This window comes from Corvus kubaryi, unplaced genomic scaffold (genome assembly GCF_017639235.1).
Source record: "Corvus kubaryi isolate FWS band 111438036 unplaced genomic scaffold, C.kubaryi_AGA036_p1.0 137, whole genome shotgun sequence".
NCBI lineage: Eukaryota > Metazoa > Chordata > Aves > Passeriformes > Corvidae > Corvus > Corvus kubaryi.
Window position 1 is genome coordinate 30,698,053 of NW_024580671.1, and position 144,179 is coordinate 30,842,231.

The 144,179-nt window shown below is 40.0% G+C and overlaps 2 protein-coding genes across 8 annotated transcripts in view; both read left to right on the plus strand.

The window, feature by feature from the left end:
• The first annotated feature begins 35,091 nt into the window (after positions 1 to 35,091).
• On the plus strand, positions 35,092 to 101,745 carry ORC5 (origin recognition complex subunit 5). 5 transcript variants are annotated; one of them, XM_042018394.1, is made up of 16 exons: positions 35,092 to 35,130; positions 37,843 to 38,026; positions 39,490 to 39,582; positions 41,503 to 41,700; positions 45,320 to 45,394; positions 47,739 to 47,850; positions 48,206 to 48,336; positions 50,059 to 50,107; positions 50,660 to 50,750; positions 52,889 to 52,941; positions 55,055 to 55,167; positions 58,546 to 58,593; positions 62,184 to 62,294; positions 94,279 to 94,391; positions 97,907 to 97,995; positions 99,371 to 101,745. In XM_042018394.1, exons 2-15 carry the CDS (start codon positions 37,916 to 37,918, stop codon positions 97,950 to 97,952), a joined length of 1,344 nt encoding a protein of 447 aa, XP_041874328.1. In that variant the 5' UTR covers positions 35,092 to 35,130; positions 37,843 to 37,915; the 3' UTR covers positions 97,953 to 97,995; positions 99,371 to 101,745. The 5 variants fall into 5 exon arrangements, with proteins under 5 accessions (XP_041874328.1, XP_041874327.1, XP_041874331.1 ...); XM_042018393.1 differs by having other exon boundaries at positions 97,907 to 101,745; XM_042018397.1 differs by lacking the exon at positions 41,503 to 41,700 and having other exon boundaries at positions 97,907 to 101,745.
• Positions 101,746 to 127,701: 25,956 nt separating this feature from the next.
• The window catches only part of RELN (reelin), a 276,616-nt gene continuing 260,138 nt past the window's right edge, over positions 127,702 to 144,179 (plus strand). For all 3 annotated transcript variants that reach the window (XM_042018399.1, XM_042018400.1, XM_042018398.1), the window contains exon 1: positions 127,702 to 127,941. In XM_042018399.1, coding sequence (XP_041874333.1) covers positions 127,713 to 127,941 — 229 coding nt within the window. In that variant the 5' untranslated portion in view covers positions 127,702 to 127,712. The remainder of the gene's footprint in view (positions 127,942 to 144,179) is intronic.

The following is a 144,179-nucleotide window of genomic DNA, read 5'->3' on the forward strand; positions in this document are numbered from 1 at the left end:
AAATGGAGATGATGATTCAGTGACTCAAAATTGTACTCAGATGAATTCCAGCTACATTTAGGCTCTTAAAAGCAGTGGCAGGATTTGAGAGTTGCTGTTGTGATTCCTGCATGCAGGAACCCTGCAGGTAATGGACAGAGGTCTTTCTAGACAAATGTTTTGACAAATGCAGTTCATTTAAGGAGAATTTTTAGCCTGCACTATGCAGGTCAGGTGACTCTCACCCTGTTTTATAGCGGATTGGGGGTTCACGTATTCTTTCCCAAAGAATGCAGCCACCTGCAAACCTATTTTAATTTTCAATGCTCACTTTAAATGGGGTCAAACATTTGAAAAAAATATTGTCACACTTATTTGTATTACATAATTTTCAGTGCCACAGTGTTGTGGTTCCCCCCCATATTCCTCTCTGGTAACACCCTGCCAGTGGCAATTCTCTCCTTGGGACACCTGCTGCTGCAAGCCCCCAAACTCAAATTTTCCAGGTGGTGAGCAAAACATCCAGTTTTCTGAATTTCCAGACCTGCTTCCCTTCAGTGAATGCCTGCAAGCTACACTCTCCCTGAATTCATCGCCTCTGAAGCAACACACATGCACGGCTTTACAAGATTCACCTCAACTTCAGAAGCTTGGCGAGTTTAATTATGAAACAAGCTATGTATAAAAGAGAAGGTTAAATTCCTGATTACAAATCAGGTTCTGAAAGGGAAACAATAAACAACAAAAGCAACTTCCCATGTACTTGTCATTGTGAGATTTCTCTGGGGCACAGAAGCTGAGGAAACAAATCAGCAGTGCTCTGCTCCTTCAGTGTTATCTTAAGGAATCAGCACCTCTCCTGTGTTTCTGTCCCCCCTCTGACAGTGACAGTTGCTGTGTTGCCTCTTGAGTGCAAATGAAGTATCAAATAATTTCCTGGGGACTTCAGTTCCCCTTCCTCCTTATCTTCTAATTTAGGGGAACTTAACCGTGTCACAGCTTTGATTAGCTCTTCTTCTCTGTGAGAATGCAAACGTTGTCAGGCTTGTCTGGGACCAGGATGTGCTCTCTCTGCAGAGCCTCTATGCAACATTGATTTCTTATCTGTGCTTTACCTTCTCAGGCAGTTGAATGTGCAATGGTTATCTTTTCCTTCCCTTTAAAAGCTCTTATAAATCACAGTTTCTAAAAAAATATTAATTGTGCAATGGCCTGGATGGGCTGGCAGTATGTGATGCTCCATTGGCTTTTTGCAAAAATAACACCCAACATATTCATTGTAGACATAACCCAGTCACCATTCAGAACACCTCCTCCCCATCCCTGTGCCATTCTTTGCCATGGTTCAACATTTTTAGGGGATTTTGCCACCACAGATAGTCTCTACAAAGTAACTCCACATGATGCTAGGGAAGGATTTGGTACATATCCTTAAGCTCCATTTAGGACTCTCCCTGGCTGTTGGCGGAGTTTTTAATATCACCTGGAGAATAGAGTTGCACCTTTCACTGCCATCTCAGAAGGGTCTCCCAAGGGTCTTGACTAGTGTTTCCGCTCATATTTCTGATACTGTAGGGGATTTCACAACCTATTTGTGAGAAACCAAATACAGAACCCTTAATGTTCATTGCTGCAGAGAAAACAAAGTAGGTATCTTTTTCTGAAGATACACGGAAATCAAGGTACCTTTCTAAAGAAAATTATTTCAGTGTCTAACACCAACCCTGCAGAAAGTATATTGCTGTAGATTTGTATTCTGAAGACATGTTATGAATTTTTTCAGTAGGTTCTATACCTGAGGAGACAAGTGTTCAGCTTGTAAGAAAAAGTATCTTTCGTATTCAATAGGTTTTTCTAATTCAGTCAGGAGTCTGATGGTCAATGTGTTCCCTGGAACTGCCTCCACAGGAGTAGTGAGGATGAGCAGCTGTGTTAGACCCTAAATCTGAGCTTAAACATCAATTTAAGCTGAACTTCAGCTTATTTCTGTTTACTGTAGAGGTGTATGCCTTTAAAACAGAAAAAAAAGTGACATTCTGATCCTGAACAATTATTTACTGCCTCACTGGTTTTACAGCTGGAATAGCTCTGAGTCAGTTTTGTGGGCCCTGATTCATACATTCAATGATTTTACATCAAAATAATCAAAAAAGTATTTGAAAATAAGGTCTTGATCTTGACAGCAGTTAACTGCTTTACCCTGGAAGACAGTATAAAATTGCCATCAAGTCAGTCTTGGTAGGAGAAATCATTGGTAGCATATAGGCACGAAGTGAGCTTTTGGGTTATCCCCCCCTCCTCTGGCACCATGTAGAGCACAGCTATGTAACACCAGCCCCCACAATTTTGTTGAATCCATGTATTTAAGTAATTGTAGCTGGGGGGATCAATGGTGCCTGCTCTCAATTCAGGCAGTTTTCAGGCTACTCTGAGTTGTGCTAGGAGACGATACCAATACCCTGGGAAGCAACCTTATCTTCCATCTGCTTAAACCTGCTCTGTCACTGCCCTCTTCAGCAGCCAAGCACTGGAGCCAAGCCCTCAGTCTACAAAGCGAGTGATGGTAAAGCCAGAAGCAGAGCAAACAATGAGGAATAATGCATTCTGCTTCCAAGGACATGGATCATTAGCTGGATTACACCAGCAGACGGTAATGGAAATTCAGTGTAGAATTCTGTAAAATAATTAGCCCAAGATCGAGGAAACGGCCCAAGAAATAGGTGCTAAATGGAACAATCAAATAATACTGAGAGTCTGTATGAAAACAATAATTGGAATTTTCCTGCCAACAAATGCCTCAGAAAGAAAAATACACCTAATGTTGTATTGATAAAAGGCAAGCGACAAAAAACCCCAATGCTTTTTGTGTATGAGCCACTTGACAAGCACTCTTTCAAATACTGAGCACTACATCCGTTCCTGCACACATCAGTAGGTTATTATTACCTTGGAGTGGGTACAGGCCAGGTCAACAAAGCTTACACTAGCTCTGCAAAACAGGCTATAAAGCAAAGCTAGAGGAGCTCTGTTGCTTTTTATTAAAGAGCCTTCAAGGGGACATAGTGGAAGTTTTTTTTAAGTTAAGAACTCCATCAATAAAGTCAATGTAGATAGTGTTTCAAACCAGTACGGGGTTAAGACTTTTTCAGTAGGAATGAAAAGATAATGTACAAAATGATTTATGGGAGAGGCTTGTGGGTATCTGAATTCTAACATCACCACATCCAAACAAAATAGAATTAATTGTCTGGTTTTGTAAATAATTGTTTATGAATAAACAGCCAGGACTGAACATTTCTCAGCATATGAAAAACTCCACCTGATAGTTAATGCTCTTGTTAAATGATAATGACTTTTACCCTGATGAATCCGAACTCCATAGATTTGGAGCAGACACCAGTGATCAGAGTTACCGGGACCATATTCCTGACTTGCCCAGACTGATTGGCCTTGCAACACTGAACATAGAGTAACTCAACTTCTTTGGCAACACTGAACATAAAGTAACTCAACTTCTTTGGCTGATTGTAACCACTGCACTCTGGCTAGCAGGCTGCTGCTCCCTGAGAGCTCAGTGAGGGTTTCCCAGGGCCATGCCATCAGTCGCATCCCGGAGTCCATTTGGGACAGCCCCGCGATCTGGCTCCGGCAGCAGCAGCGTCACAACGCAGTGGGGGTAAAGGAGGCAGAGAAGGGTCTCTCAAGAGGGTGTGAGATGGCTTTAATCACATCTTGTCCCAGCAATGCTCAGAGGCAGAGAGGCAGCGTGGTCTGGGTGCGGGGTGGTTTTGTCAGGAGCCCAGGGGCGGTCCCTGGGTGGGGTTTGGGTACAGAACAAATAGGGAGAAACCGAGGGAGTGGCCAAGGCTGGGGAGGGAACAGGGGGAACATGTGAAATAGGAGAAGGAATGGATTAACAGATCCCCACATCTGGTGGCTGAATCTGCTTTGCAAAGCACTCCAAGATAACTAAATGAAAGGCACTAAAAGGATGTAACTGTTGGGGGTTTTTTTTTGTGCTGAGTCTCTTACTAGTAAAAGACTAGTGAACAGCTACCTGGTTTCACTGTTAAATCCTTGAACACCCCCACATACTGCTCATAGGTGCTTGTTTCTGCCTATAATAAAGGAAACTATTCAAATGATATTCCCATTGTTACTGAATATCACCTCAAAGTGGCTAAATCACACAAAGAGTTCATAGGTGATGACATTTTTCCAAGCCACAGAGTAACACCTGTGACTTACTTTTTAATAAGGAAACACAACTTTTTAATGTTTATTCTTATTTTACTACCAGCTGAAATAGGACTGGTCTGTAATGCCTTTACACCCCATCAGCACTCCAAGGGTGCATATCAGCACTTCCCCAAGCACTGCCACAGATAATCACCTTTTTCATTTGCCTATTAAAATTTGCATTCTGAAGCTTCAGATCTCCTGCCTCTTCTGTATCGCTGGAGATTGGATGCATTAATAAGTGATGGCCTGTATACAAATATTGTCAAGTTCCCTAGCCAGGGCCAAATATGGCCTGTGCAAGTATGGTCGGGAGGACAAGGACTGTATGAGACCAAGAGCCATGAAAGATTTGGGACCCAGGTTAACAGAAGTAGAAGCAGCGCTTGATAGGATCTGGTCTAGAACTGATTCTGGTTTGAACAGTACCATTGAGAGATTCAGATGTCTAGAACAAATATATGGGGTGTACTTTATGCTCATCTGATTCTCAGCAGATGTATAAAAAAAGTGTTTGCTGGAAGGATAGAATAATGCTGTGTCAGTGGAAATCTAGGAGGAGGATATGCTTAATAAAGTAGACCCTTTGCAGCTTCACAGCAATGACCCAGAGCATCCTGGAGCATGAATTCATGCCTGGCAGAGGTAGACTGCAACTGTAGGCAGCTGTGAGCAAGAGAGGGTGGAAAGGGAAAATTTCTTACAAATTACTCTCCAATGATCATGATAGTGTCCTCATTTTGCAAAACTGGTCTCCTGTTAAGGTGGTTGGAAGCTTTGCAGTGCCATTCAGGCAGGATAATTTTCAAAATATTCTTAGTTGAAACAAGAGCTGGACAATGATGAACAGGGCACAGCTGGGTCTCTGATCCTGTGGGCTGAACTGCCTTGGCTTTGCCTTGATTAAAAATATCATGATGTAATTTATTCAAGAGGAGACAGATTGACAGGAACAGGATTTGATTAAACCAAGTTTAAATCCATTTTGCATTCCCAACTTACACCTACATGGCACAAAGGCACCTATTCAAGAGGAAGAGGAATCTGCTCAACAACTGTAGACATACCCCAGTAATATTTCAGGGGAGTTCCCTTCTTTCCCCTCTGATTTGTATTTATTTTTGATAATATCCTTTACTTGGAAACCAGGTTATGCACATAAGTGGATCATCAAGGTTGCTTCTTCTCCCTCAAATTGTTGGTTGTCTGTCTCAATTTGCAGGTTAATGTAAAGCAGGCTTACCCACTTCATTCTTTAAGTAGTTTTTGCCATCCTCAATTCCTTTTGGAATTAACTTTGAAGTTATGGAAAATAATTTAATAAAAGCAGTATAACCAAAAATTAAATGAAGAACTTGAGGTCTGTTGAGAGGAAAAGCCTTTCCATTTCTGCAGCATTTTTAATATTATCTGCACACTCTTACTTGTGTTATTTGCAGCAGGCTTATCACTGACGACTGGGGAGGTTTAAGTAAAGAAACAACCTGCTTAAAGAAATAAATCACTTTACCTACACTTCTTACAAAAAATTGTGAAATCTTGTGGTAGCAGAGTTAGAATTTCTCCTGTTCAATTTTTGCTTCTGTTGTGGGCTCCATGACTGTAAGATTTCATCCTTTAAGACTTTTATGCGATTTTGTTTTGCATAAGCATATTTCACTTTATATTTTCTGAACCAAATTCAGGCTTGGTGATCTATGTGCCATTTCTTTTGAAGTCACTGGGCTATTAACTCTCACAGAAATTAGTAGTTAAACTAGGTTTTTGTCTTTATCTCTCAGAATGTGATCTCTGCATTGAAGAAGATAATGAAGTCCAGGCACAAATAATAATGAAATCACGTAACCAGTTGAAATACTTTGATTTATTCCTTGGACCTTAAAAGAGTCTAAACTCTCATTTTGGTGGTTAAGGTTTTCACAGAATTTTGCATCAGTCTCATTAGTAAAGCTTTGTGCACTTGCAGCAGGATTTGCATCTTAAAGGTTCTGAACAGAAATGCAGATAGCAATTTTTCCAGCTACTTGCGAGAAGAGTCTTATGATCCCCAGAAGTCAATTTTTGTTTCCCTTTATACAGAGGATCTAAGAAGAAAAATATCCTCTAGTAATAAACCATCTCCTGTATTTTATGTAGATTTAGGGAAGCTAATTAGAAGAAAAATACATGAAATAATGTTACAGGCTATAACCTTCAGAACTGTCCATCCTGAAGAACTTCTTTCACTGCTTCAGTCCTGCTCCAGGTTAGAAAGGCTCCTTAAAACTGGTTGTAGTCCCCAGAAGTGAGAAGCCACCCAGCACAGTCACAGTGTGCTCTCCTGCAGCCTCCAGCAGCTACCTGGGCTGGTCACCGAGGAATCCAAGGACAGCTACTGCCATGCTCCTCAGCCTGAGGTACTGAGTGCCCCACAAAGCAAAGGGAATGAGGTGGGGGGAGGAAGAGAGAGGACTTAATGTCCACATCCTCAAATCAACACAGATGATCCCACACCTTTAGGGTATGGTGGAATGATTCCCTCGCACCTTTTTCACATTGAACAACATTTCCAGTACCAATGCATTGATCTCCCACTTTCAATTTCCAAAATTCTGCAGTCCACCCAAAATGTTTTACTGGAGAAGGTGGACAGAAGTACAGAACTGATAGAAATAGTATATCTAATATTATTTAGCATAATTAATACAAAGAATCATTCCTATTCATACTGAATACAGCCCAAACCTTTTAATTCACCTGAAGATACCAAGATTTCTTTTTGTCTCAGAGCTCGTAATTTTTCTACCTCAAAGTCCAGTCTAGCTTTGGTGTGCTACAGACTCTCTAAAGCCACACTGTGAGGGAATAAAAGATGAAGGAATCTTCCAATAGGTCATGCATTGTAATTACTTTAAGTACCGCCATCTTCTGTAATTAATACAAACTACAAATGAAGTTGTGCACAGTTCCTGCTGTGAGAAGGAGAGCAGTAACTGATGCAATGCCTCCTGGAAAGATTACATTATGAGGAACTGATGTGAAAATATGCAATAAATTATATATTTTTTGAGAAATAAAATGCTGTAAGATTCAGAGTAAAATTTTGTGCAGGTTTGGCCATTATCTTCATACTCCCCTGCATTCTTATGTAACTGCCTTTTTATACATTTTGAGGACATCACTGTAAAAGCAGAGTTTCTCTGGGTTGAGACATAGAGAGCAGAGGGGTTAGAGGTGTGAGTGTGCCATTGCTGTTTTTCTGGTTCCTAAAAAAAAGAGCAGCACCCTTAGGCACTTTTTCTCTAACAATACCAAGTTGTCTGTTGTGATTCACTGAGGAATAATTGCTTTGGGACATTTCAAAACTGTTTTTTAAGTGAAGGATGCAAAATTGCTTCTTTCCAGAGATGCAATGAATCTAGCTGACACTTTAATTTGTTTATTAAAAGGCACATGAGGCAGATGAAGCAGTAATAAATATCCATGCAGAGAAAGATCATGTGTATCTGTGGGATGCTATCCAGTTAAAAGCATCTTTGAAAAATAAGTGAAGATTCATTGGTTTCTCCAAAGTTTTATTTCTGATTTATTACTGAGACATTTTTGAAAATTACTATATTTGATAAAGTGACACAAACTGAAGGGAAATACATAGAAACCAATTTTATTTCTAACTTTAATCTCCAAATGTCCGGAGTACTGCTTGAAGAAACATTTTGTTCTCTCTGCCTTTCAGCAAAGTGTATCTGTTTTAGGTTTGAGGTGTTTTGACCTAGTGCTGGTGCCTCCTCAACACCCCTCTCCTCAAACAAATTAATTACTTTCCCCTATGGGTAGAAAACAGCAAAAAGAGCAGAGGTTCAATTTATTTTTATAAGACATTGTGCATACAAAATCCTAGGAATCACAATAACTGCAGCAAGGGAAAACAGTGTAAAGTGTAGTGGTATAAAATCAGAGGAGATGTGGGGCCATAAACCAGGGAATGCTTTAGTAGGAATAAGGCAGGCATGGGGCATAGCGTGGAAGACTGTAAGCAAAACAGCCTGGAGCACTTGGGAGCTGCAATTTTGAAAGAGACAAGGTGTTAATAGGGGAGGTGTATAATAGCATGAAAAACAATAATGTTTGTATCTGGAGTGACAGCAGCAGTGAGCCCTGCAATGGGAAAGAAAATCCTGGATTTCAGTTCTGGCTGGTCTGAGGTCTGGGAGCCACAGCACAGAGGTCAGAGGGAGGGGCTGCAGCACTGTGCCCAGATACCAACATTAGCCCCAGAAGGGAACTTTGGGATGATTAGGGTGGGTTTGTAGGTGGTGGGAAACCAAGAGAGGTCTTTCAGAAGAAGAATATAGACCTGAAACTATACTGATAGGGCTTGCAATAGTCCTGGCAGAAGGTGAAAGCAGGTACAGATGCACAACTGGGAACAGGCAGAAGTGGCTTATTAGGAGGTAGATTAATGGGAAATCATGCAAAATGCAGCAACTAGCAGGGTAAAGACCATTTTCCAGGTGAGGATGACTCCAGAAGGGTAGGTTTTTCTTAAGATGTGGGAGGAAATTATTTAAAAAGGTGGTGGATAAGGGTGTGACAGTGGGGATGCACTGTTCCTGTAATTGCTAAATGTACCGTTCCTTTCTGGGTGCTGAACTCAGGGAAATGAACCCATCTCAGTTCACAGTGAGCTTAGTGAGGGAAAGGCAATAGACTTATCTGAATGAGATTTCAAATTGGCTAGTGTCAGCAAGTGGTAATGAAAAGTGGAGGTGATAATAGATACCATGATAAGCAATCTGTCCAGGTAGAAGGAGATGAAAAAAAGACAGTAGGACACAGACTAAATTTTCTGATTTACTGCAGCCACTTTGTACTGTGCTATGCAAATGAAACGGAGAATTAAACCTCCACTGTATGAAGCAGTCATTTTCAGAAAAGACAAAAATTTCCTGAGGGAGAAAAGGAGATCTGAGTATGGCAGTAGAGGCCTCAGCATGGATATCAGAGTAATAAGAAGCCAACCATATTACTTTATAAATGAAGACAAATGGTGCACTTCTGTCTGGAGCATTACATAGTGCCAGGAACACCTGGTCACTGGTGGAAATGCCCTTTGACCTGCCTGAGAGAAGACTTACAGTGAAGTTCTTGTACACAGAATAGGATGTGTTGGGATGTGGCGCTACATCGGGAAGCTGGAAGGTTGTAAGAAGATTTCCCCTGTTGTCCTGCAGGTGCAGGATAGCTTAGTTGGGATGCAGTGGTAACTTGCATGCTCTGGTAGGGTGGCTTGCTTGGAGGGTGTGTTTCCATAGATCACCTGCTGCTCTGCTGTGTTTGACAGCAGCTTAAAATAGGTAAAGGCAGGTGAACTGATCCCTCATACCTTGATACAGGCGAGACAGAGTACACAGGCAAACTGCAGCGTGAACCACTAAAGGCCAACATGCTCTGTAGATAAAGCTGACGTTCCAGCTGCAGCTCTTCTATCTGCCAATGGCACCTGACCTACCAGTGCCAGAAATCTTTGATACCTTTCATTGAGTTTACTCATTAAGCTTTTCCATCCTCTGCTAGCTGAACCATTTTGCTCACCTTTCTCAATTCCATTCCATCTCTTGCTTCGAAGAAGACTGCAAGCAGCCAAACCAAAAACCTTCCCCAACACTGAAACAAGTAACTATAAGCTATGTTTGAGCTGCAGTTAGCAGGCTTAGGTACTCCACATTGCAGCTGTAACTGCAGCAAGGAGCTGCCAATACTTTATGATGTTGGTACCTGCTGCAAAATGGGAAGATCTGGTGATGTGTTCTGCTTCTGTGGACCCTGATTTTTATTCTGTATTCACATGGCCCTTCAAATACAACATGCACATTTACCAGACCTCATGGCAATTTCAAAATCAGATTTTCTTCTCAGTTAAGGAGGCATATGTGCACTACCTTAAGTGAGTGAAAGCTGGGGGGAATTCAAAGACATGGTCACTCATCCCTGGGGATTCCCTTTAAACATTTCTCTTGGTGAGCCAGGCTGTAGTAGCCGTTATCCAGGGAAGCAGCCCTCCAGATGGATTACCTCTGTGGACATCAGCAGTACAGTTGGATTAGGTAAGCTGTCTGCACACCTGCTCATTTCACTAACCAGCTCCTGGAATTAAAGGACCTGGACATGTTCTAAAATGTTTATCTTCACCATTAGACTCAGGTGCCAGCTTGTGTTTCCAGGTGGAGGGTAGTGTAACCTGCAGTCCACAGTGTGGAGGTCAGCAGAGGTGTGCAGAGCAGGGAGGACTCATCTGGCACAATCCCTGGCATTCAAAAGCAACATGCATAGACTATCGGTTAAGAATGGCATCCAAAATATTTAACATCCCTTTTCACAAGGTGGATGAATTAACTGAAGGGTATTTTACTTAAGACAAACAGGCCAGTATACTTGTGATTCTGTAGTTTTTCTCTTTCTTCCACAGTGTTTCTAAAAATGCTTAGGTTACAGAAAATCTACAGTTCTCCTTTAACAGAACTGCATCTCTAACACAGATGGTACTCCTGGTTATGGGATTGTTCTTTTCTCCCACAAACCGTTCTTCCCCCTGCTTCCCTTTTTTTGTGTCAGACTTTCTGCAAGCTTTTTACTTTCTCTCTTTCTCGGGGGACATATCTTTCTTCCTCCAAAAGGAAGATGTATCAGGGTCTCTAATTTATCTTTTGTTCTTCCACACACTCTCTTTACCCACTTTCGCTACTCTCCTTCTCTTCTTGACCTCCATTTCTTTGTGAATACTTCCTTCAACACCTGATTTCAACTCTCTTTCAAACTAGCAAACAGACTCCTGTTTTTGATTTCTCACTGTCTTAAATCTTCTCCTTCATGCTTTTTACTCTGTCGCCATCTCCCTTCATTAGACACTAAGAGGAGGTCTGGAAGTATGGGGAAGACCATTATGTCCTTTTTAAAGTGCAAAGTAGTGCTTGCATATTCATAGTGAGGAGAACCACTGCAGAATATGAGATAATCATGGTGCTGGGGGTAAAGAGATATGAAAAAAGTCATTAACTACATTGATTACTTTGTAATATTAGTAATAAAATTGGATGTTAAAAGTTGGAAGACAATGTGCAGACTTACTCTCAGTATGCATGGATTAATCCACTTAGATCCAGACCCATTGTATCTGGCAATCTATGAAAGATGTGGACATTAACTGTGTTCAGCAGGAATATTTGGATCAAGCAGGCAGACATCAAGAGGTATTGGCATCCTCTCAGAACTATCTCCCTGACTGGTAAGAAGCTCATACAGATCTGGGAGAGGACTTTCTCCAGACTGACATTAGTAGAGTGATTGAGCCAGAATGGGGAGAGATCACAAAAGATCTTTGCACATGGACAAAGTAGGCAGAAAGTTAGTGGAAAAGGGCAGAGATGGAATCTGCAAGGAAGTGCATGTGATGCTTGAACTGGGATGAGGTTTCATGAATAGTGCAGAGGAGATGGAAGATTAATCCACAGCTTATCCCATGTCCTATTGAAATCACATATGTTTATGATATTTTTTCTGGACCATAAATATGAAATCAGACTGGGCTGCCACTAATACTATAGTAAATGCATACAGTCTTGAAACCAAATATAAAATCTGAATACATTTTGCAATGAAAGGAAAACTAATGGTGATATGAGACAGCAAACTGTGACTGCAGTAGGGTTACTTGATGGATTTGTGGCTATTTTTGGTAGCCTTAGAAAAAGAAAGGTATCATATAAATGGCAGAAAAATACTGAAAATCCTTGGCAAAGGACAAAACCATGGTATTTTTAGACACAAAATTACTTTGCCAGCTGCGTTGGGCATTAAATAGGGCAATATTATCTGGACATCATCATATCATGGTTCTTTCACAAACAAACATAGAAATAATTCCAATCTAAGCTTCCATCGGAAACCCAAGGCTTTACCTTATCTGAGTGCTGATTTTAAACTGATTTTGAACAAAGAGAACTTAAAGACAGGAGGAACATAAATTTTACAAAGCCAATTAATAACACAGTAATAGTCAAAGTTCCGCCTAAACGGGTTGCAGTTCAAGCCTAGGTTGAATCGCCTGATGCTGACAGTGAACATTCTCCTTGTGTCTCTTCTCATGAAGCTCTTACCTACTCATGATGACAGCAGTGACTTTTTGACCCTCTGGGGCTCCAGACCAGCAGATGCAGAGATGTGAGTAACAACAATCACGGAATTTGCCACATCTGCTAAGTGGTTTGCTTTGTTAGTGCTCTGCCATGGGCTCTGCGCATGCAACCAACACAGTAGACTAGTAGGTATGTGCTGGACAACTTCATAGAAAGTGGAAGCCATCAAAACAGCACTAAGTGGCACTGATGGACATATTTTCACGTTTTGGACTAGTGTTTCTCAGCCTATTAAATAAAAGACCATCAAAACTGAAAAGAACCTGCAGACCACCTGTAGTGTTGCTGTAATTTTAATCATTTGCAATCAATTAAAAACTACTTTCATTTTGAATGCCCACTCACTGCTTTTCTTCTCTCCCATTCTGCTTGCTTCCTTTCAGGTACACCAACTTTGTTGAAGAGGGGTGGTCTTGTAAGTCCCTGTTGTGCTTTTACAAACAGAAAAAAAAAAGTACACTGTGCTGCAAAGAAAGTTGTTCTTGGGCTGATGGTTCAATGACCCCTGCAATTGCATGGGAGCTCAGAGTGTCCTAAACTCTACTTCACAGAGACAAATGAAAGAGTTGAGATTCAGGTTTTCACTCATGATCTGAAGTCACTAGTCAAAACTCTAAAATCAAGAAATAGGCCTTGGAAGCCATGAGAATTTTAAAAGAAGAGTGTTTGGCTGGCTTTTTATTTATTATTTGGACTTACATAGTCTATGTGAAGCAACCAGCTTTTCCTGGTCTCCTGAAATTATTCAGAAAGGACATTTTGCTGCTGTAGAAATTCCTATCATTTTACACACTTGCCTCATCTTCCACATCAGTATCAAACTCCTGTTTTCACCAGAAACCTGCCACTTACCAGCAGTCTACCAGGTTTCAGATACCCAGTACTTCAGGCAACCAACCACCTGGAAGTCCTAGGTGAGCACTGTGACTGGAAGCCATCCTCGAGCCATCCTTCTGGCTGTGAGCAGCTCTCATGTGCAGCTCCTCTCACTGGAAGTGGGCATTTAAGGCACAAAGGGCCTTTTCCCCAGATCCACAGTCAATGCTTGTGAGAGGATTTGCAGTTATTGTTTTACAGCTAAACTGGTTCCATCTCCCACTAAAATCCATGGCATGCAAAAGGAGTTGCAAAAGTCATTGTGTTGTTCTTAGAATAGAATAAATAAGTCTTTGGCTGTCATTCTTCTGGGGTTGTGCACTATCTGCATCATTTAACAATTTAGCAATTTAATACAAATTGAACTGCTAAATTAAAACAATTTAATTTAGCAGTTCAATATATGCATAGTATATTTCTGTATGTGCACAATACGCTTTCATTTATTTCTGTATATGTAAAGAAACAGAAATCTCAGTAGACATTAACCCATCTCCCTCCCAGCTCCTACCAACCAGTTCCATGTTTTTCACTATTTTTGTTTTATGTTGTGCAACAGCCTGTGCCATCTAGTTGCCTCCATTTTTCGTGGGCTGTTGATGCCACAGGTTCTGTCACTGCTGTGATGGATGTGAGGTATCTGTAGGCAAAGTGAAAGCATTGATTTGTGTGCAGATGAATGAGCTGTGCAGGGGGGTGGTTGTTGGCAGTGTGTCTGTACACAGTGAAAGGACCCTCCTTGGCAGTTTTCATAGTGCGCAGCAGTGCAGACCCTACCCAGGGAAAACTGCTGGGCAGACGTGGTTGCAGCCTTCCACCTTATGGTTAGTGGGAGCAGTACTTCCTCTTTTCTCATCTCCTCCTCTTCAGATGACCCCCATTTAGCTGAAAACAGCTAACCAATCTGCTACATTTTGTCAAGGTCCCAACATAAAAAGTCTAAATACAAGGTCAAGTCACCCAAGGTCTCCTTCTCTTTCTGGACATATTCTGACTCAGGCTTTTTATGTCTCATATGTCAGAATGAAGGGGGTTTATGTAGGTTTTAACTTGCCAAACTCTTCTACATCAGTTTCAGACTGACCTAGACAATACCTAATTAATCTTCAGCAGTCAAAGATGCAACTGTGCCCTGCAAGGATGACCTCTCCACAATGAGGATCTTGTGGAGATGTATTTGCATTGTAGGTGTTTGTTGAGGACCATCAGATCTAGTGCACTCCAGCAATCCATAGTAAGTCCTCTTGGAAAAGTCCCCCTTGGTTTGTAGAGCAATGCAGAGCAACATTCTTCTGTTGAGAGTCTTAATGGATTCTGGAATAGGGCAATTGCTTAATCATTCTTCTGTTGAGAATCTTAATGGATTCTGGAACAGGGCAATTGCTTAATCATTCTCCTGTGATGGGCTTAGGACAGGCTGATTCTCATGGGCTGGGCTGCCCGGGTTCCTCTGATCACTGTCTGGCCTTGGTGGGGCCACAACTGCAGCTGCCAAACACACATGGTGAGCAGCAGCCATTCCTCCCTGTACACCTTGTGTGCTTCACTTCCGAGGCTGAGGGGACCAGAGGGAGATTTCAGTCCATACCAGCATTTCCCAGTCAGTAAATGAACAGCAAGACCATCCAAAGAAATCTATCTCATTTGCTGTGTTTGCAACCAAGGATTTGACTATCTGGATTTTTGAGTTAACACAACAGACTATGTTCCACTGTTTGGGTACTGCTACTTTACGTGTGTGGTGTCAGCAAATATAGACCCATATATTTGACTACAATGTAGAACAATAATGAATTAGGCAGAGAGCTGATTTTTCTCTCCTGACCTTTCATACTCATTTCTACTGACCCATCTTCCTCTGCTTGCCAGCAGTCATTCTTTGTCTTCTGACCATATTTGATCACTTTTTTTCAGTACAGTTGCCTGTTTGATTTCCTTATACAAAAATATGTGTACTCTGACATAGTAGATAACTACCACAATCCCAGCTGTCTGAGCACTGATTTTTCTGTCTCTGAAATTGTGAACCAAATTAAAAATTCAGGATTTATTGCAGTTGTTTCAAGAACTCCCGACAGACAGATGAGGGTGATATCAGAGGAAATAACTCCTCTGTAGTCAGCCTGTCCTGTATTCTCCTTGGCACTCCCTAGGCTTGAGAATATTAAAAGCAAAAGAAAAATGGCTCACATTTAAAGCAGATTAATGAGACTGCATGTCTTTTTTTCAATGCATGGAAACCACATGCAATTGAATACCAGTACCTTCTCATTAGCACTAAGCAAATCTATTTTGAGATTATTCCTCTTGGAAGAGCTGTGTGAATTACTCCTGTAACACCACAAATAGCCTCCTAAATACTAAATCATTATGGATTGCCTCTGAAGAGTGCGGCAGCAGTGTGTGCCCGTATCAAAGGGTAAACTCAGCATGTGACTGTTGTATTGCAGACAGCTCAGCTGGGGAAGGTGACTGACACTTCACCAAGTGACTGTCATGTAGGTGTCCTTCAGCAGGTAGAGTAGGACCATTTTCTTTCCCCAGCTGGCCTGCTCCCATGGGACTGTTTTCCCATCATAGAGACGATCAAGATTGCATCTCAGGGTGGAAGGAGAAGCATCCTGTTCCTGAGCTGCGTTCCCCCTGTTCCAGATGATCAGTGAGAAGGTATAAGAGCTCAAGTCCCACCAGGGCACTGAAAAAGTCCATCTAAGCACCCAGGAGATATGTTCCAGAGATTTTGGGTGCTGGCTTGAGGTCTTGGGCTGGTCCTTTGAGAGATCCACCTGTAAGAATGCTGTGCATGAGCCTCATATGTAGAGTCAGTCAATAACATACCAACCGTGCCAGTGTGCACATCCTTGCACTGCCTTGTGGTAATTTGCTGAGATTACAGCTTTTCTCGGGGAATGATCACACAACTTTAGGGCAATTCAAAATGAATAGTTCTGTGCCTTCTCTCTCGCAGTGATGACTGAGGAATGAGCTCTTTTCTTTAAGTATTTTCTACTGATGAGTCTAAATTAGTCCTCTCTGAGCCCTGTGTGGCTGCTGCAGGACTGGCAGAGCTGGCTCCAAGACTGAATCAAGCTTGATTTGGTTGAGAGGAGAAGGAAGGAGAAGTCAACTGCACAATTACACTGCGCTGTGTGATACCTTACCTGACTGTGCTCTATTGATGGGTGTCCCATTGACTGCACCATCACCTCTATCCCTGAGAGTTCGGAGTTAATGTGAACATTTCTGTTCCATGTAATCACATCAGTGACTGCAGCAGAGGCATTCCCTAGGTCCGACTGTGCCAATGAGATGATTTTCAAATACAAGGTTAGGTGGGGTCTCTGTGGTACAGGAATTGCCAAGGGAATGCTCTTCAGTTTGATCAACAAAAAAATTGGAGTTTACTGAAATGAAATTTGAAAATGTCACAAATAACCATTTTGATCAGAAAAATCAACATCAATCAAAGCTAAGTCTAATTTCTGCATGTGGTTTGTATTAAGTGCTTGAAAAATGAGTGCTTTTTGTCTGGAAATTAATTCAAGGCATGCGATAGATTTGAAATGTTGATTAATGCAAAGGTAGGGGGTGCCTCTTTGCCCTTGCACTGCTCTCTTAACTGCAATAGTTCAGGCTTTCTACAGACTGAATTAACACTGTCTTACCTCACAGAGGCAGGATTTTCTGAAGAAAGACGTGTGGAGAGCAGAAGCCATCATGTGTTGTTCATGGTGCGAGTGGACACAGGCTCTTGTGGCAGGGGGGAGTATGGACAGGACAGCAGATCTGGGGCTTTATTTTTATACAAAGAAAAAAGGGTGTTTTAACTCTCCTTCACTGTGCTGTCCCACTCCATGTTCATTATTGTAACTGCTGACAGGTAAATGGAGAAAAACAAGGGTGAGTTTGAATCTTTACTTTTTGGCATCATTCAGTGCTATCAGTTAAACTTCTTTTGTCTGATGATTACAGCTGCAGATGCCTTAACAGTTTCCATTTACATTTACCTTTAATGGGTATCTTGTCTGACAGGGGTCCCAGTGGCTGTGAATAGCATATTTGAGCTTTCTGTGTTAAAAAGGATCAAAGACAGACAAAAAACAAACAGCAGGGACACAGATCTAGGACAGGGCAAAGGTGACACCAGCAACTGTATTAGGCCAAGCTGTAAGGGGACACTGGAGGAGAATGTCAGTCCTTGGACACAGGAATCGCTGCGGAGTCAAATAAGGTTCATGTTGGAGACATTTTCTCAATGTGGCTGCCATCCTGGGATTCACCTCATCTTGCAGTTTTAAATCCATCTCCCAGAGTTATGCTTTGGTATTGTTGTCAGACTGATCAACAGATATGTGTGCATTGTACTACCAGGCCCTCTTTGTGCTGCCTATGAAATAACAGCAGGTTGTGTTCCTTCCTAGGGGGGGAGGATTTTGAATTGGTTTGACTTCTCAGGGCTGGATTATTGCAATTCTTTGTTTGCAGGAGTTACCAACCGTGTTATCTCTCGAATGCAGCTGATACAGGATGCAGCAGCTCACAATCTTTTGGGCACTCAGTTGTTTCAACATAATGTTCCCTTTTTAAAATCTCTCTGTTGGCTTCTGGTGAAATTTTGTGTCAAGATCAAAGTCCTGCTACTAGTACAGGCTATGTTGGATGTTACACTGGTTCCCTTTGCTGGTAGCATGTTCCTTACTGTTCAGCAAGATCATAATTATTATTGTAAAGGCATGCAGAAGGAGAGAGCATCTGCTCCATGAAGGGTGTTTTGCCAAGGACCTTCCTAATGTAAAAGGGGATCACAAAAAACAAAGAAAACCACAAGCAAGAAGGCACAAGGATGCAAACCCAAACAACAACTGATATATGAGGCAGTGATGGAAGTCAGTTACACTGATTGATAAGGATATTACATATTATAAGGTTAATTTTGGTAAGATTGTCTGATCCAGGACCTTGTCAATGGGATGACAAGGAAAAGAGAGAAGTCATAAACCAAACAAAGGCTCAAACCTGGCAGACAACTGCAATGGAGAAAAAGACAAGAAACTAACCTTGATGTGAGCAGCCAGCAGGACAGCCTGCTTAGAAAGGGAAAATTGCTAAACAGAAGAAATTGTCTGCTGAAAAAATACTGACAGAAAAGGCCTGCCAGCCTGGAGCCATGAGTCTGGGAACCAGAAACAGCCTTGATAAGAGCTGCTGGCCTCTTGGAAGCGCAGCCAGAGTACCTTCAAACTGGAGACATCCCTCCAGTCACTTCAGACCATCACACTCCCTCCTCCCACCTGGTGAGGCACTTATGCTCCCTGTATGTCACATCCATTTCTCATGTTTGGTACTGAGCTGACATGTAAAACTTCAACAGCTTAAGTACTGTGGGGGTATTCATCCATATCTATTGCAAACCACCTCAGGATGTCTCAGCTTGCAACTTTCTGTATTTCCCACTCTTTTTTTGTTTTGTCACTCTTCTGCCACTTTAATGATATCAAAAGTTATAAATAAGTAACTCTGAAAGACACATTTAGAAGGGAAAGGTCAAAATTACCCTCCTGCCTCCCCCATTTTATCAGCAATTAATTCAACTTTTACAGCCTGCTGCCTGGTTTTGCCACAGCTCCTTCATTTGTGTCCCTGGCACCCAATGTTTACAAGTAAAGACATAGGCCTGTGACATTTAACTGCTGAAATCAGCCCAAATTGAATGCATTCAGCCAAGTGCAGCAGAGGCTGAGACCCCATGGAAAGCTCAGAATGAAGTGCTCAGAGCAGTGGTTCAGACTTTGCCATGCATGAAATACCTCTTTATCAAAGCCACCTCCATTGCTCTCCCGAAATCCTACCAAAGCACCTGCAAATATTGAAGTAAAAGGCAGGTGACCTCTGCACTCTGCAGAAATGATCCTCCCTCACTCTCAGTACCACATAATTGATGACATGGAAGCTGAGCCTTTTCTTTCTAAATTACATTATTTTTTTCTAAATTACTTCCTTCTCTTTGTGGGGCAAACATGAAAGTCATTTTGCACATTTGCAAATATTCTAAGCAACATGGGGCTAATGCTCCTTTAAGTGTCAAGGTCTGTAAGCTTGAGCTATCATTACCAGAGAAACAGCAGGAAAAAGTACACTAGGACTGTGTCTTAACACATGGGCACAGTGTCTTGCTGATGAACAGGCCATTAAATTCTGAGAAAGATATTGCCCCTTTGTGTACTCAGTTCTTCAGACTACTATGGAAACACAGCTCATCTTTTGGGAGGCCTGATCTGAAAGAAGAAAGAGAGAAGGGAAAAGACACTGATGTATAGGAAGGAAGAAATAGCTGAATACTGCATATGGCCTTAAAAACAGATCTACATATTTATTGTTTCAAAGTTATCTTAAGATGATTCTTAATGCCTAGCAAGCTATTATGTCCCACTCACAGAGAGATAGTTATTGACTGCTTTGCTGCAGTTGTCTGAAATAGATTGACCATGGATGATTATTTATTATATTTCAAAGTTATTTGGCTTTATATCCTAGCCAGAACAGAAACCAGTATTCTACATTTGCATGTGTATTGCTTGTATAAGAGATAGAAAGATTACATGCAGAAAGGTGCAAAATTGTGTCAATAGCCTGAGACAGAAAAGTAGCTTATACACTCGAACTAAAATCAAAACAAACCAGTGGTGGCATTGCCTTTCTTTTGTGTGTTGATTTAAAAACCGCCTGCTAAAACATAGAAAATTTGTTAATTTGTCCTAAATCTAATGGAAATTAAAATTCAGGCCTGCACTGCAGACTGGGGCTGGCACTCTTCCCCCCATCCCTGCATCTCTCTCACAAAACCATCCAGCCTCTTCAGTCCCGTTGCCAGTCACAGTCAGTTCTTTCCAGAAACCCCCACCTAATCTGTGTTACCAAAGAAGTGAACTTAATTCTCTGTGGATTATAGAGGATGGGCCAGGGCTGGATGCCTTGCAAGAAGATTGAGTTTTTTGCAAAATACGGTTTTGCGAAACTAAGTCCAAAGCTGTTGAACTTCTATGGGTCAGTTCTAGAGAAGGCAAGACTAGACCATGTCCTCTCTGTACTCTGGATTTTCTTCCCCTTTGCCCTTGCACTCTCTACTCATTTAAATTAATTCGTATTATTTCAAATAACTATTTTTCCATTAGGATGTAAGGAGGAATTAAAAATAAAGACTTTGAATTTTTTTATTTGACTTTTAGTTGTATATTTATGCTTTTGCTAGATACAATGACAGCTCAGAAATTAGTGTTCTCTTTTGCATTTAGGGGAATTGCACTGTACCATGCAATCATGTATGCCTTGGAGATGGTTTGCCAAATAAATTTAGATGGCATAATTACAAACACACACTGTTACCCAATCCAGCCACCATTATAACTTTATTCATTATTCTTTATTTTATTTTCACTTTATGGAAGTTTATGTCATTATCTCTACAAGTAAGGGCTGTAGGCAGTCCAGAACTGATGCCCTCAGAGCAGTAGCAGTCTTTAGTCAGGTACAGAAATCAGAATCAAGAACAGAGAGCAATGAGAAGTCAGAGCGACCTCCATACTAAACTTGTATCTATTTCTTAGGTCTTCCTAAAACTGGAATTCATAACTTAACAATGTTACCCATACTGACTTAGGTACAGCAGGACCATCCTCTTCTTGAAGAGACTGTTTTCAATATCATCAGGGAAATAATGATTCTGGCAGGGTAGGCACCCACACATCCAGAATATGCATCAATAGTAGGTTTCTAGTGATAAAACTTCATCTGTTTAAAAAAAATCACACTGGTCCAGTCCTAAGTCTCTCTGATGTAATTGCTTTGGGAACTGAAAGCAATGACAGACAAACCATATTCTAAATATATTCTGACAAGAAAGGTTTCTAATCATGCAGGAGAAGAGATAGGCATCATCATCTCAGCTTATGCAATACACAACAAAAACACAACAGGGAAGAGAAGTCATTTCCCTGGGAAAGGCACCTGGACATCTTCTCATCGTTTAGCATGTACTACTGCATTTCCAGATTCATCTGGTAAAGAATGATAATGAGTTCCCTGGACTACTTGTACCCTACTACCCTGACAAGGGTTGAGTTTTTTTAGTAGTAAGTAATGTGGCATATAAATGAATAATTTCCATAGGATCACCCCAAAGAAGATCACAGTTTAACTGCAAATATTATTATAAGATTCTGGATGCAAAAATTTCTGTAACTTAAAATGTAAAATGACCATGCAGATAGTGAGAGAGATCTGGAAGCACAGACACCTCTTTGTGTGCTTTGTGCAGGCAGATGCAAACATATTTCTGGTCTGAGCCTGGAGCCAGCCCTGTGCTGTGCCAGCATGCACTGACCCAGAGCAGGTGCAACTCTCTCATAGCAGGATGTGTGTGGGGGTGAGCCTTATCTGAACTGTAGTTGTGCAGCTTCTTCTTGGACACAGATCAGCCTGACCCCTATGCACATGGTAAAATTGCTGAGGGGCAGACGAGGAACGGAGATGGATTTCCTGACCCGTGATCCACATTCCCACTGATAAATCACACTGCCTCTTCTAGGAAGACTTTGGTCATGCTGTGAAAAAAAAAAAAACAAACCTGGTTTTTATTGTATTGGTTGTGAAAGGACAGTTTGCTTTAAAACAGGGGTATATTATTCTATTGGGAGGCAACCTGAGTATGGAGAAATGTGTTATTACTTAAATCGTTCCAAGACACTTGGACTCAGACAGTGAGAACAGTTTTGAGAAGAAAACCAAGTTACAAATTATAGCAATTCCATATCAGAGCAGGTGAGGAGAAAAGATATTTCTTACTGCTAGAGACAAGCGTTGTGTGGAGAGGTTACCTCTCCATTTGACTGCCTGATGCAGCTGGAAACAGAGAGCAGAGCTTTCAGGCAAAAGCCCTTTGGGTAGAATGAAAAAACACACCCCTTTTATCCAATTTTCTGCTGGTTTAATAGGATTTTACCATGCTGTCAAAGGCCCACCTTGCTTATATTCTTAAATCATCCCATACATGACTCCTATGTAAACAATCCTTTTCTTGAACATTTTACATCAAAGTCTATTGAATGCTAGTGAGGCTTTCTTAGGCCTCAGACAATGGAGTCTCAACTTTGCAGCAGTCTCAGAAGCAAGTAGATTCATTCAGTAGCAGGTCTTTGCACTGAAGAAAGACTGAACAGCATTTTTTCTTCTACAGAGAGAAAAAACCAGCAAAGGTTACTTCTTAATATTCCAGTCTGGATTACAGGGAAATTTCCATATTTCATACTCTGGCCTACCAGCAAAAAAGGAAAGAAAAGGTCCAAAGAGTTCTTCTTCCTTGACATCAGGAATGTGAAGATGATTGTCCCTTCCCGGCTGCTGACTGTGCCCTGTGAGTGTGAACCAGAGCTCTGTATGAATCTGACCCACTAAGAGCCATGTAAACTGGGGTGTGAGGACATATACTGGACTGGAAGTTAAGTAAAGTGAAATAAAATCGGGGAAATACTGAGTTTCTTGAATGTCCTTCAGTGGAAAATGAAGGTGAGGCTCAAAGCATCCAATTCCAGAGTTTCTGGATCAACAGCTCTAGGTTAAAATGCTATTGCATTGGTGCACAAATGAACCAGTCTGCCACCTTCCCTGCTGTTAGTGGAGAAGGCAACTTGCTTAAAGGTGGCTTGATATTTTCTGAAGGTTTCTTCAGATTTTTCAGACTTTTAAAAAATCTAAATGTGTTGAGGCCCCTCCAGCAGTATTTGACGATGTAGTGATGCTGAAACACAAACCCCGTAGCATGAGTTCTGTAAATTCAAGTACAGAGATTGGATTAAGGAGAACTTAAAACAACCATTAAAACGTCCTTAGTATACTCGTCTGTTTCAGTCTCTGTTCATGCTCTCTGTCTGTGGTGCTAACAATGTATTCAAAGACCAGGTTACTGCTGATTTGTGGCTGTTGCAGAGATCAGTGAATTACACACCGCTGAGCATCGCAGGATTTTTTGTGAGGGTTCTTTTTGCTAAGAATAGAGTGAAAAGTAGTCATGGTTTTTGTTATGGAGATGATCTGGATAAGATGGTCTCTGTAAAAAATAGCTGAAGATATAACTTGTCCCTGTGGTGACAAGAGAGCATATCTGCTGTCAGGTTCACTTGCTTTTTTGGGCACTCAGAGAGAGCTTCCCGCAATTGCAGAGACACGTGGGTGAGGACAGTTTCATTTTGGCTAAGTTGCCATAGGGATTCTGCAGCTGGAGCTGCAGGAGAGCAGGCTGTCACTTGCCATTAGCTTTGTTTTGATCCTGGGGCCAGTGTGCATCTCAGATACTGCCTGGTTAACTCCTCTGCTGCTGATGTGGGGAGAACAGTACTCAGTTCCTGCCACTGCTGGAGCTCACCTGGTCATTTGTGCCTTTTCAAAGATTCAAAGTAAGAAATGTTAGAGCTGTAATAAGCATTAGTCAGTCAGTGTACTTGAAATTAGGAATCTGTTGCAGCCAGGCTTACAGCATCCTATGGCCAGGACCCACTCATTTAAGGCCATGCAGTGCACTGAAATAACATGCTATTACAAAGAGACCAGGGGATGATTAAAGTACTGTACTTGCTGTCCACAGGTTGAAAGAAATGCTAGTATTTCTTTATATTTTTTATTATTTTAATAACTGGCCATTCTTAAGGTAGACTTGGAAAATGTTGCTTCTGGGTATGCTCCAAGGTATGTTTCCTTCTCCTATGACTGGTGAGAAGTATGCCTACATAATCTAGGACACAGACTTACAAGCTGCTGAAAGAAACAGCTGTGAAATTAAATGACAATGGTTGGGCTTGCCTTTTACTTTATTCAGTTTATTTTAATAGTGGCTGACACTCTGTGCTTTGTGTGTTTCTCCAGAGACTGGGATGGATGTACTGGACATAACATAGACAACAGAAGCTGGGACTGAAGAAATGCCTGTGTCACAGAGAAATCCAAAAGAAGAAGGATGAAATTGCAAGTATTTTGTCATCAAACTAATGATTTGTTAATTACTCTACTTGGATGGACTGTGACAGGTCCATGTGGACAGACTAGTAAACCCAGAGAATGGCACGGGATTTTGGCATGCAGGGCACTGTTCTGAATGATATAAACAACACAATTTTCAGAGATCCTTCTTGTAGCAATACTTGTGAAACAGCCCCCTCTTCTTCTGAGCCATTGTAAAAGGAGGTAAACCAACTGTAGGGCAGGAGCCCTAAGCAGCCTCCAGCCTAAACATAGGAGATGGGGAATCCAATGCAGGCTTTTGGCTGAATGAAAAGAGAGAAGGTGGCAGGGATGCTAATTAATGCTTATAGTCTCTTGCAGAGTACATACTAAAAACCTGAAGAGGACAGCTATTTCTCTTTAAAGACAGTTTTAACACTTAATGGAAACAGTAACACAAACTCTGGTGAATTCATTGATTCAGAAAGACAGTGTGAAGCAGCCCCTGTTAGTCTGCTCCAGAGTTCTCCCTCCTATTCCAATTCTAATGAAGACTTGAATTTGCAAGGGTGCTAGGTAGGAATCCAAACTTAAGGCTCCTATTTTTTCTGTCAGTAAGGTGCTGTATAAGCTTCTTTCAGAGCCCTTATGTTTGGAGGAATGGCTAATATTAGTTACAGCCTGAGTAATACAGGAGAAATGTGAACATTAGTCTTTCTCATGCTACGAATACTTCCGGCTGGTTTCCTTCACACGAGATTTAGCAACTGATACAGTACATAAAAAAAAATCAGATGGTTCCCCCTAGGGCTATCACATGCAGTAATTAAGTCAAACATGCACAGGAGTCACACAGGGGATTTGACAATGCATTTGAAACCACTGTGCTTCAAATACAGGCTGATGCACATCAGTTCAGGCTGATAACTTTTTTCCTGTAAAAGTTTGTTCCAGGCATCCTGTTGGCATTTAAGCATATGCTTTACATTAAGTATGCGGGGTTCTGCTACTGGAACACCAAGCAGATGAGGCCCTCTATACACAGATAGGGACAGTCTCATGCTCAGAAGTCCTTGCCTGCATGAAGGATTTCAACCACTCCCATAGCTGTTGGATGGACAACATCTCAAGCCTTTGCTCCATCTGTAGCTAGCTTACTTGGATGAAGCCTTAGGACAAGGAGAAAGGAACAAGAAGGAGATTTAATGGCCCCTGAACAGGCTAAACAGCATTCAAAGCAGAGGCAGATTTTTACCAGCTAGATCCTGGGTCAGGAGCAGGGCTCTGGTCATCCCTAAGTGATGTGGCATGTGGTCTCCTGTCCTGTCTGGTTTTATTAGTGGGCACTACAGCACAAACCACGAAATATCGAATAGTTGCCAAGTGAGCTATCGAGAACCTGACTGCAATGTAAATTATACAATAAAAACATTGTAGAGGTTCTTTCCTCACCCCACATAAATGCAACTCAAGTCAAATATTATAGTTTTAAAAGCTGACTTGCAAATATTTGTCTGCTTCGATATAATGCTTTAGAAGTGAAACATAGCTTTGGGGTAACACAGTATATCTGAATTTTGTTTTAGAGATACACTAGAAAGCAAAAGTGCTTTCTTGAATGAAAATCTAGTTATGTGACAAAATTCATCTTCACTTAGAAGATCACTCTAACAAAGCTGAGCAAAGTTCCCTCACATTTTCTGAGCTGGAGCTGTAGATACAGGCTCCTTGTGTTTGTGGTTAGACAGGATGGCATCACTATCACACACATGCTGGAGCTTATGACTTGTTCTTAAGAACATAGTGTGTGCTCATTTCCAAAAGGCTTTTAAGCCACTGAGGTTATTAAGGAAGGCACAAAGCCCAAAATCAACAGTCTCCATCACAGGAGAATGGGAAAATTGGTTACAGACATGAGGAAACTTTATTTTCCTGTTCTGTCTCTGGTGGTTCTGCTGGCTCTGCGTAATGTGTGTCTTTGGGTGCTGAAATGAAGCTTAGCTGGGGGTGATGCACAGGGATGTTAGGATGCTCTTTAAACCTGTTTTGAATAATGCTATTTCCATTCTCCACCATCACATTTTTGGCAGCTTGTAGACACTGCCAAGCCCCGCAAAGCAGTGAAGTAGGGGTCAGTAGCAGGAGACTTATCTTTACTCTAAACATACAGATTCCCTAATTATTTCTGCCTGCTCCTCCATGGCTTCCTCAATGCTCGTGGAGTTTCAGAATAGAACTACTAGTAAGAAATGGGCTCCACCTGGATCAGCTGCTGGCTACAAATTTCACTCCTACCTTGTGATCCATATTAATGACTATTTTGGCTAGCAGCAGCCGGCACAAAGTAGAGTATCTTTTTCTATTTAACCTTCTCGTATCTCCTGGGAATATGCAGATATTTATGATCTTGGCAGATGTTCCAAGCAGGCTTTCTTGCAGGATGTATTCATCCTCCAACAATAACTTTGCATGCAGAATGTGGGATCATCCCTGCAATCTGTACCAAGTTTTCTTATTTCTTGGTTTATCTCTTACTGTCGTGGATTGAAGTGTGTCCTTTAAGCCAGTGCCACTCATGCAGTGACTGTGAAGGACAGAAGGCTCAGGATCCCCCATGCAGTAGCCCATGGTGCCAAACAGCTTCATTTTCACCACTACAGCACCAGTCCAGCTCCACACAATGCTTCAACACAAGTAGAAACTTCCCTTTCCCCTAACAGCATCACATTCTCAGGGAGGAAGGCAGTGTCTTCTGGAGTGTTCTGTGAACATGTGACAATCCATCAGGACATGCAGGAGGTCTACAGCACTGGGCATTTCTTCCACACCTGGATTCAAGGATCACTAATGCTGTTGGGTTTTATCTGCTGGGGCAGTCTCGGTAACAATGACAACTTAAAAATGAACAGCTTTGACATACCAGTTTCTTCATTAGGCTCGGCTGGAGAAGAGGTCAGCATTCTCTTTTGAGCCACAGCTGTATTTTAATCGTGACACCTCCAACATCATGACTTGATTAACAAATAATTGATGTGGCTGTTATACTGTTTTGCCTTTCAGATCTTTTCAGAATGTAACAAAATTCAAGACATGCAGTGTCTTGAGACATGTAAACAAATAAAACTGAGGTATCAGTGAATACATATCGACAGAAAGGTGGGGTTTGGCAGAATCACTATTTTTGCAGAGAAAACAATTACTGTAGTCTGGAAGTTTGAAATCATCAGTTGAAATGTCCTCAAATGAAAACTCTTTTTACTCACAGTTGAAAGAATTCTTCTTGATAGAGCATCAGCAGACACCTTTTTTCTTTTAAATCTTCTCATCTTCTCTACTGAAAACAGATTTAGCTCCTACCTCTATTCTAGCTCAGCAATAACTCTCTCTTTTTAAGTCAGTCCTCTTTTGTACAAAAGCAAAAATCACAGCCTCTCTTTCTCACATCAGTCCTCTGAGTCATGCTGAGTTTAAAGGGTCTAATCCAGAGTTCTTAACCTGCCTGAATACTCTTCCTTGATTTTCTGTGGGCAATGTCTCCATCCTCCTGGTCACTTGTAACCCAATCACCATCATGGATCTCTTTACTCTGAAATGATGTCTCATTCAGAACAGGACTTTTGCATATATAACCCATCACCACACACCATTTCCTTACTCTTTAACAGGAAATGTTGCCTGCATCTCTGATCAGCTCATGGTATCAAATAACATTGTACTTCCAATCAACGTCATCTACAGGTAAAAGGGTTTTTATACATCTTAAATCCCAGCAGAGCTCTCTCTTTCCAGTTCCTTCCTTAACATTTCCCTTTTTTATGATACATACTAAGGAAAAGAATTAAAAAAACAATAATTAGACTTCTGCTATGTTGTGATTATGGTTTACTCTGGTGATCAACCTGATTTGTCTCTCATCTACGTGTTTCCAGTTTTTTGATCTGTAGCCTCACACACTGGAACAGAATATACAGGTCATAAGTATGAAGCATGTGATCATATCTCGGAATAAAATAATATTATGCAAAGATCCTAGGGAATGGTGGGGAAGACTCTTAGTAGTTGGGCAAAGTCTGTTTTGCATTGAGGAGTGCTGACAGACTGAAACACCCACACTTAAATCTTACCTATTTTGACACCTTCACTTAACCCAGAAAGGGGACATTTACTTGTCATCTATATATACCTGTCACCTATATGATCCAATAACAGCCTGTTGATTGTGTACTTCTCACATGAAGAGGTAAATTAAGGGGCCAACAATCACTGGACCTACAGATGGGGATACCAAGCAGAAGCCTGAAGGTGGAATATGGTGCTCAGAGTGTGGTAACGGTGAAATACTGCATGTGGTTTCCACGCTGATTTTATATAGTCAGTTTTGACTACTAAAAGAATAACAAGCAAAAATACTCTTTGCATGTCGCAAGCAGAGGGTATACCCCACTATGAGACCATACTAGTAAGTAAAGAGCTGAAAAAAACATTTCTAAGTGCAGATGTCAAAGGTAGCACAGATTTTTCTAGATAAAAGCTGAGTATAGGTTGTGTAAGTTAAGTGCTAGAATGCTTTGAGAAAAACTACAGTTGTTATAAATATTGACAAAGTAGCTCAAAGACATGAAGAAGAAAGAGGTCAGTCCTACATGGTCATTTATTGCTACCCAAAGGGTACTGAAAGAAAAAATACCTGTATCTACCAAGGTTTGTACTGCTTTTCTCTCCAAATCATATATTATTTATCATAGTTGAAAGAAACCACAACACACTGGTGATAAATGCTATAAAAGATCTACCACCTGAAACTATCTTGCTTTTCTTTGCTTATCACTTAACAAACAGACACTTTTTTATTGATATAGTGAATTAGAAATGGGAGATTAATACTTTATCACTGTTAGTCTTAGTGCTTAATTGCATTCATTTTACAAGTAAATTAATTCAGCTCAGTGCAAACAGCAAATCAATTTTTTTGCTGTCATTAGCACTAATCAATAATTAATTAGGATTATTAAAAATTGTTAGCATGGAATTTTTTTCCAATGCAGTTATCTCAATGCCAAATTTATTTTGCTGAGAGTTTGGCATAAGACTGAGACAGTTACATGATCATGGAAAATAAGCTGAAGGAAAGTTCAAGCTGAGAAGTAGATAGGATTTTTTACTAGCCTCAGTAAGTAGTCTATCTGACCATGATGAAATTTAGCTGCTGTTTTACTTTTCTAGATTAAAAATGTGATATTAAAGTTAAGTCAAGTCCAAAAATGTGATGACTCAGTTGCTGTGTTCTCCTGCAGACTCAATATTTTATTGATTTTCTTTTTAAACATTAAATTAATTTTCAATTCCATATTGACAAAAAAATGTTGTGCTCTATCTCTCATAATTTATTGGAAGCTAGCAAAAAAAATCCCATGGAAATTATATTGCTGTGAGTATGAAACAACAATCAACTCAACCACTTCCAAAATAATACCAACCTCAAATGAAAGAAAACCATTTCACAACGAATGTATCAACAGTTATATGTCCAATTTAAGGAAAGCAAAATCCTCTCAACAGATTATGCTCCCTGGGAATGTGAATCCTGCATCACAGATGACGTCATGAGAGATAAAAAACCACTTTAGAATTGCTAGGATGTCATGTCCCAGTGCTGGAGACTCTGTAACTGGAGTAAAGCTGCAAGCCAAGGCTGTCAGGCTCTGTTCAGGGGAACATATGTCCCAGCATATGAACAAAGATAAATGTAGTGTGAGTTACTTTTTGGCACTATGGGGAGTTTAATACAGATGAAAACAAGTTAAGTTTTATTTCAATTTACACTGGGATATACAAACAAATGCCAGTTATGCAAATTCATTGAGTCTAAACTCACATGCCTAAACAATTCAGTCTATGTTCAGGCATTTAGGCCTGTAAGCCAAGAATTTCCAGGTAGAACTAACCTGAGCTAGAAATGACATCACTTTGGTATGGCTTTCATAATCTGAATATATAATGATAAGTAACAGGTTTTGGTTACATACCTATAATGACATTCACCTTCCTTGGCCTTCTGATTTATAAAGAATATAAAATAACTTATCAAAACTATGCAGTTTTGTATTAAAAATTATACACTCCTGGTAAATGTTCTCTGTGAGGAGTACGTACATTCCTGCAATCTTCTGTGTACCTTCTGAGAGAAATAAACATACAGGTTAATACACTGATTTAACTGAGGATGTTGGTGGTAGAACATCATTTCCCCAGAAAAATAATATGGAAAACAAATGTGCCTAGAACTAATGGAAATGTAACAAAAAAATTAAGATATCTCCAGCATGAATTGACTTTATTTATTGGCAGCTTGAGGAAAGGTATTTATTTTCTTTCCTTCACCTCTAACAGATTGCTTCCCTTGAGGCCTAAATTCAAAGTAAACTGTTATGATACTGTGCAACAGATTTGTCTGAGCAACCAGCTGAAATTTAGCAGTAATTGCCTATGGTGATATTTTTGTCAAATCTCATTTGGAGATCTCAAACTCTAGATCGTTCATCATATATTTCTGTCTGCAAAATCCTCTGCATTAGATACTAGGGGAGTATTTAATCCATAGAATTACTGTTTTTAATATTAATGAGTTATAAATGAGACCTTAATTACTACTAATTCCTTGAAAATCCACTGCTGGTGATTATAATCACTAACTATTAGATTGTTAAACATTCATCATTGTCTATCTTTAACAAACTTAATGAGAAATTATGGATCAAATCTCAGTTTCTGATTCTGCTGCCAAGTGCTGGTGGAAGAGAACCCCTGGTGGCTATGAGCAGTGCCAGGTCACCGCTGGCATTACCCCTTGGCACTGACACAGGGGCTGACTGGGAGACAGAAAAAGATGTGAAGGGAATATACTGTGCTCCTGCCATCCACAGCCCACAGAACTGTCTCCAGAGACTGCTTTTCCTGATGTAACTAAGAGTCTTTTCATCCAAATCTGCTTTTACAAAGTCTAACTACCCCTGAACTTTCTTGTTTCATTATCAGGACAATGAGGAGATAAGTCACTTGAGATCTTTTCATCCATTTCGAAGAAAAATCACCCTGTATATATTTTAAATAATCTTTACCTGGGAATTTAAGTTAAGTGGATGACTTGTGTAATGGTAGATGATGACACTATCCTTGCTCTGTTGAAAGAGTTGTATCATCCAACAAGGCAAGAAATGTGGTGGCAGTCATTTCTTAAACCACCTCATTAGCGCTTTAAGGTGAACATCTTTCCAAAGTAATAATTTCTTCCTGCTCTTTGTCAAAGCTCTTTTCTGCACCTTTGTCAGCTGCAATTGACATTCTGGAATAGGAAGAGGCTGCTAAAAAATAATCTGGATACAGTCTTAATAGCATCCTACACAATGGTGTCTCTGGTAAAATAGAAAAGAAAGAAAGAAAGAAAGAAAGAAAGAAAGAAAGAAAGAAAGAAAGAAAGAAAGAAAGAAAGAAAGAAAGAAAGAAAGAAAGAAAGAAAGAAAGAGAGAAAGAAAGAAAGAAAGAAAGAAAGAAAGAAAAAATCACTGCACATGTTCTATATACATAATTCCCTCTGTATAGCTCTACATACATACAGAACCTAGATAAATATGGATGTGTTTGACACATGGTTCTATTTAGATATAAAGACATACATAAAGAACATAATCTTGTTATGTTAATTAACTCAAATACATAAGAAATTAAATACATTAAGAAATGAGGAAACCCAGTGATTTGAACCAAAGGAGTGTATATTCTATATATAAAGTTTGCTGCTGAACTGGAACTATGTATGCAAAAACTTGAATGAATATTAATCACTACCTGTACTGAAAATAAGTTCCACAAAGAAAAAAGTGTTAATATAAAATATCAGACCACACAGTGAGAAAGGACTATCTCCTGCTCCGTTACACGCAAGTTTCAAGCCTCAGTTTACTGTTTGCTTTCTCATTTTGAATATATTTGGTATCTAGGCAACTCATAGTCAGAAAAGATAAAAAGACATGTGACAGCTTAGTATAAATTAAATAATTTAAAGCTCTTCAGAAATGCATATTGAGTGATATCAGTGAAAACTGTGGTTGATGAAAGATCTAAACTGAAATTTATTATGCTACACATAACCAGCTGTACTTAGGCATAATTCTCTCTCTAGCAACTGCTACTAGTTTTGGCATCTTGAATGAAAATAAAAATCACACTTACTAAATTTAAGCAGTTTTACTGGGAAGTAGAGACTTTCTGTAGGAATATATGGACGCTGATACGCCCAAGTAATTAGCAGAACTGTGTTCAGTGGTCTTCTGTGGTAGTTTTTCATTTGCAGATTTAAGAGTCCAGTTTTCTGTGTTAGTTACTTCAGGTCAGCCCTGCAAAAACATAGTATTATAGTCCCACCACTGCAATCAATAACAGTATTCTTAATAATTTTAAATTATTAAAGCTATACAGAAAATAAAAAGAGTTTTACCTCATGATAATAATGGTGGCACTTTGGATTAATAAACAGAATTGTTATTGGGTATTTTGTTTGAGCTGCAGACTAGAAGCTAAATGAGGCAGGAGTGGGGGTCCCACTCAGTTAATAAGCGGACTTTTGGAAGCGAGGCTGCAATCACTGAAATATCTTTTGGTTTGATTTAATCTGGACTGGCTCCCTCAACAAGCTCTCTTTATAAACCACCCAAATCCTAGAAACAGAAAATGAGTGGAAGTGCGGACACAACAGGGAGAATAAGACTCTCCTCTGTGAAGTAATATGGATTTATGTTGTGTTGAAGTGACGTTGTGAGAGACTCCAGCATGAACCATTGAATCTCCAACAGAACCACTGATTTGAAAACTACGTTTAAAAACTGACCTCTTGTTTTAGGAGTCTTGCTCAACTCCAAACCAAATTTCAGATTTGCTCAGTAGTCACCCATAGAAGAAGCAAGTTCTAAACATCACTAAGAACTGCTTCCAAAGTATTTTGTTTCACCTCCCACATACTCCATACAAATGTGGACTTACTGAGACTTCTTTCAGTTATTATATTTGGGATTTTTTTTCTGAAACATGGTCCATCTGTATGCAGAGCAATCTGCCCCAACAGATTCCATGGTTTCAAAAGCTAGAAAAAAAGGTATTTCACTCTGTTGGGAAGCATATGTCTTGATATGACACTTTAAAACATACCTATTGTTCTAAATTAAGATTTTTTCCCAAATCAAGAAGTTGACTGAATTAGTAATACTACAGCTTTTGTTCACATATATGCAAATTCAATAACAGTAAAAATAATTTCACCATATTATTATGCTTTGTCAAAACTGTGATAAATAGCAGGCCATTTAAAAAAAATAAAACTGTACACAAATTTGTATAGATAATCATAAATCAGTTGTGGGGGGTTTTTTTGTGGTTTTTTTTTTTTTTTTTTTTTTGCTTCTCTTTATCTAATTTCATTCAGGTTGGTTTGGTCCATTAATTTACAATGTGTATCTAAAGACCTGAAATACCGTTCAGGCCAAGCTATGATGATTGTGCATGTACATGCGTATTTACAAAAAAAACCTGACTGCTAAAAGTAAGTCATACTTGATTCACATAAGTCTTATTTACTTATTTAACATTTCACCCAGCTCGAACTACGAAAGGAATTTATCACTTTAGCTTTCATAACCCAGCATGCAGTTGTCACATTTATCCCTCTAATACAGTGTGCACTGCTGATGCATAACTTCAGCTGTAATTTGAACCTATGGTTATGGATTTTCAGAGCTTGACTGGAGCAGAGGCTCCACAGACTTGGATTTAACAGGTTTTGTGTATGAATCCATGTAAGTTATGTGCACTTTAAATATGTAAGTTAGGCTCTACTTGTCCACAAAAATCAGATTTGTTACCTGGCGTGCAACAAGCCAGTAATTATACACTCAAGAGAGACATTGATTATTTATTTCTGAGTTGCACAAGCCTGGGCACTTGATGGTATTCCAGAAATCAAGCACCCTACCAAAACTTTTTACTATTTACACATTTTACCAAACTAAGGAATTAGTGTTAATTTCCTACAAGTTACAGAGTTCTTTTATTAATTAGTATTCTCTCTTCTGTGAACTAATGATGCTCTCGCTTCTCATGCTAATTAGTCCGCATGCTCAATCTTTCTCTTCTTTTGGGTCTGGGGGTTTCTTGGGTCCGTGGTCACGATTGCCCCTGTCGGAATTGCCTTTTACCCAGTCGGAGCTGATTTAGCACAGTTGGCTTTTTCAGTTTTCTCTTTATCTCGGGAGTTCTGCCAACGGTCCTTGTGGCCCATAAATCCTGCATCCTTTGTGTCCACCAGCAGCGGTACATCCTTCTTCGCAAGCCTTGTTAACCTCCCCCGAGGTCTGACATCGTTGAAACATGTCCAGCCCTAAACCTTAACACGGCCACTCTACCAAGCAATTCGCCGTTCTATCACCTGGACACCACTTAGAGCTTGCTAGCCTCTCTCTGTTTCACGGATTAATTCTACCTTCTTGTTGATTGGATTTCAATGCATACAAAAATCAAAGAACATCCTTTCTCAAGGAAAAGTTTACATGTTCCGCATTTTGCAACACCCTCACGCCTGTCCCCGTGGGATAAATGCCTCAGCCCTAGGGCTCCTACAGTGGCACACTGCCCCCGCACCTCTCCCGGTAGGATAACACAGGATATCCTCTGGGACATCCCTCTTGGGTAAGCGCCGGATCCCCCTCACGGCCGCTCCGCCCCGCCCCAGGCAGACCCGCCGTCCCCACAGCGCATGCGCTTGGCCTGGGAAGGCGGGGCGGCGGCGGCGCGCGCGGCGGCGGGAGCGGGAGCGAGTGAGGAGCCGGTGAGAGGAACCGGGGCGGGCGGGAAGGAGGGCAGTGAGAAGCAGAAGGGGCAGAGTTGCTTCTGCTCCGCTTTCTCTGTGGGAATCGGTGCGGGAGCGAAACCAGCCGCGGGCTGAGCCGCCCGCCGGGCCGGGAGCACCCTCAGCCTCGCACACGCGTGGCGGAAGGAGCCCTTAAGCTGCGCTCTGTGGAGGCCGGGGGTCGTCATTCCCCCTCAGCTGAGGCACGCCTGTGCCGGCCAGGGGGCTTGTAGGGCCTGAGGGGACGCAGAATCGTGCTAATCTCTTAAGTGCTGTCATTTTCTTAATGTCATCTTTTATGCTAGAGTGTGAAAAGGCTGCCAAGTGTAGGTATTTTAGGACCAGTGAGTTGAGAGAAGTCCTAGTAAATCATGAAGTCCCGCCATGAAGTTTAATTTGTGCTCTTAACAGCCTTACTTGGTCTCAGCTGCAAAGTAAGTGCTTTTTGCACCTTCGTGGTCTGGTTGGAGTCGCACGTGCAACCTTCCCCGGCCTGGAACATCCTGAATTCAAGTTTTGGCTGACACTTACCGTTGTGTTATCATTGCCATGTAATCTAAATTAATTGTTTTGTGAACACGTTGCTCTAAGCATCCTTTCTTTTGTGAGCTCATGAATGGGGTCCCGTTGGAGATAAGACGCCTACATACAGCCAGTGGAGATGTAGGTTTTCATCCAGGGGCTGAAATGTGTTTGCCATTTGCAGGGGTGTGTGAGAAGCAGACAGGGCTGGCAGATACGGTGCGATCAGCAGGCGATTTGTGCTTCCCCGGAGGGAAGTTTGGCTGGGAATGGCCTTGAAAAGCTGTGGTACTTTATGGCTTTAGATGTATTTAGGACACAGTCAAGCCTTGTCCTCATGCAGCCAGTGGAGAAAAAGGGCTGTCTTTTTTTCTTAAATTTACACAACTTGTTTCAGCCTTTTCTAGAACTTTTCCCCCACTTGTTTGTCCTTGGTTTTAGAGGCTCCTCTCATAATTTTTTTCTTTTCATCCTTCATATACCTAGCTAATTTTTTAGAGAGCAACCTTAATCAAGCTGTTTGGGTTTTTGTGTCTTCATTCTATTTTGAATAGACAACTGAATAGTTATTATGGAGAGATGCACAGACCCATTCAAAGCTGCTAAAATGGGCCAAGGCTATTTGTGTGGTTCTCTGTATAGGAAATAATTTGCTTGATACATATGATTATGGGGTTTTTTTGCCCCTGATAGCAGGATTACTTTGATTTCCCATACTTAATATGTGATTGACTTATAAATAGACTTATTTTTCAAGTCACTTCAGACCTAGTGTCTTGATATCTAAGTGTGTCTTTATTATAATGTCTGATATGATAATTTACAAGTACTGGATTACTTATATTATCAGGGATGTCCTTTTTTTCCTCATTAATTCCACTTATTTTCCTGTTGATGATTCTACAATCCCAGCTTTTGCCTCAGAAAGCATTGAAGGCAAAGTGTAAAAATAAAAGAAAAAAATCTTTTCTCAGATCTATTTATGGAAATACTTACCAGAGATTAATCCCAAAAGGAACTCTGTTTTAAACTATTCTATAGATACATTTGCATTTACTAACCTCCTTGTACCCCAGTGGCTCTCCTGTTAGTGCAATCCGCTATTGCATTTCTCCTTCAGAAGTTTTTTTCCTTTCCCCTGCTATTTCTGATCTCTTCTGCTAACCTAATATTTTTTCCTGTGCCGTTGTACTTATACCCAGCATAACATGTTTGTTTAAAAGTGTTTGCAGTGCTTTATTATCTTGATGTTGATAACATAGAGATAATCCTGTCAGTTGGTATCCTTATTGCCTTAATGAAATTTCTAAACTTTCTTTTTGATTGTCAAGTTATGTTATGTTTGACAAAGTCAGAATCCAGCTGTTGAGGTTACTTCAGTTGACTCTCTGCATGTTGTCTGTATCACAACAGGTAAAAGTAGCATCTTTCCAGCAGCTTTGGAAGTGCAGACAAAGTATGTCTTTGACTGAGGTGTTTTTCTATATTCAGTCACTAAAATCCAGCCTTCCCAGTGTTACAGCAATCAAGACCTTTGTTTTTCCTTGTCTAGTCCTTGTCTAAAAGGTGGATTTGTGTTAATATTACAGTTTTATGTAACTGGTTTGGACTCCTACTATTTTTAAGGAGTATTTCTAGTCTTTGCCATCAACTGAATTTTCTTGATATGCCTCTGCTGCTTTCAAGATGGGGTAAGCGTTCCTGTAAGCAGCCAGAGAGCTATTACTTTGTCATCCTTATCTTTCCTTATGTCCTATGTCTTTCCTGTTGTTAGTAAATCCTATTTTATTGACTGTTCAGGGAGGTGATGATCTGTGAATTATCTACTTTACTTATTTTCATTCTCTTGCTACTTTTAAGTGTATATAAAACCAGAACTAAATATGTAATTCCTCAGTTAACTAAACTAGGAAAATTCATTCTTGTATTCATTGCTCATATCCTGTGTGCCTTTCCATTTTGATTTGCTTTTTTGCATTTTGTCTGGTGTGGAAATGTCTGTATAATGCCTTACATAGTTAAGACCAATTTTGCCAAAGTCTTTTAAATCTATCATAGTTACACCCTTATCCTGAGCTAGAATGTCTGTTCAGTTTTTATGTCAATTCCCGTTTGTTTCCCTTTCATGCATATGGAAGCAAATAATAATGAAAACTTTTTATTTTCCAGATCACTCTATTTCTTGTCTCTGCACCTCAGAAGGGACGTGCATGTTTAGGTGACTAACTACAGGAATATCAAAATGCCTAATCTTGAACATCCAGCATACCCAGCATCTGACCTGCTTCACTTGGAAAGTTTGGTGCCATGTCGAGAATCCCAGGTGTCCATGTTGCTGTCAATATTTGGAGAGGTAGTGCTTTTTGTATTCTGTGTTTGAAGAGAACAGACATTCCACTGTCTTGGAGGGGAGAATAGAAATTTAAGAGTGTTTTTTTGATGTCATGAACATGCTTTGGTTGTCTCTTTGTTGAGGTTTTATTTTTTGTTACCCATCTTTCACATTAGTGTTTGGCAGTAGGTTCTAGTACATTGGAAGGTTGAAAGCTGTCTTGCAGCTGGAAGGATTTAAACAAACTTAAAGGTATTTGTGCCTTGCTCTCTCTGAAGCCACATTTTGCCACGACTCTGTTCTGTCTGCCAGTTAGTTCCAGGGAGTAAGCCTCTTCTTTTCGGACCTAAAGTTCTGGGGTAATTTTTTTTCAGTGTCAGTGTGGAAATTCTGTTTGGTTTTGACGTGTTAATCTAATATCTGAGTGCCTAAATTCTAAGTACATTAAATTGTTCTGATTCTTGGTAGTTTTGAGGCTGGTCGTAAGAGTCAGAAATCACTGGCTTGTTAGTTGATTCTGTTACTGCTTCACAAAACTGTGGTAAAAAGTAATAGGGATTTTTATCTGCAAACTTATAAGCAATTTATATGTCTGCTTACATTCAGTAGCAAAATGGAAATTTGTATCTGTTTTCTGTCTTTAACTATGGATAAAAATAATAACATCAAATTACAGCATTCAAGTTTTATATATATATTACAAGCATAGTGGCAACAACTCTTCTTAAAAATAGATACTTAAATTCTTGATAAATATACAGATGCTCTAACCTGCATGTCTTGCACAAGAGTGTTTCATCTTGGATAAATTGAATAGTGTTTTTCATAAAAAGCATAAATTTTATTTTTGTATTCATTTTTAAGTCAAGATACAAAGTTCTTAGAAATGAAACCACAAAAATAAGTACCTGTTCAGAATGGAAAAAAAAAGAACAATTCAGTTATTTTCCCTGCATCTTAAGAAAAAAATTACATGAAATAAACAGCATCAGGACCATTAAATAAGTAGATACATAAAATATTGCCTTGTGAGAGAAAAGTAGGCTTTACCATCTCCACTTGCATACCATTTAATTCTTTTCTGTTTGGTGCTAATGAAAAGGCAGTTTGTAGTGTTTGCAGAAGGTAGGGCAATGTATGGCTTGCAATTTGGGCTTGCCAAGATTTAGTTTCAGTTAGTTAACTAATTTGAATTAAGAGCCCGCTGCTTTTCTCTGTGTGTGTGTTTTTGTTGTTTGTTACAGCAGTTTCACTGACAGTTATGTGATACTTGATTCTTGCAACTTACCCTCCCATCATTTCAGTGAAGATGAAACATAAAACTTGATTGTGTTAATTCCATGATAATTGGTGTATTTTATATTTAATGCCTCAATTTAGAAGATAACTTTTCTTTAAGAGGGAAAGTTCATTGATAAATCTTTCATCTATTGAATGAGAAAGAAGAATTGAAACAGCAACAGCTTTTTTTTTTCTCCCCTTAGCGTCAGCAGTTTAGTTTTCCATCCATCTTTATCTATGGACATACATCTAGTGGAAAGACTTATGTGATGCAAACTCTTCTAACTACCTTACAGGTAAGAATGGTCACAGTGGATATTGAATTTACAATTTATAACCACGGTTCCTCAAAACAGCCTCTACTTTCTCAAAATGGTTTGTTTCCTCAACCATTTCTGCCTTCCTGATTCTTCTCCTCCACTTAGTGTGTTGTGAATTCATCACTCTTCTCACTAATGCACTTAGGATAAAATGAAGTTGTACATACTGAGATACGATATAAATCATAATAACTTTTAAGAAAGTTTAAAAAAGATTAAAAAGGAGGCAAATATTGTTCAGCTTGTCTCCATGACTTAGCCTGAAGTAGCTCCATTGACTCCTTGTTTTAATTTTTCCCAAAACATGTTTTAAAGTCCTCCTAAGTTGAAGGGTGTCATTACAGAAATTTTCATCTAGATCTGTTAATATCTCTGTTTTTGTCAGTCATGAAATTCAGGGATTTAAATCCGATGACAGGTGCCCACTTAATGCCTAAACCATAAATTTCCACTTACGTGTTTCTATGGCCCTGGTGCTTTTGGCTTGTCCACAGTGAGTTCATCACTTTCCTGCAGGACTGGGTTTTATGTGGAAACCCCCTTCATAAAAAATTCTGCAGAGGGAGAAGAGTAGAAGGCAGGGTTTTGTGATTCTCTTCCGTGAAGTAGCCTTTTCATGCATTGCTCACAGCACTGTGCTGACCTCTGGCACTGTATCCAAAGATGTGGCCAGACCCTGGAAAGCAGCTGGTTCTAAGCAGCAACTCTTTCTACAGAATGTCTTGTACCATGTTTAGGTGTCTCCTATGTAATGTAGAGGTATGAATCACATCTGAGGCACCTGGCTTTCCTTCTGCTATGGAGGTGCAGCACTTTGAATAGCTGCTTTTGGTGATGTAACCCTTTCCTTTTAATGGTGTTCAAAATCATATAAAAGCTTTTTATTACCTGCTATGTGAGTGGGATTGCCAGCATGTACTTCCCCACATCTGCTGAATCATATGCCATATATTGTATTTTAAGTAGAAAGACTGGAACGAAGTACTTGGGGTTTTTTTTTTTTTTTTTTTTTTGGTTATAGACAAACACATTGCTCCATCCCAGTGACTAATGTTTTCCAGAGGTTTTAATGTTAAGTGTGAAAAAGAGCATCTGCCTTACCAGAGATTATGGAGTTGTGCAGATAAGCTATGTCTTAAAAATAGGGTTGCTAGAAAATTATCTTTTTTTGCCTTACATAGGTTTGACTACTGGTAATATTTTGTTGGTTATAGTGTCTTCTATTTAAAGACAAATGATTGTAGATTTTCAGTATTACTAAATTGATACTGATAATGTATCTCATACCCTGTTTTTTTCACTAACTTTTTGCTCTGAAAAGATCTGGTTTTCTAAAAGTACTCTTCACAATCATGCTGATCACACAAGTCTGATATAGAAGCTTACACTTTATCATTTGTGTGCACTGAATGCCAAAAGCATTCAGAGTAATTCTGGGGAGTGTGCTCCTAGATTACTTTCTTTGTAATGTAAGTTTGAGATGTCTGTGTTTTCTAGACGCTGTAATTTGTAATAAGACATTTTATGATACTGTAATGTCTTACAATTGTCTAAATTTCTTTGAACTAAATGCTATTTGGTTTTCTTTTTATGTATTGCTCACAATTTTTCAACAAAGTTAAAGGATACATTGTGTTTCAGCTTTTAAACATAATTAGAAGGTACACGGTTCCATTTGAACATTCATCAGCTCTCTTCAGTTTGTGATACATAGTATTTTGACTAGGTACATAATTGATCCCTTTTTTTTAACAAGGTTTTTTTTTTGTTTTGCTCTATATTCTGTTGGCAGGGTATGGTTTCTTTCGTTCTCTCATATGGAACAGAAAACTATTTCTGGAGTATTTACACTGAAAAAGCCAAATACAGTTGTATCATTTTTCTTGTTCTCTTCAGCTTCCTCATGTGTTTGTGAACTGTATGGAGTACTTTACATCACGACTTCTTCTAGAAGAAATTCTCATCCAGTTGCAAAGCTCTTCTTCTGACACAGAGCAGGCCTGTCCTGTGCATTGTGATACTTTGAATGACTTTGTTCGTCTGTTTAAACAAGCTGTGGCGAGTCGGGAGCTGCAAGATCAAACATTATACATTGTAAGTAATTTCATTTTATTGTCCAGTGCCATTCTTGCTAAGAGGGTGTAAGTAATTGCTATCAATAATTTGACTGTGAAATGTGTGCCTCATAGAGCAGTTTGCACAAAATTTTGCTGTAGACCTCATTCAGAACCTGCTGACAGATTCCTTCTGTTGGTTTACGGGCTTTAGGTGAGGTTCTCTATTTTTGCTGGTTTTACAATTTTTTTGACAGAAAAACTATATAGTATAACTAATAATGAGCATAAATTATACCACACATTTGAATTGGAGCATCAAACCTAACCTACAAAATAGCACCAGTAGTCAAACCTACCTAAGGCAAAAAAAGATGATTTTCTAGCAACCCTGGTTTTAAGACATTGCTTATCTGCACAACTCCATAATCTCTGGTAAGACAGATGCTCTTGTAATAGTGTTACAAAGTATTTAAATGTAGAGAGCCTGTATTTGTTTTATTATTAGTGAGTCATGCTTACCTGCTTCCTTGTGAAAATAGCTTCACAAATGAGAAACCAGAGGTGGGGAATAGGGCAGAAGGGAATATGGAGTATGCAATTGACAAGGCTTGGTTGGCTAGAATAGAGCTTAAGAATAATATTAAGGAACTGAAATGCATAACTTCTTCTGTAAAAGTGCTTTTGAGATTTTTCATCTTCAGCTACACTTTCGGCCCTCTGAAACAGGACCTGTAGTTTTAAAATTAAGGTGGAAAAAAAAGTTTGCAATGAAAAAATTGATGATATGCTCAAGTGGAATAAACAGCAGATTGCAGGAAAAATAATCAGAATTTAGGTTGCAGGAATGATTGAATCAATGTAGTACTAGAAGACTAGGATTTGGTTTAGGTCTTTGGGGTTTTTTAATGTGATAATCGTAACTACATGAAGGGGTCAAAATTTGCAGACATCTATAACAGCATTTATTGTGCTGAGAGATGAACATGGAAACAAGTTTTAGTCATACAAGAGGTCTGATGAAAGGACAATATGAAGGCTGTAGTATTAGTGATGTGTAAATGTATATATATATTGTGGACCTGCAAAATATACAGACTGAAATTTCAGGCCAGCAGTAGGAATTCAGGTTTTTTTAAAAGAGTTGAAATTGATTATATAAGAAAACAAGAATGTGGTTAAGATTGATTGCTGTGAGAAACATGCAGAGTGATTACCCGGGGTCATTGAGCTCTCAGTGTGCCCATACTGCTTTGGGGGTTTTTTGCAATCAAACAAGAAGTTCATAATTATACCGAACATTTTTCATTCTGTTTCACAGGTTATAGTTAAAGAAGTTTTATTTTCATTTAAAAATACTTAGCCACTGAGTTAAATAACTTCACATCATGTTTAGTGGAAACTACTATCTCATCGTTTCCTATAGGTCACAGGGTTAATAAATTTGACATACTTCTTAAAAATGCAATGAAGAAAACAATGTACCAACATGTAAAACAGATAACAAGTTATAAATAGACAAGTAACTCACTGTCACAAAAGTGTGTTGACATTCGTCAGCAATTCCATAAGCACAAAATTTATCTCTCTAATAACCGTCAGTGAATTTCGCAAAATACTTCTTATGGTAAAATTTTAGTTTCAGATTAATATTTGGATTAAAAACTATTCTACTGCAGTAAAGAATTCTTCATGTATTCTATGAAAATTGGCATCACTCAGAAAATTAGAAAGTTCTTGAACAACGGTTGTAGAAAATAAAGCATTAAATAACTACAAAGGTTCAATTGTATCATGAAAATAGTTGTTGCATATGAAGAATTAAGTATTAAATTAGTATTTCAGTTACCTTCTGCATGGGAACAGACAGGAATGGGAGAAATCAATTCATATTTATTAACTTATGCCGTCTGGATTTATTGTAGAGCAGTTTAAATTGAGACTGATGGAAAACCAGCATGCTGCTAGCATAAACTGGCAATGCTAACTTATTCTATTTAATTTCGGTAGTAAATAATGCAATATTTCAGCTCAATTAACTCAGTAAATTAAGATAAATGTTTACTTTCAAGAAAAGGAATCTCAGTTTTTCTCTTAACCCAAGCATAGGTGCTGAATGCTTGTGATTACTTATGAAAAATGAATTTATTCATTTTAACGACCTGAAAAATTGGAGCAGATATAACTTGTAGTCATTTTTACATTTACAATATTTAGCACTTACAGAAGCATCAAGCTACTTTTTTAATGTAAGTGAGCAGCCAGTTTTAGAAAGTATAGGCTTTTTTAAAAAATTGTAGAGTGACAAGTTTACATGGACACTAAAGAATAAGACATAGATTTATAGACCTGGGGCAAGGCTGTTTCTGTGAACCACTTGACTTTTTCCACAAGCCAGGGTCACAGTGTATTTTTTCTGCTGTAAGTAGGAACTGTAGTTTGTTTCCCATTTACCTAAAAAGTGCGATCTGCTCAGGTCAAGACCTTAAATCTTTGTGTTTGGGAGCTGCATGTCACTGGGTCCAATAACCACTATTTTACTAGTAAAAATATGAAGCCTCTCTTTGGTCTGTAGTGTGAAGCAGTTTTCATTCCTGAAGTCATTTATTACATGAATCAAGTGCAGATACCAATGTAAAATCATATGTTGTAGTTTTAAATAAATTCCCAAGAAGTGTGAGATACTCATGCAGAGAGAGTTCTTTCAGGTTTGTGTGGTAGGATTTTGAAATAATATTTTCAGAAAATGTTTGGTTGTCCACATAAAATTCTTTTCCTTACAGTGGGCAACAGAAATGAGAGATGTCATAAGATTTTGGTAGAGTGAAGATATGTAATAGGATAGAAAATATAATTTTCTAGGGACCTATAGTTTTTATCTCAACAGCAATAATTCAAAAGAAGTAATGAATTTCAGATTTAGATTTATACTGCAAGTAGTATATAAGCCACAAAAGAAATGTGTTTCTATTCTCTTTTTTCCATTCTTGTCAAGATTTTAGGGGTACTGGGAATACACATTTTTTACCAAAGGATAAACATGCATGTCTTCATGCTTCTGTTTTTCTTCTCCAGACTCCAAAATGTTATTTGCTTAAGTTGTTTCTTGTTTAAGCTGTACATATGCTACGCATCTGTTACTGCTATGTGGGGTTTGCCTACAATAAGTCCTGTAAATTTCTAGGCTACAAACTATGGCAAGAAAAGTTTTTCTCAAAATTCAGTTCAGCGAATTCCAGATGATAGCTAATTTTTTGAAAATATCAGCTCTTACTTGTTTCTGAAAAGTAATTTCATAGTGGGAAAAGATAACTCTCGTAGAAGTAAGCAAGTATTTACAGTGCTACTGTACTGCATGCACTTTTAAAATATAAGAAGAATTTTGAGCAAAAACTGAGGTTTCAGTGGTTGTTAAGGATATAATGACTTTGTTGTGATATTCCTGACTGGACTTGAATAATAGTTCTTCCTGCCATAAGGCATGAGAATGTTGTCTAGGGATTGTATGCATTTTAGATGCAGAGCTGCTTGGGCTTCCTGGAAGCACATTTGTAGCAATAATCTCTCCAATTCAGTTTCCAGCAGCTAAGAATTTATTTTAAGTCCATGCGAGGGTGGAAGTTGACTTTGTCTATATAATATAATTGTTTTATTAAAAGGTTCTGGATAGAGCAGAACAGCTGAGGGAAATGGAAGCAAACATCCTGCCAGCATTTCTTAGGCTTCAAGAGTTGGTAAGTGTCTGGAAAGAAATTATTGTATGTGTCCTGCATATTGAAAGTAACTGAACATGTGGTATCTGTACATCCAGGCTCACAGATAAGTGATTCTGTAGATGAGAAAAGTTGCGAAATTAACCCTCACTCCCCCAAAACAGTGGTCAAAACTAGAAACCAAACTAGAATTTAAACATTGGGAGATTTTTATTAGACACTTTAGGTTTTTTTTTTTAAATTGTGGTTAATGGTATCTTATTTACAATCTGATGTGTTGCAGATTCTTTGGAGGCTTGTGTCAGATATGTAGCTGTCTTTTCTAGATTATTTGTCTTTTTAAGAATGAGATCTTCAGGAGACTACCAGCTGTTTAATTTGGCTGGAGCTGTACAGCTCAGCAGCTGTGAACGTGCTTTGACTTGCTAGAGTTTTCTCACACTTCTCCTGGAATTGTGCTGCGGTAGGTTTCTGATTGGAGTAAACCACTGTGTGCTTTCCTTTCTCACTTCTAAAGCATCAAAGCTTTTGCTTTGAAATAAGGACAAATGGTACATTTCCTAAAAAGAAACAAGACAAAACCAGAAGTTGCTGGTACTTTGAAATGTCTGAACATGTAAATAGCTGAAATTATACTTGTTATCTCAAAGCTTTTAGTGGTGCTCTTAATCTTCTGGTCACATTGATTTCTCTATTGAATGAAGACTGATCCACAGCTGTGTTCTTAATCCTGACAGCTGGTGCATTTTCTGTCTCTTTTTGTCTGTTCTGCCCATGTTCTGGATGATGCTGCTCCTGAAGCAGAAACAACCTGTTCTGCAGAGAAAGGAGGCAAAATTGGGTTTATAATGCTGTTCAGGGATCACAACCCCATAGACTAAAACTTAAATGTTTCAGAGGAACACTCCCAAATTCAAAAGTAACCTCCAAATAAGCTTGTCTGTCTTCTTGAATGCTGATATTCCAGTTGCCTGAATTCTGGATTCTGGACTGGGGAGACTTTTTAAAACAATTGTGCAGTCAGTGTTGCAGAGCAATGTTGTTGGTGCGAATCTACTGCATCTCTTCCTTTCCTGAAGTGAAAACAGACCAGAAACTCCACTAGTAGTAAAGGATATCATGGGACTGGAGGGTTGCTGCTGAAGAATAGGTCCAGGATGCTTGATTTCTCTGAGAATTTTGGTGGCAAGTGCTGAAGTTCTTTATATTGGATGATCAGTCAGGAAGTAAACTGAACATATCTTAGTACTTGTGAACATTAGGAATTCTGGGAGAGGAAACCAACAGAAAGAAATGCAGGAAGATACTGTATTATTGAAAGGGCAAAAAATATTTATGTTCCATTAAAAAAAGGAAGAAGAAACAGTCAAGAATATGGGTGGGTGCCACTTCACCAAGAAGTGGGAAAAGTGAGATAAAAAAAAGAAGATTCTCACTAAATTTCAGGGAAAGGAATAGCATTTAAACTTCTTTTAAGTCATTCATAGCTCATATTCACAGCACTGTCAATTCAGTCAGGTTCCTTCCTTTTGTTTTATGGAGGTGCCTCAATAGTTTTCAAATGTCTTTCTTGAAGAACCATATTTAAAAACATCTTTTGTTATTCAGAATTTTTGGTATGGTTGCAAAAACCTTGCAAAGAGGGAGAATGACACATCATCTTCACAGATAGTTTTAGCTTCATATTAAGTAGTTAATATTTTTAAGGGTGACCAAAATAAGGAATATTGTTTGTAATATGAAGCATTTTGTTACTTATTGACCAAAACATCCAACCTGAGGCAGGTATTTTGTCAATAAAAAATTGGTTAAAAAGAATATGTTACTGTGAACAGCCCCATTGTTGGTAACTAGTAAAACAGTTGGGAAAGTAAACAGGTAATACTTACTACATGCTTGGTTTGGGATGTATGTGTTTGTTTTTAAAGACCAGATTGCCTTTAAAATAAAGTACAAGATAGCTTGGTTCCAGAAGTGCTGAGATTTCTTTTTGCTTTTTAACTTTTCCTGTTTGCTCTGAAAGTCTGTGTTTAATTACTAAAGTAAAATGTTCTCTTAATTTTGGGATGGAATCTATTTGGTATTGTGTATCACCCCACAAAACTTACATGTCAGTGAAATGGCAAGGGTTGGAGAGAAATATCATATAATTATGAAGATTTGCAAATGTATGAGCTGCCTGATTAGGCCAGCTGAAGCTTTAATACAAATTACTAGCATAGTAATAAACTCTGAATTCAATGGTTTTTGTGAAACAGAAAAGTCACAATAATAATTTTTCTCATTGATGCTCTAACATGCACTGTTATTTTGTTATTTCTCTGCCTGTCACTCTCTCATTCAGTTTTTTCTCTTCCCTGTGTAGACTGACAGAAATGTGACAGTTGTCCTGCTCAGTGAAATAGTGTGGGAGTTGTTCCGTCCAAACGTTGGATGCTTTGAGCCATTCACCATGTATTTTCCTGATTACAGCATAGGTAAACTAATTTTTAAACCTGCTTTTTGGGGGTTGTAGAACACTTTGTCAAAAGGCCATTCAAAGGTTGTTTGCATGTTTATCAGTGTGCCTTTTACAGAACCTGGAATATGTAATAGCTACTGGAATGTAAAAGCCTATATTCACACAACCTCTAAAGGTCTTGTCTTTTTCCACTTGCCAGAACATCTCAAAGTAATGTTTTGATTCCATGACATTTGCTGGTTCTTAAAATCAGTGTAGGTTTCGTTGGATTTTGTTGCGGTTTTTTTTAGTGATGGCTATTGTTTGTTTTTCCACAAATGTGGTCAATTCATTAAGTTGGCTTTAAACAAGCAACGTTTATTTTTAAACAGGACATCTGCAGAAGATCTTGTCTCAGAATCATCCCCCAGAATATTCTGCAGATTTCTACTCTGCATATATCAATATTTTACTTGGTGTCTTCTACATGGTCTGTAGGGACCTGAAAGAACTTCAGCATCTGGTGAGATGAGCTTCTTTAGAGTTGTTGTTTTGTTTTGGGTTGTCTTTTGCCAAATGAAAGTCTATGTTTATTGTTGCTCTGAAAGTCAAGATTTATTGTTGAATATGGACAAAGAGAAAATTAGAGAATATAGGATGTTTTGGGTTGGAAGGGACCTTAAAGATCTAGTTCCAGCTCTCCTGCCATGGGTAGGGACACCCTCCAGTAGACCAGCCTGCTCAAAGCCTCATCCAGCCTGGCCTTCAACACTTCCAGGGATGGGGCATCTACAGTTTCTCTGGCAGCCTGTTAATGTCTCACCACCTTCATAGTAAAAAAGCCTTCTTTATATCTAGTGTAAATTTTCCCTCTTAAGAATGTGTTAGCTTAAAATGCAGTTGCCCTAAAAATCCCTAACAAAAGTTGCAGTCGTTTTGGTGGCTGTAAAGGGCTTCCAATGCTGTGTGGTTTTCTGGTAATACATTGAAAGTATTTGGAAAAAGGCATTTTAACCATATAATGTAGTAGCAAACAAACTTAACAGAAGAAAATTAAATTACTTGATGGTGACCTTTGCATAAGAAAAGCTTAATAGCAATAACAAACATCTTATTCAATTATTATTTAAATAACTATACTGTGTACAAGGAAATTTTACAAGTTTGATGGTATCAGCGAACAAATCGGTGCTCAAGAGATGATCTGAATGTTCTGCCTGTGTTTCCCTCAGGAACATATTGCTAAATTTCAGCTGAACTTGTCTGTTAACCATACAGGTTTTATATTTAAATGAGATTGCTGGAGACAGAAATAGAAAACAGGGGTCACAGTTCCTGCAGACATGTACTTGAGTGGCTCTGCTTAAGAGAATTTCATTAGCTTTAGATGCACTATTTGCTTGTGCAACACTATGAAAATACTTATGTGATTGGACCCTAAATTCTTTATGTGGTTGACAAGTCTCTTCTGTAGAAGATAGTGACAGACACATAAAACTGAATGTAGGCTTCTGAGCTCCTTAGTGTCTAATATAGATTCTAAATGTATATGCTATTATGTGTGATTACTAATAATACATTCTGGAATTTTATTAGATTTATAAATCGAAGTTACTGCATTGAGTTTTGTATATTAGCAAAGAGATTTATTAAAGTGCAGTAGGACAAAAAGAGAATGAAATATGAGGATTGGTGTTTTACAAAATTCTGTGTGATATTGATGTAAACATTTTAGAGGAAAGTCTAGATTATAGTATTGTCAAAAATCTCTTAATCTTCAGGCAAACGAAGTTCATTTGCATATGGAATATGTTAACAGGTTTTTTTGTGATTGGTTGATTTTTTAAAATAAATAATTTCTGTGTGTGTTTAAGTGTGCTGAACTTCTCCTGGAACGGAAAGTTTTATGTGAAAATGAAGGGAGTAAGTTCATGAAAACATTTTTATTGCATTTATAATGATAAATTGTTATGTTAGTTTAAAACAATGCAACCCCTTGAGTACAGTAAACAGATCTTGCTGAGCTCAAAGCCATGTAACTTGTGATAGATTGCTTCTCTTTGTATTTTATGGTACAAAAATGTTACCATGTTTTACAGTGTAGTGTTTGTAAGCAAGTGGCATAATTATTGACTGAAAAAGAATTTGTTGGTTTTGCAAAGGAATGAATTACCCTACTAGTTATACTCTGTAGCTGGATCAGATAGGTAGTACTTTAATGTGTTCTATTTTTTGCTTTCTGTAGGCAGCACTCAATTTTGCTAAATACTGTGAACCAGTGGTCAGAGGGGAAGGTAAGGCGCTGTCCTTAGTTTGAGCGGGTGTATGAGAGCAGGTGCTGTTCAGTGGGTTTTGGTGAAGATTTTGCTTTGATCCTGTGGTGTGGTGACACAGTGGTTCTCAGGTCACGACAGCGGTGCTTGTTCCAGTCATAGCCAGTCATTAGCACTTGCAGCAGAAGCGGTACGTGGTATTTGGTGGTAGTTTTTTAGGAAACAAAGATGGAAATACCCTGAAAATTTTCTTTCCTCCTATAGATCTTTCTCCTCACTCAACCATCAGGATTTCTGCAAATTAATGCGATAAGTTATTTCTCTGTTGAGGCCTAGAGAAGACAGAAACCAAGAGGAGAGGTTCTGTCAAACTGACACAGATTATCTCAGAATAGTCATAGAGGAACAGGTGCTTGCTGGATGGATGGTGGTGGTGCATCATCCTAAAGCAGCACGTCAGAATCAGGGTGTTAGACTGTGTCATGCCTGTGACTGTTCAGGTGTCAAGGATGAGTTTTGTATGAGTGTTGTATGAGTTAAATGTTTAATAGAGTTGATTCTGGCTTGGTGCAGCAAATGAACGCGACACCCGCAAACTCTGGAAAAATATTGAACCTCATTTGAAGAAGGCAATGCAGACTGTTTATCTCCGGGAAATATCCAGGTAATTTGGAGAGCATGGGTTTGTTTGCTTTGTTGAGGTTGCTGTTTTTAACAACCTTCCTCTCACTGTGTTTCATGTCTAGTGTTCCTTTTCTGCTAGATGTAATCTTTTTTCTTTAATGTGCATTTCTTTATTGCCATACACTGCTAGAAATAGTATATCTCAGGAGGAAATTTAAACAAAATGGTATTTGTAGCATATAATGGATTCAATAAGTAAAGCAGTGGCAGCAGGTTTTGTTCTCCTTTTCACTGAGGCTCGATCCATTTTCTGTAATGTATGGAACTACCAAGCATGGAAATCCCTCACCAGAATATACAGACACTGTTTAAAACACACTTTGCCATGTTTGTTAGCTCGGCAGATCCTCATGGAACTAAGGATGTGTGCAAGCCTCAAAATTCTTGAGACATTACAGATTCTGAGTACCTGTGTTTCTTAGCTTTTTTTGATAGAGCTAGGTTTGTTTGCTGACTCTACTTTCTGACCCCTTATTTTCTTTTCCAAGGACAAACTTTTTCTTACATGGAATTGCCATTTTTGACAGCATTAAAATCTGGTGTCCTGTTAATGGCTATTTCTCGTGATATTGCTTTAGATTCCTTGTTTATTTTGTAAGCTGCCAGACTGCTAGAAAAAAGGATGGTGGTGTTCATTCACAGTGGTAATAATTGGCTTAGGTTTAATGTTCTCTCCACCTTTAAGATTAGAGTGATTCTGTTGTTACACCATGTAAAGAGAGATCATTCAGTATTGCTTGTTTTCTTTATCTTGATAAAAACATACTGATTTCTTTCTTTTTAATGTCATTGAGGCCATAGGGTATTCTGGTCACAACCTGAGTGCATAGTAGAAGCCTTTGCTAGTGTTTTAGAGATGTCTCCTTCAAAAAGAGAATTGATTTTGCTTTGTGCAAGCTGGGCTTCACTGTACAATGCAGCATTTTTCTGTTTGGCTCAGATATTTATTTGTATTCAATATTGATCTTCATTACACAGTCTACTTGGGATCTTCCTGACTTTTTATATTGTGTAATTGCCTACTCTAATTAAGTTATAATAAAAGATTATGATACAAAATAGCTTGTGAATTGTTTTCAAATAAGTAATTTCCCTCTACAGTTTTCTTTGATTATAAATTTGAGCTTGACTTGATTTTTATTAGAAATTTCAGCTTTCTGTCCAGGATTTACTTCTGTGTACCAGTAAATGCTTCAGGAATTAAAGTCACTATATCAGTTTTTCTGGCCACAGAACTATGATTACTCTGAATTTTTCTTGACCATGCAATTTATAGCAATAGAACTTTGCTATCAGCTGTTGTGCTACCTGAACTGAAAGGAAAATGAACCTTTTTTTTTCTGCCTGTAAAATAGACATTGGATAAAACCTTAACTCATTGATGAGTTGGTTTGTCATTCATTGTAATTTAAGTATTACATGAGCTCTCATTACACTGTTTTCATAAGTTTATGGCTTATGGCTGATAAACCCTGTTCATGAAGAGCTTTAAAAAACAAGCCAAAACAGCTTTAACAAATTTATCTTTTTTTAATCCCCTTGTGGCATACAAAATGACCCAAAATACGAAATTTCTAGCAATGTCATTCCTTAATGGAAGTTTTAAAGTGAATTTTTTTGCTATTGTTTAGGAGGATACCAAACTACTTGAGGGCATTTTTCACTGACAGGATAATCCATCTTGATGACTTCCATTGACTTCAAAATTACATTATGAAGTAATTATAGTATTTTTTCTCACAAACATGAAGTTATTAAGCAGATTAAAAAGAATCAAAACTATCAGTGTTTTTACTTTTTTTCCAATTCTGCATTATTCTTGAAACTTGGAACGCTGTGGATATTTGCTTACTCGTGGTGGTTAGATGGGAAGGAATGGGTCTTTTATGCCTTAATCAAACATTATTTTTCGGTTTTTTCTTTTTTTTCAAATACATAGTCTGCAGATTATTAAAATTTACATGCAAGATAGTAGGACCTTGTATTTTAATTATTCTCTCACTAACTGTATCCTAGCCAGTGTCACAAAATTAAAATATACATATACCAAGCAGGTCGTTTTCTCTAAAAGACTAATAAATACTTCATTGTTACATATTTGCATTATCTGTCTTTCAGCTCACAGTGGGAGCGTTTGCAACATGATGGTGGAGAGCCTGGGCAGTTAAAAGGTATAAAACACAGTAACTGTGCAGGGGCTTGTAATGTGGAATGTGCTTTTCAGTTTGATTTGGTCTCTGTCATCTGAGAACACATGAATGAAACTACACAGACAAGGCTTCCTGTTAGTCTTCGGTTACAGTTCAGGGTAATCAAGGTTTTTTGAGGCGTTCTACAAAGGACTATTTTTCCCCTATCATGTATACTGGGAGTAACCTTTCCTAATACCCTTTGCAGGTAAAAGCAGTCTTCTTTACATCAGTATTTCTTATGTAAGAAGGGGTGAGGAGTGGCCTGACCCCTGATGGTCAAACCTCTGTGTGCCAGCTGGCAGAATCGTCCAAGTAGGGAGAAGAGAATGTTGTACCTGGTGTATTGCACTGGATTAGCACATTCCTAAACAAACACATGTCCTGTGTCCAGATTTCTTGGCAAAGAGAAATGTCAGAACTGCAAGTGTTCTCTTTGTTCTTTCCTTGAACAAATAGAGCTTTGATTTTATACTTCAGACAGGCTGGAAAGTTGAATCTCGATATATTTGTCAGCCTTCATTTACAATTTAGGAAGGAATACTAAAATATTTTCCTGGTGATGTCACTTGGTCGTGGTCTTTTGACCAGTGTGTAGTTTGGGAACACTTTTTTGTATTATTTATCATGACAAATAATTTCTTCAGATAAGCGTAATCATCAGACTGTTTCCTGTACTTGGTTTATGATTGGTGAATTTTCAACATTTTTGAACAAAGGAGTTTGATTCAAAGTGTTTTTATTAAACTGCCTCCCAGATGATCATGAAATATTTTGCCTGACAAGCCCAAGAAGGGAGACTTCATTTAAAATGCATTTTCATAGGTATATGTAGTAAGAAAAAATGTCATGTTGTTAAACAGCATTTGATAGCAACATGCTTAAAAAGAAATTCTAATAAATAAAATTCTAACTCTAATAAAGGTATACATCATCAAATAGTTCTATGTATGATACAATATTGGCTGACCAGAAGAATGGAGAAAAACCAGATATTTTTGCATTAAACTAAATTGTGTATCTGTAAGAGTTTATTTGGTGTTGCATTTTATAATTAGCATGCAGTACAAGAGAATCTCTTGATTGTAAATGAAACTAAAAGTGCTGTTCTTTTGTGCTTACATGAGAGGAAATCATGATTAGCTCTCATCTAGAATACCTCTCCTTATAGTGTGGACCCTGAATTGTAACTTTTGAACATATTTAATTCTTTCATCTTTATTTGCTGATATTTGTGGATTAAAGCATAAAGGTACAGGTACTTCACAGAACAAGGAACAAGAAACTCTTGAAGTAAAAAACTGAGCAAAGAGGGCATGAGAGAAATGCTTTAATGGTTTCTGTAGTTAGCCAGCTGATGAAGGATGGTTTGATGATCCTATTCTTATGCATAAGCATGTAAAACAAGAGCAGAGGACTGTGAAGGTAAAAAATACAAAGTAAAAAAGAGGGGAAGCAAATGTTCACGAGACTGTAGTTCTTGTGGGTTTTAATGTGTGTATTTATTCTTAATTAAGTATACATGTGTACAAAGAGGCAAAATCAAATGGATCAAGTTTAAAATTTTTAAAACATTTTCTTTAGGATATAAAACAGTGGCTAAAAATTGTTAGATGAACTATTTTTCAGAAGTGCAGCACTGCTGCATTCTTCACCATGTCAGCCTTGTTCCTGGACAAGCTGTTTGGTGGTCTGGAGCAGTCTAAAGGTTGAGTCTTGAAAAAAATTGCCATTGTATTTAAATAGCTCTCTTCATCTGCCTTGTTTGCCAGAAAAATTCTCTTAAATGACAGTAGCCTGCAGTTATTTATATTTTTTTTTCAGGAAGATTTATGAATCTCTGATGCTTCACATACAGTTGCTGAGAGTCCAAAAAGGTTTCAGGATGCTAGTTTAGCTTTGTGCCATGCTTCTTGGCCCTTCCCTGAGTTTGTATCTGTGATAATAGAGCTGAGAAAGTAGCCATACTCATTTAGTTATGGCACTAGAGCAGGAGAGAAGGAAAAGAAGAAGAATGCAGGGAAGTCTAATTTGAAGTTTGTGGATGTTCAGACTGGTTTTTGGTTAACTCATAAACTGTTTGTTTATTTTATAGGACTTTCAGCACATACCCATGTGGAACTTCCTTATTACTCCAAATTTCTTCTAATAGCTGCTTACCTTGCCTCCTACAATCCTGTTAGGACAGATAAGAGATTCTTTCTTAAGGTAATAAGATTAATTTCTTAGTGCTATTAACTGGATTCCTGCATATTGAATTTCCTAGTTTGAAACTCTTCAACTATTCATTTTGAGCTCTGTTTCTGTCTGTGCTTCATTTGATTTGAAGAGCAGCTTTCTATAGATCACATGCTCTGATGGGGTAATGATCACCTAGTGATTATAAATGTCTAATAAACCAAACTTCCTCTTCATGTCAAATTATGCATAACATTGTTGCACCATGAGCACTGTGCTTTGCTTTTCTAAGTTGATACAGCTTTGTTTTGAAAAGATTTTAGTGGAGTGACTGCAGTGTCCTTAGTTATAAGCCACACTTAAATTTCCAGAGTAAGGTACAAACCACAACTGCCTTGGCCTTTAATGAGGTAAAATGACTTAGTGCACTGTTAGGTTATTTGTGCGGTTCTAAGTTTCTGAAACAGAAACATACAAGCAGTTGCTTTTGCAGAAGGTGTGGTTACATTGGCTGATACATGTTGCATTGAAATGGTGGTAATGCATGTTTTAGGATGAATGTATTAATCGTTACTACCAAATCCTGGCCTAAACATCATTTTCTGTAAGATCCTGCCATGTACAAGTTGAGGGTTTTTTTTTTTCTTCTTTTTTCCTCTGGGCTAAGTTGTGGTTATACTGCAGACAAGTGCTGTAGTGCTATTGTTGTCTATCTCTTCCTGACCCAAGATCTTCAAGCTGCTCAAGCCTGCCTCATTGCCTCATTTTAAGTTATTAATTTGACAAAATGTAAGTGGGAAGACAGATATCAGAAAAGAGATGGGGCAGATGGGCTTTCTATACATTTTACCAACTACTACAGTATGTATTGATGCATGTATATATAAATGTATGGTATTCATGATGGATAGGTGTAACCAGTTAAAATGAGGGCAGGACAAATTTGTAAAAATATTATTTTCTTCCCTCTTAAAAAAAAAATCATAGATACACATTTTGAGAAGTCACTACACTTCCTAGTGATGATATGCTAGTACATTTTCAGTTTAAACTGGTATGATCTTACTGAAAGCTGTAGGTGTTTTACCCTTCTATTTAGTCCTTTCCTGTATGGAGGGTTACTTGTAGTAAGTGTAGATATGCAACTTTTCTTTATGGACAAGCCTTGTTCTTTGCACTTGGCTGAAGCATTTTCTGTGTTAGAGATTTATTTGCTGAAGAATTGTTTCTACACAGAAACGGGAAAGCATGCAAGAGTCAAGTCTGTAAGGCACATTATCAAAATGTGCCACATTCTCCTTGTGTTTACTGAGCAGCCTTTTCAACTTAATTCTTTTCCTTTCTCCCTTTTTAGTATCTCTGAGCGAGTTTCCACTCTTGCACATGAACTGTACTAAACTTATGTATAATAAACATGATTTTCTAAGGTTTTTGAAGCAGGGACCATGAAGCTATTTCTATCAGTGCTATCAGATATTTTTCCCGGGAACTGGTGAGTCAGAAGTCACCATTTTTCCTGCGTGTCATTTGGTATCAGTTAGTCCTTCATAAGGTCTAAAATTGAACTTCAGAAATAGCTGCATCTCAAAGCCCAACAAAGCCAACACTTCTGGGGGGGTTTCAGGCTGGGTGTTTCTATGACTCATGCGAACAGTGAAAATAGAATATAATTTTTATCAGGTTTGTAATGAGATTCAGAGTAGATCATGGAAAAGTATCTTCTGGAGTGATTTAACTAAGGACTGGTAGAAGCAAAAGGGATGCAAATAAAAGATGATAATTGAGCTGCTCATCTGCACTACTCTATAGATGCTAGGCTGTACTACAGCTAAAAATAAAGTCACAGTTTGGGGCAACCTGGAATGCTAACAGCCTGACAGAGCAGGGAAGTGATAATTGGTACCACTGCTGTTAGTTATGTGAAAATTCAAGAGCTTTGCAGTAGATTGAGAGAAAAATATGAAGCTGGTTTGGAAGAAAGTCTTTAAAAACAAGAAAGAATAGCTATATTTATGAATTATATATGAAATCTTTAATAGAAAACAGCATTAAAAGTGAATTGAAAATTAGCTCTTAATTTTGTGGGGTTTTGTGCTTGCACAGAAGTTGGGCACCATATATACCACACAGAGATCCCAGCATAACCTGTAAAATGATGAATGCAGTTTGTTGTGATCCATCCCAAGCATGCTGTGTAACCTCAGGCTTGATCACTTTCCTGTCCGAAAGGTCATGGTTGTCACTGCAGTCATGATATAATTATTACTTTGCTATCTCTAAGTGTGTCTGATATGTATTCACTGAATTAACTGGGTTTTTTTTAACCAGAAAAACCATGTGAAGTGAACCTTTAAGCCCTGTCTAATATTTAGCTCTTCAGAAGTCAGTCAAGAAAAACCACATTTACTGAGATAATTTTGACATGGCTGAGTATTGAGGGCCACAAATACTAAGTACAAGATTTTAAACATTATAATGAAAAAATAATTCCTTCATTTGAGTTATTTTTTTCCCTGATTCCTTGAGCATGCTTATAAGGTATACTTCTCAGGGCTGTGGAAAAAATCATCAGGTGATGAAAGAGCACTTGACTATGTTTAAAAAATATTACAACTCTCCTCTAATTTTACCTCACACTTCATCCTTCATGTCTCTCTTGGGTTTTTTTGTTTCTTTTTTAACCCATTCATTTGTAACACTTTTTACTATATTTCTGCCCTTGTCTTGCCCTCACATTTTCAATTGAGATCCAAGAGCACTTGATTATTTTATTTCAATAGTCCTTCCTTTCTTAAGAAAATTTTAAGAAGGTGCAGCTTTCAATTATGTTCTTTCCTTCAACACCCACCCCTACCCCTTTTTCCTCCCCTCCTCCTTCCTTTTGTCATTTAGCTCAAGAACCTTGAACTACCTTTGTATTGTATTGATTAAATTCCTGGTTGTCATTCTGCCAGCTTGTGTACCATCCAAATTCTAAGATAGGGTCAATAAAAGGTGAAAATGCTGGTGGATTTTATACATGGATACATTTTAGAAATTAAGATAGTCATCATCTGTCTTTTTCATTAGATGATTGAGGATATGAGGAGGATGAAGTCATATTAAAAACAAATTTTTACTACTTCTCATCAATTCCTGAGTAGATTAAAAAAACCCAAAACTTATGCACGTCACCAGAAAATATTAGCATGTTGTGTTTTGGCTTTGCACCATTTGGGACAAGGTGAAGCAAGAAGTAAGGCAAGTGTAATTTTAGGGCTTATAGTAAGAATGATTGGTAGTAACATCAAAGGCAAATACTAGAAGTGTAGTAAAGTAGTAGACCTAGTGTAACATACTACTGTTTGTCGTGTATACATTCTTTGTTGACTGTGTTAATTATCTTTGCTCTTGTCTGTTGTTTTGCAGCATCATGGGAAAATTAGAAAGACCAACTTCATGAAGAAGCATGAGAAGGTATGTATTTTATCTTTCTAAGCTGAGCTTGCCAGCAAGTACTTTCTTTCTGCTGTACTTGTGAGTTTGTATTTCATTTTGTGTCATTGATTACTGTAGAAACAGCAGAATTCCAGAAATAACAATTTTTGGTGCACTTGTTTTGTATGATACAAATTTCTGAGAGAGACACTTTTATTTTATTGAAACTGTAACGTGAAATTGTCTCCTAAAGCCATATTTTTGTGTACAACAAAGTGTGTTTCGTAAAGCTAGTTAAAGGACATCATAAGTGGAGTGGCCAAGTATCAGCATTTATCTCAAAAAAAAAAGTTATATTCCTTAAAAGATTTTTATAGAAAGAATTCTATAGTGAAGGAATTGAAATACAGGGATAAAGAATTACAGATGTGGTGTTCTAAACACTCATTTACTTCAGTTGTTGTGACAGTATACCTTTGCTCAGAGAAGCTTGTCTAAAGTGTTTTACAGATCAGATTCACCTAACTCTCGTGGGTACCTGCATCTAAACCAGTTTATAGCCCGTGCAGAGCCAGTTGATGCAGTCATTGGAGTGTAGGGTGTGATTTGGCTCACACTAAAGTAGGTTCTACCTTCAGGCAGATGAATTGCACCACAAATTGTATTGATTACATTTCTACTGGCTGTATGGGAACTGAGGAAACTGGTTTGGCAGTCTGTACCGGCTTGGCAGGAGGCTGACATTAGATGAAATAAATCCTTCCATAAAAGTTTAGGGTACAGCAAGACTAAAAATCTATTTTGTGATTCTTAACTATGTCAGTCCAGAAGCTGTGGGGGTTTTTTTAATTAGAACAAGTGAATCTTGTGAATGAGGAGAAGAAACTGACTTACCATTCTATTAATTGCCCTGTTGCTGATAAAAGCAGAATTTGTTGTGTTTCTTTGAATGGTTGTCCTGGAACAATGCTTTTCCAGTTTAGTGACAAGTGAGAGATCTTCTTGGTGAAGCTTGGTGAAGCAATTTTTGCAGGAGTGAACTTTTTCACGTATCAGTCTGTCAGAAGATCGAATGTGTTGGTGTGTTTATCTTGTGTGTCTGCTTCAGCTTCAGTCTAGGATTTGTGTTGTATCAGAATTTATGGCTTACAGCTGAACCTGCTTCATTTATATAGCAACCAGAGAAGTCTGGAAATACTTCCTGCATTACAAAAAAAGGGAGAGGTATTGTTCAGTCTTCAAGTACATGCTAAAAAGATTGAAAATTCAGTCAATTGAGGTTAAGGAGTTTCTTCTTTTTGTGCAGATAATTGAGCTCAGGTTAAGCTTTTAAAGAACACTTGGGGTTCTCATTCTTGTTTGTGACATTTTGGAATGTGAATAAACGGCTTGCAATTGTGGGATGGTGAAAGACTTAGGCTAGGTAAACAGAGGGAACATGAAACTGGCACTGCACATAAAAAGCATGGGCACACATAGTGGCAACTGAGGGAAGGTCATTTTGAACAATGGATGTATTGCCTAGGTGGAAAGGTGATAGAGGACATACAGAGTTATTTGATGGCTATAAAACTTTCTTACCAGGTTTTCTGACTCTTTTTGTTTTTGAGAGATGTTGAGTCCCTTGCGTTTTTATAAATACTATCCTGTGTAACATTCTGCCTTATCTCCTTGCAGAGGATGTGTAAAATTCTAATTCTTTACCATGTTATGTTTCAAGGAATTTCTAAACCATTGTTACTCTTCCAAGAATTTATTCTCTTAGAATTAACTCTTCTGCTTTTTCTAGAGGGAATCATTTCTTTTAGAGCTCCAAACAGTATTCTGTTTGTAGAGCAAGAAATTTCTGAAGTAACTGTATATACTAAGCAGAGGATCAGAGATTGCTCCATGCTAACTGCATTTGCTAGCTTCTTGGAGTGCGCTGTTTTTAATTAGTCTGTTTGTTTGTTAACAGTAAAGAATCTGCTTTACAGAACTGGCATGTGTAGAAGCAGAAGGGCAAGTGATTTTACAGTTCATAACTCACACCACGTCTGCATTCTGTCTGAGGATGCCATGCTGGAGTCTTGGCTATGTGTTGCAGCGGGGATTTCTGCAACATGTATAGGACAGCGAGGCCCGTGGAAAAAATTAGGGACTGATTCTTGATAGATGTTTTAGAGATCTTTATTCTCCAGCTGCATGGCTGGCGTCCTGCTGAAGAGCTGCTGCAATCACAGGACCAGCAGGGTCTTCCCCCGGGCAGGGGAACACAAAACAACCAATGGAGAACAGGATTGACCAGAAAGTGGGGAAACCCCTCTAGCCCAGGGTCCCCTCCCCCAGGACCACATGGCAGGGGGGAGGAGCCCCAACAACTATGTGTTTCCATGATTCTTCACACAGCTTGCTTTGTTAGCCAAGAGGTAGCTTTGGGGACACCTCCTGGATTTGAAAAGTTAAAACATGTATTTGAAGTACTTTTTGGTTTTCCTGAAGAAATGGGTGGTTGTGTTTTGCTGATGACGACTTAATGCCACAGAGGTGCTTGTGGTATATTTGAGGTGTTCTTTCCCAGAAGCATTTTGAAACAAACTTTGCCTTGAAAATCCTCTTTAGTCTTGGCTGCACTGCTAGTAAGAAGAAATCACTGTACACTACAGAAAAGGCAACTGGATGTCAAAGTAGAGAGAATTAAATACAAACCTAAAATAAAACAAGTATTTCCCTTGTAAGAACTTTTGAAAGTGTGGGTCATAAATCTCTGTAGTCCTAACTATGCTGCCCAACTTGGAATACTGCCCAGTTCTGCCTTATAAACTGTACATCTCCTTTTTGTAGAATTGGTTATTTTGAAAATGCTTACCATTGAACAATCAGGACTTTGTGTATTTCTTTGAATTTAAGTGAATGCAGTGTTACTACATACAGCAATCTGTAATGCCTATGAAGGCCATCCTTGTCAGCTGAGGTGTGAGGTATGTAAGGTGCAAAAGAGCTCTGTAGATGTGAAGTTGAGTAAATCTGATGTGTTCTGATAACACAGTTGTCTGTAGCTGGCTGGTAGCTCATTATACAGCAGCTTTTACCAGCCAAGAAGCTGACCTTGGGCTCAGCCATCTGAACTCTTTATTTTAGTCAGCTAAACCTGTGGGAGGCATGTGCACTCTGAGTCTTACACTCAGCACTCTTTGTGTTGCCTCTAAAATACTCTGTCCAGTTTTGTCCTCCTTTAGAAGAAATCTTTAAACTACCTGCCAACACAAGCTGTTCTGTGATTCATTATTTGAATGCCATAAAACATAGCCTTTCCTCTTTATTCCTTAGATTGGGCAAGGTCATTAAATAAGACAAGTAAATGTATAAATCTAGTGACAGGAAAGTTGGCATAAGATCCTCTGTTACAGCTCAGAAATGTTCCTATTAATTGTGCAGTTTGAACAGTTGCCATGTTAAATAGACTTTTTGTCTGTATCTTTTTCTTGATCGATAAGCATGTATTCAGTGTTTTCCATAACATATAAGTAGGCGGTATGAAAGACTACTGTGAATCACAGTGCTTCCCCAGAGGCCAAAAAGATGAGATTAACATCATGTGGTACTCCAGGAAAGACCTACTGGATTAAAAAGTGGTGTTTCTGTTGCAGACCAGCAATCACCTCCTTGGGCCGAAGCCATTTCCCCTGGACAGATTGTTAGCAATATTGTATAGTATTGTGGACAACAGAGTTGCTCCAACTGCAAATATATTTTCCCAGGTGAGTGTGTATTTACTTTTTTTATTTGCTTTTTAGTGTCTGAAATTCACAAAGTTTTAAGCCATCATTCTAATTAAATGTAATGAGAAAACAACCACAACACAACAGGTAGTTTACACTGAAGGTTCAGAGTAATATTTATCTGCATTACTAGCTGTGAATCCAGTACTTCATCTGTGTAATGGTCTGAAATCTGCTAATAGCTAACTTTTTCCCTGGTCCTGGACTGTGGTCTGTGCTGATCAGTTCTTGGTTTCTCTCTGAAGTCTGTAAGCCCATTTGCATTTCGGGCTAAGTGTATAAATGTTTACTGTCCAGTGGCTGAAATTAGTTACCTTGTAACACATGGTACAAAAATGTAGTGGTGAAGAAGAAGCAGAGGGAATAAGGTATTTTCAGGTGAACAGTGTTTGCTGTGGTACACATACGTACTGTTTTTCATTTGAACAAAATTTAAGTCTTGCAGAGAAAAGTATCCCGTTTCACTAGATGGCAGCATAGCTACAGAAGTGCATTGAATTAAGTAAATCTAGTATTTTCTCTAGAGCTCTGGGTTTGTCAGTTTGTATATTGACCAATTCTGTATAAATATGATTTTCTACTATCAACCTCATTCTTAGATATCATTTTCACCTTAGAAATTCTCAATTTCTTTCTGCTTTCCAGTTGTACTTTAATTTACTGAATTATTTTCCACCTTTCCTTGTTAGATACCAAGTTTAACCAAGTAATATTTCAGTTTACTGTCTGCATTAATGTAAAGTTCTTGGGACATACATGTTTGTTTGTAGGACGTTAGCTTTGTATTCTCTTATTTTTTGCTATCAAAAGCATTTTGATATACACTAGATGTGAATGTATTATCTAACAGCATTTTACAGTTGTATTTTCAAAATTAGTATAGCTGCATATTTAACAGGCATTCCAGGTAAGAGAACAAATGTTATTATTCCGATGTTCAGTTAAGTAGTACTGAAGACGTAATTTGGACATGGTAAGTTCCACCTTAGACTAAATTATAGAATGAGCAAGTTCAAAGAAATGCTTCATTCTAATTTAGAGTTTGCACTAGGTGGCAGTGTTATCAAAGAATAGTTGTAATTCTTTATTTTCTGAATATCTGGAGATTAGGCTATAAAAATATTGTATTTAATCTTAACTGGATTAGGGCAAAGAATTTATAATTAAATCTGTTTATATAAAAATTGATTTCTATAAATTATTTAAGACTATTTTAAGTTATAAAGCAATTTTTACATTAAATTTTAATTAAAAATATTGAAATGTCCAGTGCAAAGTAATATAAAATACAACAGAACTTAAAATAGGTTTGAAGAAAAGTGCTTCCTTCTTCTGCAAATGAAAATTTTTTCAGTTACCCCCTTAAAAGTTGAAATTTCTCTTGGGTTTGTGCTCTTTTTAATCAAACTTTTCACGCATCCAGTAAGGATTTTTTGAGAGAAAGTTACTGTAAGGTTTGGGGGTTTTAATTATAGCTTCTTGATCTCAGTACATACATAAATTGTCTGTATTCATTTGAGGAGTTTTCACTGCTCATTTTTCTCCAGAATATTCACTGTTTTTCTTACTAATTTGTTATGATACTGTTTTTTTAACACATTGTGTATTAGTATAACAGGTCACTGAATTTGTTTAAATTTATTTGCTTATTTTTTAAACCAAGAAGTTGGAGGTTAGAGAACTATTGATTTCTGCAGCCATTTGAGAGGATGAGATCTTAAAATGTTTTTCTTCAGATACAATTTTGTATAATATTTTAACAGATTGAAGATGATATTGCCATCAGCAGTGGGCAGTACATTCTGTGCTGGGACAGAACTTGCAGAGTTGATGGTCTCTTTGGATATATGGCTAAGCATGTGGCTGAAGTGTTTTAAAAGATAAAACATGGTGAAAATGTTGAAAAGAGGCTAATGCACTTTCACACAGTGCAAAAAACAATGTGACTGTGGGGCATTCAGTCTGCATCCTACAACAACAGAGAAGTCAGAGTTTTCTTACTTGGTACAGCAGGAACAACCAGGAGTATTATTTGTGTGCCCATATGAACCCACTGAATATAGTGCAGAATAGGAAATATTCATTGTGTCCAAGTGCAATTACAACAGAATGGAGGGATACAAAGAAACTTTATAAAACCTCCTGAAAGCGCTTTCTGCTAAGGTTCCGTGAGTGTTCAGTTCTGGTTTGTACAGGAGTAGTGTTTTCTTTTAGGCTTCCCACAGAAAACAGAAAGTCAGAAATACAACATAATGCTTTTCATAAAATGTGCCTTAGTATAGGTCACAAATGAATTTATGCACAAAGCATTGGGCAAGAATTATCAGCACCAATTTAATTTAAATGAGGTCATTTTACATTGAAGAGGCTGTTCTTATCACAATCAGTAAGCAAGCAGATATTGTTGTTATGGTTTACAGGCCAAAATTAATCAATGCTTTTTCCTCTAGCAAAATTATTCAGTAATTGCTTCTTCAAGTTAATTCAGTTCTCCTGATCATTTTTCATTTTTCTAGACATTTTGTCTTGCTTCTGCTTTCTTGTGAAATAGCCTTTCATAAAGAGGATTGATTAGATCTACTTGTAGTTTTGAGCTATGATGTCATCTAAGGTAAAAGGGAATGAAGCCATTTGCCTTGCATACTTTTGCATTTTTTATTTCTGGTAATACATCCCTGAATATTTGGAAAAACATCTATGCAGAGAGGTTTGAGAACTTCTCGGAGTATATAACAGCTGAAAATTACCAAATAGGTAACTAATCAGTAACCTCGGTTCTGTTTGCATTTTTACTCTAATGCATTAACTTTGGGTTATCCCAGGTTTGGTTTTAATGTTACTCATTATATTTGGCAAATATTTTCAGATAGTTGTATAGTTAGAATTTACTTCTGCTCTAGTGCATTTGCAGTCAGAGATTTCTAGGAAGGCTGTTTATGAGCATATGGAGACACATCAGGTATCTTACACATCATAGTCTGTATTTCATTTATTAGACATTCTTATTTCTTTGATACTGGATCTACGAAAAGCATTTGAATTTTCTTAAGAGTATCACAAATTCATAAAACTAATTTAGTTATAAATGTGTAAGAATTTGGAATGAAGGTTAATGGACCTAAAATTTTTCAATCTGTCATAAAGAGAAATAGCATTGCAAATTGTCCACGGAGTAAGAACTTTTTTTTGAAGTCAGAATAAATGCAGATATGAGATTTAGAGTAGTGCGTTAAGTGCCATATGATATGGGTCTATTAGAAATACACAAACCACTGATGTACATAACATAGTTCCAGCTGGAGGGAGCCAGAGGAATGTAGTTTTCTGTAATTAAGGGAAGAAAAAAGTGCCCTTTCTTAGAGTGTAAAAATTGAAGAGATTTTTTTTTTTTCTTTTTTCTGGCTTTTTTGTCTGCCTTACATGAATAGAATAAGAAATACCTAAAATTCTGTATGTAAACTGGCAATTTACCTGTGAGATTTCTTTGTCCCTGTTGTGTTGGAAGCATGCTTTATGGCTTTCTTTTTCAGATGACAATTTGATGTTTAAACTACCCTTTTTTTGTAAATTGACAGCTATGGTAAAATTTAAGTTGCAAGATTGGAACGATGCCTGGTTTTGTTATCTACTTGATTTGTATTACGGCTTATATATGTCATAGCCTTTCTGGACACCAGATATCCACATCCTGATTATACTTCTGTTACTGCATTACATTACATTCCCTTGATGTAGCAATTTGATAAAGAGGAATTTGATTCTATGATTCTACAGTTCTGTGATTTGATTCTATGAGTACCGTCAGCAGGTTTTTCCAAATGGAAAACACTCTTAATAGCTTCTACAAGCTCAGATTGTGTTAGTGTTTAAAAATACGAAGCTTTTCATTCCACGTTTGACAACTCTTGACAGAATAAGAATTATTCATTTTTGCTAGATCAGCTGTATTGTGTTCCAGCTTTCATTGCTGTTACAGGGACTCCTCATAGGAACATTTTGCATCTGGCTTTAACATTATTATTTAATGCTGATAGAATACCCTCTATTTAAAACGTGAGCAGGTAGGTGAATTTCTACAGAAAAAGCTCTGGTTTAAGATGTGTGTTGTTTTACACTGTTCCCTAAGAGGCCTTACAAAGCAGAATGAAGATAAGTGGAGCCATTTTTATTTTCCAGTATGTAAGAAATACAGAGCATGTTCTCATACTGGTTATATGTCAGTAAGTAGATTAATCTTTAAATTTTTTTAAATAAGAAAAATGCTGGAAAAATGACAGTTCCTGCTGATTCTGTTAAACCACTTTTCTTTGCTTCCCTATTACTGTGAAATTCCCTCAGTGTTGTGCTTGTCCTTTTTTTGGATAAATGGATAGAGTCAGTGCTAAAATTTTACCTGAAATAATTGAGAAGTTCATAGCAGACATTAGCTACATAAATGTGGGGGTGACTTTGGAAGAATATATTTCTATCCTGTTCTCAAATTAACTTAGCATTTAGATCTTTATGACCAAAGTTTATATTGAGGCGAGATTTCTTGTCTTCTGGTTGAATGTTTTTAAAAAAAAGCTTTTTATCTCATAGATAATATTGCAAACCGATTCAAGACGTCATTGAAGCATATCATGCATCTGATATTGGAGAGTGTCTTTGCTTTATACACCCATAGGCGCTACTACGATTTGGTAGACTTGAATAGTTGCGTACAAAAATGTTTATATGTTTGAATAATTATTTTATATGTTGTTGAAAGATGGAATTCTTAAATAGTGAATATTCAGAAGGGAGATGATTGTGAAAGTTATGTTTCTCTTGGAGCTTATTGTGTATGTAGATTTTTTCAAATTTTGTTTCTGGAATATAAGCAAACGTATTCTCATGTATTTCCCATTTTTATCACTTCTTGAGTTTTAAACTTAAATTACAAGAGAGGGTGTCATCCTCTGCTTCTGTCCTATTGATTCAACCTGAAAATGACTGTTTGCATTTCACTGTCCTCTTGCTTCAGAGGAAGGTACATAAAATTGCACAGCTTAATTCATTCTGACCACAGGAGTTGTCATCTCTGGAATGATCCTGCTATAATTCCATGCAGGGGGAAGCATTTACTTTTACAAAAAAAATTGAACTATATGGGAAAAGGTCTTAAAAGCTTATTTTTGAATTTTCTTTTCTTTTTGAGAACTATTTAGAATTATGGAATACCTCTCTATCTGGTCAAGCAGAAGATCTTTAGAGCTCCCCAATGACAGGAATGATCAAATACCAACCGTAGACTCCGGGCTTATCTCATTCTCATTACTGGTCTAAATAAACTTCCCGTCCTCTTTCAGTGTGTAGTGAAGATACATAAGACACATTTTGCCAGCACAGAATATCTGTTAGTCTTCTATAATGTCATATATCTCACACAGCATTCATATAAAACATATATCCCTGCATGTTTATTGTCCAAGTGGGTTTGTAGTGCAACCTTTTGATCCTGTGACTTCATGGTTGCCCATACCTAAAAGATTATTTTTGTATTGTTAGAACATCTTTTTTAGCAGCTGGCAATTTGTAGCTGTGGGGGTATTTTTAGACAATTTTATATTATTACTGTTGTATTTGATCCTAGCTGGTTTTGATCCTGTATCCTTTTATAGGTATATGATGCATCTGACACACTTTATTTTCCTGGATCTGGCTATTGGTTAAAAAGTGCAGTAATCTATTGATCTTATTGTACTGAATTGTATTGATCTCAGTACTCTGTTGATTTTCTGTAGGTTTGGGAAGATGGTGGTAAGAGGTAATAAATAACTCCCATTTTCTCATTTTCTGTTACTGGTTACTGGACTAATCTGGCAGAAATTCATGAGCTGAAATGGGAACTTAATGTGATGCACAGCATGGTGACATAGTTAGCACTTAGGCACCAACTATGGCAGCCTGAGAGAGCCTGCTGTTAAGCAAAAGGAAAGGAGAAAACATTACTTTTAACCAAATAGCTGACTCTATTTTTTTTTTCAACTCTGAGCACAGCTGTGAATAAAAATAAAAGTATTCTTACTTCAAGTAGTACTTTCTAATTAAAATTGTGAAGAGACTGACGTGTGATTTCTTCTAATTTTAATTGATACAGAAAAGATCTTTTAGAAAAACTAGTAGTGTTTTACCTATGTTATGTTGTTTGACCTAGTTTGATCTAGTTTTCATTTTTGGAGGTATATTGATAATACAGCTTTACAATTTCTTAGGATGCTTTCTTAATCAAATTCTATTCTATTCTATTTGAGTTGTTTCTTTACACTAATTTAAAGTAGAAAACTTACCTTATTTCTGTGAAGAGCTTATAGTAATAGGTTCCTGCTTGGCACTTAATCTACGTCTTAAAAACAGTGTATTGAAGACAAATTGTTGTGAATTATTGAAAGCTAGTTTAACGGAAGAAATTTTGGTTATGACAAGGCAAGGACTATTGAGAGGGAAGGGGGAATGAGGACTTCAGATGAGATGAAGTTTATCGGGAAGATAAAGAGAATTCCTAAGTATCTTCTCTAGAACATCTTACTAATTCTAAACTTCCTTGCTTTTTGATGTTAGTTTTTTATTTGTGTAGCATGTCCCTAAGAATTTGCTGACCAGGATGTAGCTGTGTTTAAGGCTTTGTAAAATTGATTTATTGTAAATTTGTACTTTTCTATATATAATCAAATAGAAATTGTGATGGAGGTAGGTATGTAAGTTTGCTATGTAGTGATGAAGAGTTTATATACTCTGTGAATCTGTTAATAACTTTCACAAAGTATTCTTGTGGCCCTGTGAACATGTTATATATTCCCTTGTGCCTTTCACATGTCTTAGATTGCATGCTGTATAACCTAGGGAATGTGTTGTATCAACCAGCAGTTTCTTTAACTTCTGTTCTCTTGGCGCATTATTTGTAAATAGTATTTGAAGCTTCAAATCTTAACTTATCTATGAAATGTGTTAGTGTATCAAAGAAGTAAATATGAATACATGAAAGACAGACCAGGGTTTTCCTCCTTCCAAACTCTGTCCTTTCCATCCCTTTCTTTACACACTTATTTAGAAATTGGTTTCATGTACTTACTGGAAGGAACATCGTTTTATACTCCAGGAACAAATTCGTGCTGTGTTTACATCAAGCAGTTGCAGCTGAAGCTTGTTAGTGATTGCCTCCCCAATTAAAAAAAAATTCTTCACTGTGGTACATGAACTCCTATTGTTTGGAGATAAATAATCGGCTCATCCCCTCTTTAGGGAAGAACAAAGAACATAATAGTACATCTGGTTCATGTGTTAAGACAGCAAAGATTAATTAAGCAAGTACTGCACAACCTCTCTTGATAATACATATATCTAAAAACAGCCTGTATAAGTTTTTTAATCACTTTGCTTTAACCATTTAGTGTATGCAGAAAGTCTATTCCAGAATCACCAGCTATTCATGGAAGTAAGATAGGATGCAATACTGAGATAAAGCAAATTAGGGCATTAGGATAAAATTCATTAGTTCTCTCTCAAATCTCTTGTTTTAAGATGATATGCCTAGAAAGATATGATTAAAGACTAGAAAGAACCTTTCAAGCCCTCAGGTAACATCATTAACACTCTTTATAAATTTCGTCTTTCTTAGAAGTAATTGGCTGTTTTTTCTCACCATTTGGAGTACAACCTGTTTGGGGGAAAGAAACATCTCTTTATTGAGCATTTGTGTAGAGTCTGGTTAATTGAAAGACAGTTTCAAAACTAGAACTAACTCTTGTGGTTAAATAGTTAAATAAATAGTTACAGTTACGAGTGCCGTGTTTCTTCACATCCCTGGTAACTACGACTAATGTAGAATTTAGCTGAAAGGCTACTAAAGGCCAATTTTACCTGCTGTACTTCTTGCTGTCATTGTCTTTCAGCCGAAATAGCTTTACTAGCTCCTTAGTTCACTTCAGTGAGTTGTAGGGACACAGATAGCCTGTCAAGATCTTCTTTTGACAGTCCTTTGCTTATTAAATATCTTTTACTTCCCTGCACATACAGTAATGAATGCAGTTGCAACTTCAGTAGTAGCAAGAAAGATGGTTCAGAATCATTGGTCAAAGAGTTGACTATAGTGTTATATTCTCTTTATTGATGTGCTTCTTGGACTGGTTCTTACAGGGTCTCTTGTCCTCCTGTCCCTGCCTAATGTGCTCTTACTTCTCCCTACCTATAGTTTGTTCTCCTGAGGTGTTTATACCCCACCTCTCACTTCAATACAAATGATTTTGTTGTATCACATGTGAAATAGATTTGTAGCACTGTATCTGTACCAGGGACACGTTCTGTTTTTTTATGAGGTTGAAAAGTCCTGAGACTGTGCACATGAACAGTGTTAGAGCATAAGGTAGCAAAATGGTACATTAAAGAATATGTTGAATCACTTTGGTGAATGCTTGTACTGTTTCTGCCCTGCCAGCTGCAGTCAGTTCTAGCTACTGACTTTGTACTTGACACCCCTCCTCCCCTAAAGACCCTCTGCTGCTGGCTGTGTTCATTTGATAGCAGATAGTGGGGCTTGCCACAGTATCTTGGACAAAAGAAGCAGCTGCATTGCAGTTAATTTAAAAGAGAGGATTTCAAAATATGAAGCTTGTTCACAAAAGAATGCCTCTTGGTAGATGAGGAATTGTTAGGAATTTACATAATCTCTCTTCTCCATCTATGGAAATGAAAACTGAAAGATATTTGGGGGGAGCAATGTGGAAAATTGATAGCACGGTGTGAGTAAATCTCGTTTACGGAAAGTTTATATTCTTAGTAAATGTTGCAAATATTTTTCATTTAAAATATGAAGAACAACAAAACAATGTGAAACAAATCCTACTTAGACTTGGAAAAGCTGCTATAATGATGATGATAATTATAATGGCTGAAAATGGTGCTATATATCTTGAAGTTGCATAGGTGCTGTAAAAAGTTTCTGTCCTTACCCACTGTATGATTTAATTTCTCATGTTAGGTGGAGGAGGGTAGATGATAGAAGAAATAATGTGATAATGTGGTATGTGTCTGAACAATAGAAGTACATCTGAGCTAGTCAGTGTGCTTTTCTAGTTAATGCGGAGAAACAGACATGCACCCTGATGCAGACATGAGCATCTAAACCCACTCTGTTAATGAAAAGTTTTAAAATCTGTACTAGCTTTCAGTGAGCCATGTCCTGATGCACTGACTCCTTCATCCTCTAGAAATGGAATCAAGACGGCCTCAGATGCAAACATTTGCATTATAGCTACGTAATGCTATTCTATCCCGAAGAACCAAGTGTTTCCTCAGTAACTATTCTGAGTTTTTTGTAAAACAAATGGAAAAGCCAACATCAAATATCCCTGTTTGTATGTCATATTCCTTGTCAAAATGCTTGCAGACTGGGGGTGGTGATTGATTTGTACACCTTCCCACCAATTCCTCCTGCAGATTAAGTTGGGCTCTCACTCTGCAGTGAGTAATTGGGAAGAGCATGCCCAGGGTTGCATTGCATGGCTGGAAAGCTGGTGTTGGCCTTCCTATCCCTTTTTTCTGGACTGCTTTTGCCTTATTCCTAAGGATGGGGTGCTGAAATTCTGTCTCTTTCTAATAGAAACTTATTTTGCAGAATTCTGTGATGATGACCTGTTATTTTACATCTTAGAACTTGCAATCTGAACCCTACAGCTTTGAACTGTATTTCAATTACAGCAACTATAGAATAGCTCAGTGTCTTGTGGAAAACACTCTGAAAGTGATGTTTTTCAATGTGAGAATATCAAATATGTCAAGAAAGGATCTTCTACCTTTGTTTTTTGAAATATGAAATAAAAGAGGTTAGGTACAACCTCTGCAAGTGCAAGCCATAGAACATTTACCAAAAGAATGAAAGGCCAGTAAGTTATTTGAATTTCAGGAAGTGTTTTAGAGATAAAATTTAAAAATATTACTGAGACTTAGTGTGGATTTTTGGGCACGGTTTAACTGAAACTAAAATTGAAATATTTGAAGACAGATCTAGTTTAGATGAGCAGATGCTGATCTGTAGGTGTGTTTCACTAACATGTGATGGTGCAACTTCAAGTTCATTCAGATGAACATTCATTACCCTGCTGTTATTGATGTAGAGAAAGGTGTTTTAAAAAAAACAAACATGAACAAAAACTCGAAACAAAACCAAACCCCCCAAAACCAGACAAAAATCTCAGTTTCAAAAATTCTGTACTTTCAAACTCTTTTCAGATTGTTGTCTTGTTTTCTAATTAGTAGTTATTTATGAATGAGATAAAATTTATATATGTTGCCATTTCTAACAGGACCAGGTTCTAGTGTCCGTAACAGTTCTCATAGAGAATTGAGAGGTATCTTTCTGTGTGTATGTTTTTACATACTTTTTTTTCCTGCCTGCTCACCTGTCATAAATGTTTCTTGAAACAGAATGTACATGAACTGTGGGAGCTTCATCATCCTATTGTGAACATACTAAAACATTCCACTATAAGAAATAGGATATACAGGCGGTACATCTATGTCTTCTGAAAAGTTCTGAATTCAGACTCTGGTTAGTAGTGAGTTTAAAAAAAAATAGGAGAGGTGGTAACTGGGATGTTTTTTGAAAGACATAGCTAGAGAATATGAAGATCCAGGTTGGTCTAGTTTAATAATTGAAGAATGCTGGATGTGTTGTTGACCATCTGTGACCTACATAAAATGAACAAGTGGGTGTTCCATGTTCTAGATATCTCGGCAAGAAATATGAAAGAGAACGTCAAAAGAGGAAATAATGAATCATATACATAAAAAACCCCTAGTGTAGTAGATACAGACAGTAAACAGATTGACTTAAGAGATTACCACACAGACATGAGAAGAAAACTGAAGATTGTTGTTATAAAATGATCTTTTCCAGCCTTTTTTATTTATTACTAGCATATGGCCTAGGAAGACTTTTTGCAACAGATATTTTCTAGTGTGGAATGGCCTCTAATGGATGTATGACACTGATGGTGTAGAGAAAAGCTTTTTAATAATTTGTGTGACTATAGTGCTTGTGAAAGATGCTAGGCTGACAGTCTAGAAGACTGGCAGTCTGAAGTAATCTGTTCTGATTCACTGAACAGGTATAGCAGAGGAATCAACGGCACAAAATCTCTGTATTGCTTTTTAATTGTACCCTGAAAAATCTACCTTTCATTTTGAGCTGACTGATTCTTAGTTAATAGTGACAGAGAGTTGTGTTCACCCTAGTACTAAGCTCTTACAAATCAGCTTTTGACATAGAGAAGCTTTCTGTTTAAATTAACAACTTCTGTCTAAGAACGTGATGGGCTTCCAGTAGAAGTAGTGAAGGGGGAAGGATGGCTAACAGGCAACACGTGGTGACTGGAGGTACTGCACAGTAGGCTGGTCTGCTGCTTGTCCTTGTTCTTGGCCTGCCTTTTTGCTTCCCTCCTAGATAAATCATTGAGACCTCGCTGGTTTTAACCTTGTAGTATGCAATTTGTGGGACTAGCCTGTGGAATGCTCTTTGGCCAGTTGATTTAACATGTTTTCTGTGTAGTTATGACCAGAACCAGACCATCTCTGGATGACTGGGAGAAATGAAAAGGTACAGGTGGAGATGTAGCATGACAGTATCTCCTTAGCAGGAAAGAAATCAAGTTTTATCCATGATTGGATTAACACTCAAACCAGTATCTTCTTCTCATCTCCCATATCAAAAATAGCCCAAATTTTAATTCTGCTCAGTGTCTAGAATTCCCTAGAGTGAGCCAGTCTCCAGTCCAATTTGCCATCTCCATCTGGCTCAGGTGAAACTTTTGTAACTACATTGTGCGTGGGCACAGGAGGTAACTCAGTGTGTTGGAGTGATGAGGAGGAAAGGTAGCAAACAAGATAGGGAGTCATCAATATGACAGGAGATAAACATAGGTACCTTAGATACTAAATAAAGTATTTTTTAGATACTAAAAAAGCAAATGCAAAGAAAAAAGGTTAATTATCTGTACTCCAAAAACCAAAGGTATTTCAGACTGATTGCCCAAAATAGATGGTGCCTAAAACCTGGAAAAAGACCCAAACATAAAAATAATGAGTAATATAAACAATTTATTAGGCACTTATATGCTATTTTTAATAAGCAGAAAGGCTGGCCTCTAGTGCAAGTAATTTTATTTTTTGTTTGACATGAACAGAGAAGTGATTTGAGTCAGATGTTTTATGAAAACAAACGAGAAAAAAACAAACAAAAACCTACACACATCAGTGAAAAGTCAAGATAAAGTGGTAAATTCAAGCTGGCATGCATAAGTGGATATAACCTTAAATAAAGCTGTTCAGAGAAAGGAAAATAATTGCAAAGTGGTAACACTTTAACGAAGATGTAAGCATGAAGACTGGCAAAAATTAAAGGCTAGAAGGGAATGACTTGTGAAGAAAGATTAAAGGAAATGAACACATGTAATTATTACTTATAGCTATCTGTGTGCTTGGTGATGTTCAGATGAAGAGAGATGATCCCTACACTAATTTGGCTAAATAACTACCAGGGGATGATGAAAATGTCTGAAGGTATTTATAGGCTTCAAGGGCCAAGAAAGGATTCATTTAGAAGAGTTCAAAAAAGGTCTAAGTGGGAGTAATGAAATAAGATGAGGGGAATCTTAGCTTTGGATACTATAAAAAACCCTTCTTTTGGAGATGCTGAAGTGTGTGATAGTCTCCCCTGAAGTTTTAGTGCAATGCCCCACTGCTTGAACTATTGCAAATGACAGTAGACAAAGGATTCAGATGTAAACTTAAAAGAAGGAAGAAGAACTTTGCATTGGCAGGAGGAGAGTGAAGATGACTTAATAGATATTTTCCATCTTTAATTTCTGTGGTCTCACATGGTATAAATTAACAAAATAAGACTCATGGTATACTAGGGAAACATAATTTATGTAAATTTGCCTTAGAATAGGCATTAACCTTGATCCTTACTTCAATTCTGCATTAAGCCTTGCCTTTGATACAGTAATCTTAATTAAAACCGAATATTTCATGATTTAACTCCCTCTGCCTCATGAGCAGAACAATACTCTTATCTGTGTTACCTATAAAAGTGCAATCCATATAGAGTATCTATTGCATCAGATGATAGGTTTGCTTAAGGTCATTTTCATATGAATAAAAGTACTGACAAAGAGCAGTTGAATTTGTTTAAAAATTATTAACTCTTATTTTACAACCAAATGTTAAAAAGCTAGTTAAATAATTTTTCATGCATGTTGACTTAGGAAATGTTGACCGAATAAATACCATATTCTTTTGGGGAAAAGGAAAAACCAACAGCCTGCATGAATGAGGAAAAAAAGTAAGTATTGGCAGATGTGATGTGTGTCAAGTGTGTCATCATGTAACTGTCAATCACTGGCATCTTCATAATACTTTTAACTGGATTAGGTTAGGTAGTAAGAGAAAAGCTGTTCATTTTGATGTTAAATCCTAATATGTTCTAAAAGAGGCAGGAATTTGAAATGGGCATGAAAGTGTGCCTATGTTTTCTTTAATTTTTGGAGGCATTTTTGTTGTTGATGTTGAGGGTTTTGTTGTTTGTTTGTTTTATGTTTGTTTTGCCATGATGTTAGAACAAATGGCTGTTCTGGAGAAATACTGGATTGCCCTGCGCTGCAGACACATGACCACGTGCACACACACGCAAGACACATCCTTAATATAGGGGCACTTTGTAGTTGTGGTCACTGACACAGTACAGGCATCTTCAGGTTGCTCACTGCTTATAAATGGAGACATCAGTAGAGTGACATTTTCCATCTTGAAAAGATGTGCAGGTGTTGTCTTACTTTGTAATAATCTACCAGAAAAAGTTCAAGGAAAGAGGATGTAATATCAAGTGATGACACTTAATAAATAATATATATATAAATATATAACTTAGTCCTAAAACGTAGAAGACAAGCAAACCTTTGAGTATCCATCTGTATTGAAAAAGGCCATCTTTTTCTGAAATTCTTTAGTTTTGTTTTTTTTTTTCTTTTTAATTTAAGTTGTCAGACTAAATACTTTGGATAAAAAAGCAGCTGTGATAAATCTTGATATCTGGACTGCTTCTTTACTAAGTAGCTAACTTTAGTGATAATTTCATATGTGTCACTGGAATCTTTGGTTGTGTCAGATATTTAGTGGATCCAATGTAAGTCATCAATCTTTTTCTTCCAAATATAAGTCTAACCACTTGGTTAAATAATATTTGCCAGTCACTTTCATCAGGATTTGAGATATTTTTCCCTCATTGTTCCAGCTTTTTCTTTGTTGGCTCTACATATCAAGTTGCAGCTGTGGTACATTGGATATCCATAGACATTACATATATACTGATATCTTTACTTCCCATTCAGAGCACAAGAAACATACCAGTGTGTATTTGTTGAGAATAATTGTCATATAAATGAAGCGATAGTGTATTTTTGGGCACAGCTGCCTTCTTATCAGTTCATTACCTTATTGGATTCAACACTTACAGAGAACGCAGGGAACAAATTTGTAAAGTTGAATATATTTATTTGTTGGAGGAAAAAAATAGAAAGTGAATAGTTGTTAATATCATATTACATTTCTAGTTCTCCCATTAGATCTTTATAGGAGAATGTAACAGCTGATCACACTGAAGAAAATGAAACTCTGGTTTTGTAGGACCATTTCCCTGCTTTTTGCCTGTGTCATCTGTGGCATTCTCAAGTGCAGCTTTCAATAGCCACAAAGAGCACACAAGTTGTGGGTGCTGTGTGGGTCCCTAGCACCAGAGGATGTCATGCAGCTGGTTCCAGGGAGCCCAAAGGGTTAAATGCAGTTAAGCTTTTCCCCAGCTTTCTGGGAACCTGGCAGTGGCTTTCTTTCAGTTACTTTGTAATGGGAGGAACAATACCTGAATTCAGCCTTGGGTTGTGTTGGAGAGGGGGAAGGATTCAGGTTATAGTGTCAGAGGCTGCAGTTGCACTCGGGCAGTACCAGCAAGTGCTTCACCCTCTGGCTGAAAAAAGTGGAATGTTAACAAGGCAAGTCTCAGATAAGACCATATGTATGTAGGGTTTTGTTGTTATTTAATCCATTTCTCTCTGCTTGTGGTTTTCTTTTTAGCTAAATTAATCATGCTGTTTTGAATAGGCTGCATTCTGCCACTGGGAACTGTAACTCAGGCTCTGGCTGGTGATGAGCCAGCCTAAAAGCAGGGAGACACAGTTTTTTGTGGTTTGCACTCAGGCAGAAGTTAAAGAGTCTTGTCACTTGGAAGAAAATAAGCATTTAGAAACTGAAACTTGAATCCTGAGCCTAGATAATGACGATGAAAAATAATCTCCAAAAATTCTTACAGTGAGGTATCATTTTATTAGTCAACTGAATGGAAATTATGTTTCTGGATTAATGGTTAACAGTTTATTTGTGAAGGAAGTGGTCCTGAATATGTTTATAGCTATTGACTGTATTTCATCTGTGATTTCTTCAATGAGCTACTGTTACTAAAAACCACCAAGATGGTTTGGTCAGAGGAGGCTGCATGGGAATCTCATGATTGTTTCAATTTTCTGATTTCTTTTAAAGAAGGATTTGGGTTATATCTTGAAAAACAAGACAAACACAAAACAAAAAAAATATCCCACCAAGAAACCAACTTGTCATAAAGGATAAACATATTGGTGCTTGGTTACTGAATTATACATTTGTCCACATCCAAACATTGTTTTGGCTGGAGCAGGTAAGTGCAGCAGGAGTTGTTGAGGAGACCTCTGTTGAGGCTGCCCCACCCAGGTGCTCAATATGTTTGAATGTGATGATCTTTAGGACCTAACCAAGACCCAGGCACACAGGGTGTGGAGCATCTTAGGCTGAGAAGTGGGAAGCAGGAGGAGCAGGAGGCGTGTAGGGGATAAGGAGATGTAACGAGCCACAGGAAGGAGTTGCTGCTCTATTCCAAGGCAATAGGCACAAACTGAAACACAGGAGGAATGGCAGGAAATACTTTCTTACTGTGAGGGTGATGTCAGTGCTGGCACAGGTTGCCCAGAATGGTGGTGAAATCTCCATCCTCAGAGATACTCAAAAGCTATCTGGACATGGTTCTGGGCAGCCTGGTCAAGATGGCCCTGCTTGAGAAAGAGGTTGGACTAGATGACCTCCAGAGATTCCTGCCACCTCAACCATTCTGTGATTCTGAGTTGTGAGGGAGATGGAAAAACTGAGGTTGTAAGGGACATGAACAGAGGGTGTTTGAGATTTTTGCATTGGGACAGGCTTATGAATAGAAATCTTTCTCACAAAAAAATTTCATATTTTAGTCTATTAAAGATTTTATCACATATGTTTAATTAAGCTCACATTCTTAAAACTTTTGTACACAAAACTACTGAACTTTTGTATGCCAAAATTTAAGCTTTTTAATAAAGCAAGATTCAAGGAAAGCTCTGAGGAGAGTTTCTGGCCAGATAGACTGCTAAGTCAGATACTGTTCCAATTGATAATGTGTAGGAGCTTGGGTGGGTCGGACGGTCGGGACGGACGGAGACGAGACATCTCTGAAGTCAGATCTTGGAACATGCGGTTTATTGCAAAGGACGTGGGTATAGGGGCACTGCTTAGAGCTGCCAGCCGCAGCTCGGAGCAGGCCCAAGAGAGCAAGAGTGTAAAAGTAAGAGCAAGTAGGTAAGAGTGGAGTAAGAGTGAGTGAAGAGGAGGTAAGTAAGAGAGTAAGGGGGTAAGGGAGTAAGTAGAGTGGTCGAGAAGTCCTCATTACAATACAATAAATGATCTTCTGTACTGAATATTCTAATTTTCACTAACCAATCTAATACAAGATACAAATCCTATAGCATTTACATACAGCCTATAAGAATTGTTATATTACCATAGAGTGTTACATCTTAACTCCTAAAAACTACTCTTTGGACCCCTTCTGCTGAGCTAGTAGGGTCTGCTCTGACCCTTGGACCTGCCTGCAAGCAGAGGGTATTGTTCAATCAAAAGGGGATTACCTTCAGTCGGCCATACCATTGTTTTCCAGTTGTTCAGTAACTAAGACTTGGTATCTCAAAGGTGGCCTTCATTTTGATGTCGCTTATAGTTTTTGTATTCCCAAAATCTTTTGTCAGGCAATCATATTTATAAGGCTTTCCTGTTTCATCTTCCCCAACAATAATGTATATTTTTTTGTAACATGCTGTTGCTTTTATGAATTTGTTGTCCAGTTACAAGGCCTTCAGAACACACCATTACAGAAAAATGCTTTAGCAATGTTTCTGCTTCTGATGGCTTTAGTTTTTTATGAAGTACTAACTTTATCATGCAGTTCAGGCAAAAAGTGTGATTTGAGGATCCAGTACCGCAATGGTCATTATTAATTTGAAATACAACAAGCTTTAAATAAAACTTCTCATTTAGCATGTGGCCTAGGCTTTCCTGTGAGCAGCTAGCTAACCAATTCATATACAGATAGAATATGCAGCAGCATGACGGCTTGTATTAGGTGAATTTATCCTAATTGTTTAGTGTCTTGTTAAATACTTTATATGTCCAGCTAATTCCCAAATGGTCACTTACTTTTTCTTCTTGAACAAAAACAAACAAAAAATGTCTCCACTGCATCTGTATGATTTATACTTGAACTGGAAAAAAAAAGGTTTCCATACAAAAACTACTGGCAAATGCAAAATCTACATTATCATAAAAGGAAACATTATTTATATCACTTCTACAGTTGCAAGAGTCTTGGGATGTAACTGTTCAACTGCTGTATGGGAAACATGCATCTCTAGTGGTATTTGGTTTAGGAACTGAAATGGTACTGATTGTTGATGGCTTTAGGGGAAGGGAGAAGGCACCTAAGAGTAGCTTTTTTTATACGGAATTGTAAGTTTTAGTAGTTCAGCTACTGGAATTATATTTTTATTTTCTGTAAGAGCTTCATAGGGAGGTATTAAATATACTTGGTACTATAAGTGTGTGTGTATTTATGAGGGACATACCATTACAGCCTATGTTCCAGAAAGAGTTCTCTACGAGGATATGTTACCTTTGGATGATTTGGAGAGTTCCAGTTCCATGAAGAAGACAACTTAGTGATTTAAGATTTTGCACAGCCTGTATTGTGTGTGTGCATTAATGTGTATACGCATAAATTTTTTCTAGGACCTGAAGATATCTTCTAATAGATAGTCAAAATTAGCTGCATTCCTTGTTGCTGAAGTTGGTTGAGTGTAGTTTTTTTTCTATTCTTAAACTCTCTAACTTGTTTAGGACTGTAAATAAAAAAAAAGTGAGGAAGGTGGTGACAAATAAGATTGTCTTTCTAAACAGCACTTCTAAGTCACTTCTTTAAAGTGATCTTTTAAAAACATGAATTTTATGCATCCCAAATGCATCTTCCAACTGTGAACACTAGATTAAATTCGTTCTTTAACGAATTTCATATGAGAGGCAGATGCACTGCAAATGAAGTAAAAAGATCAAAACTGGAGGTAAAATAAGAATAATTTATCCAACTAATGTATATATGTGATTAGTTTTATCTCATAGGCTGCAGGATAATACTGTTATTTTTTGTAAAATAAGAGTTTTGTGGAAATCCTTGCCTACTTTCCTAAGAATGTGATTTTCTTGACAGAATCACATAAATGTTTTTTGATATTTCTAAGTATCTACATGGTATTTTATTTCTGAGAAAACTGAGTTTTGTATAATACATATTCACTCTTTGAAAAACCTCCCCCACTGCTTCTAAAATGTCAAAGCTGAGCACAGGGATTTAGCCATAGAAGTTCTATTGAGATTAATTGGATTTGTATGGCTAAATCCATGCAGTTCTTCTGAAAATATTGCTGTCCCTTGTATATGAAATATAACTATATGTTTACAAGTACAATATCACAGGAAATATTTGGACAGAACAGTAAAATCAGGTTTAATTTATGTATGGAGATGAATAACTTTTGGTTTTTCTATAAACTAAGGGTTCCTGTTTAAGTATACTGAGTGAATACTAAGCATGTGCTGTGCTTGCCTTAGGGCTTCATTTTTTTTAAATGCGTGAAGCATTTACATAGGAGTCTTCTGTACTTCACTCAGGAGGGGGAAGAGCATTTCTGATTCATTAATCCCTTTTTCTTTTCCTAAGTAACTGGGTCCTTCACATCATGCACTCAAGAGATGTAAAATATACAAAGAAGTGGGAGGGACAGGCAAAATGATGCCTGGCTTGCTATAATGTATAAATTCAAAATCTATTTTTCTTTGCAAGAAGAAAAATAGTGAGGGGAAAAATGGGCAGCATTAAATTTACTGCATGTGCTTGCATGATATGCAGGTTTGGGATAATTATTTTCTCTCTTGTTCAATAAAGTGAGTTGTTACCATGGTAACATTTATATTGCACGATTTCTCTGTTACAAAATAAATGAGAACAGTTTTAGAGTCAGAAAAGTCTTTGTATGGAACCTTTTTCTTTTCTCTGTTTTTAAGTGCAGAATTGTGTCTTAAAATTTTCTTGAGATGACAAAGTTTTGATGCACTTTCCAGATAAAATTAGTCAGCTTTTAACAGCACATAGTGCTTCTGCAGGACAAGATGTGCAAGATCTGGTTGTAAAATTGAACGCAGCCGTTAGGTGGGTGCAGACTGTCTGGCAGCTCAGAGGAATGGTCTGTGTGTCCTGAGCCAATAACCAGCTCCTGACAGTAACACCTTGCCTGTGTTACTGTGTCACCTTGGACAAGATGTGTTGAGAACTTCTTAAAAAGCAGGTCTGAGTCTTCGGTGGCAGAGGGACAGGCGCCCAGGGTGTGTGTTTAGAACCAGAGCATACCCTACACAATATTTTGGTCTCTGCTGCTTGAGCTTCTCTTACTGAGGAGTAGCAGACTTACAGCAACACTTTCTGACCAGCTGGTTCTTTGATAGGTGTTCTTTTTAACATTTATTGACTGCAATGCAGGTTCTGCAATGGACATTTTAAAATATCCTTGAGCAATACTTCTGTTTCTGCTTACTGAAGAGGTTCCAGAAAATAACCATGGGAGCTACATGCCCGTTATGTAAAGCTTGTGTGAAAGGCTTCCAAGAGGTGGGAAAATGTTCAGATATAACAGTTGATTGGAATGACAGGTAGCTTTTCATCAGGCCCTAATAGTGTCTTTGCCAGTCATAACTGCTTCTCTTTGTTCAGTTTTGTTTTTCTCCTGCGTTTTCTCACTACAGTAGGCATTTTAGTATGAGGTGACTTTTTAATCTGTTGAGATCAAAAGACTTCATTGCTTGCTTGATTCTGTCCTGTTTTTTCACACCTTTCTATTGATCTCTTGTATGGGTTTTTCAGTTTGGTGATCAGTATAGTACTTTTGGGGGATTAACCTATTTTAAAGTGATTTAATTTTAATGTTCAAAACTTCCAGATTTATAATTACTGAATATTACTGAGAAATCTTGACACAATGATTATTCACAAAATAGAGTGGCTATCACAACTATCAGCTGCAAAAAGAAATAAGTTTGTTAGTCATGGAAGCATGAGAAATTGTTCCTTGACTACACTATGTTCCACTGAAACTAAAATAGGATGCCTTGTGGAGGTTCTTTAATGCTTTTTGAATCATGGAATCATTAAGCTTGGAAAAGACCTCCAAGCTCATCAAGTCCAAGCTTTGACTGAACACCACCATGACAACTAAATTATAGCACTAAGTGTCTTGTCCAGTGATTTCTTGAGCACTTCCAGGGATGGTGACTCAAACACCTCCCTGGGCAGCCTGATGCCTGACCACCTTTTCAGTGAAGACGTTCTTCTTGATGTCCAACCTCAACCTTCCCTGGTGCAACATAAGGCCGTTTCCCCTTGTCCTCTCACTGTTTGCCTGGGACAAGAGGCCAGTCCCCACCTGGCTTCAAACTCCTTTCAGGCAGCTGTAGAGGGTGATAAGGTCCCCGCTGAGACTCAGGAGCCGGGAACGTGGCTGCACTCTCCTGCGTGTCCTGCCTACAGGAAATGATGCATAAACTGCCCCTCCACATCCTTCTGCTGTGCCCCATCCTGTCTGTCCTGCTTGCCCACCCTTTTCACTGTGCTCCTGGTCACTCGTGCTCCCTAGAGCTCTTCCAGTCTCCCTCAGGTGCTCTGGCATCACCCTCCCCATGTCAGCCTCCCTCACAAGAGCTGCCAGGTCCTGCTGGATCTTTCTGCTCACTGTTGGGTTTCACTGACTCTGGGAAGCCCCTGCTGAGCTCCTTGGAGTGCTTTGCCCCAGAAGTTACTGTAACCACCACTGCTGTCACCACATGCCTTCCCGACTCCACTCCTGAAAGACATGGAAAATGCCTTGTGCAGCACATTTTGACTCTGCCCCATAAATGATTTGCAATGATGTAGGAGCTGGTATAGTCGATGTTTGCTAACTAGACAAATTTTAAGACAATGTATATATAGCAAGATGTTTTTAGGACTCTGTGGAGTGGTTGTGACTTTGAATGTTTCTGTCCATCTAAATAGCAGAATTATCCTTGAATGCTATGAAGGCAGGAGAGATACTGACTACATACTGTTAGTAAGAAATGCTTCCCTTTAGCAGGTATTTGCTTCCCACATATCCTTTGTCTAATCCATTGACCAGCCTTGTTGATGGGTGTGGCAGCATACTGGTTCACTAGTTCATTGGTTGCTGTAGTTAGCTGTAAGGTTTTTACCCAACTTAATGTGCTTGCCAAATAAGAGTGTGAGAAACTATTTTCCAGGTTAGAAAAGCTAAGTGCTACATGGCATAACTAGCAGAATTTCACAGTTGCCTTAAAGGGTGATGGAAACTGCATAAAAAACAAGTGTTGTGTTAGAAGAACACAGTTTTTTGATTTACAGTTAATTGCTGACAGATGATGTATCATGCTGACAGATGATATTTCATGCTTTTTATCTGATAAAACCAAGTATAACTGAATAAGAGATGAAAAACTGGTAGTTATGACCGCTTTGTAGGATATCTATGCAAGGGATATAAGGATATTTATAGGTATCTTTTGAAGTTGCATCTAACATATTTAATGGGTCATTGAACCTAGATTTTTAATATTTTATGACTTTTCAATTCATGGTTGGCTGAAAACTTTGCTTTCTCTAGAAATGGATGTTATAAATTTATAGCTTCTATTGTAGCATATCTAAACTTATACATTTCTTTAATGAAAACAACACTTCTCACTGTAGATTACAACCATCACCTTGTGCTGTTGCAGTGGGGCTTGTTTTATTTGTTATCAAGCATCTAGAGGAATTCCTGAGTGACAGTCTTCATCTTGGTCTTTCCCTTCCTTCTGGTGGGAACCAAATGCTGTAGATTTACTGATGAAGAATATAATATTCTCCATGAGGCTATTTGCTTTCCTGGCAAGCTCAGAGAGGGAAGATTCCAGATGTTCCCATTTCCTACGACTTTGCAGAGTCCTCTGTTCCCTTGTGCTGCGTGGTGACAGTCGGCCAACCTGGAACTTGCATTCAGCCTTGGTGTTTTGTCTGCTCTCCTTAAGGGTACCTGTAAACAAAGGTGCAGGAATGTGTTGAACTTAAATGTCCTGATTTTGTTAGGTAAGTGTTCCAAACAGAAGTGTAACAGTTTGTCGCAGTTGCTGTTGTACAAGAACTTTGTAGCTGTTGGTTTATCCGACATGACTTACCAAAATCAAATTCTAATTGCTGTCTTAGATGAAAGTAAATCAGGTGTTTGAGGATTTTTTTCTTTTCCTCTGTTTGATGGCATAAAACCTAGTATTACTCACTCTCATATATTGCTGAGAGCTAGGCAGTTTTGTTGCTTCTAATCTCTTGGTGTGCAGCCTTATAATAAATTTCTCTTCCAATGTGTTGATGAGTGCAGTAACTACACAAATCAGCAATGTTTTTTAGCTCCAGTTTGACATTACAAGAGGAGCATGAAATGTCATGTTTCAACAGGTCAGATCCCCATGTATGAACAATTTTATACCTAATTACCAAAGTTGCTGAAGTTAAGAACACTAGGATCCAGTATGTTGGGAAATTTTTCTTGCTTACAATTTTATTACATACTTCCCTAAGCATCCTTTGCTGGTCTTTTCAAGAGACAGCAGATTGAGCCAGGGAGGATCTTTATTTTGTACCCATATGATATGCTTACACACTTAAGTGATTGATACAAGTTGTTTCTATTTTGGTTTTGTTACTATTTATTCCTATTATAGAACCTCTGCGTCCTGTGAGTAGTTGAGAAGCAGCATGCTGCTGTGGAGGGTCTCTAAAAATCTGTTTTAACAGTCTCAAGATTTAAAATCAATGCATTTTTAAATTGTTATTTTTCAGAGCAGACTCCCATTTGGGACTACAGTGTATTTTACTATTTTTCTATTCTTGTGGTTGAAATGCCTGAGTTCTGTATTCCAGAAGTATTTGGGTCAAATATTCCTGGAGTGGTTATTTTAATTAAAGAATTCTTAGTGTCTTGTTTCTTTATACAATATTTGGATCAATACTCTTTAAACACTTAATTATCATAATCATCCAAAAATATACTGTAGTTAAGACACGTTGAATATCTTTTTTTTTCTTGGAGAAAGCAAGGTAGTTTAGACTTAGGAGACAACATCTGATTCTGAGCAATCTCTTTTAATTTCATTATTTCTGCTCTTGCCAAATACAAAATTTTTATCCTCAGGACAGGTTTGAAATCCTAATTGCTTGAATTATTTTTTCATGCAAAACTGTGTTTACAAACAGAAATTCTTCATATAGCAGTAGAAGGCTGGTAACTGTGTACACAATTCTATAATTTACTGAAATAGCATTAAAAATTTAGGGGCCTTCTGTAAATACATCAAGTCCTATCAGTATCACAGGTACGGGGTAGTATTTCTAACATTACCGTTCTTCTGTTCTTAATAGAACTTGACTTACAATATCTAGAAATGTTGCCATTTGTGGGACAGATGTAATAAATGAAGGGGGGGGGGAAAAGGCAAAATTTTCTACATTTGGGGAATTAAAGTTATATGCTTGGTCAGCTGCATGCAGGTTTGCTTCTGGAAAACAGGCTTTGTGTTGCTTTCCTTATCTTGTAAAAAAGTCTGCTTGGAACCTGAGACTTCTGTTGCAAAAGTGAATGAAGGTATGGCAGAAGGATACTTCTATTGGCTATTGCCTGTGCCTTGAAAAATAGCCAGCCTTTTTCTGGTGTCCACTTTATGAAGCTATCTGACTTAAGTAATCAAATTAACTGTAAACATCGTTCCCCAAGTGTTCCTTTGACCATCTGTTACCATCTTCGATTTCTCAGATTTTGGAAGTAAGAGCTAGAAAAGGGAGTACTTTTGAATTAGCTGTCTGTAATTTGTATCTGTAGTCCTTCTACTTAGGAGTTATGTGTTTCCAGGTTGTTATGGAGTAAATTAGTTGTACACATCTCCAACAGATTGCAAATACATTCAGATCTTGGGTTTGAGTATCGTAAGTAACTCCTGTCATCACTTCCAGGGGTCTTAACAAAATTCTGAAAATATTTCCAAATAATCCTCAGGTACAGAAAATAATTTGATCCTTTCAGAAAATACCACATTAAGCAAATTTTTAGCATGCCTTTCATGCTGTTATGAAGTACTTTAATTGATCCTCAAAGTGAGGGAACTGACTCAGAAATACTGATTTATCCATGCATCACTCTGTAGAGTTTTTATACTTCTTTTTAAAGCTGATGAGCAGAGCGAGGCAAAGAGTGTTGTGGAACTGCCTTTTATTTTCCTTCTTATTAGGCAAATTGATTAACTCTTAAGTAAATGTGCTGAGAGGAAAAAAAAAAAAGGGCTTTTTCTTAATTTCTATATTGAATAAAAATAATGAAGAGAAAGCAAATTCATTAACACTTTGAAAGATTTCTTTAATAATATTTCCCAAATGAATAAATTATTGAACTGCTTTTAAAAAGTGATGTTACTGTAACAATGAGTGGGCAAGGCTAATCTGTGCAAATGCTTTTGAGATACTGTGAAGCTTTTCAGAAGATGGCGGGGGAAGCTGGATTTTCATCATGAGGGGTTTTCTGTTTTTAAAAAGACTGCAAAGTATGGGGAGAATACAGTAATTAGTAGTGAGAGAGCCCTTGCAGAGGCCCAAGAGAAGATTAAAAGGGGAAACTGTGGTAGGATGTAGAAGATGCAGATGATACACTTTATCTCTGATGAATGTATCATAACAGACACATTAAGTCAGACCAAAAGTGGGCTTACCCACTGTTTTACTTCTTAGACAGTAAATGTCTGACTACTTCTAAGTAATATCGAATGAGTAGGAAAAATTTAAGACCAGAAAGCAGCGGATAAGCATAGTCTGTATACATTACAGCTTCTTATTACCTGTGGCTTAAATGCTTGCCACGGAGATGATGTTCTTTGCATTCAGCATCCCATGGTTGTATTTGCTTCCATGAATGTACCCAGTACATTCCCAGTCTAAACTCCACAAAACTCTCTACCACTGCACTGAATTTTCAGAGGCAAAGTGTGTTACAGATTAACTACAACTTTGGATGAAGAATAGTTCCTTCTGGGTTTCTTGTTTGCTTTATATTTGGTTTCCTGAGATGATTCCTGGATCTTGATTCAGTGTCCCCATTTTAGAAAAACTGTGGTAGGTTTTGGTGGTTTTTAATAGCGCTTTTGGGAAGAGAAGATGTGAGGAGTAGAGGTAATGAGAAAGTACAGAGGAGATTTGAAAGGAAGCTGCACTGATGAGTCAAGATTTGCAGCTAATCAGAGTCACTAAACAAACCCTAGAAGACAGACTGCTAATTGAAGAGAAAGTATACTAAAATATGAATAGAACAAGGGTAGGAAGTGTCTTCTTGAAGTAGGAAAATACATTTGCTTCTCTTGAGATTGAAGAGAAAAGCCACGAGGGAAGCCAATTACAGGAGAATAGTCTAGAGATAAGGCAGCTTCTACTATGCAGAAAGGTGTTCTGTGGTTTGAAAGACAGGAGAGGGGGGTGGAGTGTTGCAGAAAGAGGAGGGGAAAAGGGAAAAAGCAAAATATGCACATTTATCCCTTGAGTAAGTGTGTGAAATTGGCAGTTTCTTCACATCATTTTGTGTAAATGGGTCACAAAAGGTAAGACCAAGTAGAATAAGGCAGAGGTGGTGAACAGTGATTATACAATGGAGAAAATATTGTGTGGGAATGGTTCTAACGACCTGTAGAGTAAAAACCAGAATTTTCTGATAAAATTTAATGTTACATGCCTTGGGCTTAGTAAACTTTTCTGTTCTGAAGAGATACAAGAAAAATCTTTGAGGTGGTGGGTAGGATACAAACTGAATGGGTTTAACAGCAAGAAATTCAAGGTCATGTACTTGAGAGTAAATAAGCATTTCTTCTGGATTGTCTTTTAGAGACTAAAGGAAGTTTTGTCCGTCTTGATGACTGAACCACTGATACGATGAAGCTTTGAAAAAGTGAATGGAGTCACTTGTTTAAATCTGTAAATCACATAGATTTGCCTTGAGTGAAATGAAATCAAGGTCCTGGAGACTCAACACAAAATAATGAAATAATACTTATGTGACAGAAACATAAAAAATCCCAAACTAATATGGGGCAAAGAAAGACATCAAATGCAAACATTCATAAAAGAAACTGCAAAGCAGGCTGGGTCACTGTGTTTTTGACCCATGGCATCCTGCACAGCCACCTACGTGTGTGTCACCAAAGGGAGGGGCACAGGGTGCTGTCTGTGGAGCAGCGCTGAGGCTGTGGCTGGGTCTGTTGGTGCCTCTGTTAATGTCAAAAACGTTTTGACTGTGTTCATAATGTAGTTTAAAAGTAGAGTTGGATTGCTTTAATATGAGATAAAGGTAAAATAACTAGCTGAAGCACTTAGTAATGAATGTTTTAACTGCAGGCTGGAAGGCTCTAAGTAGTCTGGAGGGGTGTGCCTCCTGTTGAATTTTTTTCATGCATTAAAAGCCTTGTACAAAACATAATTCAGTATCAAAACCTGATTGTTTTGTACAAGCATTCAGAAAAATGTTGATTTATTTTTAATAATTTTTATAAAAACAATTTTGATCAACTGCTCTCTTAAATATGTATTGTTGTAACGTTCTATGGTTATCTTTCTATATGAGCTTTTCAAACGAGGCTGACATATGAGCTTACTCTGGCTATAATTTTCATAGAAATAATTTTGAGCAGGTTTTTTTATGCTCACATAATTTGTACTAGGGTCATTGAATTTAACTCCAGGAGAGTATTGCACAGTCATTTTGACTGAAATGTATTTTGTAAATGGCATCGGGTGTTCCAAAGTGCCTTGTTGCATAGCAGAGGTTTTACCGTGTGCCCGAATGTGACTCCTGGCAGTGGTAGGTTTTGAGCAAGTGCACTGGCTTTGAGAGTCATGGGATGATGGTGCTGCAAAGCACCATTCATGTGATTGTGAAAGAATATAGTATCCTTGTCTGGTGGTGCTGAGCATGGAAAGTTCTTTGTTTCTTGATAGGTTTGACGTTCAAAATCTGTGTGTGACAGTAAGCCAGACTGAAGAGTTAATGTTACATCTTGGGCAAGATAATTGAATATTATAAACTGTGGAGATGAAAAAAACCACACAGATCATCTAGTATATTTCTGCCAGTTTGAAATGGTTCCTCCTTTCATTAATATTTTTCAGTCCAGTTTAAAATGCACACTTGGTGAGATTTCAATCATATCTCTGAGGAAACAGCTTCCTCCCCACCCCAAATAACCAGCATCATTTTCTCTGTTTAGTTTTATCCTATGGATTTGAGGTATGTCCCACACTTTGTCCAGACTCTTTCCTGTGATAGTCTGTCATTGCTTATCCAAACTAACCATGTGTTTCCCTGTGTCATGGGTTCTCATTCTGCTCATGTTTTATACCTCAGTGAATATTTCCTGGCTTCTAGTGGTGTCCTTGGGAAGAGCTCAGCCTTTCTCAGCAGACAGCCCTTGCTTCTGGAATCCTTCTCACTTCCACGCAGCCATGTGTTCACAAAGCCAGTCTTTGTGTCTGCTTGGGGAATTATGCAAGGCCCATCTGTTAGTCCAGGCTGATAGGAAAAAAGCTGCCTTGAAGGATGGCTCGTGGGTTGCTTATTTTTTCCAGAGGTTTCAATGTCTGTGTTTGACCAATGAATCTCCAGAAGTAGTCTGTGTGGTCATTTCCTTCTGGGAACAATTGTCTGCTGTGCTTTTATGATTATTTTCACCTTGGATCCAAGATTTCAGCAGCAGGTTTCTCACACAAATATATTTCAAAGCAAGTTCCATCATCATTTATTTTTAAACATACCAGTGAAACCTGTTTCTCTACATCTTTCAGATCAGTAAGGGGTTTTTTTTCAGATTTTCTTGTTATTCCTGTAGAAAATTTCATTTAATTATTAAATTTTGCTACTATTAAATCATCACCAATTTAAGTAATTTTACAAATAATTCTAGAATATTTCTTCCAACTGTAATTTCTTTTGTTCAAAAGATTCTCAATAAATGTTCTTTCTTCTATCACCCACACAGTTTTTCTGGCTTGTTTCTAGTCTGTTCATGCCAGATGTTTTCTTCTCAAGCTTTTGTGATAATGAAATGGAGCCACTGTACCCATGATATTTAAAAAAAAAAAAAAGTTAAATCTTTCAAAAGCAGTGGTGTATTTTTGGCTAAGAAGTACAATTAGTTTGGTATTGCATACATATTTTTCCCATCTGTGTTTCAAACTTTTGATGTGTCTTAATTTAAGAACATATTGCCTCCAAAGTTTACAACACCTGAACTTTTGAAGTAGTAATTGTTTTTCAGTGCTTAAGTTATAGGTGGCACCTAAAACTTAAAGAGTTAACAGGACAGGAACATTGGTGAATTTTATAATTTTGCTACAGATACAGCCTTAAACCCAGTTCATTCCATTATATTCTGCTTTACCTGGTGAATGCCTTAGGTGGGCACAGAGAGAGACTGTATGATTGCAATTTTATGCAAAATAGCTCAGCTTCAGAAACAGAGAACAAGTTAGGTTTGGAGATGATTTAACACCATACATGGCTTTTTCTTCCTTCTTCCTTTGCCCCCACCCCAGTTAGCTGTCAGACATTCAGCAGAGGTGCTCAAGCCTGTTGCGTCAGAAGGGATTTGGACCTTCTGTGTCACTTCTGAACCGTTTGGTGAAGACAGTCATCTTTTATTTATTTGGTCTAGGTTCAGCACAGAATATTAGAGGAGCTTAATAATTCCCCATCTACCACAGTTCAGTCTTTTCAAACAAAGCAATTTATTGCACAAAATAGGTGTCTTGTCCATTTCTGTGGCTGACTCAGCAGCAGAACCCTCCTGCTATATTGTATAAAGCAAGAAAAAATGAAGAAGTCTTTGCTTGGGGGTGACAGAATTCCCTTGCTGGTTTTGATTCTCCCTGAACCCACTGAAAAAGCTGTGCAAACAAAGCTCCAGGCTGCTGCCCCCTCAGCAGGCAGGCTTTTGGACTTATCCTTGGGAGATCTCTGGCTTTCTCCATATATAAGCTAGGCATCTGTAACTACTGCATGTTAAATTCTACTCCAAATACTAACAAGTTAGGTATTTTAGCTTCTAACATTTGGCTGTCTGTAGGAAAGCTGGCCCCTACTTAGTCCCCTTAGATATATGTTCTTTGTCTCTACTGAGCCTCTTTGGAGATAAGACTGTTTCTTGCCTACATGAGTTGAAAATGGCAGTTCTCTCTACAGCTGTCTTTTTAAGTGGTCTCAGGGTCAGGACTTGGTTGTTTCAGCACTTACTTCCCTGTGATGACATTTATTAAACTAAAGTATTGTGAAAGAAGTAAGTAAAAGGTTGCAGTTTCCTAAATAAGTTTGTTACTCTGATGATCAATAGTTTCATTTATCTTGTAATATTCTATATTGAGTCTTTAGAGTTAATGTCTTGAGTCAAGAACATTAATGAAACTTTGTGTCCACTCTGATGCTAGTTCAGATTTCTTGAGTCAGCCTGTAGTAAGGAGTTTTACATTGCTGACCTCATGTTACACACAGAGCATTTGGTGCTAGTCGGAAAAGAAAATGCAGTATTTGTTGAAGTATTGCTGGAGCATTTGTAATGCAGCAGCAAAGTCACTTTTACATCCCACATAAAACTGATATGGGTCCAGCTCCAAACTGTGCAGACGTTTTCTGTGGTCAAGAGAAACTTTAAGGAATGCTCCTGCTGTTCCTTCATTTGGTGATTTCTGAATGTGAGACCAGCTGTAAGTATGTAGTGCAGAAGTGATTTGCCAGTATTGATGCACCAGGTGCAATTGTTACAGCAGGTTCCATAATGCTTATTCACTGACTGAATATGGACTTTGTTGAATGAAGAAAGGAGAAAAATGTGCTTTCAAGCTCATGAGTATTTTAAGAATATAAAAACCTAACAAATTTGAGGTTTATCTCAGTCCAGTGATATGTGCAAAGTGATTAATGAACTGGAATTTGAGCCATTTGCCATATACGGAATTAAATTTTCTTAAATTTTGTCAATGCTAGAATTTGATAAATAATGTAATTTATATATCTGCATTAAGTAAATGGAATTTGTCTTTGGGACTATGTGTAGGCCAGCATTCCTTAGTCAAACTCCAAAGACTTTGCAGAATTATGGCATCCAAACTATTGTTGTCTCATGCCATATGAAAGAAAGTTAAGTGCAGGCTGTTAAAAAAATTGCCTCATTCTTGGGTACCATATTTTTTTCTATTCTCCACAGGTAGGCGTCATTTTTATATATTATATTATTCCTACCTCCTACAAGCACTGTCACAAATTGAAAACCAAGTGTACTTTCAGCAAAGAGCAGGGTTATTACTGAGTTAGGATTATTTTTTTAATTGATACTGGCAAGAACTTGCTGATGCTTTTTATAGAAATGTGCTTCCTTGAACATTTGAACTGTCACTTTTCTTTCCTGATACATTTATTCTTGAGAAATTCCTTACTGTCCTATTATCATTACTCAGAAGTAGGTCATGGCTGGCTGGCTCTTTGAAAATGAGACCTGTGGCCAGATACCAGTTTGTCACAGAATGTAGCCTCGTTGCCCTGCATTGTCAGTGGCATCTGTTGCAAAGGCCAGGGAAAAAAATTCTGCTTTTACCTCTTTCTTTCCGTGGTATCTGGGAGGAGATAAGGAGACAATGGAATCACTATGGTGTCTCTTCCTGAATCAGAATGTTTTCAGTGGTGACACCCCACGACTGCACTTCAGTGGTACTGCAGCCATCACTGGAAGAACAAAGACAGTGAAAAAGTATGCTGGTACGTTGCTATTTTGGTAAAATAATCAATGGCTCTGTCAAGACACTGTATGTGTGTTTGTAGGCAAATTTCTCTCAACTCAGGCCCTGCTCTTTTCAAGCATACAATCTTCCAGCCTTTTCTTTCCAACCTTCAAATTCTGTTTTATCTGGAGTAGAGTGATACATCCATCTGTTCAAAATGTGGTATGATCTGGCACAGGAATATCCAACTTTGAGTGGGAAAGTTCAAAAGGTGATCTTCAGGGATAAAGGCAAGAAAATCTTAGTCCTTCCTGATTATCAGGCAGAGATTTGGAAAATGCTTAACTCATGCCTATTATACCTGTTCCTCTGATAAAAACTGCAGGATAACTTTTGATAGGAAGGATGAAGGGTTTAGCCTGTGTCTCTTACTGCTACTGCTGAAAATGTAATGGCAAGATGTATGTACGTTCCTGGGTTTTCTAGCTGCAGAACTATGTGGAAGTGAACAATGAGCAAGTAGGAGTGACTTTCCAGAGAAAAATGGGAATTATGCCAAATGTAAAAAAAAAAAAATGCAAGAAATTGGCCACTTCTGTTCATGTTAACAAAAATTGCTAACATCACTCTTGTCCATAGATCACCTCTCTTGTGACACTGCAGCTGTTATCCATGGTTGGCCAGAATGACCAGCTTGATGGACCCCGATACAAATGTACTGTATCTCTGGACTTCATCAGAGCTATTGCCCGGTGAGCCTGTTAGAGTTCATTTACTATTGCATGTGCTGACTTGAAAGAGACTTCAAACCAAGTATTTGCTCAGTCTATAGCTCTTTGCACACCAGAATAGAAAACCTGTGGATGTTTCCTAAGAATGACTGAATAAGTCATGTTATTTATGAGAAATGTTGTACCCAAGGTAAGTATAGTCCATTCCTGTTTTGAAAAAGATTTATCTTACAGTGGCAGTATGTGTTACAGTAACATACTGTCTTTGTGCTTAATAAAGGTCAGGGGCTTCATGTGAAAATGGTGCTCTAAAATGTCAGTCCATTTCATTACCAAAAAGCACATTTATGGTATTTGAATCTGAAATTATGTTTGGTTCTTAACAGTGTTGTGCATGATATAAAAACTACATAGGTTATAAGAATTCTTGCACATAGACTATCTTGTGTGATCTGTGATTGATACAAGCTAATTCAGTGAGCGGGTGTAGGTATGTCAGCATCTTTGTTTATCCAGAGCCTTCAGTTGTGAAGTCTGAGAACAATTCCAGATCTATCAGGAGAGATGGCAATAATTTGCAGACAGAAATACATGCAATATAAAGGCAACAATCAGGCCTATGTCTTGTATTTTATCGAATGCCACCAGCATTACCTCATACCTGTTGCTGCTACCTTATTAGCAAGTCTTGGATAAACAGTCAATAACCAGAACAGAGCCCAGAAATGACGTGTATCAAAGAGGAGAAACGTTCTCAAGGCTGACTTTGCTCTGTAACGTGGGACTGTAGAGGAACCTGAGGTGTAGACTGTATTCCATAATCTCAGTGCACACGTTGCTCTCCTGAGCTAATAAGTGTCCAGTAGCCTTGTCAGTAAATGCAACAGATACACTAATTTCAATTTTCAGTTGAACAGGCCATAGAATGAAACTTTGGCTCAGGTCTGGCCAGACCACACTGCCAGGACCTCCACAGCTTTGCTATGTCAGTTTGCTGTTCCCAGCAGTAAAGTCACTTGTGAGTGATGCCCTGAAAAAGCTCCCCCTGGAACCAAGTACAGCAGACCATCTGCTCAGCAACATGGATCGTTGTGTATACAGTTATACATTGGATGTATCCTTGAATTGGGATACTTGAAATGACAGCCCTTGCAACTTTGACATCCTTAGAAGTTTCAATGATTCCATTAAAGTTGCTGGAAGGTAGAGACGGCCAGAAAACGGGATCAAAACTTGTGTTATGCAGCTCACGCTTACTGGAGAAAGTAGTTGTCAGAGACACTGTCGTTGCAAACCTCAGTGCATGGTATAGTGTTTTGGCTTGCTTTCCTTTAGGTCTGATGTGTGTGTATGTGTATATATATGTATGTATTTACACATACATGTATCCAAACTGATTTTTCCTACACATTATGAGGAAGAAAGTAGTTCTTTTTTTCTCCTCCTCCAAGTAGTTTGCAGGTGTTTATTTGCTGCCTAAATAGGGCTATTTAAATGACCTGATAGATTTTAAAGTTGGCCTGCTCTGCTTTTCTCCTGTTTCTCCTTTTTTTAAAATCTTGCTTTGTCCATTTGTTACAATTTTTATTAAAATACATTTTTCAGCCCACAGTATTTATTTAATCTTAAAGGAGGATGATCCGTAAAAAGACAAGGTTTCATGAACTCACAATAAATGAGCTTCTCTCTTCTCTGGGTGGGGCTACGAGCTATAGGATGAGGGCCTGATCTTCTGTGCTTTAAGAAATTTCATTTTCTATCTGTGCAGTAGTCTTGGTTGTATTTGTCACAGAGGAGGAACTACTTTGGAATTTCAGCCAAAATACATATCAAATAAGCAGCCCATCTTCTGATTCTTCTTTCTCTGTTAACTGCAATAGTACTAAAATAAGTTTGTTAGTCACTAAAATCTTCAGATACCTCAGCCTTGTTACCATCTCAGCCTTGTTACTCCAGCATATTTCCTGATGGAAGGCTGAGGAGTGCAGAGAATGGGCCAGAAAAGGATGCTCTTTCCCTCCCTACCCCCATTCAAGCTGTTCAGATTGTCATTTCATTTTCTGTGTTTTTTAAGCAAAAGTAAAGTTTGCATTGAAAAAAAAAGCCACCTGTTTTTGGAAAAGAGTAAAAAACTTATGTCTCTTCCTGGTAGCTTTTAGTGTGGTAACTGCTGAAGTGCACAATCTTTATTAATGCCGAACTTAATGTGTGGCTCTATTCTGGGCATATATTCAGTCACTGTGGAAATATTTCCATGTTTTTTACCACATAGTAGTTAAACATTTAGCTGAAGGTAAAGTTCAATGTTTCTTTGTTAGAAATAATTTCTGTTTTAAGAACTTCAAATCTAAGTTCATACATTTTTCTCTAGCCGAAGTAGGGCTCTCTTAGTGTTTATTGAATGTAATGGATCTTTTCAGAGTCTATAATAAACCCAGTTGTTATGACAGAACAATTCTGTTTCATTTAGTTGATAAGGTCAGCATTTGTTAGTGTGTATGATTTTGTTTCTGTGGAAAGCCTTGTAATTAAAGCACTTTTTTTGAGTGACACAATGTCATGCAAGTCTAACAGGGGCAGTTAGTGTCTTTAAATTTGTCACTGGATTATTAAATAGACTCCAACACAGTATTTTCTGTTATGCGTATTGGGGATTTCTAAACTTTTTCTCTGTCCAATACAATGTTTTATAAAAACTTTTTGAAAAGTGGGTTACAGGCTGATGCATGAACAGAGAATATTAAATTATTGTAGTCCAGCAAATAAGAATTCAGCTAGCTAATCTCAGTATTGTTAGCAGTTATTTTTGCATCACTAAATACTTTAAAAAACACCCTTTTAATTTTATACTTGTCATTATATGCAGTAATTTGCATTATTTATTCAAACAGTAAACCCTAAAGTCTGAGTGTTAGATTGTATAGAAGAATGAGTTTAGAGACAAAAAAATAATTATATGTTTTATTCTACTGCTATTTCATTTTGCATGCCATTAAAGTACAAAAGTGTACATTTAAAATCTTCTATCCCATTGAGTGGCATTCTTGGATTTTTCAAATTTAGCTGTGAACATAGGTCAACTACGGTCAAGACTGAAAGAATGCGGACTGCAAATGAGTACAGATGAAGGAGTTTCATAGTACATGCTAAAACAGGTGGTTTGGAGATGAACAAAACCACTAATAGCATAAAAGGTTGTTGCTTTGCATCACCAAGTAGAACATCAAGTTTGCCATATGAAAGTCTTCTTAATATTGATATATTTTTACTGTTTAATTACGGAATAAGAGTCTTCTGTTCTTTACTAGGAAGTTGCTACATTTCTTTTCTAGAATTTTATGAAGTTTAAATAATCAGAAGAGAGGTACTGTAAATAATGAGAGAAATTAAGAATTCATTTATCCTTGCTTGCATTTCTTTTGGGGAATCGCTTGATTTTGATTGTACAGAATGTTCCGCATGTGCTGTCTCCAAACAGGTTAAAGTCTTAGCACTGTTAAGAAGATTGCTCTAATATACTGTGTTTTTGTTTATAGGACCGTGAACTTCGACATAATAAAGTACTTGTACGATTTCTTGTGAAAACAAGCTTCACAGCCATATGGACACTGTGACAATGACTAAGGCAAGCTGTGTTCATCTCTCTACTTAGCTAGCCAGAAAGAAGAGTATTTTGGCTCTTTTGGATTTGTCCAAACAGGTGCTGGCCCAGCATGGAACCCGATGAAAATACTCTGATTGGTCTGGGTGTATCTGAGCAGAGGACTATTTACCAGGGACCCTGGAGTATTTGGAAGCAATGTGTTAATTATAAACAGCAGGGTTTGAGCACAATCTGTTCTACTCTTAATGATGTTATCTTAACACTGAAATTGCCTGAAACCCATTTACTTAGGACTGCATTTTGCTCTATGAACTCTCCCCAGTGCTTTGAACATGGCAGCAGCCGTTGTTTGTATGCCCAGTCTTTTCACTTCCTCTCCACAGGAATCTTTGCAATTGCCTGCCAAAGCAGCTTTTCCTGAGGCCACCATTTTAAGACAGTGGAGTAGCAAAGTATAATAAACATAAGAACATATTTAAAAATCAAGCTGGTACAAATTCTTCTTTCTCCTCAGTAGTATGTAGGCAGTGTTACCCTGTTATATGGAGATCACGATGATAGGAAACTCCCAATTAGTCACCATACTGTCTTTTTCAGACCATTCATAAATGTTGACTATGAATCTATTTTTACAAAGCTCTATTTTAAAAAAAAAAAAAAAATATTCTTAAAGTTTTACCCCTTTCTCAAACTTGAAATGTTTTATTTTTGCTTTAACATTTTATGGTCCTTTTATGCTCATCCAGTTACTTGAAGTGCTAATTATAGTGCTGTGTGGAATTAATGTACTTTTAAGGTACACACCATGTAATGGCTTTTGTAACAGCCTCTGTCCTGAAGAGGAGGATGGCACAGCTGCCTTTTCATCAGAAAGGGAGAAATTCAACAGGTGACAGGGTTTTCCTGCAGCAGTTCCCCAAAAGAGGTGGAATAGTGAATAACCAATGTGATATTGTAACATAAAACTTTATCCTTGGAAATACCTGATAGAATACACTACAGTTGCAGCTTACCAGTAGAAGATTCTCAACTTTTGGAGCTTTAAAATCCCCTAATCCAGTTGAAGGTTATCATCTTCATGAATCTGAAGATTTCTGTAACCCTCATGAAAACTCCAGGTCCCACAGCCTGTTACTCAGATGTTTTACTCTTGAGTGCTCCCCTTTGACTGTTTGACAGTAAAAGACGATGCCAGGTCCTAAGTTGAACATTATGTTTTTTTCAAGGAAAAATCATTAGTCTTTCCCCCTTGCTCGTATATTAGAAATGGTCAAATACCCTGAGCATGTGTAGTCTTTACTCTTTTTTGTTTCTCTTTTTTTTTTTCTTTATTTGTTTTTATGTTTTCTTTTTTTGTTGTTTTCTTTTTCCCCCCCCCCCAATTGTGGATACGTAGCCATACTTCTGGATTCAGACCCAAGTGACAAAAGTATCCTTCTAGCCAAGCTCTGGCTTCCTTCCTCAGGGGAGTGTGAAAGGGCAGCGATGAGTTATCTCTGTGATCTGTTTTCCTTCCTACCGCTGAGCTGGATCAAACCCTGCACCTGTCCATGAGGTGGCAACATTTGTCACACTTACTGAAGTGCTTGGATGTAAACACATAGCCTGTTTCAAAAATGTTTACTACCTGCTTTTGTTTTTACTTATAAAAATGCCCATAATGTGAACTTTGGGCTAAACTTTACAGTGCCCTTCTATCCTGGAGCTAGTGCTGGGCTGAGCTCAGCTCTCATGGATCTCCTGTATGTCTGCCTGGGGCTGCAGTCTGTAGTGGAAATAAGTTTTGAGGTATTCATATGTGAACTAGTCCATGTGAAACAGTAGCAGTAGATCATAGGGTTTTGTAATTTTTGATCTGGATAAGAATTTGATACATGAAATGTGATGGGACTGATAATGATTTGTTAAGTACTACAATACTTGAGTCACAAAACTTCGTTTTCAACAACCCAAATCATTCCCACCAAATAGACCAGACCCTCAAAACCCTTCAGCTCCAAATTTGGAGCACAAATTAGACATAAAATAAGGGTCCTAGAAATTAAGCAGTGAGAAAACTTGGTGTTGCTGATACTTTTTTAATCTAATTTCTTCTATACTAGCCTTATGAGTATTGGTGATTATTTCCAGTGTAAATCCAAAGAATAAGGATACTAAGTTTGTGGAATGTGGTTAATTTGACTGAAATGAGGTTAACTAGAGAAGGAGCAGTTAACTGAGGATCCATTAGACAGAACCACTCTCCTTACTTTGAAGACACTTTTTTTGACCTTTCTGAAAGACTCTTATCAGTGAAATAAAATTTAAAGCTGAATCAGCAGAGTATGAGAATGAACAAGGTGACTGAAGTGCAGATGATTGATGTAGGCTATAACTACGCTGATGATGAATAGTAGGATTTATTCTGACAAACTAGAAATATTTCTATATAGCCATGTCAATGAGTTTATAAATTACTGCTGAGTTTCTTACTAGATGCCTTAGCAATATTCTGTTCTGAGACCCCATTTTCATGGATGAGGTGTGGCCTCCTTCAGCCTCCCCAGGCCAGGATTTCACCTCTTCTACAGGTGGTTTTAAGAACTGTGCAAACAAGGTAGAGCAAGACAGTTTAATCAGAAATCCTTCAGTACCTTAGTGCTGCAGTATATATTTTTAAAAATACCCAATTTTTTTCATAATTCCCAAATCACAAAGCATTATAGTATTGTAAACATTACAGACTTACAGTGCTTGTCTCCAGTGGCTGATCTAGACATTACCAGGAGCTGGGGCTTGTTCTTACAAGGAGAAAGTAATGGAAAAAGAAATGAAGCTATCATCAGTTGTGAAGAGATTAGTGCCCTTGAACAGCTCTGACTTCATCAACAGCTGCATTTTCATGCACATAACATGGAGATTTTATTTTCTAAAAAGGCTTGCAAGGCTGCATCCAGATGTAATACAGTAGTCGATTCACTCTTCTTGGACAGTGATTTGTCCCACTCTGGTTCTCACAGAACCTGCTGCTTCTACTGTAACAATTCCTGTAGCTGTTGGCTCTCATTTGGGGTGAATTAAAGAAATACGTTTTTTTATTTCAGTACCTTTTGAGTTCTGATGCTTCTATACACTATGTAAAAATACATTCATTCTTGCCATTGGTGAAATTGTTCCAATATCCTCCAAGTACCATTTTGACAAGATCATTCAGGTACTGTTTTCCTCTCATAACTGGAACTGCCAGCCATGCCAGGAGAATAGTGTGGAGGACTGGATTTCCAGCAAGAATATAGAAGATACTACATGTCTGTGACCTCTGAGCAAAATGTACCCAGTTAAGTATCTCAGGAGTAGATATTCCCTCTGCGCCTGTACTGGCAGAGATGGCAGCGAAGAGTGAGAAATGGCACGTTCTTGAGGGCTGCCTGGAGGCTGGCATACTGTGTGTTCTGGTCAGCCCAGACAGCTGAGGAACAGAAGATTTACTGCATCCAGAAGTGAATCCTGCTGGAGGTGAAGTAACTTCTCCAGTTTTCTCAATGACAGGATGGCATAACTTACAAAAGAGCCTTATCATTGCTGGTAAATATGTATTGGGATAAAGATACAGCTTGATTAGCAAGTCTAATCATAGACAATACAAAATTTTTATGTGTTTGTAGATACTGGAATGGCTCCACTAGAAAATTGAATGGGAGATTAATAGCAAAAACTGTGTTTTTTATCTCAGCTTCTCTATGACATCTTTTTCTATGAACAGCCTGATTTGAATAAACTGTACAATACTCAGAGGAGGGTAACTTCTTGATTCTTTATTTTTGTGCATGTTTATTTAAACCATTTAAAGGATAAATCTGAAAACAACACAGAAATTTTGTGTATGCCAGCAGAGTTGAAACTGCAGAAGTACAATCCTTATTATGACTGTATTCATGTTTTCCTGAAAACTCGTCTTTAAAAAGCCACAGCACAATGGCAGTGTCTGTGCAAAACAAAAAATTGAAAAATATCATCATACTGCTTGTTACTGGACATTAGCAATATATCAGTCATGTATTTGGATAACCCAGTCTCCACGCAGGTGTCTGAAGCTCAGAAGTATGGTGTTAAAATAAGACCAACACTGTCAAGCAGCCCATGGATGGAGGTGTTTTCATGCTGCTGAGCTGAATGTCTGACTGTAAGCAGGGAGTCTTAGAGTGAGAACATGATGTCCAAAGTACCACAGGCAGACTTAATGTTTGAAGTGTTCTAGTGTGTTGTACTCCTCCTCTGCTGGTGACCACTCCATTTTTCTAAAGCAGCAGGAGTATCCCTAACTATTTCTTTCATTTGGTTCAAACTACATTTGGTAATAAATCATTTCCATTGGTGTGTTGCAGTTGCCAAAAAGGCTTTGCTCTACAGCTCTTCCAAGGGAGTTAACACCACCAGGGAGCAAAGTACTGAAAGAAAATACATGTTCACTGCCTACCGTTTGGGTAGGCATCTGGGCAACTCCAGTAGGGAAACAGGCTGGGCTTTCCTCTGAGATGAAGTTGTGGATAAACTTGCCCTTTTGACACATTTGATGTTTTGAAATATCCAGAACTCTACCAGACTTCTGTATTCCTCTCTGTTCTTCCTCTACCCTCCCACTACAATTCCATGTTATTTTTTGAAATGGTTCTTGCAGAGATCCGCACCAGAAGCACAGCCAGCTCCTGGGCTTGACATCTCCCTGGGGATCCCCCACAAGTGAGCAGAGCAGGAAGGCTGCTGTGGGCTGTCTGTCCCCCCATGTTGCAGCTGTGCTTTTTTCAACTAACCTATTGCCACATACTGCCTTCTGTCCTGCCAGGACTTGTTTGAATATTTGGAGAGGGATCTGTTGTGTACTTGAGGGCAGGTGTTCGGCTTCAGCGAGGTCCTTTTCCAAAACCTGGTGCAGTGTGTTGAACCATGAATGCTGTATTGTCATCTTGTACTCAGTATTCATATTTCATATTTGTTCAGTTTTGATTAAATGCTGATGAAAAGCCCATGTCAGTGTTGGACTGATGTAGTAAATGTGATTTTTCTTAAGCAGCACAGCAGAGGTGCAGCTTTGCCTAAATCCATTCAGCACATATGTTCCATTTTCCTGGCACATACAGGTTTTCTACAGAACAGCATTTCTCATATGCAAATAGTTTCTTTTCTGCATGTGATTCTTGTTCAGGAAAATATGTGCTGCACATTATTTCATGTACTTTGTTCAGATAGTTGAGCAGAGGAATGAAACAGGACTGGGAGGGCTGGGAAATAGAGCTGTGCTAGCAGGCTTTCCTGGAGCTTATGCCTTGGTAGTTTAGCAGCTGAGCACTTCCTGTGTCTTCACGTAGGTAATGAGAGTTCTCACATAGGCACCTCCTAAATACCGAATCAGAATAGTTCTGAAGAGAGAATAGCCAAGTGTAACATAAATAACCTCTCATTAAGACAGCCTTGCCAGATGAGGGAGCATGTTTCTACAAAATCCAGCAAAGGAAGAACGTACCTGAGAGATGGTGACAGAGAGCAAAGTTGTTTACCGCTCTCACGGCAAAAGCCTTGGTTATATTCGTGCTGTTTGCATTGATTCTCTTTAGTTAAAGAGTTTTTACAGTATTTATGGTGATGCTGTTTCTCCCTCTACCCCATTTCTATCAGTACAGTCCCAGCTGCTGTTTTTTCTTCCTCTGCCATTGCACCCAGTGCACTGAGAGTTCCCACCTGTGCCAGCAGTTTGTGTGGGGAAGCAAGTGCCCTGCTCTGTGATGCCCTGGATGCCAGCCCTGGTGTTGCTATCCTAGGGCAACTCAACATCTCAGGCTTGGGATGGCAACAGCAGAAAGTGGTTGTTTCATCTTGCAGGGTATAGGAACTTCAGCAACAGCCCTGAAAAAGAAAGACATGATGTGAATAAGCAAAAACATCTACGAGGGAGGCAAATTATGTTATTTGTGTGCAATTACAGCAGTTCCTGGATTCCAGCTGCATGGCTGAATGAATACCCATCCCATTTCCTTACATTTACATTTTCTATGCTGTTTTTGATTATTTCTTAAGGATGCAAATCATTAGAAAAAACAAATAGCTGGGAGTCCTGCTCAAACTTCTGGGAACAGTGTCATGCTGAGATTTGGGAATTTCAGAGAAAATAAGAAGAACAACCAAAGACAAGTACACGATTTCTCCAGTGATGTAAACAAACCTGTAGCTCCTGCCTCCTGGGGATGGGAGCTTCCTCTCTGTCAGCATGGGCTCTTTCCCTTGACTGAGCCTGGGGTTGGGGTATGTGCAAGAACCTTAAATAGCTTCTTCAGTGCTGCTCTTCAAGCAAAGATAAAACATATCTGGAGCTATCAGTAAAGAGATGTGTTTATGTATCCTGAGTGTGTTGCCTTTTAATGGCTTGGAATCCTTTACAAAAATCTTACCTAATGTCAAGAGTGCAGGAGGGGGTTTTTTTGGTTGATTATAGGAAAAGCAAATCTGATAGTTGGGCAAATAGTCACAGTTACTTTCTTCAAAGTAATTTGTCTTCAGCAATACCTCTGTTATTCACCATCCACAGTTTCTTCTTTTAAGTCAGACTGCTGAAGAGACTGAAGCTGATCCCTCTGATTCATTTGGGATCTATTTGCAGAAATAAATAATCTCATTCCTAAAATAAAAAGTGGGAAAACAGGGGATTAGACTGAAAATTCAAACTGCTCTGTATTGGGTAGCCTTCACACTGTGGGAGTCAGAAATCCTGATTTCAGAATGCTATATAAATATGTGGCTGGTTTATATTTTCCTCGGATGGTACAACTTCATGAATTTTTGGTGTGGAAGGCAATTAAATGTGTGATCATGGGCAGCTGTTTTCCATCAGTAGCTAAAGAATAGCTCATCCATCAGAAAAGACAGCACTGTCTTTGCATGTTCACAGCCAAAGAGATGTGGAGATAGTGGAGGAAGTCAGGTGATGCTGCTGTTTCCTTCTCAATTTCCCTTCCTGGGAAAGCGAGGATGGTGAAAGAGCACAGTAAGATCATGAATATCGAATGGTACTCTCGATAAGACATGGATCACCACATATTTCTGATGATCTAAGGTCTGTGACTACAGGCTGCCTTTAGAGCTGTTGGATTCTCTTTGGGGATGTCATCTTTGATGCTCCTCAAAATACCAAACCAGTCAGAGGAGAGGACATCTTTTCCTGCCTTTGTGCCAAGATGCTGCTGTTGTACTTTTCAGCTGAGAAGGACAAGAAGTTTGGAGCAGAAGACCTGGGTGCACATGTTTGGGTACAGAGATCTAGAAAGGTTACATGGATCACTGTGTGGAACAGATCTACTCCTCATTCAGCTTGTTTAAATCACAGAAGAGAACCACTCTCAACAGGGATTGAGATAATCATTTTTATTGTTTGTGTCAAACAGTCCTCACTCATTAAAAACTGGAATTTCTTTCTGCATGAAATGAGTAAGTCAGTGTAGGCTGCTTACCCAGTTCCAACTCTGGCTGCTGAGAAAGTAATTCTTTTATTTTTAGCAGGTTAAGGAACATCATTTTTATGCTAACCTTTTTTTCTTTTGAATTCTTTTCTACAGATGCCTTCCAGAAATCTTTGGATGTTCGATATGTTACTATAGATATATAGTAAAATTTTGACAGCTTTCTTATTGCTCAAAACTTGTGGTTCCCTGCAGAGACCTTTTCTTCACTGTAGCCTTATTGCCAGGTTGTCAGAACATTAATTAAACTAGAAGAATAAGGCATTGCGTGTCATTTCCTATACTGGATGCCTTCATGTCAGGGACATATCTCCATGGTAAGAACCTGTATATAAACAAAAAATAAGCCTGGCAACAGTACAAAAGCTCATGCAGACTTGTAAGTGAGAAACATGGCAAAAGAAAATACAGAATTTAAAGCAAAGTATTTCTAGGGAAAATGAAGAGCGCTGAATAATGCAGTCATTAAGAACAAATGTGTTGATTTTTTCTGGCTACTTGGAGTATTTCAATGCTACTTTTAATCTCCATATTTTAGGTATTCATTGGTTCAAATCTAAAAAAGTGTATTATTCTAAACCCCCCCCCCCATTTATTATAGGTAGACTTAACATTCCTTAGCAGGATTACAGATTCTCTGTACAAGCACATAAAATCATGTATAGTAAAACTTTATTCCGTATAAACTGCTAACAATTTGCATACATTTCACTTTGCTGCATGGATCAAAATGTCTTCATATACTATACATCATATCTCAATTTGATATGCATTTACTCTTCTGTTGAGAAGCCAAAAAATACAGCACACATGTTGATGTTTTTCCTGCAATAAAATGAGTAGATGCTCAAACTATAATTGCAATCCACTGTTTGCTAACCCTGCAGGCAGAGCCACAGCACTACAGAAAAATGAGTATTTTTCTTTTTTTTTTCCTCATATTTTCAGGGCTGTGGGTTTTTGTGACTCTTCACAAAATAAATTTGATCATTTGCTGCCAAACTGAAAGAAAAAAAAAAAATTTTCTAGAGCTGAAAGGAAAAAATTGTGCTTTAGGGATTACAAGATGAAGGGGATAAAACTGGAGGATAAAACTGCCATGGGTACACAGGGGCTTCCTTTTCTTCTTGCCATGCATGGAACAGTTCCTGAGGGATTACATACAAAAATTGTCCATGACAGGGAACACTGCAACTGTTTGTACCGGGCTGTGCCGCTGAGGCTTGGGGCAAGCAGAGGGACATCCATCATTTACAGACTTGGTCATGGGCCTGGCCAAGAGCACAGGAGTGAAAACTTCTGTGCCACTGGAAGAGGACCTGGAGTGCACTGGTTGTGTCTTCCTTCTCAGCCAAACACAAGAGCACTGCCGGTCTCTCAACATGTTACTTGAAACATTTTTAAGCTTGAAAAGTGCTTGCTGTTGTGAGGACCCTCGATTAGTTCCATGTATGTGCTTTGGGCTGGAGCTGTGTGGCTGCTCTCCATAGCAGCCTTCACTCCTCTAGGAGCTCCATGTCCAAGGTAGGCAGTGTGGACAGAGGTTTTGGTGTCTCTGGGGTGACTGTATTGTTGTAGACAGGTAGATGGAGTGGCTGTAGCAGCATATGTAGTGTTTCCCCTTTTCTTGGTGTCTTCATAGAATCACAGAATATACTGAGTTGGAAGGGACCCGTCAGGATCATTGAGTCCAACTCCCAGCCCTGCATAGGACACCACAAGAGTCCCACCATGTGCCTCAGAGCATTTTCCAAGCACCTTGAACTCTGTCAAGCTTGATGCTGTGACCACTTCCCTGTGGAGCCTCTTCCAGTGCCTGACCACCCTGTCTGGTGAAAAACTTTTTCCTGTTAGCCAACCTAAACCTCCCCTGACACAACTTCAGGCCATTCCCTTGGGTTCTGTCACTGGTCACAAGAATGAAGAGATCAGTGTCTGCCCCTCCTCTTACCCTCACGAGGAAGTTGTAACTGCAATGAGGTCTCCCCTCAGTCTGCTCCAGGCTGAGCAGACCAAGTGACCTCAGCTGTTCCTCATACAGCTTCCCCTTCTTGCCTGACTGTCACTGGTATTCTGAGTGCGTGTGCAGCAGCACAGCATGGGTGCCAGTCTTGGAGTTACACCTCAGCAGAGCAGTTTCACACTTGTGCTACTTCGATCCTGCACAAACCCTTCCCAATAAGGGAATATTGCCTGGCTGGCTGCTTGCTGGGGAGTCAGTGTCCAGGTGTTTTACATCTCAGGCAGCCTACAAAGCTGTACCTGTGAGCCCAGCAGTGACTCAAGCATGTCCTGAGGATTTGGAGCCAGCCCTGCAGGGGTGGGTGAGAGGTCTCCTCCTTAAGCTCAAAGTGTCACCCCTTCGGACAGTCTGGGGTAGTCAGGAACTCAATTTAGTGCTGGGCACTCCAGGCACACCCAGGGGAAGTTAAAGTTCTATGGTGCTGGACCTCCTCTTAAGTGTCAGAGTGATGCCCTAAGCCTTGTGCTTAGAAGAGGCAGATTTTCAGCACAGCTTCTGCCACAGGGTGAGTTTCTCCCTGCCTGCCCTCGGTGCTGTGTCTGCCAGCAGGATGCACAGGGGCTTGTGTTCCACTGCACAGAGCTCACCTCCACCCGAGGTAAGGGACAGCACTGAGGTATCTCCTATGTCCACTGCGAGGCTCGGTGTCCTCCCTAGCTCCTTCCCTGCCATCCCCTCTGCTAAAGCATCCCTGCCACTACTCAAGCACTTGGATTCCTCCTCTTCAAAAAACAGTCTTTAAAAATTATTCTTTAAAATTTTCTGGTAAATAGAATTAATTCCCTAAGAGAGGATCACTTTAGATTGCTTAGCTGTGAGTATCTTTTATTCATGAGCAGCATATGCCATACATTCACCCCCTCACTCAAGTCTCAAGCATTATTTCAGGCAGAAGAAAGCACATCTTTAACATTGTAGGCTTTTGAACAATCTGAAAATGTGTAATGAAGTGGCAACACATCTCACAGGCAATAACCTACTGAAACATTACAAGCCTTTATAGTCAGTGGGCATTTTAAAGTCCTAACTTGTAACCAACAGAACTTTGTTTAAATGATTAATTTTATGTACACAGAACTTTTCTCCTTCTCCCTATGGCTATCGAATGAATCCTAAATGATAAACCGCATCAGTCTTCTTTTTAGCATAAACTGCTTTGTTTTTAACTCACAAGGTCCTTAACACAATTTTCTCCAGGACATCCAGTAATTCTTTTTCCCTTTCTTTTCTGGGTGTCCTAAGGAGAGGCACACAAGAGTTCTTAAAACTAGTGCAAACTTATAACCTGCTGTTTCCCCTCTCAGATCTATTTTTTAAAATGCAGGTGCAATAGAAAGCCTGGGGAGTGCAAAGGTTGGTCTCTTCAATTAATTTAACACATGTCTTTGTGAACAAGTAAAGCACAGATGAAAAGTCTGTAGAAAAACCTGCTGCTGAAGTCTAACTTCCTGGGGTTGGCTACTAAGCGTATTTGGTTATCAGGAGGATTAGTTCATTGTTGCTGAAATTTTAGCTTTGATCTTTCATTATAAGTTTTTTAAATTCTGAGGATTAATTGCATTTGAGGGGAAGATCCGAAGAATTTTTCTGACTCCAGTGGGTTTTTTTGGAGGCCGCCTGAGGTATATGATAAGAGAGCCCACCTCTGCATCTTGATCCCTGGAAATGGAATTGACCTTTTCACACCTCAATTAGGGATCATTTTATATAAATATATCATAATGTTCGACCCCAATCTCCTTTGCATGCCCTGGTGCAGTTGGCCTGTGAATACCATGGTCTCCTATCAGCAAAAGGAGACAAGATAGTTGCTCAGATGTTCAGGGTCAACGGCCCAGGAGAGGTGGCCCCAACTGAGGCTCTAACTGGGGCAGGTTGAAAAGCTTGGACTAGCTGTGTGGAGTTGAGCAAAGCTTTCTGCTTGTCACCTTTGGTACTCAGTTGCTAATACTCCAAATTTTGCATTTATCAGTAATTCATAGCTGTATGGATTTTGAAGGTGGTGTTTCTCTTCCAGCTGTAGTTTCTCCATCAAGGATAAGGCAGCCTCCTGTGCCCAACAAATGCAGTTTTTATTCCTGCTGGGGAAGGAACACAAGAGAAGGGCTCATATGAAAGCTGTGCTACTAAATATGCACTATTGCTGGGGCAATACCAGCTCCTGTGGGCACCCACAGACTCAGCACCCGTGATCCTCATAGGCTGTGTGAGGCTGGAGAGCAAAGCCCCAGCCAAGCATCTCCCAGCCTTCCGCATTCCCCACTGTGAAAGGGCTTAATCCCATAAGACTCGGTGACTTACCTCCCCCTGTCAATAGGCCTGGTCCTGTCTCCCCCCAGCCCTGTGCCCTGTACACCTACTGTTTGTTTTGTGCCAGTTTTGGAGCTGGTCTCGCCCCACTGAGACACTAAAACTAGCTCAGCCAAAAACTGGAAAGCTTTCTGCCATGTCTCAGGAATGAATGAGAAGGGACAGGGAAGGGTGTGCTTTGGTAGCTACAAGCCATTAGGATGAGCTCAGCTGCCCCCAAAACCAAACCTTAAATATATAAAGCCCCTACAGTTTCCCTGTATGTGGATGTTCCTTGCCCTTGGCCAGTGGCATAGCTTGGGTACTTCTAGCTGGTGGCTATCGATGGAGATTATGATGTTCAAAAATACTATTTAGAATTAATTGTCCCCTTGGTCTTCCAAAGGGGGGACTCTGTATTCACGTTTGGGGTATCTTCTTGAGGAGTTGTGGATAAGCATGTGCCCACATGCTGTACGAGACTGCCAAACAGACAACACCAAAGGTGTTAAACCTGCCCTTTTCATGAACTTTAAATTCATTGGCAACATTTTTTTTTAAGTCACACTCTCATCTTTCAGAGAACAGAGCCTTTGCTTAGGATGCTGTTCCAAGGAGAACCAGTCACCATACAAGGTGTCCTCTTGATTTATAGCTACAGCAGCCTGAATTTCATATAACATGGTAATATCCTATAAAGTCTCAGAGCTCTGCATTGAGTCCTGCACAGATAACTGGTTGAGCAGTATGCGAAGACAGGACAGGATAATAATGTCTTCAGCATGAAACGATGCTATTTGGGATGCCATACTTCTTGGATGTGGGAACAGTAATCCTATTATCAGTCATCAACAATAAACGACACCATTGTAGATAGCCATTTGCTGGAGGTGATACAGAGAAGCTATTAGGAAGCAGCCTAGCCAGCATGCTGAGGTTTCACCTGCTATTTCCTTACAGATTTTCTTTGCAGATTTCTGCCCATCTGCAGTTTGGTTTTTTTTTTTTTTTTTTTGTCACTTTAAATAAGGGGACATTTACTTCACTGGTTATTATTTCAAGCCACCAGTTATATTTCAGCGCTGATTTGTGGAATTCTGTTCCAGGTCTTGGGGCTGCCTCCCATGGCATTCTCCTCCAAGAGACTCTCCAGGTGCAGAAAGCAGGATGGTTTGTGGCTACATTAATGTCTGCACATACAGGGAGGGATGGGTAACAAAGAATAGCAGTGAAACCTGCCATAAATTACCTGAGAGACCTCAAGAAAGGTAGAAAGGTAACAGCCAACTGACAGTGCCAAGAAAACAGATGAGTTTTCACCAGCTTCATGCCTAGCCCATCCTTTCCAGCTATGACATATTTTTTGATTACACAGTGTTATTTTACAACTAGTATGAAATATTTAGGGCTTTAAATTTACATAGTCATAAGACACACTACTTTGCAGTACATCTTATAATTCAAATACAGGAGCTGTATAATTACATACTTCCACAAACTTTTATTAGGGGAGAAAACATAATTTTATTCTGGCACATTGTTGGAAATTATTCCTAAAATGAAATCATAGGGAAAATGTCTTTAATTAAGTAGAAGTGTAAATGAACAAATTAGGTTATCCCTCTTTAGACTTCATGTGCTGGGGTTGCAGCTGTGCTTAGACTGGTTATTTGCCTTCCTATGCTTCAAGCAAACCAGTGTAGCAAAGCAGACTGAGAGGGAAGATGTCAGTGCTGCTGCTCACTACTCTGCCCATCAGGTGCAGTTTTATGCACACCCAATTGCTTTGGTCCTTTGTTAGCAACTTTAAGGAGCTGCTGCCCACTGCCAAGATGCAGCTGTTTGTTGCCCTCACAGCATTTTTTGACCATCTACAGGCTCGTAACTGTCCACAGTCCAAGTCACAGGAAGCACTTCACAGGCACAGCCTCACCCTGTGAGTAGGAAGATTACCAGTGTCCTGTTTACTTTTCTCTGGGGATGAGTTATTACACTGCAAGCATGAGCTATCCCTGTGACAGACAGGCTGGTGCAGCTCTGCAGGAGGGTCCCTTCCCATCTGTGCCTCTGATTCTGGGTGCTTTTGACCCCTGTTTGCAGTCAGAGGGTCACCTGAACTCACCCAAATTCACTTCTCCTGTATTTTCTTTCTTCCCTAACTGCTCATTTTCCCCAGATTTCCCTACCTTCACATGTGTACAGTTACAAATGCCCAGCACCTAATTCTGGTCACGGGAGATGTTTTTGGGTGAGTGCCTAAGACATGTAGTAGGGATCATCCCACAGGTTCCCACCTCTTTCACTGGGAACTTCCTCATGCGGGAAGGGATGTGGCAAAGGAAGGTGGACAGTGTTTGTCCAGTATGAAGCTGACCTCAGAGAAGACCACAGAGGGAAGAGGCTTAGACAGTCTTCCCATGACAAAAGGGAGAGATGGAAACAATATTTCCAATGAGAGAGAGGTCCTGCTGCATTTCTACAGTGCACATTTTTGGCCTTTTACACATCCACTCTTTACTCTTAGCAGGAAAAGGTGGTCACGGTTACCTTTTCTTGCTAATCAGTAGCACAGCTGTCAGTGAATTGCCTTCTCCTTTGGGAGATGAACATTTCACACTCCTCTTGACTGGGAATCACAGGGGGCCCTGCAGCTTCTTGCACAGCACCCCATGCCAGCACCTTTGCTATGGGCTACTTTACTTTGCTAAACCTTGCACTGGACACCTTACATGTTGACACAATGAATTCCTACAGAGAATGGCATTTCAAAATGGCATTTTTGTAAAATCAACTGTTACCAGTCGTTTAAAAACACACATGGGGTCAAAGTTCTGTTTTTCCCAGGTTTAATAATTACCTTAGCAATGCAAAGCTGAGCCCAGTGTCACAATAAAACTTCCTGTCCAGTTTGACATCTTGTATGTTGATGTTGACTCATGACTTCAGTCACTGTTTACAAATATTGGCCTGAGAGATCCTTATAGATCAAAATTAATTATGTTATCAGGAAAGTGAAAATGGATGAACCCTACAAAACCAGCCCTAATCTGACGAAAATACCCTCTGAATTAAACAGGTGGTGGAGCTAAGCATCTTCTCCATGCTTTTGCTCCCCTGTGATCTATCGAGGGACAGATTTACATTTATTGGAGCCTAAAGATTCATTACAGTACAGTTTTTAAATGCAACCTACAGAGTACTAACAAGAGGTGAAACCAGGGTCACCCTTTAACTCACGGATCAATAAATCTTTTCCATCCTTGAACTGTAATGTCAAATGCCATCGCCTAAAAATTCCTCAACCAACACACCAATCTATATCTGTTACAGCTATATTCTCATTTTAGGGTACAAAGAGTGTGCACGTAAGCTCAGCTACACCTCAAAGCTGCTTGTGCAAGTTCTTTTATTTGCAGGTTAATGCATATTCTAATTTCAACTTCTATAAATAAATAAATATGTTCTGATTCATTTTAAACATCCATAAGTTTCACACTGACAATGCAGTAATTATTCTCCAACTCTTCCATTTCTTAATAAGAGTAAAACCTTTGCCTAAACTCCATATTCACAGTGACAACACAACATTAACATCTTTGTAATTCAGATAAGCGAGATCTTCTTTAAGAAATTCAGGGGGAAAATATGCAACCTGACAGAACAGCATGAAGCTTTCACATGAGAATCCTAGGAGGAAGTGTCTACATATTTCGAAGTAAAATCAAAGGAAGCCATTAAAAAAGAGCACATTGTCTAAAATGTGTTGAAATGAGACATGTATTTATTCTCTCCCTGAGGTAAAAACCTGTACAACTTTGGGTTAACAATCCATAAATTATCAAGTCGTTTCTCACTTGTGGAATAAATAGCATTCAAGAGTGTCTGCATCCACACATCAGCTGAAGCTGGAGAAAGCTAAATTTACAAAACATTGAATCTGGAGGTATGTGAGACTCAGTAAACAACACAAAATCGAGTGACTACAACAAGGAATATTACAGCTAATCATCGGGTTTTGAGTTTTTCAAGAAGCTTCTGCTGCACTTTGTGGGGTGCTCAGGACCCCTCTGCAGAGCTTGGCAGAAGAGCAAGCAAAACCAAAGAGTCAGGTGGGTGTAGAGGATGGAGGAGAGCCAAACAGACTGACAAGATACAGCCTGGGCAGCAGCTCTCGGTTTGACCATGTTTAGTGATGGTATTTTGGGGCCACTGAGTTGGGAGGGACACAGGTGGTTGATGTTATCTGAATTCCTGGCTGAACTGTGCCTTTCCCTCCCAAAGCCCACCCCCATCCTGGTGGCGGTCCCATCTGGATGTAGGTCAGTACTCAGAAAAGATCAGCAAAGCTGGAATTCTCCTGCCTGCTGCACGAGTCAGTGGTGAGGAGGGTGCCCACCTTCTGCAGAGTCTCAGGCTTAGAAGCCTTGATGGTAAAAGCGCAAATCAAAGTATTTCAGCACAGGGTGTTCAGGAGCCTCAGCCCACATCCCTTCCAGGTCCTGCCCCACTCTGGGTACATTGCTTGAGCAAAGATTCCTGTGTCGAAATGAGGACCCTGTCACCCAGCCTGCAGAGCACAGAGGAAAGGGCTTGTGACTCCCACAGTGCTGGAGTGTGTATTCAAATGGCAGGTCAGAGCACCTCTCAGGAGGCTTCCGGCTCCTGCAGAAGCCTGACCCAACCTGGTGGTGGTCCACAGTGCCCTGGAGATGCTGCCAGGATAGACCCCAGACATGGGAGTGCTCTGACTGCACAGCTGGAGCATCACGTGTGGATCAACCCTGAATTTCAGAGCATGTCAGCAGTTACCCTTTGCCTTCTGATTAATGCACCCCTGGTCTCACTGCACAGTTTTAAGGGCAAGTATCCAGAGGCTGGATCACACGGTGTATCCTCCTGGTACTGAAGAAGTGCCCGTGTTGGCAGACTCTGGAGGAACCACAAGTGATTTGCCTGTGGAGGATTAAGCTGGACCTCACCCTGCAGCACTCACAGGGTCAGTGCTGCGCCTCTGAGGAGACATGAACTGGGCCAAGAGCATCAGTGCTGGAGATGAACACGAGTAAACACAGGCGAACAAATTACAGAGGGGAGCAAAAAACCGACAAAGATGAATGTAGCAAATGAAATGTAAGCAAGTGTGTTAATGCGGGTCAGACAAAGACTTAAAAAATCTTGTACTCAGGATATTAAAATTGCACTCCCTGGTGTGTACCTACCTGCACCTCTCTTCTAAACATTATTTCTGCTACATTTACCTTGAATTAAGAAAGAGGTTTTTCATCTTTGAAGCAGTCAGACCTGCAATTACACCGACCCAAATTTTGCATGAGGTAATATTTTTTCCTGCCTTAAACACAATTTGTACTCAAAATGAACTTGTTAAATAGTCTGTCATCTCGCATTTCGTTCTGTAAAGAGCAGACAACACCTGAATAGTTAATGAACTGCAGTGCAGTTTAATCAGAGTGGGAAAAATACTATCTCAAACAAAGAACAAACTCATCCCCTCCAGTTTCTCCCACTGCCTCCATCCTCCTGCACTAGTCACTGGGTTGCCAAGTCACCCTGCACATGATGTCCTTTGAGCATGTCCTGAGCCAGTTGGCCTGAGCCCCAAAGGCTGCACACACATTTTGGGAGCTGATGGTCCCCATCACCTTGCTTCACAAGCAGCTGTTTAGGCCAAGGTGGGGTGAAAATGCTGAGGCAGTGTGCCCCAAGTCATGGACCAGAAACCCCAGCCCTGTTGAGGATTTGCAGTCCCAATTTTTCAGCCCACACAGGGGCTTAAAAAGGCTGGATGCCTTATTCACCCAGTAAGTAATTTACTATGACACGTTCATACCAGTATACAAGAGCATTGATATGCCTCCAGTTGCAGTGCTGAGTCCAGAAATTTTGCTCAGAGGAGTCATAACCCACAGTAGGAAACAGCTCTGGAGCTGTACACTGGAGTGCATGTTGCAGAGCTGTGCCAAATGTGATATTACCAAAATAGCTTTTGTTCCAATACATTGGGCACGTAGAATGAAAAATATTACCTACTGTCGGGGTTGTAAGTTCCCCTTTGTATAAAATATGAATAACATTTCTTAACTGCGTTTGTGAAATGCTTTGTCCCTGGGCACCGAATCTATACACAGCCACAGCATTGCCGTTATTTATGACTTTCCTTAAGCACCAGGAGTTATGAGGATGTACTTTTACTTTGATCCTTCACAGACCCAGTAGCCTGCAGGAAGAATACAATTCATCAATGGTTTTGTTATGTGTATCACTGTAACGGAGGGCAGGAATGAGATACAGCATTCCTCTGCCACCTGGGAGCATCCGCTACCCAGCAGCATGAAGGCGGATGGGTAACATCCTCTCAGCAGGTGAACTGCGTGAAAACACAAAGAAATAAAGTGGCGATTGTGGCTGAGAAGTGGCCATTAAGGAAATTTAATTCAGCTGACTGATGAGTAAAGATGCCATCAATAGTTCCCGCTACTGGGCAGTGAGTTATTGGATATGTGGTTTCCACAATCTAACTCCCTCAGCACATTGCTATATTAAATCTTTTGTTGCTTTTGTTGTTTTATCCCTAAAGAATATGAGAAAGGTGAATTGCTGACTTTCCACAGCTTGCTTCGGCTGCAAATGGAGCTTCAGCTCCTCAGGGCTTCAGCTCATGGGCAGTGAAGCAAACAGCGACGGCGGGTGAAGATGGAGCTGTCTCCCACCTGCCTGCCAGAGGTTACTGCTGCTCTAATGGTGTCAGCAGCAGAAAATATCTGCCCAAGTCAGCTCAAGCTGGGGCATAAGGGTGGAGCAGCAGAGATGTAGGTGCTGAATCAGCTCTGTTTTGGACAAAGGAGGGATGTTAGCAACAGCACAGGGGCAGGGCAGGGCAGGAGCCACTGCAGGACTTGTTTAAGCAGCTATGCCAAAGCCCACAAGCACATTTTGTGCTTCTTTCCCCAGGATTATGTTTTGTTGGCCAATAATCTTCAAAAGAGGGAGAAACCCAATATTGTGACCTTGCTATAACCCACATGAAAGGTCAAATCTTTCTGAGCCTGATGTTAATTTCATTAGTGATAGGGCTGGGCTTTAGTAAGCACAAAATAGTACTAAATCAAACAGATGCATCTTGCTTAAAACTCACTGTTATACTCAAAAGAACTAAAATTGCAAAAACTGAATGAAAATAGCACAAGGAGTAGCAAGAGCAAACTGCCGTCCTTCTGGTTCAGTCTTTGCATTTTTAGTGTGGGGAGAAGAAAATATAATAGACAATAGGGTTCCATGGGACAGAATAACACAGCCAGGCAGGGTCCCCATGACTCATACCCAGAAGATCTTTCCTCAAGAGTGGGAGTCATAATGATCCACAACAAACTATTGTAACCCGCTAAATGTTGCAAGTGTCTCTGAAGCCACATTAACTTCCCGCAGCGATGATTTTTCTAAATACATGGCATCGTGCTTTGTTCTGCTCCCTGCCAAACACATTTAAAGGCACTACCTTGACTCCCCTTTGAAAGGTCTGTCTGAACCACTCATTTCTCTTTCTCTCTCCCTCTTCCCCCTCCCCAGCACTGGGCGATGCTCTCTTCACTTCCAGGAGAAATGACAGCAGCATTCTGCTTCTTGGAACAATGTTCTGGTTTATCTCCAGGAGTCAACAGTAGGTGGTTTACTTTCTGGCATTTCTGTCTCTTTTTTGTTACTTTTCTAGGCCATTTGCCAAACGGAAAAAAAACCCCCGAAACCAAAAACCCAAATACTATGCTTTGCATTTCTACATCTTCTTCCACTCAAGGCTTCTCAAATATTTGACAAACACCCTTTAATTTTGAGCCAGGGTGCTGGCAGGTAAATGCAGCCGCTCTGGCTTCACCAAGGAAATGCTTCCCTGGGTGGGACATGGGTGTTCAGCTGCAGGAGAGCTGCAGATGTGCAGCCATAACAGGGCAAAGGCAAAGGCAGCTGCAGGCTGAGATGAGTTTTCCCCTCCTCCTGCAGACCAAAGCTGTGTTCATTTCACACTTGGACACAGGGGTGGTGGTACCTCTGCAGTAAAAATCCCGCTGGGAGTCTCCAGGTCAGATGGCCACTGGTCTCTCTCCCAGCCCTGGGTGCAGTGGCTGGTCACTCAGTGAGGGGAGTGGCAGAGTGGACAGACAGAGCTGGTCACAGAGCAGAGACCACCGGCAGCTCTGGGACAGGGCTGCTTCTGCAGCTGCACCTGCAGCAGTGTGGGAGTGACACCCATGCCTGGAAACACAGGATTTCCAGATCTGTGGTGAGGAGTCTGTGTGTACAGCTAATAAAGATAACTCCTTTCCTCTTATCTTACTGGAAAGAGGAGCAAGAGAAAGGCCAAGAAATGAGCCAGATAATGTTGCCAGGAGCAGTGCTCTGAGCCCCCTGTGACAGCTGATAAAAGGCTGTTGTGACCATGAAGCAGCAGAGACAATGCTGTGCCCCCAGCCCTGCCTGAGAGCATGAGGGGGAGGATATGTGAGTTACCAAGTTTCCCCAGGTCACTTTGGAGACATCACCTGCCTCCTCCTTAGGGACGCAGGCTGGTGTCATGTGCTCTTGTGTCACACGTCCTTTCAGAAAGAATTTTGGAGACAAAAATGTCCACACCCCTGAGAATTTCTTTCACATAACGAAGTGTCTCAGGGAGAAGATTGGCACAGCAGGCACCTTGACAGTTCAGTTGCAAGGACCAGGGGCAGGACAGGGGCTGTAGGGACATACAGGTACTCAGGCTGATCATGGATTTTACTGTAGAAGGAGCTACTATTTACTGGCAGAAGTTCATATGTGGATATATGAAGTTGGGCAATGGGACTACACTGGAGTTACCGAGGTCGTCTGTGAGGGGCTGGGGCATCATGTGGAGCTTCAGATGAACTTCGAGAAAACAGAATAAATGTAAAGATGAGCAGGGATCTACAGGTAGGATCTACCCTAGGATTTGTTCCAACCCCATAAACAGCCACATAGCACGAGAAATCTTTAAACCTGTTATGAGTCAACACACAAAGACCCAGCAGTGTATTTTAAGACACCAGTTTCACAGATTCATCCCCTCCCCTCCGTGGCAGCTCTCCAAGAGCCTGTTCAGTTTTATGAATGTTGTGTCTCTTCACACTGTTGTGCCTCATGTCATACATGAAATGGGAGGACCCACAGCTCCTGGGGATGCTGCTCCCTGACAAGTGTTTCTTGAGGGGTTACCAAAGTGTGGAAGAGTGAGCAGGGAGCTCACTGGACTTAGCTTGATCTGCTCAGCTTATTGAAGAGACAGATAAGAGGAGACCTCTTCCCAGCTGATGTGCCTTCACAGGGAGACACCTCTGCTGTGACTCTCTCGTGAAGAGAGAGCAGTAGAGTTTCTGGCACTGGAAATCTTTGAGATGTCATAAAATGAGGTTGTTACTTGGCCAGAAAGCCCTCATCTGGAGCTCAGCATCCCTGGTGGAACCCTATGATCCACCTCACTGGGCATTGGGATGATGTCAGGAGCACCTTTGCACTTAAAAGTTTTCGAAACAGACTCCAACACAGACCACTTCATATCCTTATTGTAAAGGGAGCTTGGTAGCACTGCCCAGTATCTACCCCAGTCACACCCTGAGCCTGCTGCCTGTCCTGGGCCAGCTGATATGGTCTCACATTAAAACTGTGACACTGAGACGTGGAGGAAGAGATTTCCTCAAGAGAAGCTCAGGGCAGAGATGGGAGCCTGGTAGTTTTCTCACAATGGTTGGATCGCTCCTTAGCAGTATAACTGTGATTCCTCTTGGGGATAAAAGTGCTGTGGTCTCTTTTATACTTCATATTATACAAGATATTTTCATTGACAATCACTCTGAGCAGCTTCTCTGTGACCTTCTTAAAGGGAGCTAGGAGGAATATTTGACTCATAAGTGATAAATTTTAACTTCTTGTGGAGGATTTGGAATAATGAAAAATATCTGCTTGTTCTATAATATCCTGGCTTATCTTAATACTTTGCTTTGCTGCTAATAAGAATTAAGATTATTTTAAATTAACGTATGAATCTGATTTTCCAACCAGTCTTACTTTGGTTGAAAAAGTCATCTTGTGGCCCAAAACTGAAGTGTAAGTTCCATTCCCAACTTTCTTACTCCATTCACGTGGTCACTGTATGCTGGCCCTGTGTTCTAGTGTCGTGATGTATTTCTTGGATAGTGCTTGCTCTGAAAAACAACTAATTTTATGGTTTGCAAGCAAATAAAAATGAATAAAAGTAGTATGACTATGCAGTTCTGGGGGTGCAAGGCTCTGATGACATAATTTCAATAAATTAAGTGTGCTGGGAAGAAGAAAGAAGTTACCCACTGTTTGTTTTCTGTTCCCATGTTTTCATCACGGCATCATCCATTTCACATCACCCATACCATTACACCCGTGTGGGCCCACGTGTGTGTGGCTGTAAGGGTTCCTGAACTGAGACAGAGGTGGCTCTTTGCCGTGTGCCCCTCCACGGGTCAGGCTTGTTGCTGGTGACGTCCAGCTGCCCCTTGCACGTGCCAAGCCCATGCTGACCACCAGGGCCCACGAGAGCGCGCACACACACGGCCCCTTCGCGCTCCCCAGCCATCCTGCAGGGCTGTGCAGAGCACCCCTACCTTCATCCCGTGTGCCTCTCTCGGTGCTCAGCCAGCCTCTGCTGCCGGGCCGCTGTGGGGAGCCCGTGCATGTCAAAAGCCAGGGCCAGGCTCCCACTCTCACTTAAAAGGATCCTCTTTAAACGCAGAAAGAAAGAAAAAAAAAAAAAAAAAGGAATAAAAGACATTTAGTTCAGTGCATAAATGCAGCAGCTCAGTCACTGAGGGTGGGGAACACATTAACCCCTATGTGGATGGGCTGAAAAACAAATCTGAGAATTCAGTGGCCCCTGTGACCGGGTCTCACATAAGTTACGAGCTCTGACACCCCCGTGTCTGTCCCGCACCGGGCTGCGGGTCAAGGGAGCGTGGGGGCGGGGGTGGGTCCTGCAGCCCGGTCTGGGCCCGGGAGCAGGATCCTCCCGCATGCCCGGCCCGGCAGTGGGACAAACCTCAGGGTTTGCAAAATTCGTGCGTATTTTAAAGAGCCTTGATGCAACTACCATTCAGCTTTTGCTCGGACTGTGTTTGCAGCTGCAGCTGGAGAGCTTTTGCAGTAGCCACTAGGCAAACCAAATATATCCTACAAAATGCTTGCGGCCCCACAGGCTGCAGTTGTGTGTCTTAGATAAAAGTGTTGCATCTTGCGTCTCCACGCTCAGGCCCACTGACATGCACTCACACAAATTGTGTATTTTAAATACATTTTAAATGCAACTATGATAAGGGAAAGCCCTCTAAACCTGCAGTAAAACATGTTTCCTGCTCTCTGCAAGTTTAGCAATTGCTAAATGAAAGAGAAGGAATATCCTTTCTGAGGCTCTTAAAGTTTAGTGATCATTAAATAAAGCAGAAGGAATATCTTTTATAGACTTCCACCAGATTTACATCCCACTTTTCTTCACAAAGTAAACTGTTAAAACTGTCCTGGCATGTTAGCCCTGTGTACCTTGGGTCCTTGGGGTTATTCAAGTTAGAATAGCAAAGGGGAGAGATAAATTAGGCAGTAAAATGGACTAAGAGTTTCTTTTGTGGCCAATGACATTTAAAAAATTCTTCAGATAAAGGCTACCCACGATAAATATTTGCAAGTTAATGAAAGCCTTGGAAACTTCAGTATGCAGATGTAACATGGTTAAATACCCATCATTTCTTCATGGAAGGCCAGAGCAGCCAGTGGATAGTAGGACAGAGCAGTCATGGACACCAATACTTGTTGTGGGACATACATCTCTATGTAAGATGTGTGCATTTAATGTACATTGAAAATCAGATTTGCAAAACAAGGTCAAACATCAGAACTGTAAATAACCAGACCCAAGTAGAATTGCCTTAAATATACTTAGGGATGCTTCTCACACAGTGCTAAAAGGGCACAGCAGCCCCATGGATCAGAAATGGGCAAAAGTATGTTCTTATGCCTGTATTGCATCCAAAACAGTACATTAAGGGAAAGATCATACAAATTAGGAACATATAAAAGCAAGAACCATAATGAATGTGGTGTATATTTCTTCAGCAATTTTTATTTTTATCCACAATAGGTAACACTTTCCTAAGCACGAGCAGAGATCTAAATCTCTAGATTTACATCTCTAAAGAAATCCCATAAAATATATAAGATATATACAAGAACTTTCTACTCTTTGAAAATATTCACCCTTAAATGCTATTACTAAGCCAGAAAGCAGAAAGTTTTAAATACTTGTTCGCCAGTATGGAGTTATTTTAAAATCCTACATTCTTTTTAATAGCTACAGGATCAATAGTAAATTTAAGGGTTTAGGCTCACCTATTTGATAGCATCAACAGTGTTTGTAAAGAAATGCCTTTCTGAAAAGGAAAACCCTTCTAATATTCTCTTTTATATTCATACCTCAATAAAGTTAATAAGCAATCAAGAAATACAAGTATAAGGCCATCTGAATGAAATGCAGTAAAAGAGAGAGAAAAATGTGTGAAGTTAAATACTCTATTTTCAGATGAAATGATGAGATGTCAGTTTATAGACGGTGCATATTCCAGCAGCCCACTGGAAAATGGAGCAGCCAAACAGCTGCTATTGCTCCTACCCTAGAAAAAATTAAGATCTCGTAATAACATAGGCATGGATGTTGCCTATAATTTCACATTTAGGCCTTTGTTTAGAAATGACTTGGTCTCTGCTTAAGAGCAAAGTTCATGTAACTGGCAAGGCAAGACTGCTTTATTATCTGACTGTGACAAGTCATGTGCACAAAAAAGGGATTCATCCCAAAGGGTTATTTGGCATGGCCAAGGCAACTCCACAGTGCCAGGCCTCTCTGGTAAGTCTCTGCATAAATAGGAGAAGAAAACAAGGAGGCTGCATGAACTGAAGACTTTGTTTTGGAAGAAAAAGCGAGATCAGTTAGCTATTAAATACTTTTAATTTTCCTGTCCATCGTTCACAGGTCAGAGGTTTCCACTTTTCTGAAGCCAAACTTTACTTACACTGCAGCTTCAACTTCACTGATAGACCCAAGAGAGGGGGTCTGTCTTACTGTAGCATGGTCAGACCCATCCTCCCCATTTCTTTCCTTGACTGGGATTATGAAGAGACCCCACACACCTTGGGATGACTGAGGGAGGCCTTTGCAGCCTGAAGGAGAAGCACATTGATGGATTGACAGCCCAGCTGCTGTGGTGGGCAGGAGAGGTCCCTCTCAACAATTTGTTGAGGTTTGCTTTGTGTGTACATCTGATTGTCAAGAGGAAAGACACACAAAGAGAACACCGACTGCTTATATGGATAAGTAGAAAATAAAGACTTGGGAAAATCTGACTCTGGAAAGTCCACTTTATATCTTCATTAGAGTGAGCATATCAGAAGTGCCTCAGTTTGCTGTCCTGCTTTCAGATGTTACATGCTATACCACAATGGATAAATGATATGTGCAATTTGGTGCTCCAATGGCTCTTTCTTATTTGCAGCTGATTATGTAGAAACCCTAGGCAATTTCCTTAATTTTTGTCGTAGAAAGCTGCTGAAAGCAGGGGACAAGATTTGCATCAAGACTCTCCAGGTGGTGACTGTGACTAGAGTGTTTTTCTACATTCTTCCACGAAAGCCTTTGCCCAGACCCAAAGAGCTTGGTCAAAGCCTCTTATTGCTCCATGGTACTTAATAGTTCCCCAGCCTGCCCATATCTTTTCAAGATTATCTGCTGTGCCCACATAAATAAAACAGCTACTCGCCTGTTAATGTTTTTCAATTCTGCTTTTGGGGTGTGAGTTCTCTCCCTGAATGAAGTGAGCAGCTCTACTGCCTGAATAATGATTTCCTTAAATTAATATGGTCTGCAGCCACGTCCATCTGTGCTGTGATTTCCCGCCACCACACATGCTTGAAAGAGGCCTGTACCTCCTAAGTAATTATTTACATTCCACCTATTGCATTCTCCATTACAGACAGCAGTCTTTACTCAGTTCTCATCTCAATTTATACCTCGTTGTTTTCTGTGTTAAAAACATACTTCATGAGGGGTGAAAGCTCATAGTAACCTCCATCCTGCAGTATTAGGTAGGTCCTGTCTTTCACAGGGAATAGTTGTAACTTACATGAAGATCTTGGATCGGAGAAGAGAGAAAATAAAGATTATTATGATTTTTACAAGCTTTTATTTCTGTTCCAGGAAGTCTTAGACACTCAAATAGTTGTTTTGATGTTATTAATAATAATATCTTAGCCTTGCTGTCAGTGGGAGAGAGATGAAAAATTCTGGCCAAAGATGTTTCATAAACCCCTCACCTTCAAAAATCAGGTACTGTATTTACTCAGAGCAGTGAGGGGATATGAGAGCAATGCAAAAACCCACTGGGACGTGGCTGGCCCCCTGTGAGATGATGGGGACAGCCTGGTGGAAAGCTCCCTCCACGCCCAGCTGTGTTGGAGGTGCTCAGGGACAGGGGCTGAATAGGTTATGCTGGTGCTCCTCCATGTCATAGCAAAATCTTCCACACCAGGTAAGGATTTGGGGTGAGTCATGGGTAGATCATGCTTGTATCAGTGAGATTGTGCTGGAGCTGGGGCTGTGACGGGAAAAGACTGGCAGAGTCTGGAAGCTTCTTTTTCTTCCTTCCCTGCAGTGCACAGGGCTTGATCATAGCTTTGTCTCCCTGCAAGTGTCTCAGCGAATGTCTTGCTGCTATTGTAGGGACACAGCAAAATCGTGGGGTTTGTGGATTCTGCAGCAGCCTGTTTTTTGATGATAGGCACCACTAGCATCACTCTTCTATGCAAAGATGAGCCTGAAATGTGCAAGAGAGTTTTGTGAAGCACTTTTTGAGCTAGATGTGTAGGGTCTGAGAAGGCAGGTGTCTTGTCTGGACTGAAGGTCTATTTCATTATTTCTGTAGGGTGCAGGAAATGGGGTTTGAGGTCCCAAACAGTCACCTTGAATCCTGTGTCCTTGAATATCAGCATTCTGGGGTGTCTGCTGGATTCCCCACCAACAGAGCATGGATGAGATGGCAGGCCATGACCACAGGACTTCCTCATTCTACCCAGTGAAGAAGAGGTTAGAGATCTTGTAAAAGTGTAAGAAACAAAGGAGAAAGGAGAGAAGAAGGCACAACATAGAGAAATGGAGGATGGAGGTTACCAAGGAGAGGCACAAGGCTTCCAAGGGGAGTTGTTATCTTTTCACCTTCTTTTACTGACTGTCCGTTTTGGTGAGTGACACACATGTCTCCGAGAAGAAAGAGGTGTGCTGGCTGCACTAAGAATCCTGGCTGCTCTGGATACTAAGCAGCTGTAAACAAAGAAAATTGTGTACAATTCATCAGCATGGGCCCTATCCACATGCCAGTGACTTCAGGGAGTGCTACTCTGAGCCCCAAAATCTGCTGGCAGATTAGCTATCCCATGGTCCCAAGATTATTTAGGGAATTATCTCTTGAAAAAAAAAAATGAAAAGGCATTGCAGGAAAGTGGTACAGTAGCATCCTGACAGAGATGGATGGCACCCCCTCCTGCTACAGCAGCGGGACCCCATCACCCCCTTTCCCTACCATTTTCTTTTTTTAGAAGAGAGTTGACTATGTCTAGCAGCCTCCTCCAAAACGACTGGCCAACTTTCCATGGCTGCTGGGCAGAGCAGGCACGAGCCAAGGCGTGTTTGCTCAGCTGAAGCCCCTCTGGCATGGCCTGGGCTCGCTGGTGAGCTCGTGCTGGAGGGAAGCAGGAGTGCACGAGGGAGAACATATCCCTTTGGCAGTGGTTTCACCAGTGAGCCCGCACAGCTTTGCTTGCATGAGATTTTGGCAGGGGGAAATTATATTATCAGTCTGTCACTTTTACAAGCATTGAAATATACAGAGGAGGCACAGATGTTAAAAAATAACCACCAAAGCAAACAAATACCCAAAGCTGAAAAACAAATAAACACCCTAAAAAGGAAATCTCGGAGCCAAACTGACTCCTTACCAGCTGCTGCCAAGCCCAGTTTCCACAGCAGTGGCCAGGGATACCCATCAGCCAGTGGTGGGACAGGTGTTCCACCCCCTACATCGTGCACCACCAGTGCCTTTTGTCTTTACAGCAAAGGCAGTGCATTTCTCCATCCAGATTGATGAGGGACCTCACCTCACTCCATCCCTAGTGAGGCACCACCCCGTAAAGTTTTGCTGGTGGCAGTGAACTCGGGCTCAGTGCAGAGCCAGTGGAAAAGGCAGGTTGGGCAGATGGCAAGGATGCCCCCTGGGCCACTGCGGACAGGCTCTCTGTCAGCTGGGTGGGAGGTGGGCCAGGGAAGCAGCCTGCACGGACGCAGGGCAGCTGCGTGGTGCCATCCATGTGGCTTGCGCCTCTGTGGAGGGAACCTTTCCCTCTGGCACTGAAACCAATCCAGGAGGGAGCCCCTGGACTGTGCCAGTTTTGCACTTCAAAAATGCTGGCAGGTAGGATCTCCTTTCCAATTACATCATGTCACTACCGCTCACCCTGTCTGTCTCTGGCCGTTGGGCAGGATCCAGTAGCAGCATGGTGGATGCTTTAAACGGTTGTGGATTTGCTCCCATCTCCTGATGCTGTGGTCCCTCTGTCAGACCTGCTTTGTCAAAAATTTATGTTTTTATGAATTGCTCGACTTGCTAGTGTTTTATGTTCAGTTTCTCATTCCCCTTCTGGTCTCCACCGGGTTTGCCCCTCTTGCTGGGATAAAGGGCCTGGACACACACTCTCAAGGAGTTGAAGCCTTCTCCCAGGGACATGCACTCCCCAGGGACTCACACATGCCCCCCCCCCCCCCCCGCCACCACCCTCAGAGCTGCCCGACACACCTCTGGGGATGGGCGTGCATGTGTATCATTTTGAAATGGAAGTGGAGAAGGTTTAAGTAAAAATCTCACGTTTCCCCAACAGTGTGTGCAGGTACAGCAGAGGCAGGGCTGTGGCTGTGACATGGACAGGAGCAGGGATAGAAGGGCAAGAGTTGGGGCTGAGGCAAAGGGACAGGGACCAGGGCAGAGGAGTAGGGGCAAAAAGGGGATGGGGCAGCTGCGAAGGGGCAGGGACACAAGGATAAGGACGTAGACAGGGCTAAAGAACAGGGCATGGAGAAGAGGGACAAAAAGATGGATAAAGGGATAGAAGCAGAGACACTTTGGTTGAGGCTGAGAGACAGGGGCAAGGTAACAAGGAGGCAGCAGGATCAGGGACTCAGGTGTCAGGGTGGGGAGTTAAGGGCTGGGACAGGAGGGGTGGCAGGGGCAGGGGCAGGCACAGAGACCGAGGCAAGGGCTAGGGCAGGAGCTGGGACTCGGGAGCAGAGACAGGGGCAGAAGCTGGGGCGTGGACGCAAGGGCAGGGGCAGGGACAGGGACCCGGCAGCAGACAAAGGGCGGGCAGCAGAGCCCGGCTCACAGCCCCCGTGTCCGCGGCGGCAGCACCGCACACCGGCGCGCAGAGCGAGGAGCAGCAGGAGCGGGCGGCGGCGGAGGAGGAGGCGGAGGAGGAGGGGAGGGACCTTCCCCTCCCTCCCACCCCGGCACCGGGGGAAATAAATTATTCCCAGCCCTCGCACTCCCAGCTCCGTGCCCCGCACCCCGGCAGCGGCAGGCGGGAACGGCGCAGCCTTCGTCGGGTGCGGCGTGGCCGCCCCTGCCCTCGCTGCGCTCCGCTCCGCGCCCCGCGCCCGCCTCCCCACGAACTCCCGCGGGCCGCGGCGGGGGGCAGCGCCCGCCCCGTCCGTCCCGTCCCGCCCCGTCCCGCGCGGAGCGGAGCGGAGCGGCGCGCCGGCCCCGCCGTGCCCTGGATGCCCCAGCGGCGCCGGCGGCAGCAGCATGGAGCGGCGGCGGGGCGTCCCCGGGGGCTGGCCCTGCCTGCTGGCCGCCCTGGGTGCCCTGCTGGCGGCGGGCCGGGCGGCTGCCCCCCGTGCCCGCTTCTCGCCCTTCTTCTTCCTCTGCACCCACCACGGCGAGCTGGAGGGCGACGGCGAGCAGGGCGAGGTGCTCATCGCCCTCCACATCGCGGGTAACCCCGCCGCCTACGTGCCCGGCCAGGAGTACCACGGTAGGTGGTGGCGCCCACCGTGCTCGGCGCTGCTCGTCCCCGGGCGGCCCCGGAGCGTCCCGCGGGGAGGAAAGCGGCGGGGGGAAGCGGGCGCCCCGGACGGGAACCCACGCGGTCGTGTGCCGTGCCCCAGCTCAGCCCCCGCGGGGGGCTCGGCGGAGCGCCCCACCGCGCGGGACCGTCCTCACCTGCCCGGGGCGCCGGGACCGCCGCCCGCGCCCCTGTCCCAGCGCCGCTTCGCCTCGGCGCGGCTCCCGCCAGGCGCAGCCGGGAGCAGAGGAAATTCCGAGTCCCTGCTCCTCAACCGGCCCTGGGCTGGATCCAGAGCCTCACAAGTTGCTGGCAGTCTGTCCCTTTCCCACTTCAGCGGCTTTCGGAGCCGGCTCGCACCGAGCGCATCACCCTCTCCTGAGGGGCTGCTGCCATCGGGTCACCGCGGTGTGTCACCGCGAGGACCGGCTCGGCGCGGCTGCCGGCCAGCCTGTTGCTCCCTTGCAGGGGCCACGGACGACAGCCGGGGGTCAGGCACTCATAGGTGGCTTTGGAGATGGAAGGTCGTGCCCAGAATTAATAAATAAACCTGCTTTTTGTAAGCGCCCAGGCGGAGGAGAATGAACAACAAAGAATAGGCAAAGTTGTTCACAAAGTAGTGTCTCTGCTTGGGGCTGTACTGGGTGAGGGGCACAGCCCAGGGCGGAGTGGGGCCTCGCAGGCAGGTACACCACTGTGGGAACCTGCTTTCGGCTGCAGAGTGCCCCCGGGAAGCAGCACTGTGTGGTTCAACAGCCTCAGCACCATTTCTCTGTATAGAAAACTTCCATGTGTGAAACATTTTTAAATTCATAACGATGGGAGACTGCTTAAGGCCATATTCACTAATCCTTATCTCTTTGTGTCTGTTTGGAGTTTGCAATGCTACGGAATAATTGCTAATTCTGCAGTAAGCAGTTGGAAATCAGAGAAAATGACAATAAATGTCTATTTAAAACACCTTGCTCAAACCCAGATACTGTAGGATAGTCCCTGGCTAAAGATTGAATTAAACTTCTGACTTTCATATGTTCCAGCACAGAATTTAAGTTTCAGGTAAATTATTGAATAGTTGAGTTATGTGAAGATTCTAATTGAAATTTTTACTGTAAAGACTTAAACCCCAAACACATCAAATACTCATTTTCACGTAATATGAGGCATCCTGAAGTTTTTGCCTATGTGCAAGCTTTAACTATATAGTTTTACTAAATACATAGGAAACTTTTAATTTTAAAATACTGGTATCCTTTCTAAAAACCCACATATATGAGTTACATGACTTCACCAGATAATTTTTTTCCTTAGAGCCTTAGATCTTACAGCCCATAATACACATTCAGGTTAGCTAAATTGCGTTCAACCTGCTGAGCCACAGAGGGAAAAAAGACGCTTTCCTGCAGAAGAAAAAAGAACCTGGGATTTCCATTTTGCACTGTTTTAAAGGCTGGATTTTTGAAATTATATTTCAACCACGTAAATAACAGAATCGCCCCTTTCCTCGCTACTGCCGTGTTTTCCAAGCCTGCAGCCAGCGTTTAAGACCCTTTGCTGGTCTAGGGATAGAGGCTTGTGGCGGGCAGGGCTGTCCGGCTGTCCTGCGGGGTGAGGAGCAGGGACAGAGGTTGTTTCTCCAGGGATGCTCTTCTGCAGCTTGCCTTTTTAAAGGGTTTTTGAATTTTGAAGCACCAGCTTGCGGAGCAGCGCCCCAGCTGCGCGCCAGACCTTTCAGGTGGCCAAGGGTGGGTTTTCCGTCGCTGTTTTGCGTCTGACCGAGCAAACTGCGGCGTCTTTGAATCTGCCTCTGTGCCTCGTGGGATTTCTCCCTGTCCGCTCTCAGATTTTGCGGAGCCGCTGCTGCCCCGCTCCCCGGCCCTGCGCGTCTCGCCCGAGCCCAGCCCGCTCGGGGAGCAGCTCCTGCGGCATCTCCCCCGGAGCCTCTGCTGACCCCGCTGCCCGGCCAAAATTCGCCCCGCGGTTGCGCGTTCCCGTCTGAAGCAGGCACTGCTGGCGCGGCGCTGCCCCGGCATCACCGCTGCCAGAGGCCAACATCTGCGCGGGGTGCAACCCAACCATTTCGGGGCTTCTTTTAAAGCCACCGTATTCAGCTAGAATAAAGAAATCAGACGCGTTCAAAGGATGAGCACAGAAGGAAATCCACAAGCCGAACTTGAAAACTAACTTGTTAACTCAGTGCGAGGAGTAGGTACACCTCGGTGTGAGCCAGACTCCTAATTTATATCAAACTTGGAACAGTGATTTCTTTACGAATTCGTGCAATGATTAAAAACCTACCCATGCCAAACCATGGCAAGAAGCGCTGTCTATTTGCTATGCACAGTGCAGCAGACATATTCTTGAGCTAAGCACACTTAATCAGTTAGATATTCTGAAATATGTAATTTGAGTATTTTTAAATATAACAATTATCAATGTTAAATATAGCACAAGAAAAAAAAAAAAAAACCCAGAGTATACAATCTGAAGAAATAATTTGAAGCAGCATGGAATTTTATATAGTACAGTTTAACGATGCTGAAAACTGCCAGTCTCTACTGGTTGAGCATTTATCATTTAAAAATAAAACTTTAAAGGTGGTCTTGCAGGGACACAGAGAAGGATTTTTGACATGCTGCACAGAAGCACAGGACAAAGGCAGATTTACATATGTACAATGAAAATTCACCTGCTCAGAGAGCATGTTAAAATGCTCTGAATCTTTGCAAGTTCCAGTGAGGCCCTGTTTTACTGCCCATTCATTCTACAGGAACAGGTGACAGCAGCATCCAAGAACATCAAACTCAAAGAGGAGGGAATTGGATGAAACCATATGCCAAGGACTGGATGAGGAAAAAAATCTGATTAAAAAAATCAGCCACCGACTTTCTGCTAATTTGTTTAGACATTTCCTTGGGCACTCAGAGGGGGAGTCAAACCACTGTGTGGCCAGTGGAGCTGTGACAGGGGCTCTTGGCCCTTTGCCCAACTGTCCCTCACGCTGCCCAGCACGACGGGAGAGCAACAGCATGTGTTGCAGAAGATACTTGCCTGGGAAGCACAGGAGCTCCTGCAAGTGGCTTCTCTGGCACCCTGAATCTGGCACTTTATTTCCCTGTGCCTCTGAATTTCATAAGTAAAACAAAGGCAATAATATTCCCTACTTTGCATAGTTAAATTAGATACTTTGGGATTTAGCACTTCTCCCCTAATACTTAAAATTACTCCAGATTTGGCCCTGTTCCTGCAAACAGTAAATATTTAATCACTGATTGAATAGGACCAGACCTACACTGCATATAAATATACTCTTTTATATAAGAGGACTGACTTGATACATCAGCAAACAATTTTATTACCTTTGGCAGACATTTATTCCTTGAATTAGCTTATTTCAAATGTAATTAAGTCCTTGAGCTGGCAAAGCAGTTAGGGGGTTGCTCAAATGCAAACTGACAAAGTGTGCACTGGTTTAATGTAGGCACCTGCTCAGCTTCCTCTCAGCCAAGGGGGGGCTGCGTGTTCGGGGAGCAGCATCAGGGCTCGCTTGGCTTGCTCGTAGTTTTCCTCATAGATAGGGATGTTCTTCTTTTGGTTTTCTCCTGGGTTTTCCTCTGTAATATGCAGAACAGAATATAATTTCTTAAAAAAAAAATTCAAGCCAAACCCAGTATAAATTGAAAATTTTTATATAACTCCATTTGGGTTTATTTGCAATCTGTGGTTGGTTTTTTAAATCCATGTCAATGCGCCTTCAGTGCTGAGAGCATGTACCATGATTTACTGGCAGATAAGTACATTGGAACTGCATAAAGAAATAAGGATAAACTTGACTGAATATTGAGTCTTTACTGACCTTAATCACAGAAAGCTCAAAATGAACAGTCAGATTTGTAGTGTTTAAAAAATACAAATGGATTATCTTTACACTGTATTTGTTCTTATCCCTTAAGAGTTTTTTTCTGTCACTGCAAACAGTTCCTTTTTCCCAAGGTTTCAAATTTAGATCTTTTAGGAACAACTTTGAACTGTTTTCCCATGATTGATGCTAAAACTCATCATTCTGCCCTTAAAATAGTTTTCTTTAATGAGACTTGAGTTTCTATTTCACTCTCCATTGTTCCTTTTTTTTTCCAGAACGGATTAACCTTCAGTCCCCAAATGTTATCAGTTTCCATCAATGACTGCTACTATTCTTAGATATACTGTATATTGTCCAGAACCATTGCTGTGATAGGTTGTAAAAAACAGTTTTTAACTATTTTAAGTGGTAGTTGTGCACTCTTTCAGGACTGATAAAAAGTTGTTTAAAGTCTGTCTAATTCCACCTTTTTTACTAACCACTGTATTTTAGAAATACAGATTGTGACTTAGTACCTATTTTCATAGGTAACCCATGACAATTACTTACATTTCTGGTGGGCGTTTTCGTTGTAAATTCTTATTGTTCAGATCACTGGTAAAAAAAAATGTGCTAGAGTTTGAAGTGAATGAAGGGAAGAAAAAAATAACTGGAATTCAAGTAGTGATGCTGCTTGAGGTATAATCAGAGCTGTAACCCAGTGGCAGAAACTCAGGCATGGATACTTTCTCTACCAGTTGTGCTGAAGTGTAGGAAGTTTTTAGTGAGTCAGTAGAAATAAACAACGAACAGGAAGTGATGTTAGTGCAGTGGTAACAGAAGAGCAGATTTGCATCTCTGTTTTCCATCATCAGCCCAAGAACCAGGTCAGCTTCTTGAGTCTTTTGCAGGCTATTCCCGCAAAACCTTTCATCTCACTCACTTACACACTCCTCTGATCTTTGGAAGAATGGAGATTTCCATCATTTTCTGTTTAAAATTAAAGAAGTGTGGAAAAATGTTTGCTCATGGGAGTCCAGTTAGCTCCAGGGATTATTTTAGAACTCTTCTCTTAAGGGACACTCACATTAAAAACATGAGTCTGGAAATAGGTAGCAATGGTGAGGGAGTTATTAGGAATGGGGAAAACCCTTGATCTTCAAGTCTCTCCTTTCCTCTGAGGTTCCTAGCAATATCTTGCAGCTGCATAAGAGTTTCATAGCACATAAAAATTTCATCTTGGGTCAGCATTTACTAAAAATGCCTTCATCCACCAGAGTCTCCAGAGCGCACCCTGAGTACTGAGGCCTGTTTGAATTTCTCAGATCTGAGCCTTACTTGGTATGTTATTGAGGAAATATGAGTTTTTTAGGTCTTGATGTTGACCAATGCATTGTCTATATTTCTGAAGTTCTTGTCTGGCCTCAAAGTTCGTGTGGTGTGCGTTTGCAAATTTTAAAGAGTTGTGCTTTTAGGATCCCTTGACCAGAAACTGATGAAGGGTGCCAACCTTAAAAGAAAAATATAGGCAGGATCACAACTGACAGCCTCTTGCAAACTGTGTTTCACTAGGGAAGATGTTAAATTTCAATGGTTTTGTCTGTCATCACTAATTCGTGGGCATCATAAGCACCAGCAGATGGCCCAGCCAAAGATGAAGTCAGGCACGAGATTGATGAAAGGAGGTAGAAGGTCCACAAAGGCCTAAATGAGCCTTTCTTGCAAATTTGCAGAAGAGATGTAATCTCCGGTTAAATCCTTTCTCCCCTCATCAGGGGGCTGCTCCCCCCTTCAAAGGAGACTTGATTGCCCCAAATAACAGAAATCAAAGCCAGCATGGCGTGCTGCGTGACCCACATTTGTGAGGTGACATCTGACTGTGGGACAGACACGGCATTGTTGGTACTGCGGATCCGTGTAGGGCAGACTGGGCTAGGCCGGGCTGTGTACATGAAAAAATGATCTCTGCCTCGGTGAGTTCACTGTCCAAGGCCTGGAGCTGGCTGTGGGGGCTGGCATGTGTGCATGAACCTTTCTTCTGGCACATCACCCAGCACTGGAGTCAAGGAATAAAAGAAACCTGTAAATGGTTAAAGGGTGCAAAAATACTGTTTCAGTGGGAATATTGCACATATTTTCTGATTTCTGTGTTCAGAGATGTTTCTAATATGTGTAATTTATCTGTGGAATTCATTGTCAAAATATGTCCATGCAAACTTCTTTTAAGCAGAAATTTCTAACATATTTTTCTTATAATTATTATTTATATATATTTTTATATATATATATAGGTGTATATATATATATATAAAAGAAGAGATAAACCTTCAAGACCTAAGGTGACCAGTAAATGATTTATAAGTAGGTTACAGTTGCATGGTGGCATGTAGGATGTTTCTCCAATGTTTCCCGCATTGATTATTTCACCAAACCCATGTCAGTTCATTAGGCAGAACAGGGCAAGACTGGTGCCATTTCTCATTTTCCTTATTGTTGCCTTAATCTGGATTTTTGGAGGCCACTGCTCTTGAAGTACTGTAACTTTTTATGATAGTGCAATACTACAGTATTTGCATATTGACTGTCTGAAGTATGATTTTCAATCTGATAATAGCCGTGGTGATGAAGCTGAGATGGATTCAGATGCAATCTTTATTTGCTTTGTGTCTCTCATGCCCTACAGCTGTGGTTTAGATTCGTCATGAGTGTTTGCTGCATGGAGAAGGAAGGAAATGGCACTGTCTTACCTCTGAGAATAACCAACCTTTCGTACCAGACCTTGTTATGAGAATTTCAATAGTCTCTGATGAAAGGTTCAGTCTTTCTAACATGCTTCCTTTCTTTGTCTTAACATTTCCTGCCTTTTCATCAGGCATGAAAGGTGCACAGAGTGCAAATGTGTGTCTGGAATATTTGTGTAATTCCCATCTTTTTCCCCCCCCCAGTTGGGACTCACCTCGGGGATAAATATAGGACAAACCCTCTAAGTGCAATCTTTGACATCTGTCAAAGCACACTAGCAGATTGCATGGGGACAGACCTTCCTAGTTGGTCGAGACAATGCCTTCTTGTTACGCAGGTGGTCTTCTTCCATTCCTCCTTCCCTTAAGTCAGTCCTGGAAACTGAAAGGCATTTCATGTGTCACACAATTCCTGCTGGGCTCTGCCAATGGACAGTGGCATCATGGAGACAGAGATCTGTCTGGTCCATGCCCACAGGACCTTCTGCAGGTCCCTGCAGTGCTCAGATGCCTCCCACAGCTACACATTTTACTCTTTTCCTCAAGGGAAGAGAAGGGTCAAGGGAGTGGGGTTCTTTGAAGACTTTGTTTTGTTTTAATGTATCTCTCACTAACCATTTGCCTTAAATAAGACCACGTTGGAGATGTGTATATCCCGCATGGAGAGGGAGTCCTGGGGCTTGTGGGGGCATTAGGGTTTGTACCTGTTTATTCTACAGTCCAGGACCAGACATTATGCTGTCCCTCTGCAGCTGGAGAGGTCCTGGCTGGGGCTGGAGAGAGAACCCAGTGGCCAGGCGTGGAGCCACAGGCTTCTTGCCATTGTCTCCTGCAACCATCTGGAGTGGCTGCTGCCTCTGTGGCGTCAGTGTTTCTTGGGCAGCTGGGTTCAGCTTAGCTTCAGGCAGAGGCACCTATGGGCTTGTGCTTTGTCTCACCAACCTCAGCATCATCTGCGTCACTCCGGACTCCCTGCAGTGTGATTGTTGGCTGTTCATCCTTGTCCTGCTGCTGTCAGCATGGCTTTCTCTTTGGGGATGCTGTTTGGTCATGTGGTTTTTGCATGCTGGTAGAGATCTCCACAAGGCTCCTCTCTGTCTACCCCAAGGGGATCCTTGGTCTTCCTGGGAATCAGGATATCCCTGACTGCTATCTTTTAGTGTTTTCTCATGACCTGTTGTAAGCAATGCCTTTTATGTGAACATCTCAGTCTAGAAATCAGGATATGTCCTGGGGAACTGGGCATGAGTGGCTTGTGAAAGTTGCTGGGGAGCAGGAAGGGAGTTCATACCCTTTCCCAAAGGCGTTTATCCCAAAGTGGAGAGTGCTTGTTACAGTCTTTATAACATCCCTCTTGCCATATTTTTCCATCTGGGGAACAAAACAGAAGTGGCGGTTCCCTGCTCCTCTCTAGAACTTTGGTATTAATATTGGTCGTGAGAGTTTCACAAGCATCTCCTTGGGAAGGGAAATCAATGGCACTTTTTCAGACTGTGTCTATTGAAGTTCAACCTGCAAGAGCCCTGAGTGACAGCAGACAAGAAATCCATTTCCCTTCAGGTGCAAGCTTTACCTTACCCTACCCTAAGTCTCACATCCCACCCCCACCACCTTCTTTCAGACTTCTACATTGACCTTCCTAAAATTTTGTGTGCTGCAGGTTTCTCTCTGCCCTGTGCAAGTGCTTCAGTGCATGCCCAAGTTCTGTCCTTGTTTCCCATGTCCTGGGGAGACAAACATCCCAGTATGCATCCAGCCCTGCAGTGGGACCACTGCTCCCCACAGACCTTCTCTGAGGGGATGCCTTGCTCCACTGCTAGGAGGGACATTGTGTGCCTGCCTGGGGACAGCCTGTCCCCAGCTCCTTGCTAAAGGGCTGAGTGCCAGCAGGGGAGAATCAGATGGATGGTGGTCCTTCATGCCTTCACCCCATCACCTCCTCCCCTTCTCTTCTCTGCCTGCTCAGGGGAGGAAGCAGCTCCAAGGGACAGTGCAGAGTATTTGACTGAGATGCCCAGAGTAAAATTTGATTCAGTTTTGCTAGAGGTGAAGCGTTATTAATAAGCCCAGCCTTTGGGTGTAGGGGTTCACTGGGTGTTGGAAATATTTGTGAAGCCCTGTGTAAAACTATCACTGTGTCTCTCCTGAAGCAGAAGCCTTGGGGCATGCGGCCATGCAGGGTGGTTGCTGGTTTCTCTCTTTGCTTTTGCAAGATCCAGCAGAGGGGAAACTGGAGTGCCCTTGGTCTTCTTCAGCAGGGTGAGCAGATTAATCCTCAGAGATGGGGCTGAAGGTCTCCGTGTGTTTCCCAGAATGGCTTCTACTCACAAGTATGCATATGTGACTGCTTGTTTCCCACAGGAGACATGGCCATGCTCATTGGGCTGAGGAAACTGAGCTATAAACCTGAGATGAAATGCCAGGAGCTCTTGCAGCACACTTAGCAAAATTTTGATTGCCTCGATTTAGACAGTTACTTATTCTTCCTCATGTCTGCTTGAAGGGTAGTTTTGTAAATAAACAGGTATGACCCCAGAGAGATGAGACAAGAAAAGGGGCTGCCTGCCAGCCCCAGCTCCAGCTGTGTCTGTGTCTCCTACTGTCCATTCCTTGCTGCCATGGAGGGCTGGATGCTGGCACCTATCCCATGTCCCTTTCCAGAGCCTGGCTGCAATGTGGCTGTACACTGAGGGGTCCAGCTGGTGAAAAGCACACAGAATAAGGGGCCTCACTGTTTCCTTCTTTCCATCTCTCCAGTGTAATTTTCAAGAGTGCAGTTAGATAATCAAAAGTCGACAAAGAAAAAACTCTGTACAGGGAAATCCGTCAAACAAGCTCAATTTCATGCACAGGCATGCATCCAGAAGCAAATGCTGTTTCCCCTCCTCATCTTGCTGCATCCCATCTGCAGGCAGTTCCTGCCCCATCTTGGATTTGGAGGGATTTTCATATTGGTTGTCCACAAGTGGCAAATGTAGGTTGCTCCTTGGGAATGTATGAGGGAACAGTGAAAGTTGTCTGTCTGTCCATGTGCACATGATAGTGAAGAGGAGGGAAGGGAATGGGAAAAGAGAAAGCACAGAACACTCATTGCCCAGAAGAGTTGAAGAAATCTGGGAATGTTTTTCTCTCTGTGGCTGAGAGGTAGTTTGTGGTCACATCATTCAACAAATCTGGTAGAATATTCATAAATGAGATAGCGAGGATGCAGAAAATCAGCTTTCCTGGGCAGGAGGCTTGTGTTCTTGCCAAGAAACACTTAATGGAAGAGCTGTCTTCCCATGTGGATCCTGCATGGGGGAGCTCTTCCTGTGCTAGAAATGAAAGCAATGGGTAGGTGATCAGCCTTTTTAACATCTGAAAACAGCAGCGTGACCCTCTGTGGCCTCTCTTCATGTCAGGCCCTGAGAAGTCGTTCATCACATCACGGGGCTTGGCAAGGTCCCTGCCATTTGCCTTCCACTGTTCCCACTGCTCTCCAGGACAATACAATGCATAGGAAAGAACAAGAACTATAGATAATATTTATCTTTCTGGCTAAACAAGCTGTGGTTTCCAGCCCACAATAACCTTCCAGTGTTCCTATCTCACAGAGGAAATGCATTGGTAGAAAAAAAACAACACTCCTTCCAGAATTAGACACATTCATCTGGACGAGATGGTCCCTTCCAAACAAAACTGGATGAAATTATTATTATAGCAAGAACTGCAGAGAGAAACAAAACAGCCAAACTGGCCAAGGCAAAGACCCTGGTTTAACAAACTGTTTGCCAGCCTTGCAGTGCAGCAGTTTGTGGGTATGCCAGGTGTCAAAATCAAAGAATCAGTACTTAAAAGTGGTTAAAAAAAAATAGTTCCCAGCATGTTTGGAAAAAATCTCTGGCTGAAGTTCAGTGTTAAACATTTTTGTACAGCAACTCTTCTGACTCTGGCCCAAAACAAGTGTAGTCTTCAGAACCTCATTCAGATTAGTACAAAGATCCAAAACCTCTGGCAAATATTTTTATGCTTTCCAGTTATTATAATTCATTTGCTGATGGCTGATACCCTGTCAGACAGTTTTTCAAGTTGATGGTATTCTTGCCTGAGGAATCCTAAGCACAAACGTGGGGTGGGTGGAGAACAGATTGGGACCAGCACTGAGGAGAAGGACTTGGGGGTGCTGGTGGGTGAGAAGCTGGATGTGAGCTGGCCATGTGTGTTCACAGCCCAGAAAGCCAAACACACCCTGGGCTGCACCCAAAGCAGCGTGGTCAGCAGGATGAGGGAGGGGATTCTGCCCCTCTTCTCCACTCTCACAAGACCCCACCTGGAGTTCTGTATCGAGATCTGGGGTTCACAACAAAAGAAGGACTTGAACCTGTTGCAGTGAGTCCAGAGAAGGCCCATGGAGGTGATCAGAGGGTTGGAGCAGCTCTCCTATGAAGACAGGCAGAGAGTATTGTGGCTGTTCAGCCCAGAGAAGAGAAGGCTTGGGGGAGACCTTAGAGCAGCTCTCCGGTGTCCAAAGGTGGCCAACAAGAGATGTGGAGAGGGATTTTTACAAGGGCATGTAGTGACAGGACAAGGGGGAATGGCTTCAAACTGAAAGAGGGCAGGTTTAGATTAGATATTAAGAAGTAATTCTATGCTGTGAGGGTGGTGAAACACTGGAACAGGTTGTCCAAGGAAGATGTGAATGTCCAGTCCCTGGAAGCCATCAGTGCCAGGTTGGATGGGGCTTTGAGCAATCTGGTCTAGTGGAAGGTGTCCCTACCTATGGCAGGGGGATTGGAACAAGATTATATGTGAGGTCCCTTCCAAACAAAACTATTCTATGATTCTCTGAATTTATTTAGCTGGAATTTCCATGTTTGTAGTGAATTAATTTGAAATCTGGTTTTGTCAAAGACAAAATCTGATAATGTATTTGGTAAAAGTTTTAATAAAATGGGGAGAAGGGAAGTATTTGAAATATATTACCATTATTTTCAAAACATAGTTCTTATTTTAGTTTTGGAAAAATATATTGATTGTGAAACTGACTGTGAAAAAAAAAAGTTACATGCATAATCAGAAAATGGAATGAGACTTTTCTGCTTGAACAAAAGTCTTTGTCTAATTTTTTTGGTTCATTGAAGATTTTCATATTGACCTAACTGATATTTTAATTTATTTTTTTGTGCCAGATCCCGCAGTACTTCTTTTATGTTAGCCCAAGCTGATCTCTTTTTCTTTCTTTTTCTTTTCATTTTGGTTACTGAACCAAAAATTGAACAGTTCTACTTCTGACAAGTTGACCATTTAATTTCCGGCCACTGCACAGATCTGATTCAGACCACTCTCCTCGTGTTTGTTCCCAAAATAAATTGCAGAATCATAATTCACTCCTTAAGGCAAGGAAGGGCAGCTGGTAGCAACACTAACATTTCCAAGGTAACAAACTCACATTTTCTATAAGGATACCTGTGGCCGCTGTATGGCTGCTAATGTGTAAATCAACCACATTTTCCTTTACATCTAGTCATTTTTCAGTTTTCTTTTTCAGCAGAAATCTTTTCCCTGTTGCAGTGTTCAGTAAAAAAGGCTTAGAGGAGATCTCTCACCTGCCTCCTTCTGCATGTCTTACAGTTAAAGGGTACTTCTGCTTCTGATCTGGAAAACCTGTTGCAGTGCATCTACAGAATTGTGGTTCATTGAACTAGACAAAGAGGCCTTCATGTCTTCAAAATTATCTCTTTTTTTTTCATGGAATAATATTTACAGGGCTGTCCACCTCAAACAGAAATTAACTGCTGAGAGCAGGCATAGAAATTGCATTTGAGAGACGCGGGTTTATTTCCTTCAGGGAAGTGATCCCTGTGTTCTTTATTGCCCTGCTTTTCCTTCAACAAGTAGTTAATGCAGTTACAGAGTATAAAGGAATTTCAGCAGAGTTGTGATGTTTGCAGAATGTGCCTCAGCCAGAGGAAATAAAAAGGTGTGGGTTTGGCTGGAGCTGGCAGCACTGGTCCATTCCCAGCCTCAGGAAGCCTGGATTATTCTGTGGACCTTTTCACTCAAAGACATGTAAGTTTTGTTTCATCAAGTGGTAGCAGATGTTAGGGAGCCTTTATGCTACTCATCACTGACAGAATGCCAATGCAATGGCATCTGGCTGTTTTCTTAGTACAAATGGTGTTTTTAAACTCTAAACTGTCTTTGAGCAGTGGTAGTGGTGCATTACACGCTGACTATTCTTCTTCTGGGACCTTGCCCAAAACCCCAATGAACAACTCCCCCCTCAAGTCCTTTTGCCCAATTAGTGAGATTACAGTAGAGAGAAAATTCTCCTTCTAATTGTAATATTTTCCATTTGAGAAAACACATTGTAAAATTAGTTACATTGCAATATTTCCTTTGATTGCATTTCACTAACTGCTAAGAAACACTAGTGAGTGACTTGCACTGTAACTAGCAACCTTTCATTCCAGATTTACAAAGCCTGTCCTTTTTGCAGTTACCAAGTATTTTCTACATGCAAACAGTCAGAAACAGGGAATCTTTTTGTTCTAATTGATATTTTTTCTCTAGAGCATGTAGATTTTTCATGAGGTGCAAAACTCATACAGATGCTAATAAGCATAATCTCAAATCTTCAGAACAGTCAAATTATTGACAAACAGAAATTGCATCTTCTGCCTTGGAGCATTCCAGCTTTTAGCACGTCGGGGAGGAGGAGGACTGTCACCAGCATGGAAGAGGATCAGTGCCAGCAAAGCCCACAGCTCCTTGATGCATCACATAATACGAGTGATGAGGCAAGAGTTTTGGACAGCAGGACAAGATTTAACCCTGCTCTCTTCTTGAAAATTTTCCTAATTTAGTCATCGAGCAGAACATCTGGATGGCAGTTTCCATCCCTCTTTGGGCAGTGCTGTGTTGGGGCAAGGCTGAATGTGGCATCCAGGTGCAGGCTGGTGAGGCAGAAGAGATGACCACCGTGAGGGAGCAGTCAGATTTTTCCCCCTCTTCTCTCCTTCTTCAGAATGCTGGGCTCGTTGCTCAGAGATTTAGCATCCACAGCTTCCATGTAGTGACTTCCCCCCACATTGCTGGGCAGATGTATTGGTGGGAAAAACACGCCCTGGTCAAATGATCTGGAAGAGGTTCCAGCTGCCAGTTCAGTTCTCATCCCTTCTGCTGAATTTAACCTGTGTTTGGTATGGTTAGCATGCACAGTGGTTGTAATTCGTTTGAATTAGAGGGGAATCATCCTCTTTGTGCTGTTTTAACATCAAGAACACTCTGCTCTGTTATAAAGAGAGATTGATGCCTCTATAAATATCTAGGCCAGAATTTGATGGCCCTGTTAATTTTGGGTTTTACTTACGAGTATCTTGTATAGATATTTACCTTTAAGAAAAATTTGGAATGAATGATAATAACACATTGCTTTCTCTCCATTATTTTTGATTAATTTGGAAGTGTTTAGGTGTAATTAAAGGATAATAATACATTTATTTTGATTACACACTTAAGAGCATGTTCCATGATATCCTTTGTTAAATACCTGTCTGTTCTACTGTTTCTTGAGCTTTTCTGTTGCAGGCAATCAGATCACTGCTAGGATGAATTGTTACATGTTGGGAGGCTAAACATTTAATGTGCTCTTTAGAATCAGAAGAGGTGCCACAAGGAAATATATGTGGGAGACCTTAATATGTATTTTGGGGATCTGGGTCTGTAGCAGCTATTTATTATGTTTAATGTATGCCTCATGGCAGGCCTGATGCAATGCCTGTCATGTGCCAAAAGCTAGCTCTACTGTATGGTGTCTTATAAATTCCCCTGTAATACTCCCAGAAAGACCATGTTTCAGTGGCTTAGATCTGGTTCAGGTTTTGTATTGGTGGGGGCACTTTTTATGTGGTACAAAGCTGTATTATACTGGGTAAGAGTTAGGAATTCCTAGGAAATCTCCCTGTCCTACTTAAAGGAAAAAAAAGTTTGGGATATGTTTAAATATAAACTTCCTTAAAGGAAGCCTAAGGGCTCAGGCTCATTTTTACTTTCCAAGAACTAAAAACTGGAAGGATGCAGAGGTAGTTGAAGTTTTTGTGACCTATTCACTGTAGGAATATCTTCTGTTGAATTTGTAGCCTGAAAAATCCTGTGTTACTCAAAAAGCTACAAACTGGAGCATTTCCCTGTGAGGAATGGAAGAAGAAAGAAATGTTTCTCAAACTTAAATCAGGATTTTTACATGTTAACTATAAATATATTGCAACTGAATGCTTTTAAATAAAATAAATCTGCTTTCTGTCTCTGCAGTAATGAATCAGGCAAAGGGATTTATCCAGGGTATTTCAGTCAGATGAATGGAGAGATATGTCCATCACCACTAACATGACGGTTATTCCTTCTAAATATAAACTTAATATAAATATATTAAAGGCTTGATTATACCGTTAAGAAGATTAGTACATTTAAACAGAAAATAAAGGCTTATGTGCCCTAAATGTGAAACTAAAAGGAGAGGGTTTCATATGTGGCACTATCACAACATTCAGTACTTTTGAACAAGGTGTTTTCCCCATGGAAATACCTGTAAGGGATAATCACTGCACGCTACCTCTGGGAATTGGTGGGATGCCTTAAGTCTAATCTCTTTCAAAACAGTAATTTGAATATATGCAGGTATTAATCTTGGCCTATTGGGGGTTGTTTGTTGGAGTAAGCATAATAGGTTGCATGTGATCATGTCCACAATGGCAGTTTTCTGTCTCTTTTCTGTAAATGTTTGGGATAACTCTTTATTGCAGAAACTGTGGCAAATTATAAAAAATATGTGTCAGAAGGGAAAAAGGATTGATGATGCCTCTGTGATATTTCTCTGAATCAGATCTATGAATTAAAAATATTTAGCACCTATTAAAGATTTCAGTGTCTTTTAATATTGTACTTGACTTACAATGTCTCTAAGAACATTGTATCTGAATTTTCTGATGGTATTGAATTTATGACATTGAATTTAAGACTTTTGTGGTCATGTCATGAAGCTTGTTAGGTAGTGTTTAACATGTCCCCTTTTAAATTTTTTTTTAAATTCTTCTTCTTTATAACCTAGTAGTTCTTCTCAGTGAAATATTTATAGTGAGGATGGGGGAAGACTTGCAGTTATCTCCTGATAGATAGCACTCCTTGATTTCCTTTTATGCATCTCTCAAATTAGATATTCTACACCTTAATCACAACATCATCTTCCTTACTTTATCTTTTCAGAGTAAAAGCACTGCAATTATAAATTAACGTAGAAATATCATCAGATCTTCTGCCTCAGGGCTTGTCTTTGTTTTTGACTCAAGCATTACTCCATGGTCAAGTCCTGTCCAGAGAAAAAAGCTGCTTAATTGAATCCAGAGGGGGCTGCAGTTTGAATGGGCTGCTCTGTCTGGAGGCAGAGCTGGAGCTGGTGTTAACCACAGCCCTGTTTCCCTGGGGACTGGACATGGGTGACTCTGCCTGTGGCTGTACCAGGGCTGCCAGGAAATGTGCAGGCACCCAAAGTGTTGTGTGGGTCAAAGTTAAATGCTTGCACTTCAGAGGGAAGATCATGGAGTTATGGACTGCTAGGTATGTCGACTTCTAGGTCTGTGGCTTTTCCACCT

Excerpts from the sequence above, each read along its gene's own strand:
- ORC5 (XM_042018393.1), top strand. The coding sequence starts at position 37,916 with ATGCCTAATCTTGAACATCCAGCATACCCAGCATCTGACCTGCTTCAC. Across the intron at positions 39,583-41,502 it reads CTCTTCTAACTACCTTACAG|CTTCCTCATGTGTTTGTGAA; the intron begins GTAAGAATGGTC and ends TGTTCTCTTCAG. Across the intron at positions 52,942-55,054 it reads AGAGCCTGGGCAGTTAAAAG|GACTTTCAGCACATACCCAT; the intron begins GTATAAAACACA and ends TTTATTTTATAG.